Raw genomic sequence first — 141,555 nt, forward strand, 5'->3', positions numbered from 1 at the left:
AAGAGTCTGTACCTTTACTGTGGATGAGAGCGATGAACTTTGATGTGGTTCTAGTAGGAAAAATGGAACTTTTTAAGCATTTCTGACTTGGTGACATTCCCCTTTGAGTCAGACATCTTTGCTCTTTCTTCATCTCATCTTGCGACACATACATCACACTTATCTCACAGCAGAGCGGGGGGAAGGCAGACGAGAGTGGGAGAGAGAGAGAGAGAGAGAGAGAGAGAGAGAGAGAGAGAGAGAGAAAACCAACACGTTTGTGTTGCCAGGGAAACCGAAAAGTTTAAACTTGCTTAAGAAAAAAAGAGACTCCATAACCTTTGAAAGTCTGGGATCAAGATGCAGGACTGAGATAGACAGAGAGAGACAGAGAGACAGAGATACAGAGAGACAGACAGACAGAGACAGAGACAGAGAGAAAGAGAGAGAGAGAGAGAGAATGAAAGATAAATCTGCCATTTCTCCTGCGGTTTTGCATCGTTTCTTGCACACTAACTGACGTTTTATTAATCAACATATTTTCAATCCGCTGCTTTCTGCTGTGATAAAAACTGTCACAGCAGCTTCACACCGTGCATTAAAAATTAGCTAATGGGGGGAAAAACACCACACTATTACAACCCAATGCTTCAGGTCTCACTACTGCAGCACGATTACAAATCAACACCACTGCCTGGTCAACATCCAAAAAACAACATATGACAAACTGAAACCAAACTCCGGCTCAGTTTAGCCGCACGGCAGCGACTCCATGGGCGGAATGTTTTCGGTAAACTTTTTGTTCCGGCTGATGAAACCCAAACACGCCTCCGTTTCAGACATTTTGTCCTTGAAATGCGGCTTTAATTTAAAAGGTGCATCCATAATTTATGCTTGGAGCCGTCTCTCCCCTTTCACGGCCCTAATTGTAACACTAAAACAGGATCCTTGTCATTGTAAGTTGCACGAAAAAAAAACAACCTTTTTTTTTTATGCAGAAATATAATTACTAGAGTCGCATCCCTGATTAAAAGCTATGGATGAACGCTTGTCACACGCCTCCGAGTCGCCGTAAAGCTCTGTGATTAATTCGGCGGCGGGTAAGGCGGTTTTCAATTCTGTGACGGCAGCGGCAGCGGCGTTAAACGCAGAGGAGCACTTGGAGGAAGGCAGATGAATAAGAAATAACAACTAAAAAGAGAAGTAAAAGCAAATGGGATGTGGAAGTGAGTCATTGCACCGTGTAACATCCAGCTGGGGCCCAGACTGGCCGCTGGTGTGTCTGCTGTGTCTCCTCATTATTACCGAGCCACAGCCTGCCCCCCGCTCTGTATCGGTCACCTCAACCCGTAGGTTGCAGGGTGGGTGATCCTGATCTAGACCCTGATCCTGACCCTGTTTTTCCATCAGCGGGCTGTCAAGAAGCAAACCGCTGTTCGGGCGGATGCGTGCCGCTCGGATCGATCGACGCTCACACAGCTGCGCGTCCCGACAGGTCAGCTGACATTAACTCGTTTCCTCCCATTTACACGCATGAGGCAGCGGGAGGACAAGGGGGGACGAGGTGAGCCCTGTTGTGTGCTAGATGGCTTACATGTGGAGGGAGGCTGGGTTACTGGGGCTACATCACCACCGAACACATCAGCCAAGCAGGAGCTGAAACAGAACCTCTGTGAAAGACTTACCAGTACAGTGGGAGACACTTTGAGTCCATGATTACGGCTCTTCTGCAAGACAGGGCTCCTCCAAACAATTTCATTTTCACAACAACACAGGGAAGCTGCGTAGTTGCTCTTGTCAGCAACACAATAACAGCAAACCCCAGTAGAGTCGACATGCTGTAAATTGCCACCAACTGCAAATGGAACAAAGTGACTGAGGTCCAATTTTCACAAACTTTTCCCTTTCGTCGGAGCTGGATAAACTGGAGAGTACAGTGAAAATCTGTTGGACACACTCGGGCGCCCTATTATTATAGTAAAGATGTGAATTATTTACAAAGTGTCCCGGCTTTCCGTGTTGTAGTACTTCGGCCAAAACAGATACAATTTAGGATTCCACCACGGCCCAGGCGTTTATAGGATGAAGGCAGAAGACGCCGCAGCTGGAACATACTGTGCGTGTGTGTGTGCGCGCTCTGGTACATAACACACATTCACACTTCCACTCTCGTTCGCCTACAGGCATCTCTGACCGAAGCTGCGAGCCTGTGAAGGAAAGCGGAGCACCGAGGAAAATGCGGGAGGAACATGCAAACTTAACGTGCCTGAAGGCCGGAAGCTGCTGGATCCTTGGGACCTTCTCGCTGTGAGACGGCAGTGCTAGAAATATATAGAAAATAGCAGATCATAGGTGGAGGAAGTGTGTTATTATCGCGACTATAACTTCTAAGGACTGACACCGTGGGGAGGAAAGGTCTGTCGCTTTGGTTCAATGGCGTTTCTGTTTGGTGAGCACGACAGGTCGCTGAAGAGCGGATTAGTCTGTGATTCTTATTCTGTGCTGTGATCGCCGGGGATTTGTGAGAACGTCAAAGGCAGGAGGAAGATGATGAGCGATCTCCAGCAACAAGTGAGAGAACAAGGCGTGTTTGTTACTAGTGTTGGCTCATCTGTTTGGTGGGGTAATCACTCCTCATGTTGTCTCCAGACAGCCAATTATTTATCATCCCCAACCCCTCCGCCCGACATGCGGAATAGAAATGGGGAAATATCTCCTCTCAGTGTGATCGGAGGTGAAGTTTTGAGTTGAAATTGATGAGATTTCTTGTGATTTCATTTAGCTTTAACACAGATAATCTGCTCCTCTTTCAGGTCTTGTGGGAGCTGGAACAGAAAATTATCACTTTATCTCACAATACTTGACTTGTCACTGGTGTGGATGGGAACACTGAACCTTAAAGGTCAAAGCCTCTTGTGGTAATTATTCTTTCATCTTAAAGCGTCAGAATATACTGTGTGTATATGTGGCACAATGTTTCATCTTCACATGTCGGCTCCTCATGAAATATTTAAAAATACTCTTTGATGTGTGCCATATGTGTGAGACGGGCAGAATCCATCTCATATTCTTTAGGCTGTCAGATACAACGCCAGCGCAGCCACAGGCACAGATAGAGATGAATACATATCCATGAGGTAACTGCACTGATTGATTAAAACAAACTAAAACCCCGCCACAGACACGGCGATATCATCAATACTTCAACTACTGTGAAACAGAACAATAGAAGATTGTTGTTTCCAATAAAGACACGTCTCATTTAATTAGTTTATTTCCAATTTTAATCTGTTTGTTTATATGTTCAGTGATGTCGCCAAGCAACCCAATGACTTTTCCTCATGCAAACTAGAGTGTGTGTGTGTGTGTGTGTGTGTGTGTGTGTGTGTGTGTGTGTGTGTGTGTGTGTGTGTGTGTGTGTGTGTGTGTGTTGCAAACGTTTCCTTCCCATCTTTAAAGGGGTTTAGCAGTGCGACAGGGCGACTGTAACGCAGCCAGAGACAGGAGGCCATAAGACTGACTAGTCATTGCAATGATCATTTTCATTATTGAATTATTGATTGTTTTCCTTCAGCCATAGACTTCACAGATGAAGGGCTCAGTCTTTTATGCGGCTAATGACATAAAGACAGCCGTCTATATGTCAAAATTGTTTTCTGACAAACACCATCAAAACGGCATATGTTCAATATTTTTACATGACAGCTGAGTTACACTATAAAGTATTTATTTTTATATCTTTATACATCGAGCTGTGAATCAGAACTATTCAGTGTTGCTCTCGCTACACACAGCGGAACACGTAGACGTACTGTATGTGGCGAATGTACGGCTGGATGGCGACGCTGAATCCTGTGTGCTGGTGTTCAAACGGGCAAATATACACTTGTTTTGTTTATTTACAGGAAGTCAGGATTTACCCCGTTAGCGGCATGCAACATTTACCTTGAACATAGCCCCGGATTGTGCCTGGCGTCATGTTCTATACGCTTTGGCAGAATTATTTCAGAGCGCAGGAGAGTCAAGCCAGGTGCTATAAAAAGCCGCACCACATGCCAGGTGTCACCCTTTCAGCGAGAGAGGGGGGGTGTGTGTAGGGGGGGGTGTACCTCCAGTGGCCTCAGAATCACTGCATGCAGACTTTGTGTCACTCCAATTTGGAAGTAGACCATGTGCGAGTCCCCAAAACCCACCCTCCGGGACGCCTTGTCCTCCCATGCCTCCTCTGATCCAGCTAATGAATTCCCACTGCCAGCCCGGGCAAGGAGAGCAAGAATGGCGTCCATGCAATCTATATCCTGTTTATACTCATACTCATATTCTCTTCATATGAGGGAACAGAGACGTGATTTCCTCTGCAGCAGCACATTGTACCTGTTTGCGTTACATTGTACAGGTGGCAGTGATGTTTCCTGTCTTCCACAAAACATCACAGGATTCCTCTCACTACTTCCTGCGCACAAATCTCTATATCTGTGGCTATGAACAAATAAACTACAACCAAAAAACAAACGCTCATTAGCAAAGCATTAAAACTCTCTGTGGTTTCAAAAGCAATATCACACACACACACACACACACACACACACACACACACACACACACACACACACACACACACACACACACACACACACACACACACACACACACACACACACACACACACACACACACACACACACACACACCCTAATTTGGCTCAATTTAGCTGGAGGGATTTTCATGGAGTTTTGAAACTTGAGACCACCACAAAACTCTGATCTGTTATGGACAAACACGAGAGAGTATCAGCATGAGCGCAATAAATTATTCTATTTATGTGTTGCAATTACATAAATTAAAGCACTGCAATTTTCAAGCAAATAAATACGAAACTATCACAAAAGCACAAAGTGTGTGTGTGTGTGTGTGTGTGTGTGTGTGTGTGTGTGTGTGTGTGTGTGCGTGTGTGTGTGTGTGCGTGTGTGTGTGTGTGTGTTGGGCCTTTTCCACAGCATTAATGTCTGATGTTCTACCTGTTCTATTAACTTCTCTACACGCTCCAGCACAGTCAGGCGGCAGTGGAATGCGATACATCACCATCATGCGGCGTGTCGCACAACATCAAAACCTTCAGAGGGTGCCGGGTGTCGCCGCAGTAACGGATGTGTTCAATGTTGCTCAGGTGTGTTTTCGGGTAAAACGGCCCTCTGAGAGTCCAACAAACAAAGAAACAAACAAACGTGCCAGGGTGACGGAAACATGAATGTCGTTTGTCATCGTCTCGTGAGCGTTTTGTTGGCTCGCCTGTTATTCTTTATGAAAGCTCATATCTGAGCCTCATTAAGTCAACAAAAGCAAATAAAACATTACAATCCAGTAAACGGAAAGCAGGAGGTAAATCATTGTGAAAGGTTAGACGCGCATACACAACAAAAAAGAATCACAAATGTGTTCCGCCGACGTCTGGTTACTTGGTTTAATTGAATCGTCTTTGAGCGTTTCCTTCCACAGAGCGCTGCACTTAAAAGCATTCTCATGTATTCGTCTGCGAGGCCAAATCAATTCCTTAGTGGCTTTTATCTCGAGCTGCCCTCTCTGCTATTCCTTTTACACACATTATTGACCTTATTCCTGTGGACATCCTGCGACCACCGGCCTTCAAACGCTCACGCATGTAACGGCTGTTTAACCGGGGATCATCTCCACGTTTCTTTGCAATTGTAGCTAAAGAAACATCTACACTACAGCTAGACAGCAGAGTTTGTTCCACAGAGTTGCCCGATCTCTGCACCAAAGGTAGGAAAGGTCACAAGGTCGCCAAAATCCTCCTCCATGTCCCCCTGCTCGGAGGCGTTTGTAGTGTTTTGTAATGAAGGCGACAGGAGACGCACTCATTTCTAAACTTAAACGTGAGCCTCATGGTGGCGCCATAGCAAAGACGACATTTTGGGGCACCCTAGGGAAATTCAACACAACACAACGCCGTCAGATGCAGTGTGTCGATACGAGCCAAACTGTTCCCTCGTCCAAACACGGCAGCGTGCAAAAATAAAGACGGTGTTCCAGTCTGATAGCAAACCGGCATGAAAGCATCTTCCTCACTGCACGCTGCGTCTCTTTCTCTCTCTCTCACTCAGACACACGCACACACACACATAGAGGTCTCCTGTGTGTATGTGTGAGAGTGTGATTTTTACAACATGTCAGTATTGTTCCAACGGCGCTCTAGTTAACGCAGGGGGAAGCTTTCAATTATTAAGGCGCAAATTTATCACGGTGCAGTGAAGTTACCACGATCCTTTTATTAATTACCACCGGTGCGTTACAAACAAACGAATGGAAGGAAGGAAGGACAGACGGACCGGCTAAGACAGATAAGACACAGTGTCCAGGTAAAGAAGCACACGATTGGTCCTTTAATAGCTTTTAGGTTGGTGTTTGCTGCTACGATTGGAAGCTTTGTGGCTAATGGACCCTTCAATATTCCCTTAGAACGCTGTGGTAATTATTTCCCATTTGGCCTTAATGACACGCCATTAATCATTCCTGCAGGATAATCTGATCTGCTGCATGAGAATGTGACACCTGGGGGGAGGGAGGGAGGGCTGTGTTTGGTTTGAACGTGATGGAAAACAAACACGGCCGCAGACTCATCCAGGCCTCCTCCTCCATAATGGATGCAATTTGAGATATTATACCAATATCTTTCAATGAGCGTGGAAGTTCCATCACCTTTTAACCAGCTGGCATCTGAAGGTGTCCTTGGCACGTTTCCACTGGAGACTGGACCGCATCCACGCAGGCTTACAAAAGGAAACTATCATCATATTAATGACTTGTCGTCTTCGTGCCAAAACAATGTGGACATTTTTACTTCGCTCCCCTTTTTTTATGATTGCTTTGACTTCACAGTGTTAAAAATGAAATACACTTAAAACATTCTCTTTATCAGGCAGTTTTTGGAACCTCCGGCTTCATTAAGTATCCAGTTTGACACCAGGGAGAGATCAAACCAAAATCACACTGCAGTGCCTACAACTTGCATCAATTGGACTCGCCTGTGCTCTTTTCAATAATTTATCATTTCTGCTTCATTCGCCGGGTCGGACTATAGTTTGGCCTTAGTTAGGTTCATCCCTTTCCTTGTATAGCGGAATTACCTTGTAGCAGGTTGAGAATTTATTCACTCTTCTGATGAACAGCTGCTTTGTGCAGTTGCAGGCATGTCAGCGATTACATATCTTATAGCACTTAGCTGAAATGCCATTGTTCCAACCTGTCTTAAGAAAACCGAGCCAAACCCTCTGCAGTGGGCTGTACGATAATTCAAAGGAACCGATTATCTTGCCAGCTTGACCGATCTGAACAACATAATAACCACTGGTTGGTAACCGAGGCAACATTGCTCACAGGGTAAACATCCTTACTAGCCGGTGACGGAGTTCATGGCCATTACTCCGGTAGCTCATATCAGTTATTTCCTGTATCTGCACTGTGTGCCTCCCATCAGGCGCAATGATTATTACAGCATCTAAACATCTCCGGATCAATGTTCCTCTGCAAGCAAAACTGTTTATAAAAAGCCTCCATCACAGCCTGTTTTACAAATCCTCTCTTTCCCCGAGCTCATAACAATATTTTCTGTTCCCTCAGCTCATAAGCAGCTATTGTGCTAAACCACAGCCTGCTACAGTTCTACATTAAGATGAATGATTGCACCTGCAGGCGGAATAGGCCTATAGGCTACTGGAAATATACAAGTGTTATACACACACACACACACACACACACAGTGTTCAAACTAAAATTAATTTTCATGCAAACAGATACTGTATGATATCGCTTCCAGTCTCAAACACGGCCGCAATTTCGCTGCATCTCTGAGTAAAGTGAGAGGAGAACACGTGTGCCGCCTGATGTGGAAATTGTCTGAGAGAGAGAGAGAGAGAGAGAGGATGTTTTATCAGCATCGCCTGAGCCACCCGTAACCACACCGCCACCCACAGCAGGGAGCTCTCAGGCACTTTCCTCGTAGCCCCAAGCTCCATCTCGCTCGCATCGCATTTGGTCACTTGATTACAGCTTCTCACTTCTCTCTTGTGCTCTGCCTTGCTCTTCGTCTCCGCCGTCCCTCCGCCTCGTTCTTATCCCCTCGACATTGATGGCCTCATCCAGTTTCGCTGGATTCCTGTAATTTATATCTCTATACATCTCCATCTCTCCATCTCAATCACAGGCCGGGTGTCATCAGAGTCGGCCCATCATCATTCATGACATCCAACTTCTGATAGCCTGGAGGCACAGACCAGGAATGGACGCACCTGACATTGCAAACTCATATTTCCGATACGCTAGGCTCTCTAGTCATTGTATCCTTCTATTGCTGAAAGCTGTTTTTGTTGGATTGGGCTTTTTTTTACTACAATCTATTCGGGGAGAGGGACGAAGGCACTGAGGGAATAATTATCACCATTTCCATGAAAATGCCAGAGCCTTCAGCATTCCCTTCACATACTCCCGCCTAAAACGAGATTAATTCTGGATTTCTGTTCCACTGATTGTCCCTGATAATAACAAACCACCTCGAGAAACGATATCAATCTGCCATTGCGGCTGCTGTCTGCTGGGCCTGTCTGCTCCAACACAAAAACAAGGCACAAACAAAAATCGCACAAGAAAACCAAGAGGGGATCCACATTATTTGCAGTCAGAGTCACTGTGGCAGAATGTAACCATACACATAGGACACATACTGTATTTACCCAGAAACGTGAAAATAATGGCTGGATGCTGATATTTTAAGATAAATTATCCGTTTAGTCCCAGTGAAGCTGAACGCCTAAGCCGTCCCCGTAGAGAAATGTGTACGTTCTCAAACATTTGCTCCTCTGTGCTAACACAACTCTAACAAGTCATTTCTCCTCAGCTGGCCTGGAGCTCTGTATCTGTGGTGGCAGCAAATATTCATTCATGTTTATGCAGACTGTGCTGCGTGTGTGTGGAGGTGAAAAGATTTGATTATGTTAAGAGTATTAACATCTAAGAAATGGCTGTGGTGCGGCTGCAGAGGAGGCAAAGGGTCTGGGGGGAGGAAGATAGCGGAACAATGGCAGAAATGCAAAGGGAATGCAATAACCACCCAAGCCTCATTAATACTCTGAACCCTGAGGTGTGTAAGATATATACTGTATATAAATATATACACATGTACTGGACATCAATGAACCCTGACCTTGTAGCTCAGTATCATCCACCTCTTCAAGCTTTAGGGCATGAAGGTGGAGAGAGAGCGTAGAGAAGAGAAACACATTAGGGAGAGAGCAAGAGAGGCTGTGCAACAGAGGAAGAGAGAAGGAGGTACACTAGTGAAGATTGAGGTCGGACAAATGAACAATTACATCAGTGATCATGATTGAATAACTGCCATCAGTGATTAAGAAGAAGTCAATGAACCTCAGGCAAATTCACAATTTAACTTTCAACAATTTAATAAAGAATAATTGCCTTTTTCCAACACAGCAGCGTCTACACTTAAAGGCAATTTAGGCCTCGGCGCATTTGTTTCTTTCTCTCCACGCAGTGGAGCCCAGTTAAGAGAAAACAATACAAACAAAAACACTTTGGATTCGTAGTCGATGACGGGAAGATTCACGGGCGACAGTTAAGCAGTTTGCACTTACCAGAATGTGCGCCGAGGAAAAAGCGATAAGTGAAAGTGGGATATGAAAAGGTGTAAATATAGGCTTTGTGGAGGGAGGACAAAAAAGTGAATGATGTCGTAAGTAGGATGAAAAATAGAAGAGGCGACAGACAGTTTAGAGATTTTATACATCCTCGCCTCAGCCTTTCAAGCGACACCAACAGCCTTAAAAAAAGCTACAAGCACCTCAGATTTATAACTAGGAACCAATGTCACCGTTTTACATTTTGTACAAGGAAAACATATCCCGTCTCCTTGCTTCCTCGCTTTGATTCCCCCGCCGTCATGACAGAGTTGAATCAGAATGAGCCACCATGTGCATTATTTAAGCAAAAGCGACAATTTCCAACCACTGTTGTCTCGTGTGTTGCCACAGAATCAAGACCATTATATCAGGCCGTGTTTGCCTTCTGATTTCTAAGCAAAAACACATTCTTGTATTTTACCATGGCAGTGGAGAATGTTGGCACAGACACAGACGCGCGGTTTCATTAAATCACTGCTGGAATACACACACCACATTTACAACACACAGAAATAAAGATAAAAATCAAAAAGGAAGCACATCAGGAAGTTATCGCCCCAAAACAGGCAAAGTTACCATGAACTGTAAATTTGGAAAAAAGTCTAGGATTATTTATTGGCTCTGGGCTGTAATGAGGACGCTTTTATTGCCAGTGCAGTTTTAGAAAATGTCAGCGTGTTTTTTTACGGTTCTGTGTATCAAAGTGGCTCCGACAGGCAAACGATCAGACAAAGAGCGAGTGCGCGGTGAGATTGCACAATCCAGCAATGAGAATGATGAAAAGACAGATAGTGTCTCCGTCCACCGGGGGAGAAGTCCTTCACCGGTGACCTTGGCTAGAGACAGGCGAGCGAGCTGAGCCAGCATCTCATGCATTTATCACTTCCAATGCAGAGGAGCCGGCACTCATTCAGGGCACAGGCGTGTAGTAAACATGAGGGCCGCTTGGCTGCCAGGCTCTTTACAGCGGGGCAATGAAGGGGACGGCAAACCGCAGCTGCTTTGACAGGTTTAATTGAGTCGCTGTGTTCAGGGGGGTCACGGCAAAAATCAATATGTACAGAAGATACAGCAAGTAAGAAGGAAGCAAAAAGCACAGAGCACACACTTCACTGCCAGAACACACACACACACACAGAGACGCAGGCAAAATTCAATATGACTCATGAAATGAAATGGAATGTAAGTTCTATTATTTCCCTGTAATTAAGCTGCTCTCACCATCCATCACACCGCATGAAAAGCTCATTTTCAACCTATTGATGCAGCGATGTGGCTTCTTAAGGCTTTGAAAGGTCCAAACTGATATCTCACTATTCCACTACTGCTGGGGATTGGATCATTCTCAACCAGCTCCTTTACAATAACCCACTAACTGCACTGACGGGGCTCTGCTGGGGCTGCCTGAGAGCTTTACACCCTTCACCTGCTGATGTGTGCCAAACAAGACTTTAAGGATACATCTGCTGCTTTCTTTTACCTTTTTATGATTATGATTTATGATGAAATCCCATGAAAATCTCTTAACTATTAAGATTTGTTGTTTAATAAGGAAAAGGGCGAATATCTTCTGGTTCCAGTTAATCACAGCGGAGGATTTTGCAGCTTTTCTCCGATTTGTACAAATGCAATTTTGGTTTCTGATGATAAACGTTATTTATTAATTTGATTTAGTGGCATTAAATACCTGCTAGCCTGATGCTAACTAGCTGGCAGCTACGCTAGGCTAACTGCGGTCGAGTAGCACGATGGCAGACGGCTGGAGCAGTCGTTCGTGAGCGGATGAAGATGAATTTAAAGTGTTTAAAGTGTGTTATTAACAGAGCAAAGATGATCAGACTGACTTCCTGAGAGTTTACAAGAATTAGCCGTAATGTGGACGTATGATTAGGAAGCTCGAGTAGAGAATTACGAGCTGTTAAAAGTATGCGAGTATAATGCTAACACAAGCAGCTACGCGGCTCCAGACACGTGAAAACCCCCGAGTACTTACCTCTAGTTTCTCTATTACCTGCTGAACTCCAAAAGGCCACCAGAGGAAATGTCCCCAGACTGTCAGCGTCACTTTATCATGTGGGTTAATTACCTTTTCTCCTGGTTTTACGCTGGTGAGTTAATGCTGTATGACACCGCCTCACAGGGTTTAATGTGCGTGCCCCATGAGCCTTATTTAGAGGAAAGAAATGTGCACATTAAAGAGGAAGACATCAGAGGGCTGGTGTCAGTGTAACTTGCGGCTGATGTCTGTGGCACGCACGTGTACATTAGGAAGCATCAAACATTCACACAGGCACCATGTGGAGACGCTGGTAAATCGTCTATTTTGGAACTTTTACCCGCAGATGAAAGAGACAAGGACGGAAAGCTGATGAGAGCTAGAGAGACGCACGACAAGGACAAAGAGCGTCTCACGTTAGGAATATGGGAAGCCTGCACCAAAGCCGGCCACGTTCCTGCTTTAGTTATCATTCACAAGTGCGGGCAGCCAATGTAAACAAACCTGGATTATCAAATCACCTCATTAGGCTTAACTCGGCAGCTGTGTGAAGCAAACAACACAGAAAACCCTAAATTAGCTGTAAAGGGAACCAATGTATCAACTTCTTTTCTTAATGGCGCTGGGCCACTTCACCCAAATTTCCTTCCATACATTTCCCTCACCTGCATCTCCCGGCCCGAGGCTGGAGTGTAATACAGATCACTCTGTGCTGCAGTACTGAGTGGGCCAACTCCTTTCACTGCAAACATGTCACTGCATCGCATCGTTGTCGCTCATTTTGAAACGACGATTGCGTAAGGGCTACCATGCGACTTCACTGCATTTGAGCGTTTCTTTTAAGGAAGGTGCAGCAAATTGTAACACCACTTTTGCATTCATCTGTAAAGAAATATGCAGAATCGGGCATTGTCTCTAAGAAACCGAGATGAACCAGGTTTTTTTCCCCAGGTTCCCGTACCGTTTAACAGCATGAAGAACCAAGATAGCATAAGCCATCACAACTAGTAAACTTCTGGAGCATCAAGAATCCCCAGGTTTCCCACTTGTAACCACAACTTTGTTCATTCGATTTCAATTTCCCAGTTGTACGCTTGGTGTTTACCAATTTCCCACACCACTCGAACACAGCACAAGATCAGAGGATAAGATTTCATCTCACGTCACATTTGTAGGCGAGTTCGTAATAGATCAAAGATATCAACCAAAAGCCAAACTCACATCTGAGCAGCTACAAAAACAAGCGCACTAATACTTCGCTCCTTACTTCCCGTCTCTTCGCCCGTTTCTTTGCCTCCCCGCACTGTGCAGTACGCAGTGTGCTTTTTTTTGCATGGTGTGGCAGAGAATTGGTGTAAATGAGTGTCTCATTAAACTTGATGAGCCCTTCTGCAACTTAGCTAATGACCCCCGAGCCAAACGGGAGGACATGGCCAACGCCCACACACAAGCTCATGGGCGAATTCGCACATCGCACACACACACATGCGGACACAGTGTGAGAGTGAGAACAAAGTGCGATGATGGATATGGGGATTCTATTCTAGGAAAGTTATAAATATTCATGTTAAACTCATCTTTGTGGTCGCATTCACGCTACGTGTGCAGGCAAACACATGCTTTCCCTCTCCGACTCTTTCAGTTCACTTTAATATTTTAAACAGGAATAAGAAGCAGCGGAAATGTTTCCACGGGTAAATCAGCCCTCAGTCATGTGTAGTTTCAAACACAATGTAAGCACGCTGACACACACACACTGTTTACAACCAAAACTGGATGTTTCTTTGTGTCTATTTGTATCTCTTCCACACAGATTGGCAGATGTGGCACACACTTGCCACACAGAACCAAACCGACTTCCCATCTTCTCCACTCCTCCGACTCTTATCATGCAGCCAGCCAGGCATGAGACAGCACTACTTTGGGTGTCAGGGGGGTCTCCTTCAGCCTGCTCCAACATTAACACACCCGTCTAAACTGAGCGCAGCAACATTCTCCACTGCCAGCACTGCCAGCCTGCCACTCCTCCTCAAACTCCACGTCCACGCAGACCCCAGATCAAATGCTGCCGCCGCCGCCGCCGCCGCCGCTCCTGCTGCCTGCCTGCTGTCAGCTCATATACATAACGTAGTCAAAGCAATACGACCGCTGACCTTGCCTATCGTGGCCGACGCTGACGAGCTGGCATGTCCAATTCACAGGGACGCAACTCAGCTCGTCAGGAACGCCGGGCACGTTCCGCCGCCAGTTGTACGGAAAAGCGCTGTTGCATGGTGACATGATAGAGACCGATACTAATGGTGCGAGTCGTCCCCTGGTGCTGCATTTGGAATCTACGGATAAAGTTTGGATCTGGATCTGTAGTCTTCCAAGCAGCCGCCGCTTAAATAATGAACGGCGGGGGAAAGTGAGGCGAGAACTGAAAGCCACAGCAGGGCCGACTGTGAATGCTGAGGACGGGAAGTAAGGCGAGCCAGTGGGACAGAAACTTGCCGAGAAAGATAGAGTGTTCAATTATTTTCCTGCACATTTGTTTGAAATTTGCAGGCAATTTATGTAAAAGGAGGCTTACATTTTAATGGGGTGGTGATTTGAAGCGCTTTAGATCATTTCAGTTTGTGTTCTTAAAACCAGAACCACAGAGAAGCAGTCCTGGTATTTGTAATGTGGAGATAAAAAATGCATGGCTTGATTAATAGTATTCATCCAAAGGAGCTCTTGATGACTGAGCTCAGTGGTGTTGAATTCACTCAAGTGCAAGTTGGCCTTTTCAGAATTCAGCTCACTTGTAGGCAAGACACTGTATCAAACACCTCCAAAACAGTCAATTATCGAGGGCCTTTGTGTGGCTCTTTGGCAGTTCTTACACGCCGATGTTCGGTAAACATCATTGCATCAGGCAGGCACTTCAAATTCTGCGGCGTGTCATCACTGCCCACAGTGTCCTGCCTCAAAGAGAAGAAACGGGGGCACGCTGGGTGCTGCCTGAGCCTTCAACTTAAGCTTTCATCCCATTGTGTTGTATATCTCTGCTGTCCCGACGGCGGAGAGCTTTGTGTAAGTGGTCTGTCCTTTATGTATTCCTTTATTTTATTTTTTTCAACTTGTGTAAAGGCACATGGAGAGAGAAAAGCATGACTTTCAAACACGGAAATAGCTGAGATAAAGATGCACTAGGTGATTTATAGATTTTATAATGTGACATCATTTATATGAATCTAGTGAATGACCTCACTTTGTACTCTTGCGATTTGCAGTGGAGAGAGCAGCATGGAGAAAGGCCTTGGCACCACTCCACCACTCCAGCAGATCTATGAGGATTTTTCTCAGAAATGTCCACCTGTGAAATTCCTATCAGACAATGATCGGAGGAGGATTTTGATCACTGGTGGTGCTGGTTTTGTGGGATCCCACCTGACCGACAAGCTGATGGTGGACGGCCACGAGGTGACCGTCATGGACAACTTCTTCACGGGCAGGAAAAGAAATGTGGAGCACTGGCTCGGCCACGAACACTTCAAGCTCATCAATCACGACGTGGTGGAGCCACTTCAAATCGAGGTGGACCAGATCTATCACCTGGCATCTCCAGCCTCTCCTCCCAAGTACATGGAGAACCCCATCAAGACCCTCGAGACCAACACCGTTGGCACTCTTAACATGCTTGGCCTGGCCAAACATGTGGGTGCCAGACTCCTCCTGGCTTCTTCTTCTGAGGTGTACGGAGACCCAGAGGTGCACCCTCAAAATGAAGAGTACTGGGGCCACGTGAACCCCATTGGTCCTCGGGCCTGCTATGACGAGGGAAAGCGTGTAGCAGAAACAATGTGCTATGCCTACATGAAGCAGGAAGGAGTAGACGTGAGGGTGGCGAGAATCTTCAACACGTTTGGCTCCCGAATGCACATGAGCGATGGACGCGTCGCCAGCAACTTCATCTTGCAGGCGCTACAGGGAGGACCAGTCACTGTCTATGGGACCGGGTCCCAGACAAGATCCTTTCAGTATATAAGCGATCTGGTGAGTGGTCTGGTGTTGTTGATGAACAGTGATATCAGCAGTCCGGTCAACCTGGGAAACCCTCAGGAGTGCACCATTCTGGACTTTGCTCATCTCATCAAAACCCTTGTTGTGAGCAGCAGTCAGATCCAGTTTCTGCCAGAGGTCCAGGAAGACCCGCAGAGGCGAAGACCGGACATCCACAAAGCCAAAATGCTACTCGGCTGGGAGCCTGTGGTGCCCCTGGAGGAAGGGTTGAATAAAACTATCCAGTACTTCAGTCAAGAGCTGGAGCACCAGAACAACAACAACAACCAGAACCCAAACCCCCAAAACCCAAATAGATAGTTTGGCACTAGATGTTGGAATTTCGTAATTAGGGGCCGAGTTTAAGAGCCAGAGATGAACTTGGTGATTGGTATTTCATAATGTACAAATGTTAGTTTGATGGCATCACACTTGTGTATTTGTGCAGCTTTAGATTCTGATACTGTACAAGTCTTTTGACCGCACCTTAGAAACGTACATTTGACTTTGTAATTTTGTGTTCTCTAATCAAACAATACAAAGGAACGTTCCCTTGTCTCGTCGTTTTTGCTAACTGAAGAAGTGAGGCATCTAGGCTGAAGAAGAAGACATGCCACCACGCCAACCTTGACCCCCCGGGGCCAATGTTTGTGATTTGCAGTCATGCTGTCGTGGACATAACTGTCATTTTGACAAAAAGCGTGCACATTGTCTTGACACTGGTGTGAGATCATTTCTAGAGGGCAGTAAGTCGTACGTGGGGACGGGGAGGCTTGTCACCGGCTGATGGAGCCAAGGTGAATAGATGTCTTGAGTTATTTCACCTGACTGAGGACTAGTCACTTTGAAAGAAAGAGTTTCACCACCAGGAATCACTAAAACACTCAACTAGAAGAGACAAACCCTCAGAACAGTTCATCAAGCAGCCCTTCCTACAGTACTGAATGTCAGATGTGTCTTTGATTATCCGATTGTCCTGATTGACCTACAGCCTCATTCAGAAAGACCTCTCTCCAACATGAAATGGCAGGAGAAAAGTTCAATTCAAACATCAGGACATGCATTTCAAAGTGCTGCCATCAGAGCAGCCAGAAGCCGGCCTTGCAAACAGACCTGTGAGCCCAGAGCACACAGCTCTCAGACGAGTCTCAGCACAGATCAATAGGGTTTCGACCAGCTTTAACAGATTAAGGAGACCCAGTGAGTAATACAGTGAGTAATATCTTAATCCTGTGGGTGGAAAATGGACCACATGTAATCATTTAGACGTATAGACCCGTGCTAAAACATAGACAATGGCAATGCTTGCATGGGGGTTATGTGAATCATCCACAAGGTAAGGTGAGGAACAGAGAGAACAAAGGTGTGGTGAAAATGTATGTTCTCCTGTGTGTGTGTGTGTGTGTGTGTGTGTGTGTGTGTGTGTGTGTGTGTGTGTGTGTTCAAACAGCAGGATTTTGATAGCTTATCTCAAAAACAGACGCTGGCAAAAACCACCAACAGCAGCTGCACCAAGTTTACATACATGAGCCTCCTAATCACACCCACACCTACACACACACACATTGCTGACTACACATCGTTTATGTTGTCAGCCCAGACTAGTCAATACATATCAATCCAGTATCAGTTTAGCCTGCAGTGTTTAACTTTCAAAAATAAGCTCAGGCCGAGCGGTGTTACAGTGTTGAACGTTAGAAACACTTAGCAGCAGAAGGTAACAGACATTTGAGTTTAGGAATAAGACGCTTAACGTCAACCTGCAATGAAGTTTCTGTGAAGTCTGAGAGTAAAAGAGGAAGTGCAGCTACAGAGAGACTATGCCTCACTCTGGATAAGCAAGTCACGGTGCCTCAGGGTGCTGCACAGTGCTGCACGCTGGCTTTGGAAGCCAGGAACAAAAACTACATTTCTCTCGAAGGGATCAATGAAGCAAAAGAACAATGCAATAAATAACTGAGCCTCAAGTTTAATTTCAAAACTACGAGTAAGTATCTGCTGGTTTATGATCGACGTATCCAGAACACACCAGCAACAAAACACTCAGGCTGACTTCAGGTGACAACGCCTTACACACACATATGGAACACATACACAACTGCAGGAACACACTCCATCTGCGGAAATGATGAACTAGGTCTCCAGGTTGGCTGCTGAGGTAATGGACCGTACTCTCCCTCTCTCTCTCCGTCCCTCTCTCTCTCTCCCTGCTTCTCCCTCCGTTTGGCAAAAAAATACAACCCGCATCAAGACTCACACCATGGCTTCCTGTCACCGTTTCACCTCTCCTCTTCCTCTGACAGAGATTTCTCACCACCCACTTTCCAATTTCCTTGTGCATGAAGAACCAGTAAGCTATTTGCGAAGGCGCATGGAAAGGTGACTTCATTTCACATGTGCACACAGTACAGCTAATTTGCCTTCCACATTTAGAGAGGAGCTTCATACTAACATGGCAATGACAGGAAATGAAGGTGAACACACAGAAATGACTTTCAAATTCGTTGTTTTCTTTTAGAAACGGCCAACCAACAACTCGTTCTATTAAATCGCTGAACCAAAAGGTGTCTATTTGTTGCGTTTGAGGCTGAGACCCAAGCTTTGAAGTTAAAGATTAATAATCACAAACAGCCCCGGCCTATTTCATCACCCCAAACATAATCCAGCACTGCAGACAGTTTCAGTGTCTACAACATGAGAACAGTCCACACAGATCTGTGTGTGGCTGCACTCCAGCTTTGCTTTCAAGCTGGTTAAATAGTGCACGTTAGGGGGGTGTTTTAAGGGAGGCGGACTGGTGGGTGGCAGCTCCGCTCGCCGTGCCCTTTAAGAGACTCAGACATCGCGCCTGCCGGGAATGTAAAATGCCATGATAATGCCACATTAGTGATTAATACAGTGCGGCCTGTAAAACCTAATGTGATGTACTGGACTTTTAATATGCTCAGAAATGAATGTGAAACTGATCAAATGCAGTGAGTGAGACGGAGGAGGGGCTGGGCTTTAGAAAAGTCTGCGATTTTGGATGAGTAACAGATCACGCACACACTCCCGCTGGCATCGGAGCAGCGAGTGAAGCCGCGGGACTATGAGCCCGGCGAGGTGACGAGGCCACAGGTTGTGTGTAGTGGCTAATTGCTGGTGCTGTCAACAGCCACCACCATTATATTTGTGGTGCTGTTCCAACAAGGTCCTGGTCAGAGGACTAGACGAGTGGCTAATTAGTGTCTGTGTGATAGAGAGCCCAAAGCCTGGCTGCTATCAGCTATCTCATTAGGCTTTAGAGTGTGATAGAGTTCACCAGGGCCCAGAGTACTGCGGGGCTTTCTGAAGTGGATTGTGCCCTGCAGGCCTGATTCATCCTGGCAGACATTGATATGGACTGTCACTGTGATCAATCAGCATTTAATCATTATTGTAATCTCCCTGCAACAACAACAACAACAGGGAGCAAAGGAAACTTCACTTAGTCATGCAAGGCACAAGCTGGGGGGGAAACAAACCAACGTGGACTTTGGTTGTGCTTGAACCGGCAGAGATGAGATGAAAACACCACAACAAAAGGATCCGACAGCAACCAGCACACAACAAACTTTACCGCCGCACACTTGGCTGCACCGCAGATCTCTTCAGGCAGAATGCTCCGCATGTCAGAGACGTTCTCCCTCTTGAGGCTGTAGGATTACCCTAATGCACAGCGCTCCTGTTTTATGTACTTAATACATCGCGGCTTCATTCGACTTGGTAATCACATTGTTGCCAGTGGCCAAATTGCGTATTTGATTATGGTGCCGCCCTACACATGACCCACGTCTAACACTTACGTAATCACTTTCAAGTAAGAAGTAAACGGACACCAAGCAGTGGGTTTTTGACTTCTGTGATGGCGCCACACTCTGTCTGATTGGCAGCACAGATCTCAGAGCTGAAGGAAACTAAAAGCAGGTGTGTGTGTGTGTGTGTGTGTGTGTGTGTGTGTGTGTGTGTGTGTGTGTGTGTGTGTGTGTGTGTGTGTGTGTCTCGTACACCAGCACCTCTAGTCTAGATGTGACCTGGTTTTTTGGCAGCCTTGAGAACAAATGAACTGGAGGCCGTGTAGGTCACGGATGCTGGAGACGATGTTTCACGTTTGAAAAATGCAGAAACCTGTCTGAGACACGCATGCATGTAGGATGGGAATGTGCACGGAGAAGCCTGGTTCCTTTTTTTGGTGCGACGCTCTGCTCCAGTTCCATCAGTCACATCACACTGACTCCCGTGTTCCCACAATCCTCCCTGCGGTCATTCATCACAATGTCACTCAAACGCTGACTCCGGTCCCTGGGGTGTCACGGTAATGGCATCCCTGTGCATGAAGGCGTGTGCTTTGATGTCTATATGTACACGTTTGTCTGAGCGCATGTGTTCTGCTAAAATACGAATTTGCTTTCCTATTTTTACCATTTTCTCCATAAAGGTGCCAATGATGTGAAGACAGAGCAAGAGCCGAGAGACAAGGGGGAAGACGTAGGGAGGAGTTCAGCACCGGCTCTCTGTCGGCTCTCCGCCAGCGTGATCATCTTTGAACCTGCCTCCAGGTCAAAGGCGCCACGTAGCACGTGCAGAGGTGTCAAGCGAAGAATCACAACAGACGGCAGAGATCTGACTCTGAACTGAAAGGGGAAACTGGCTCAGAGTGACTTCCCTGAAAATTCAACAGGGCGAGAAATTATGAAATTTCACACGTTCCTCTGGCAACGGCTCACTTGTAGCTCTGCTGTGGATGAATGCAATATGGATCAGCGCTCCGGGGGGGAAGCATCCATCTCAAGGCAAGAGTGGAAGGGAAAACATAATCACTACAGCCAGCGCACGAGCCTCTGCTGCTGTTGTTGTTCTTCTTCTAATTAGTGTTTCTGTGGCGAGGGCTTCTCGGAAGGAAGATATCAATCCAACTGGGTGAGCAACAATGGACGGTAGACGTCGGCGCCGTAACGTCCATGCAGATAACGCGGCCGGTCGGCTAGCCGGAGCACAACGCGGCCTTTGATGTTCTCTGCTAATGACAAGAGAGGGAGACCACGACACCGGCGGCTCATCAAAGCCAAATCCAGCAGCCCTGCCAGAGTCGCATACGGCCGCTCTGTGTGCTCTGGATGCACCCGGGGTCATTTTCCAGGCAGATAAACAAATACGACCTCCTATTAATACCAATTTGAACCGCTGCAAGTGTGTGTGTAGAGGATTTAACCCCAAACAGAGGCAACTTCTACTCATCAGTACACAATTATGTGGCCGTGCTGTTAGAGTCAGAGCTTTCATTAACGCACACGCACACACACACACACGTCATTTCCACAGCGCTGCAATCAATAGTGCAGGAAAATCAGCCGCGGAAATTAACAGCAGCCTCTAGCCAAACAACTGTACCTGTTGGCTGCGTGTGTGTTTGTGTTGCTCACACACTTTCAGCAGGTACACATCCTCAAGCCGTCTCGTTTGCTGGGATAAATAAATAAATAAAAACAACTTGGCAAGAGAAATAATCATAAGGAGCTGGCAGACTTTAGCAACCACTATAGACCCCCCCCCCCCCCCCCCCCCCACACACACACACACACACACACACACAAACATACAAATACAAATCAGCTTCCCTTCCTTCATTTACATTCTTCCAAAATCCAGGGCAGGCACATGTTTAGCGCCGACAGCTGCAGGAACATGCAGGTCGACCTGTTGCGTGATGTGCCAGTCAGCACAGTGCTATTCTGTGGGGGCTGAAGATAACAACAAACGCCATGGCAGAGGAGGAATTTGAGAATCAGGAGAGAATCAGGAGATACAGCCGAGCAGCGACAGTCCCAAGGAGAACGCAGTCCCGAGGAGAACGCATAGCAGGAGACTCCCAGCACGGCAGCGTGGGAGGGACAAGAGCAGCTCTCCACTCGAATGAAGTCATCTCACAGGGGAGAACAGCAATTCATTGGACATAAGTAACCCGACACGAGACAACACAACCCAGCAGCTACGACCTTAAACCAGGCCGAGATTCAACAAGAACTTAAGAGGGACTCACGGCTTTGAAGTCGCGATGGCTGCACTCCTGGCCTTGGTAGCGGCAGTACAGCATCATCTCGTTCAGGTCGTGGCCGACCCTCTCGATGAACTCCTTCATGCTGAACGCCTTGGGCCTGTAGGCGGTGAAGTTGGCTTTGTCCTGCAGGAAGGCCAGCACGTCGGGCTCGGCCAGGTGAGGCTGGGGGATGGTCAGGTGGACGTCCAGCAGGGCCAGCAGCTCCCCGGCGTGGTACAGGTCGTTGCGCGTGAGGCGGCTGAAGCGGTACGCGTTGAGGTTGCAAATGGTGACGGCCGGGAAGACCAGGCTGCTGGACACCACGGCGTCCACGCTGGTCACGTGAGGGTACGAGAGGAAGTAAGCCAGGCGCTCGGCGCTCTCTAGGGCCAGCAGCCCCACGCAGGCCAGCAGAGCGGCGGCCCAGAGGAAGCGGCGCACGGTGGGGCGGCCGTAAGGGAAGATGAAGCGGAGGCCGTGAAGAGTGCTGGCGTGAGCGAAGGCCTGCCAGGAGGTGGGGTGCAGGCTGGAGCTCTCCTGGCTCCCCTGACTGCCACAGGTCTCCTTCAGATCCATCATGAGCCCTCCAGCCCCTCAGCCAGAGAGCCCCCGTGCACAAACCTGCACAAAGAGGGAGAAATATCAATACATGGCTTTAGAAATGACAAAGACATTAAGGAACACAGAGAGAGAGAGAGAGAGAGAGAGAGAGAGAGAGAGACAGAGAGAGAGAGAACCACAAAGAGAAGTGGACAACAAAGAGGAAAAAGTTAAAGCGACAGACACCATCAGCAAACACAACAGAAAATGTGAATCCAAACAAGAGACAGAGGAGCGAAACACCTGAGACACAGATCATCACGACCACAAGAACTCCAGAGAGAGAACAAGAGCAAGCAGACGCTCCCTGCAGGCGTCCCCCTCCTGTCCCCCTGCTGTCCACCCACACTTTGGCCACTTTCTCTGAGCAACACAACACCAACACATGCACACACATGCACACACTCTGCTTTGGGTCACCATTGGCTCTGGGTGACAGAGGATCCAGAGGTGAATCCTCTGGGACACGGTGAGCGAGGTCACTTAAGCCGCCAGCCAATCAAAGCTTTGTAATCTAACATCACTACTCTGTACTCATTACCATTCAGAAATAAACACACACACACACACACACACACACAAAACTCTCTCGTGCACATGTGGTCCAACACGTATCCACTGGCATGCAGAGTAAAACGCACGCACGCACGCACGCGCACACGTCCAGGGTTCTCAGGAGCATTCCTTGCCCCAAACTAATGACAAGCCTAAGCACCTCTCGTTCAGCCTAGCGAGAAGACATCCAGCCAGCTCGAGTGTGTCTAAGTCGGAGAGCACGCGTGTGTGTGCAAGCTTGTGTTTGTGCGTGCGAGAGAGAGAGAGACAGAGAGAGAGAGACAGAGAGAGGGAGAGAGAGAGACGGTAGAGAGAGGGAGGGAGGAAGAGAGCGGAGGGGGGGCAGAGAGCAACAGACAGACAGACAGAGAGAGAGAGAGAGAGAGAGAGAGAGAGAGAGAGCGGTAGAGAGGGAGAGAGAGGTAGAGAGAGAGAGAGGGTGAGCGAGCGAGCAGTTGATGATCAGAGCCACTCGTTAGTCTTGCATGCCGATCCAAACTCCTCCCGTTTTTCTCCGGCCAGATACATCCGCTTTCCCTCCTCTTCCCGGCTCAACTGTGGCGGTGGTGAACGACAGCGGAGCTGGGAGAGACGGGAGGCGCGCACACACACGCGAACACCAACACACATGCTCGCACAGAGAGGGAGAGCGAGAATGAGGAGAGCGAGAGCAGGAGAGAGAGAGAGCGTGAGAGAAAGGGAGAGAGAGAGAGAGAGAGAGAGAGAGCGTGAGAGAAGACGACGCACACACGCTCTCCTTGCCCTCCTCTCTCTCCAAGTCTCTTGTTGAACACGTTTGTACCCAGACCCCCTCCATCACCACCAGGCTCAGTGTCAGTGTCACTCTCCATGTTCTCACAATTAATCATTGCAAACACACACATGGATCAAACGCACAATTGTGGCTGTTAGGAAAAATAGATGGATGAATGGGGAGGGGGGGTTACATTAAAGATCTCCATCTTCTGATCACGCCGGTGCCTCAGGACTCTGAAGCTCCACAGTGATGTCACACGGAGAGATGGAACTGAGACACTGTGTCATATGCATGAGCGATGGACAGAGATGTATACGTGTGTGAGAGTGTGTGTGTGTGTCTGTCTGTCTGTCTGTCTGTCTGTCTGTCTGTCTTTCTGTCTGTCTTCACTTCAGGCACGATTTCGCTCTGTGTTTGTCGGGCAAAGTGGTCAGGGAAGAGAGAAAACAAGCGATAATGTCAACAGATAGAAGAAGGTGGAGGAGGAGGAGGATTGCAGTGAGGAGGTGGCATGAGGGGAAAAACAGGAGCAAATAGCTACGGTGTGGAGAAGCAAACTGGGATGAAATGAAAGCAGAGAAGCCGTCAACACCGTCCATCAACTGAGAAAGAATGAGAAGAAATAGAGATACTTTGACCTCATTACTTTGAACCGAGAGAGAACTTCTAGAAAAATAAATAGAGAGAAAAGCCTGGATGTGCTGGGCTGAAGGTTACAAAGGGAACATTGTGTGTGTGTGTGTGTGTGTGTGTGTGTGTGTGTGTGTGTGTGTGTGTGTGCGTGTACACTGTATGTATTCTCCCTGAGCATACCACAATGCAGCATGGATAACATCAGTGGTTCTCAAACTTTTTCTTTCGCGCCCGCCCTTTTATGAGACGCTGTTAATGTGACACAATCACATTGTGTCACATTAACACAACCCCCCTCCGGGTTTAATATTGTCCCCCCTGTAACCCCTCTGTACCAGAGGTTTCAGGGGGAGTTACAGGGGGCGCCAGACCCACTGGTGGTTTCGGATGTTAGTCCCGGTGGCCGGAAATAATCTAAAAGCAAAAACGCGTTCTCCGTGATTTTCACCGGCAAGTTGACCGGCAACGGACGTTCCCGGTTCCCAGTTTTGCGCGGCGGATTTTTCACAATTGCAGGTGAAAATCACGGGCAGCAGGATCAACTTCACACAGAGCTCCATTGTATGCACTTGATTGAAGAGTTACTGGGTCTATCATCAAGGCTTTAAGTTGAAGATAGTAACTACGAGAGCAACATCCATCATATTACCTAACCACCCTTGTAATTCAGCCGTGCTAACGAGCGAGAGCATCCCTCAGAGGCCGCGCTTACACTCTGAATTAAGTGGCGCTCTTATCATCCAGATAGTGAAATCTGATAACAGGATTTGCATGCATCGTCCTTATCGGGATAGACATGGCGCTGGGTAGGTGGGCCGGCGTGCCTTTTTTAAGCCAATTCTTGAATTCATGAAGTAACTAATAGGCTTTATGCTCGGGCTGTCCCCTTCTGCGTCCTGGCGACAGCTCCCACTGAAATGATGTCTCTGTGAAGGAGAGACGGTGGAGTGGAGGAGAGGAGAAGAGAGGAGAGGGGGGCAGGGAGATGTTTACAACTCGCCCAGCGGATTGTGTCACATTAACAGCGTCTCAGCCGTGCACGTTTGCTTTCACACCTGCCTCCATTTGGGACAGAGATCTGATTTACTACAGGCGGTCAGATCAGACACATTTACACCTTATCCAACTGTGATCTGGGTATGGAGGACAGATCCTAATGAAGGTGTAAATGCCACTAAAGCGCCACAGAGATTATAAATACTACCGACTTTATTTGTATGGTTGTACACAATGACTGTCAGTGATTGTGTACAATAAAACCTAGATATAGTAGCAGAGTGTGTATCTTTTCATCTCTTTTACCATCATTCTTAGCCTTCACAATTACTAAATGAGACACATTTTACACTGGCTGATAAATCCTTGACGTCTCTGCTTACTACAAGCCTCCACTGAACTCTGCAGCCTCGGAAACAGTTTGATGGTTTCATCCACATAAGCTCTGGCTTTCACCGTGCAAACCCCCGGGCTAAGTGGTTCGCAATCCTGCAACAATCAAACAAACAATCAGGAGGCAAAGCCGGCAAGATCCCCATGGTGCCATCTACACGACGGTGCATTCATGTGCAACCAGTCGCCGGAGCTTAGGTGTGGATGCGTTTGGTCTCCTCTTCCTGGCTGTGTTTGCTCTCACGCTGCAGAATGTGAACGGTGACTACCGAAGTTAAGTTGTTTTATAAATCGATGATTATAGTGATTTTCCCGTCGATTCAGTGAGGAGAAAGAATGGGCTTAAATAGTGAGATCTGACAGCGTTTGGATGAGGAGAACACGTTACTGCATCCTGTAAAAGGGGCCTATGTAGTCTTTCGACATTGTGTGCTAAAAGTGTCGCTTTGCTGTTTTGATGAGATAAGATGTAGAAGTAAATGCAACGCGACAAATATCCGCGCACACACCTGTAATCAGCCTCAGATAGCAGAATGCACAATATATACAACGCAAAATATACAAAACTACATTCTGCACTTTGCTGCCATCTGCTGGACAATCTTAACAACAATAGCTATTCTATACCTCTTGAGTTTCTATAACCTTCAGTTTCAAACAAGCAAAGCAACAACAGGAGCGGGGTTCTGACTGATTTAGATGGAGTTAAAAAATGCATAAACTCATCTTAGAGCTCTAAATAATACAGTGGGGTATTGTGAAGAGCTGCCCTGTTCCTGCTAATGGAGATTGTCCCCATTTGCTTATTTGGTGCAAATCTTCCTCACAGCAGGAGGAAGCTCAAGTGTAACTAATAACATTAATGATGTCTCTGCTCCATTTGGACCAGCAGGAACAATGACACGGCTCTGATGAGGCCACGCCAACATTAATGTCTGGCATGGAAATGGGCATTTGTCTGCAACCACGCCAGTATGAACGTATGTCTACACATTTTAGCCAATTTTTCAAAACAAAATCAGCCAGAATTAGAAATGCAAATGTACTGCAAACCCAATAAATAATGTGCATTTCTTTATTGACCTCTACATTTGAAGAGTTCAGTTTACAGAAGTGTCAGCGATCTGCCGGTCTGTCTCGCGGGCCGGGTCAAACATTAAACTATTTACATCATCGCCTACAATCTACTTCTTATTCACACACTCGCACACGCTCTCTCTGTCACTGCAGGGTTTGTTGGTTTCTTAACTTAATTAGACAAATCCCCTGTTATATAATGAACAATGTTTCACAGGCTACCGGCTTGAAATAAGTCTTATCATTACATTTCTATGCCTGTATCCAGACAACTTCCCATCCAGGGGACTAGCGAAGGATGAAACTTTGTCAGTCTTGCTGGATTCTTCTGTTTTAAGTGGATTCCTTCTGGTATTGATGCTTGCTGGTTTGTATTAGCATTTCCATTAGGCCCTTAATAAAACAGCTGATGTAAGAGGTACAGTACAGTGACTGCCTACAGTAGAGGTATGCATCTATACATAATCAATACATACACAAACTAGGCACTGTATACCTGTATGCTGCTGTTTGGAGTTTGTGGGCACTCTGTACATTTGTATTTATTCCCTATGCGCAGATTTCATACAGACTAGGTTGTTCTAATGATGGAAAAAAGGTCCTGTGACCCTGAACAGGACGGGGAAAGAAACTCAATGCGCGTCACAATACCTGAATCCAAATCGTAGAACGTTTCATACAAAACCGTCTCTCGTTGGTTGGTTGGTTTTCGGCTAGTAAAAGGTTCTTTATTGCCTCAGCTGTTGAGAAGTGGGCCACGTCCCATTCCCCTGCTCCAAAACACACCTGTCAAGAAATCACCCTCCGAGGCGAAGGTTAGCAGTTTGTCTTTGTGCCGCGGCTGGCGTTGGGCGGTTCTGTCCGCGTCCGTTCTGCAGACTACAACGACTGTGGACCTTGAGAAGAGCGAACGGCAAAAACATCACCAAAAATGCTCCAATTTACAAATAACAGTCAGTGACCTAGTTGGGATGTAATTTTCGGCAGCAATTATGATTTGGTGCAATAGCCGGAGATGAAAAGGTGATCTTGACTCTTGGACCTCTCTACACACATACAGCACAGATGAGAGTTAAGGTCTCGCATTTGATCCGTCCCCCGTCAGCTGGCGGGAGAAAACACGAGTAATTACACTTTCCCCCTAACACCAAAAGATGGATTATGAAAAAGTAATAAGCTCTTACCAATTAGGAAGCCAGAGAACCTGAGCTGGCTTGTTGAGCACAGTTAATTATTACCTCTGGTAGGCTGTGATTATAGTTGAAGGGCAAATGATTGGGCTGTGTGAGCAGTTATGTAGGAACTGGGCCCCCCTTTTGTGAGGGTCTTAATTAGGAGATTCTCAGATATGAAAGAAGAGCTTGTTCAATGTGTAGCTCAGACACACACACACACACTCCAATACAGAGAGTCCAAAAAGTATCCTTGTAGTGGTCAAATTAGGATCCATTCTAATTTGAGTTTAATTGTACCTCAGTGCTGGATGTCTCTGCCCTTTCAGAACACTAATGATGCCCACCAGGACAAGGAGAGGATGTGAACTGCTACCCCCCCTGCTGGTGTGAGGAGGACATGCTGTAGGAAGCATCGGGGGGCCGCTTCAATATTTACCAATCCAATCTCCATCCCTTCTCTCTCATTCATAGCTCAGGCGGCTTAAGTGGGCGTAGCGTACACGAGAGCACAAAGAGGCGAAGCAATCGGCTGAACTCCAGCGAGCGAGCGGCAGTGGAGGAGTTTGGTCGTGGGTCGTAGATCCTGTTGGCAAATCCTCCATTAGTGCCTGTTAGTCACACTGCGACTCCTCCCCAGATGCTCGGGCGCTCTCCAGATAGAACACTTCAGGTCAGGCAAATCACACAGGCCCCCCCGCTTCCCCACCGACACCCCCACGGAAAATAACAAACCACCTCACACACGCATGGCAAACAAGCTGGGTGACGGTTTCATCCACTCCACTGTAGAGGCTCGGAGGAACAGAAGGAGGCGGAAAAAAAACTGAAGAGCGAGGGACGGAAGAGGTAATGGAAGAAATGCGGCCGCGGCGAGGAGCAGCACTTTACATTTGGCGTAATTAGCGAATCAATTCTGTGCGGATTAGTTTTGCATTTCGAGGTCAGAGCGACACACACACACACACACACACACACACACACACACACACACACACACACACACACACACACACACACACACACACACACACACACACACACACACACACACACACACACACACACACACACACACACACACACACACACACACACACACACACACACACACTAATTACAGGGGTTCACAAGAATAAATGAGGCGATGTTAAGAAATAACAAAGCCCGATTCCTTTTGAACCTTTTTAATTCAGTAATGAGTGTTTGCGTGTGTTGCTCGGGCATTTTTAGCTGTGTGCGTGCGTTGGGGTCTGTAATGAAGCTGCGCTGCTGTGAGGGTGCAGGTCAAAGGTTACAGGCCTCCTCAGGTAACTCGCTCAGGAGCTCATCCAGGTCGTCATCTGCACAACAAAGGTCAGGATGTTGTGATCGTTAATGAACAAATCCAACAAAACAATAAATCCATACGCGTTTACTGCATGATAAAGCCATCAGACTCCTGTCTTATAGACTGTTATTTATCCGTCTGCTACAGTCGATGCAGTCGCAGCGTTTTGATTGAGTTGGAGCCAGAGAATCAACACTTAAATTCAAAAAAACGGTTTCTTGCCAGCGTGGAAGTTTCTAATTTTAACCAGCAAACAGGAAGGCAGAGGAGGTGGAAAGAAAAGAATCTCTATCTCTCTCTCCCTCCCTCCCTCTACACTTGTGTTATTATGTGTGTGTGTGTGTGTGTGTGTTTGTGAGGGGACCCACCTGCATCCCAGCCCGAGTGCTGTGGTGCCTGGTTACCAGCGGGCCCTCTATTGGCTCTGCTGCCCGCCGGCATGCGCGGGGCTTCACCTCCCCCGGTGCATTTCCCCCCTTCTCCTAGCCCTTCCTCCTCCTCGTCAAACATCAGCTGCATCCAGGACACGGGCTCCCCGGGGGCAGCGGGACACCGGATTGGCGACGGCAACGCCAGCTCCTTAATAAGGAGTTAGAAAAAAATGCCCTTTAGTTTCAGACGGGTGACAGCTTGACAGATTTGCTGGATTGTATTTATATTCTGGTGTTGGGTGGAGCGGTGTGATGCTCACCAGGGCGAAGGGGGGGAGGGGGGTGGAGGAGAGGGGGGTGGAGGAGGGGGCGGCTCCGTCGGGGCCGTAGAGCCTCAGCAGGTTGTTGGACGTCACGTTCAGGTAATGGTTACGATGGGAGGGGGAGAACACGCCCACCTGTGCACACGGCCAGCAGAGAGAGGACGCAGACAGCTTTCAGAATTGGAACAAAGCCATAGAAAAAACAGAGGTAACCAGGAGTGTATTCAGTGGCAACAATGAGGTTGGATTGGAGTTTTACAGACACAAAGTCTGACAAACAAGATCTGTAACTCTAGCTTCTTATGAAGGACATGTCCACACACACCGTCTGTGTGAAGTCTCACCTGTTTCAGCAGCAGCACCGCTCCCACCTTCAGCTCCCCCAGTCTGTCCTCTAGGAGGCGCCGGTGCACGGTGCCCTGGATCTCCCCTAGGGGTCAAAGTGTGGAGAAGACACAAGCTGTGATCCAAACGGGAAGAAAAAGGGCCACCAAGAAAAGACAGCAGCTTCTCTCTCTGGGGTCTTGAACCCAACAATGATTTCACTCTGATCAAACAGTTATGGATGCAGACTTTAAGAAGAGCAGAGTTTCTCCCCTCTCATGTGCTGGGAGGCCATAACGGGCGGTTTGAGCAGCAGCCACAGACCTGAGCAGGTGGAGGTGTGTGTGTGTGTGTGTGTGAGCCTGACCCTCCTGTTATCATGAGCACAGAACACACACCCACTGTTGCAGCTATTCAATGGCTAATAAGCACTCACGTCCGGTGTCAAAGGGTGCCATCTAACTGCGAATGTTAATAATCAGTCACCCAGCTGTGACTCAATCTCTGGGGACCATGGCAACCAGCTTAGATGTGCTTACTGCTCAAAGAAGGAGTTAAAGGCTAAAGTGATTACAAGGTTGAGAGATGAATTGAAAAAAAATAAAAATGAGGAAACCCTTGGCAGTGCTAGACCCACACACACACACACACACACACACACACACACACACACACACACACACACACACACACACACACACACACACACACACACACACACACACACACACACACACACACACACACACACACACACACACACACACACACACACACACACACACACACACACACACACACAAAGCAGAACAAGCATACGTGTGCGTGTACATGGAGCTCAATCAGGCCAGTTCTCAGCAGGGGACAATGTCAGTTACAGTAGCAGCTCCTTCACCTGCGTCACTGATGAACATTTTCTGTCCTTCCTTTCCTCTCCTGACTATCTCTCACACACACACAGACACACACACACACACACATATACTTCATAATTCATTCTCTTAGTTTTGCCTCCCCAGCATTTCTGCAGTTTATAAGGTGACTCGAATTTTTTTACTGACTTTAAGATGACAGTGTTACCTTCAGGTGTGTGTGTGTGTGTGTGTGTGTGTGTGTATGTGTGTGCGTGTACACTTACCTGTCGGGTCTCTAAACACAGCCTTGGCGTCGGAGTGTGTGTGGAGGATGCTCTTCAGCTGCACGGCCATGTTGGGCACCTTGTTCCTCTCCAGCTGTTTGAGTGCAGCCTGGTGAAGGAGGGGAAACGTTTGATTCCACCGTGAACCTGGCTAATGGATCAGCTCAGATCCATGCACATTAACATCATGGGTTCGTTAGAGGAAACCCACGTGAGCGCCTGTTGGGATTATTTACCAATTAGGACTTCAGATTCCTGCTGAGAGATTCTATTAGGACCTGGGCCGCTTATTACATTTACATAATGGACTCCAATGGAAAATCCATCTCTCATCCTGCAGTAAACATAAAAATATGATTCTTGACAAACCGCCGATTTCTTTTCCTCAGATAACCTCATTTAGACATATTTGTATATTTACACGTAATTTGTTCGAAGATTAGTTTTGCGTACATTTGCAGGATGATATTGACGGAGAAGAAGAAGAAGAAGAAGAGTCTTTACTTTAGATTGATCTGGGTTTGTTGTGTTTCCCGGTTAGCATTTTTTTCCGGCACAAAGAAAAATCCAGGATGTGAGCAGAATATATTCACACACACACACACACACACACACACACACACACACACACACACACACACACACACACACACACACACACACACACACACACACACACACACACACACACACACACACACACACACACACACACACACACACACACACACACACACACACACACACACACACACACACACACACACACACACACACACACACACACACCCCAACAGCTGTGTGTCGCTGTGTGTTATTTCACGTCACGACCGTCTCAAAAACACAAGCCTGGAGTTCTTAACCGTGAGCACTTTTCGCTTCACCGCTCCACTTATTGTGTTTACACCAAGTTACACAATATGTGTGACTTCTAATTACCTCCAGGGTCAAATGTAGGCCAAGCTACTTTGTTTACAAAAAAAATAAGTTTAAATAGTTATTTTACACTCAAGCACCAGTGAGAACAAATGGGTAGTTGAACAGTCAAACAGGCTCTGACCCGCTGACCTCACCTTCTTAAACTAATGGCCTAAGTCATATTCTGAGGCCTAACTCATCTCTTCATGATGCTCCTGAATGCTCTTCTGATTATTGGGTCTGTGCTCAGACTGAGATATGGAGATTTATAGATGTGAGCACAACAGCAGTGTGTTGCATTGACTGTAGAGATAACCCTCTCTTCCCCCTGTGCTGTAATAAACATGCTACTGTTCAGTCGGAGGAGGGGCGTGAGTTGATCTGTTGATTTGTTTATAAATGCGTGAGGTCTGTGGGAAGCTCTCTCTCTTCATGTACACAGCTTGACCTGAACGGTTTGGCCTCGGTGCGTGTACGGAGGCGGGCGTGAGTGAGAGCGGCGTAATGAAGTGCTCTCGCCGCGCTCAAACAGCTGTCAGTATCGAGCGCTGATGAATTATTCCGGGAGGAAACGCCTCCAGCAGCGAAGCAAAGAGAGCAGAGTGACACCAGACTGTCTATTAGAGTGACTGATGGCTGATCTTACAGTTTATAATTACAAAACACTTCCAGTGCAGCTCTGTCGTTTGTCCCCATTATGCCTACAGACCTCCGGCACAGTTAGAGAATCGGCTCTGATGGCGCATCAATAAAAACATAATATTTGACCCAGATCTATTGATGTAGAGCGTTTTTGTTAGCTGTACGGATGGGCGGTTACCTTGCGGAGCACCATGGCCACACTGTAGGAGTGCAGGAAGCATGAAGGGTTCCTCTCATCCAGTCCCATCTCTGCCTTCATCGCTGCCCAGGGCCCGCTGCTGAACTCATCCTCCTCCGACTGGGAGCTGGGACCCTGGAAATGATGTTCACAGACACACACAGCTTACACACTCCAATACTTTCCATTGTGTGTGTGCCTGTGTGTGTCTGTGACTTTTGACTCCTGAGCTTCAGACTTAAAGAGATTGAGCTGTTCTGCATAAAGACTTGGCTGGAGCACGGCTCTGGTCTCATGCATATGTAGCGGCTCCATCATTAACTTCATTACATTTCCTGTCCACTCTCTCCGCCCGGGCGACTCTGGCTGAACTGCAAAAGCGAGCCTTTCTGGGTTTTAAACAGCTTTTTAGCGTAGGCCGGCATACGATCAGTCATCATTGCTCTTGCCTTCCAAATGTCACAAAAACACATTTAGTTAACTAATGACCACTCTGTTCCACATTTCATCTCTTTAGTGCAGAGTGAAGTTCTGTGCCTGGTCAAAAAAAAACAAAAACACTATTTTAAATGAAAATGTAATCTCCAATAAAATCTGATTCCTTTCCAAAGCAAAAAGCATTTACAAAGCCCTGACCTGGGGAGAAGTGTGAGGACATTCGAGCCTTAAGTGGCCGATATGAGCAAACACAACTGAATCGTTCAAACTTTACAACGCAGCACTGATTATTGCTTTGCCAACAGAAATGCATAATGTATCCCCATCTTAAACTTAAGGTCCCGGCGGCTTTTTTTATTACCTGGCTTGGCAGTCGGGCTACAGCGCCGTGGGCAGGAGTCAGGGGGACGGACACGACGATGTCATCCAGGCTCTGGCCCTGAGGCTGAGAGAGAAGATGTCAGTTATTATTTTGGCACCGTGCTGCAAAAACAAGCACATAAGCAAGAGATCGCTTTGACAGTTATTTGATTAGCAGGTGGCGCTGTCAGAGGAGGGGGAGGAGAAGGAGGAGGAGCACACAAGCTGACCAAATGGAGAGCATCAGGCAGAGATACACAGAATACACACAATTCCAACATTCATTTAAAATGCGGATATTAAAAATAACTCTAGTAAGCAAATTCAACGCAAACCAGACCAGATCCAGTTCTGGTATAGATCACTGTGTGTGTACAGCAGGCAGGAGAGCGGGCCGGCTGAGACTAACCTGCTGTGGCAAGAGGCCAGCAGGGCCAGGAAAGCGGCGGGTCCTCGGCCGGTGAGTGTCAGAGCGCGTCCTCCTTCTGGGAAGCTTATTGGAGTTGGACACCAACTGGACCAGGTGATTGGTGAGGATTGGCCTGTGGAGAGGGTAGGGGCTCAGGCCGGGGGAGCTCACTGAAGAGGGCGACGGGCACACGGAGTTAAAGAGGGCGCGGCCCCGAGGTGAGGGCCCCGGTGTAGCCTGTGGTGTCTGGGGCTGCTGAGGCCCTCGGACTGTCCTGGACACCGGGCTTGGGATGGGGGAAGATGCAGTGAAGCCTGGGAAGACACTGGGACTCTGGGGAGGGGCTGGGTGGAAAGCAGGACGCGGGTTTGGAGATCGTAAAGGCAGAGTGGAGGAGGCTTGATGAGGAAGGTTATGACGAGAAGAGTCCGGCACGCGAGACGCTGTGCTGAGCTCCCTCAGGCTCCTGCTGGGCAGAGACCCAGTCCCTCCGCCGGTCGGGGGCCGCAGGCATTTGGCTGAAGATACAGACTCTGCTGTGGGGCCGGGTGGCGATGGAGCAGGGGGCTGAAGTGGCTTCCCGATTTGCTGCTCACACTCATCGAGGTCGGCCAGGTCAATGTCCCAGTCATCGAAATCATCCTGTGCCAGACCAGGATCCTGCAGCTTATCTGCGGTCGTGTCACTCTGTTGTTGTTTGGGATTGTTCAGTGAGGAATCCTGCACTGGAGCCAAGGAGGAGGAGGAAGAGGAGGAGATCTGCCTCAGACCAGAAGTAACAGTTTGTCCGGCAGACGATGCTGAGCTGTTACAGGGAGCAGCTGATCCCTGTGCAGCTTGCAGCTGAAGGGAGCGTCTGTCCTGCTGCTCTGTACAGAGAGGGACAGAGGGAGCACGCAGAGGACATGGAGACACAGCAGCTGCCACACTGGCTGCTCCACACACTGAATCAACAGCCCAGTCTGTCCCCAGCAGGTCCTGAAACACACACACACACACACACGCACACACACAGTGGAGAGGAGTAACAGAAGGAGAAGCATTATGCAGCAGAACACAAACTAATTAAAGACCAACTGAAACCCGGTGTGTGTGTGTTTGTGACTCACCTCATCATCAAAGTCCTCGCCGGTGCTGAACAGTCCGTTTACTGTGCAAGTCTGCAACAAGAGGGCGCAACATGCGAATTAGAGCTCTTTACCTGCATGTGTAGCAAATAACACCAGTAACGCCATCTCTCAGATGCACGCTAGTAGTTTGGTTAACTGATAATAAACGGGTGAATCAGCTGTTGACCGTGTAATTTAAACTAGCAACTACTTAGCTCATGTTAGCTCAAGTTGTGCGAGTTTTGCTTTTAAATACTTACCATTGTCGTCATAACTTATCTCGCGATGAAATCTGTGTCTGGTCAGTTGGACGAGATTGACGTGTCAAATTCCATCCGTTGTTTTTAATATTTTATCACAGTTTTAACTTTGGAGTGAGAAGGCGACTTTCTTCCGTTCTGCGTAACTCTGAGTTCGCCTGTGCTACTTGGCGCCGCCATGTTCAAAAACGACGTGATGACGTACTATGTTTTTACAGAGATTATCGACGCACAGTGAGAGGGTTCGCCCCTTATTACTTCCGCCTCCGCTTGTTTTCGGCTAATTTCACTTACACGGCCTCTGCGTAATGATGTTCATTATATATGGATGAAAAATATAGACAATGTTGTTGTGAATCATTAAGTTATAGATGGAAATAAACACATTAGGCTCTACATTGATGCTGACAATTTCCAATAGCGTATTTGGCAAATTTGTTTTGCCACTTACTAACTATACCAAACTATGCTTACTAGCTATGCTAACTATATAAAGGGGGTACAATCGATTTCCTATCGCAGTTTGTGTGGATAATTACAACAGAAATGCAAATCGAAGTTGCTCTGACAATGTCATTTCTAGTTGACCTCTTTCATATAATTATGACTGCACAAGAGTATGTTTGAGTCATATTTTACCAAACAAAGTGAGCAAAACAACAAAAAATGAACAGCTTTCCTGTCACAACATTTAAGTAATTGTAATCAGAAGTAAAGCTGTGATGACAACCGATTAAGCATATCTATTTACTCCAATGATAAATCATTCATTTGTTGTCGTGATTATACTTTGACAGGACGTCACCTTTCTTGACATTTGTTCTTTGTTTAAATTACCGGCTTTGGTGTTGTGGTTCAATACTGCCATCTAGTGACATTTTTGGGTAAGACAAAAGCAGAGTATCAACTTGCATTCTGATCTATTAATAACAAGTGCTGAGCTTATACTGTATTTGAGCAACAGTCTTGTGACAGCACTCATCGCGCAAATGATGTTTTAGCTGAACGTCCGGCTCCCCTTCACATCTAAGGGAAACAAGTGTGATTTCAAATGTGGAATGATAATTTTCTACTTGTTTTTTTCTTGAAATTCTACACTGGTGTGACCTCCTGAGGGGTGAGTAAAAGCTGCAGGTCTACAAGCAATGAATGCTACTCCAGTTTCCCTGCAGCAAGACCCAGTTGCTTTGGGGGTTACAGTCATGGATTCCACTCTCAGGTGCCACTGACACAGGCTTAAACTCACTGTCATCCTTCACTTTTGACCTGTCTGACAGCTAACTGGCCCAAAACTGTTTCTGTGGCGCCATGTCCAAGGACACATTTCCCTTCACTTCTGCCTCACTGCGCTCACTGAGACTGGAGCAGGAGTTTCAGGAGTGGGAGGATGCACGGCGAGCATTAGCTTATAGGAGAACCATGTGCAGGGCCCCATTACCTCGGGCCCCCAGACCCCCCGCCAGGCAGGGGCGGATCCAAGAAGTCCGGGTCGCTCCGCCCCCTGTCCGGTGCAGAGACACTGCTGTCCACAATACGTTCATGTGTGGGGACATGAAAGGGATTTATGCAGTGCTTAAGGACCCGGCTATGGTCAATGCACTGATGGAGACAGTGCATGAGGAGATGTTGTGGACTCCAGAGATGGGTATGGATGTCATGTAATGAAATCTCCACATCATAAAACTGACAGATGCTCTAGTTCTGTTCTAGTCTCTCTTCCCTTCCCTATATTCCTGTCTCAGGCATGTGGACACTGAGCTCCAAGGTAAAGCAAACATCAGCTTTGCGTTTGGCTGCAAGCAGAGGACACACAGGATGTCTGGAAGAGCTGCTGTTCCGGGGAGCCGAGGTGAACGCCGACCCAGGCGGCAGCACGGCTCTCCATGATGCCTGTGTCGGCGGCCATTCGGTCTGCGTCCAGCTGCTGCTCTCGCACGGAGCCGACCCTGATGTATTATCAGCAGATGGCAGCGCTCCTCTGCACCTCTGCACCTCTGCACAGTCATTCCAGTGAGTGGTAAAGCTTCCCTGGTGCTGCCATCACTTCTAACCATTTTGTAACTAATAATTTGGCTGTTTAAACAGAATCCATTTAGCTGATGGTGTTTATAGCCTCATGGGACGATGCTAGAGGCTGGAAATTCTGGCTGTAATCTGTCTGTGAAATACTTCATTATTATCAATGCAGAGATAAAAAAAAAAAAAAGTCTATTAGGCCTTTTTTCCCCTCACAGGGCTCAGTAAACAGATAAAACTATATTGTTTGGATAGAAAAAATCACTAGTTTTACAGAGACTACTTTACTTTTTACACTGAAGATCTTTGTGTTGAAGTTGGGAGATGCAGATGCACGTTATGATGGAAAGATTTGCATTTTGTTTCAGGTGTGCTGAGCTGCTGTTATCCAGTGGTGCAGAGGTCAACGTCAGGGCGAAGGAGTCCAGGCTCACCCCTCTGCACGTAGCAGCTCGGCGTGGCCTGGAGGGGCACGTGGAGCTGTTCCTCTGCCACGGAGCAGACGTGCTAGTCACCAATCGAGAAGGAGAGACTCCCCTAAACGCTGCCTGCTCAGGCGCAGAGAGGCCGACGGAGGCTGGGCGATACCTGCGTGTCGTCCAAATGCTGCTGGATGCTGACGCCGACCCCTGGACTGCAGGCAGGAAGCTGCACACCCCTCTGCACAACGCGTGTGGAAACTGCAGCTCGCGTATCGCCGAGATCCTCCTGCAGCGCGGCGCCAAGGCAGATGTTCCCAACTGTGCAGGCCACACACCAATGGACTGTCTGTTGCAGGTAGCAGATACGAGATGAGAGGATTTGAGGGGAAGGGTCTGATGGGGCGATAGAGCAGAGATCTAGTGACAGTCTTGTACTTGTCAGGCGTAGGCGGTGGGATATGACTTAATTGCTTGTTCCCCTTAAGGTGGTGGAAGATTTTCCAAACCAGCAGCCTGAAGCTATACTACAGTCACTCCTAAACCACGGAGCAAAGCCTGCATCACCTAAGGTTGAGTCAAATAAGCAAAATGGAAGATTGTGACTAGCTGTGCCTGTATAAACTGTAATCATGTCCATTCATCCATCTCCCATGGAGCCGGTTTGCATATGACAGTTATTGGTTACAGTGTGTTTGACTTTGCTCTCCTGTCTAAAGATGCTGAAGCACTGCGTCCTCTCCCCTGCCACCATGGAGGTCATGTTGAACTCATACACATCCATCCCGGCATGTGAATGGATGGAATCTCTGTCCACTGAGGTGTACGAGGTGAGAGTGTGAGAGCCCCCTGCACCTGAGACGCTCTCCTCCCTTACTGGTCCACTTATTGTTTGCCGTTTTGTCGCCTCTGTCTCTCTCTCTCTCTCTCCACCCCCCGCCCCCCTCTCTCTTTCTCTCTCCTTCCTCAGGAGCATCAGAATTTCTTTGACCTTGTGCATCAGATGAGTGGACAGCCTCGCTCTCTGCAGCATCTTTGTCGCTGTGCTCTACGGCTGCATTTCGGCGCCCTGTGCTACACGGCAGTGTGTAAACTGGACATTCCAACCTCTGTCAAGGCTTATTTACTGCTTTGTAATGATGGGACGCTCCAATAAGCATATCAGCATATCGCCTGTCTGACACTGATGACCGTAGACAAACGTTGTGATTGTGCTCAGTTTGCAAAATCATTATGTATATCTGTAATAAATGATCTGAGAAAGAGTAAACTCCCACAGTCCATCAGTCAAACCTCAGCCACAGCACCATCTACTGATCAAAGTGAATCCTTCCTGCCTGGATCTTTGCTCACGTTGACTTCCAGAGATGAGAAGTGAAGTAAGTTAAGTGATCTATAATGTATATGAGGTTAGTCTCCTCTTTGCCTTCCATTACATTGTGAAACACACTGCATGGATTTACTTACATGGAGCCATGTGAGCTTTAGTGAGGTCTGGGCTCTCATGTTGGGGGGGATAAGCCCTAAATCTCAGTCACTAATCTCTGTAAACTATTTCTTGGTTAACCTGGTTTTGTTATGATGAAACAGCACCCTGCATCTGGCCCAGTGACCCCAGAACAGTACCAGCAGGTATGAAGAGCGGATGGCTAAAACTACAGCTTCATTCTATGCTCCTGCTAGCAACGGAAACCACAAATCCCTGACAACACGTGTCCACATACTTTTGGCCATATCACGTCATCCATCAAATTACGGTTCACCAAATGTGTGCCAATAGAACACAAATCTAACCAACTGATTTTCAACACACGCGCACGCGCGCACACACACACCGCTAGGGAGGAGCAACAGGCGTGACCCGTTTTCCAAAACAAGGGCTGTGTAATGACGTCACACCGTGTCGTCTACTCTGTGTTTATGTGGCTGTTAATGGCTAGCTGCTAACTAGCATCGTTAAATGCCTCTAAACATGATTTGACTTCTCAGGTAGCAGGTAAGACCGCTTCAGAGCACGCAGACATTTTACGGCCCCTCCGCGCGTTATGATATTTGTTGCGACACAACAGAGCAGAACAGAGTGTCGTAAACACCCGAAGGTCGTCTCTGAGCTAATAAGATAGCCTGCGAGCTAACTTAGCCGGCTAACTCGCTACAACACAAGTTAGCAGGGTTAGCACAGAGGCTAAGGTGCCATGTAGCAGACTGAGTGGTGGGCATATGAAGGGAGGGACTGGAGGCTCAGCTAACACCAGTAGCTTCACAGCTTCATGAAAAAGGCTGTTGGTCTGCTCCGTAAGCTGCTGTTTTGTTTACATATTTAAATTCTGGAATACTCGTTGTATTTGGGATGAGGAATAACAATGTTATCCTCCATGTACTTCAAGATCACAGCTGTCTGGAGGGTTTCATGCTCAGAGAAGGATCTATAATCTCTCACATTCCATTATATGTTGTCGTGGTTTTGTTTAATTTCAGTTATCTTGTATGTAAAGTACATGGTGTATCAAATGTTATGGTAGGGACCTGCTAACTGTTTGGCTCTAAGTGTAAATCATGTCCCTTGTGTCTTGCTCAGATCTGGAGGACAGGAATGGCAGTGTGTGCACTGACCATGCTGGATGGGATGGAAGATGAGGTGACAGCAGCCGGGGGGTTGTTGCTCCTGGTCTTTGCCCTCGTCCTGGCCTGGCTCTCCACCCACGTGGCCGACCGGGGAGACCACATACTGGGCACCATCCTCACTGTGGGTGCTCACGCCTCTCTGATAGGCCTGGGAGGCCACGACAGCTACAGCGGGGGGTCCTCCAACGCCAACGCCCCAGAACAACAGACCCCTCCGCCTTCCCAGGAAAACAAACCGGAGGACGCAGAGTCCGAGTCCGAGCGAGGAGGTGAGAGCGAGGGAACGAACGAGGGAGCTGTGGGGATTAGGACAGACCTGCTGCTGAACATACAGAGCAAGCATCTGCATACGGGACCGCAGCACTCTACTGACGAAGAGGAGGAGGAGGATGACGAAGAGGATGATGATGATGTGGAGGAAGAGGAAGATAAAAAAGTTTTAAGTCCTACCCCCGTGTTGTCTAGAAGTCTCTCCACCAGCACCACTGCCATTTCTGTCCGTTTGAAGTTCCTCAATGACACGGAGGAGGTTGCTCTCGTAGAGCCGCAGGATACAGTGGGAATACTGAAAAGGTTGGGGAAAAGCAGTCAAACACGCCGAAAAAGTCTTCAGTTGTTTACTGTTTAACGTGTTGTAACGACTCTTATATGTTATTTTCTCTGCTCAAGCAAATACTTCTCAGGTCGGGAGCATCAGATCAAGCTGATTTACCACGGCCAGCTGCTGCAGGACCCCAAGAGAACTTTGACATCCCTAAACATTTCGCACAACAGCGTGATCCACTGCCACATTTCCCAGGCGCTACAGGAGGCCAGTCCAGAAGAAGCCCCCCAACCCGGCACGGTCCCATCGAGCGGGACCGGGTTCTCCAGAGGATTCCGAGCCGCAGGCCTGGCCATCAGCACGGGCAGCCTGGTGGTACCCGTGTTTGTGGTGGTGCTGGCAGTGGTGTGGTACTTCCGGATCAACTACAGGCAGTTCTTCACCGCCCCCGCGACCATCTCCCTCGTGGGAGTCACTGTGTTCTTCAGCTTTCTGATCTTCGGAATGCACAGCCGTTGAGAGGGCGAGGAAAAGGGACGAGCGTCATAGCAAAGAGACGCCGTTCCGTATAATACGAATGTTTGAGGTGCGACAGGTGCAGCGGTAGGTAGGTAGGTAGGTGGTGTCTGAGAGGAAGACAGGGACTAATCAGAAGGGGCCTTAGCGCAGATGCCACGTACAGTAGGTGTGTATGGGTGTGTGTGTCTGTCTGTCTGCGTCCGCATGCACCAAGAAACAATGCGACTGATTGTACAATATATGTGGAATAAATAATAATTTGTGATTATGTGTTTTAAGTTCAGGTTAAAAACAAACTGTAATTCTGCTTCTGTTTAACTTGACTAAGTGGTTCAAACCCCTGCAAAGTTCTTTATGTGTAACTGTTTGGACACTTTGGCTTTATCTAACCTGCTCTTTGTTGTCGCTGGGGAATAGGACGGTGGCGTAAAGTTCACCGTCGATGCATCTCCATATTTTACTCAACGTCGTTAACATCTGCAGATTTTTATTTAGGCCTCCATTTTTTTTAGTTTCTGTGGAACGAAAAACACTGCAAGAAAATGTTCTGCTTTATGATAAAAAACACTCCGGTCATAAACAATTTAACCAACCAACGTCTCACTGTGTGTGCTGGTTTGGCCCGTTACACTGTAATGGAATAACGACTTTACAAGCTGCGTCATTGCAAGACTACCAGTTTTACGAAAGTAGTTTTGTTGCTTGAACTATGTGGATATAAAAAAAAAAAGACTAATTTAAATAATAATCATTTGACATGGAAATAAAGGGTTTTCAAGAAGAAAATGTACATATATTGTATTTTCTGTAAATAAAAATATTGAATCGGTTAACCTGCATCTGGCACTTGAAAATCCGGAGGTGCAATGGAGGCACTGGGAGCCCCTCTGTCCCCTCTGTCCCCTCTGCTGGACTGCTCCGGTTTCACTGATGACTCCCATTAAAGCATTTCCACTATAAAACCTCTTCCCCTTTTTTTCTTTCTTGTGTTCTATTTATAAAAAGGACAGAAAGTAATGATGTCGCTGTAACAACCCAGGCTCTGCTTAGGGTTTTTTATTTCTATACAAACATCAGTATGCATGGCAGTGAGGAAAAAAATAAAAATATGTCTCAGATCATGTTCATATACACAACAGCCACACACACACGCACACACACACACCCACTTGTGCTTGTGTGTGGAATATCGGAACCTCACAATATTGCATCCTTGGTCATTGCACTCATTATCAAAGATGTACACAAATAGCCACAACAGAAGATCAGCCACGAGCTCTGGGTCTGGATTATACACAAATGATTATCTTCAGAACAATGCTTCATTATACTCAAGTGCACATCACAAGACTCTACTGAAAAGGGGCCGCGTCAGAGCGTAGAGCCGCCTGAGGAGGAACACATCTGACCTGAAGTACAACAGACTGGAAACAAAACAAAACAAATCAGGTTTTTTCCGGTTTTTCCATTTTCACCACATTAGAATTGAAAAGAGTTACACTATACACTACCGACTGCACACAAGTAACCACAACAGCCACAGTTTAGTCTTCGGGGAGAATGTAAAGCTAAACAAACTTAACATGATGAAACTGAATGGCTGCAAACCGATATGTCCTGTAAAGCACAAAGGGTTTCTGTCTAAACATGACTGCTTTGAATCAGCCCGTTGGTGTTACAGGCCAACATATCGCACACCTGTCACTCACAATTAAGGAATGTCAAACAGTGCTGTAGATTCCTATGATGTAAAGTTTGATTTCAATGAGTAATTAGAGCAAAAAAAAAAAAAAAGAGACAGTCGCACAAGAATCAGCTTTCCTTTTCCATCTTCCTGCTTGTGTATGTGCTGTACATGTGCCCCAAAAGCCTCCTGGTTCAACAAATATGCATATCAAACGTCTGCACACACACACACACAAATACACGTCGCTTGATATGCAAAGACAAAGAAAAAGTTAAATACATTTGTCGATGTAAACAAAATAGTTAAATATTTCAAATGGCACACGTACGTTCACTAATGTCACATTCATGAATGCATAGTTAAAACACACACACACACACACACACACACACACACACACACACACACACACACACACACACACACACACACACACACACACACACACACACACACACACACACACACACACACACACACACACACACACACACACACACACACACACACACACACACACACACACACACACACACACACACACACGAGCAAGAAAAAAAATCAAGATTTCTGTATTCATTCAAAATAATATGCGGCCTTATGCGAGTCTATTCAATGTGCTGGAGAAGGCAAGTTCATAACTGCAGCAATAACATCCACCAAGTGTATCCGGTGGAACGCCAGACCTTTCCTCCTAACAGAACACTTCCTCTCCTTCAATACCACTGCGTTTTCATTCTTAAGCGGCTCATACCAAGGTCTGGACTTTCCTCTTCTTTCCTCTCACTGATCTCCAAGCGTCCCTTACTGCTTCAAACCTAGACTGTGAAGTGTAAAAACGGCGCCTACAGTGAAGCCAAGAGCAGGCGGAACGATTTCCTCTGCTGTTACAGATCATGTTTTCCATTACCGCCACTTAGGTTATGATGGATAAGTTAATAACGCAGAAACCCAGGTAATTACAAATGGTTTCGATAACTTTTCTCTTGCAGTGTTACACAAGTATATACACACACATGCAAACACACAAGCGCACACATACACCTGTGCAATACAGTGCTAGAATTCAAGAGTCCACTGATGGAGGACTCCCGTACGCATGGGTAGGTTTGCGTCTATTGAAAGCGTCCAAAATGTCCCTGTGGACGCGACGGAGAGACGTACGGCCGCGAAGATGAGACGAGCCGGTCACACTAACGGGGCTCCTGAAGGGGGTTGAAAGATCTTAGGAGTAGTGTAAGATTTGTTTTAGGTTTTTAGGAAATCCTCAGAATTTGAGGTGCTGGGCGTTCTCTCCTGTCGTGAGTTCGTGTCCCTTCTCAGGACGGAGGGGGCGAATCTATGACGCCACAAGTGTGGATTTGAAGGATTTTTAAGGCATTAAAGTCGAGTAAAATTACAGGGGAAGACCCAATCTAACTCAATCCCAACCCAATCAATCTAACGTCTTTCTATAAAACTGTACAGGTTCATTTTGAATTTGTCCTAAAGACGAAGAGCAGAGGGGCAGATTGTTGTAATATTATCACCTTGAGACGAATCCACAAGCTTCACAACAGATAAATGAACGACGTTCCTACGTGACGGTTTCACAGATCAGAAGTCTTCCGACGAGCCGACAGTGTTTCAGTGTTTTAGGGTCAAAGGGCCGACAGCAAACGTGTCTCCTGATGAGATCCAGGTCAAGTCTTCATTTGTATTCATATTTGAAGACATTGTCCTTCCTACAGTCACTATGGTAGCTGACTGAATCTAAAGTTACCCTGTTCTGACCATCGATTGTTTTAGAGGCTTGTGTTCGTCGAGAAATGCTTCTTAAATCTGCTATGACATGATCTATCCAGGTTGACTGACTGTGTATGCTGAGAACTATTCTCTTGGGTTCTATCCCGATTGGATCAAGCACGAGATCCTCCTGTGTGTGTGTGCCAGGTAGGGGATTTGAAGCCGGATGTGATGCTAGTTCAGGTCATCGTAGATACTTGAAATGGAAGGCGCGGTGAGTTTGGGCCTCTTTTTTTTGGTTGCTATGCTGATACTCTGAGAACTGCTGCTGCCGCCGCCGCCGCCTCCCACCGGACATCCGTTTCCTCCTCCCGCTCCTCCGCTGTTAATCCCAAGAGACGCCCTCTTCTTTTTCTTGGGCCTCCGGGAATCGGAATGGTTTGTGCCTGTAACAGAGACAGGAATGTCAAGTACAGGAAAGAGATCTGAAACAAAGTGCGCAGTCGAGTCGCTTCCTTACTGGCTTTGGACGAGGCGGAATCCGTGGGGGAAATATCAGGGGAGTCTTCCCACTGCAGGCGGCTCATCAGGGACGCTTGTCCATCCGAGATGTCGTAGCCGTCGCTCTCGACGACGGCGTCTGCGTCAGGTAACGACGGCCTGCCCGCAAACAATCACACGGAGTTAGAACGGCACGAGCAGAAGAGTCAGTAGATGAGAGGATGAGCTGAGAAAATACAGAAAGATGTGAAGAGGCGGCGCTGAATGCCACTCGAGCAAAGGCTCATCTCGTATTCAGCATTTCCAGACACTTCCTTCCTGACAGCACCGACATGATGTAACCTATTTTCTCGATGTTTATCTCGTTATTCTGGCCTAATTAGGTAGTTTAAAGCTTTTCTTTTCTCCAGAACAGAAATGAATTAACGGTCTGAAGCAGCAAAGCACGAGAGTAGGCCCGTCCTTTCAAATCATTTTCATATTCTGTTCTAAACTTCTTGTTTATTGTTCATTTCTTCCTTCTTTTTCTTGACCTGTTACTGCAGCTGCCACCCACAGCACCAATACGTTTCCCTTTAATCAAGTGTCGCATACTGCTCTGTTTAAACTGTAGCACACACTGATGTTAGGGGTTAGTCGCCATTGCCTCAGTCATCAAAATGAGCAGTGAACACCCCGTGACATCATCCAGTGTGGAAAAGACGAACCGGAGTGCTGCTGCTCCTCTCTTCTGCTCAAACAAACCAAAGTGCATCAGGGTACAATGAATAAATGTGAAGGACACAAGTCTGTGTGCTCGGCTGTTGTTGTCCATCACTGCCAACCCGAGGTCTCTGTGGGGGGGAGGGGGAGGATAGCAGGGGGCGGTTAAGAAAAGGAAGAGGGGGGGGCGGGGGGGCACACTCACGCGGACGGCCCCAGGAGGAACACCCTGACGGCCCTCCTCTGCTCGTCCGTGTGCTGGGGACACCGCTGGGACCTGGTGGGACACAAGGTGGCATTACACACATCCCCCGTGTCACACTGTCGCTGACCAATCTGACCGGGCGGAGCAGCTATGAGGCGTTAAAAGGGTTATGAAGGGTTACAGCGGTTGGTCAGCGACAGGATTTTTCCACGATCGGAACGGAAAAACGGCTTTAAGCTTGCGAGATCGGAAACATACCAGTCAATTGAAAACGTGTCTCATCGAAAATGGAAACAAAAGGAGATACGGTTGTACCGAGTTGCCACCTGTGTACCCCTGAATAAGTCCCAACATGCACGATCGTTTCCAAGAGAGGCAGAACCGAGAGGAGGCCGAGTGCAACGGTGCCTGGAACAATCCTACACCACCCCGCCCAGAGTGTGAGTCGGACTAGAGGAGGTTTGTTGTTTCCGTGCGTCGTCTGCAGCGGGAGAGGTTTCTTACCTGGTGCACATCTTCTTGGTGTGCTCGGAGATCACCCCACATTGCTGCGGAAAGAAGGATTGTTTACCATCAACATCTTCGACATCACATTGAGAAACAGCGTCGGCAGAAGTTGTTTGTTTATTTCTTCGAAACTTGCTCACCGTCGTCAACAGCGATCTCACTTCGTCGGGGCCAAGAGTTTCGTAGCTGATTCCCGTATTGTAGTTGTACTGATGTGAAAAGAGACAACAAAGACACGTTTCAGTATGCGGGGGCCAAACGTGGAGGAGCTAAGAGATGTTTCCAGGCAGCGGGATGGAGAGGAGAAGCGCCTCACCTTGTAGGGCTCTGAGCCCATGCTGCCGCCCAGCTCACCTGGGAAACAAACACAACAAACGCACAACTAGGAGTTATTATCATTCAGGAGTGTGTGTCATTAAGACCGATGCTGAAACTTCCTAATATCACTCTGGGAACTGACACACACACACACACTTACCATTTTTGTGTTTGAGAGATTTGGATCTGCGAGGGGAATTTGTGTTCTGTGCAAAATAACAAGATTTAGTATTTAGATTAGAACACACACACACACACACACACACACACACACACACACACACACACACACACACACACACACACACACACACACACACACACACACACACACACACACACACACACACACACACACACACACACACACACGTTAAACACTTTGATGTGCAATTGAACCATGAGGGCATGTGGAGTTAGTCTAAGTGTATGTATGTAAAGAGTTGTGTAATGTTACTGTGTGTGAGCAATAACGCCTGCAAAAGCAAACGTGTGCACACATACCTTATCCGACTTCCTCTTCTTGGCTGTAACAGGGAAATCAAAGTTGTTTAGAGAGACCAATGGGACGTTTGCATTTCAATCCATTGTCGCCGGCAGAGACTGAAGCGCTCACCTTTCTTCTCCGCTCCGTACGACCAGTCGTTGTCATTGAGGTCATCGTTGTCCTCCTGATCGCTCTCTGACTTGCTCATGTTGTTGTTGCTTGCCAGCCTGTAAAGCAGCAGGAGTGTGTGTGTGTGTGTGTGTGTTTGGTCATGCAGTATGATCGGAGACTCACACACGTTTTTAAAATGACAGCGATCACGTATGAACGCCTCTGACCTGCGGTTAGCGATGCGGCTGCTGTTGCGTCCCATGCCCAGACATTTCTCCAAGTGCGGGGCGAAGCGGGACGCCGCGATCAATCGTTTACAGTTGGGACACTCGCACTCCTTGTTCTTCCATTGATTGTACACTTGCCCAAATATGTCCACGCCGGGTTGGTCCACAATTTCTATGCGAGAAGTAAAGGGCACAATAAGAAAAATGCACACCAAAAACGCACACACACGCTAAGACAAAATAGACAGGAGCAAAAGCCGGGGCACCAACCGAACTCCTTCATGCTCTCTTGGTCCGTCTCATCCAGGAAGAAATAACCCTGTTTGACAGCACGGTGAACCTCGAAACAAAGGCCCAGACAGGCATCGTCCACCAGGTCAGAGTAGATGTCATGGACCAAAGCCTGCAGCGCAAAAGGACTTGGATGAACTCAAACACAAACCTGCAAATGGACGTCAGGTGCATTGAGATGTCCTCCACATTTAACTCACTTCCAGCTTGGGGTTGTCTTGGCCTGACAGGGGCATATCCTCCATTTTCATTTGAAAGTCTGTATGGGAAATCTTGATAGCAAGGTAATGAGAGAATAACCTGAGGATTTAGAGAGTGGGAGACAAGAGGACAGGGATGAGAAGGTGGACACACACACACACAGTCATAAAGGCTCAGTGCTGATCGATGAATTCCAAAACACCTACTGTTAAAGTAAAGGTAGGTACAGAAATCTGATGCACGCCTCTCTTCATTCTGTTGATGAAAGGATAAGATTTACCTGGAACCTTTTAGTTTGGACATTAACTCTGATTCTGTCTCATATTAAGCATATTCAAATACTGTTCCTGCTCATTGGGTCGTCAACCTCATTTAATTTCCACTGCAAAATGGGCTCAATAGGGATTTTACTGTTTACTGACTCGACAACGCCATCCAGAGTCCTTTTGAGTATGAAGTATGACGTAAACATTCATCATTATAGCAGACGTACAGCACTGAGCTCGTGTTTACTTCATTTACAGTGGAACAGGCAGCCATCGAGCCTTCAGATAATTCAATTACAAACACATATTAGCCTTCTTGGACATATTGGAGGGAATTTGCGGGATCATTTTACACCTTGTACCCCTGTGACTCCGTCTACGTTGTTACTTTACGGACCCGGGATGCAGCTGATCCCATTTTAACACACTGCGTCAGGTGTGCACACTTCAGCCGTGATGCGTTTTGTTGTCTAATATTACAGAAACACGGCGAACACTCGATTTCTGTTCAAAAACACCACCAACAACAACAACAATCCTCACACACCTACAAAGAAAATGAGAACAACACGATTAATCAGTTATAGTAAGAAACGCAACGCCGTTTAATGCTACGTTTGCTAAATAACGATACTTTTGAAGGTTAGCGTTTACATTGTGATATCGTAGCTTTAGATCGAGGAAAGCGTTAGTAGCTTCTTGATACCAAACACAAGGATACAATGTTGTGACGTTATATTGTTAATTTCAGTTTCCTCTCACCGTGTCATACCGCAAACTCAGCCTGACCAGGCAGCGGCTCTGACGGGGGGGAATAACATCACCGAGTCGCTCCAGATACAAACGATGACATTTGTTGTATTGTCGTTCACACACGCCAAACCCTGTTTTAAGTGCCTTTTTCCCTCAAAAAAACGTAAAAGCATTTACAACCCGGCTTGACACCGCGGAGGCCAACACAGTAAAGCTCCCCCTAAAATAGAATAAATGGTTTCCGGATGTGACCTTCAAAGTAAAACCCGCACTGGCGACAACGTCAGGTTTGAGACATTGTTGGGTGTCTTAACCACGGTTGCTAGGAGATTTGTGTGACGCAGATGCAGCCCAAGCGATAGTTTTATTTCGAAGTTTCTACCAGCAAACCTTCACTCTCATCATCGCTATGAACTACGATGGCTTGATGAATACTGGCGACGTTTACCTTCCACTTCAGACATGACTAATCCAACACCCAATCACCGAGTTTTCGCTCGACATTACCGAACTGTTAGTTGGGTCTAGGTGGTGATGTAATGTAGTGAGAATTTAACAATTAGGATATGAAACTTTATCACATATCATAGGAAATGTTTAAATGGAGAAATTGCAGTTACATTTACAAAGCATTCCTGGAACGGTAATGTATTAGTTAAGTCTTGCTGATTTTGAAATTCAGCCTCACTTTTTAATAAAAGATTGTTCCATGTAATCATGATTAGGGAAAGCAACAAATGTTTACTTTCATCATTAAAAGGGTGATATTTAAATGAGGATTTGTTATCAACATTTTAAGAGAAGACAGTGTAATTGTGTTTCTAATAAGGCGACAGCTCACCAAAACAGAACACATTTGACTGTTAAAGATTTTTTTATTTGCCCAAACACTTAAATTGCAAGGACATAAGAACACCCTCAGCTATATAAAACATCAATTTTCATCAAATTATCAGCAGTACAAACTTGTAAAGCTTTGCTGTCTGAGATACCTCTACAAACAAAACAACACAGGGAGAGAACAACTAAAACAGGTAAATGAAACCAAAAGGTCTCCCTGCGAGTAAAGGACTTGCTGGCCTCAGAAATCACTGCTGAGGGTTTGCCAAATTATAGTACTAACAAAACAACCACTCAATACAAAAACAGTATTTACAAAAATTACAAGTTTGAACCCAATTCCACTGGCAACTCAGTTCCCTGAATCCCTTTTTTTTTTTACAAACTCACAGCCAACCAATGTGACCAAATCACTTTCAATTACCTTCCCCAAATGATTTAAATAGTCCATGCTGGTATTGGTTTAGTCGGTGATGAGATTTGCAAAAGGTGAAAATCAGTCCAGTATACTAACAGATTATTGGTAGACGTATTCTGCCGTCTCTAAACCCAAAATGTCCATTTGTCCACTTCCAGGTAACTAATGGCATTGACAGAGTTGAGCAGGAATACTACTAAAAACCTTTGGAGAGAAAAACAAATGAACAATATCTACATTCACGGTGTTGGTGTGACGTCCCCACACAGGCACACACATGCACGCTGCAGTCACATTGTATGGTATGCAACAGTACAGCAGACGGCACACACTAAAGCAAAGCAACACGCACGCACGCACACACGCACACACCCTCATATATACAGTTTTGTGCACGAGCACACAAACTCTCACAGAGGGACAGATTTACATTAAGTGCACACCTTTTTTGGGATAAGCATCAGACCAAACCCATATGGATTACAGTCAATACCATTAAAATGTCAGAACAAAGTTTTTAAAAGTACATGAAAACCGTTGAGTTCTGCACCCACGTGATTTCTGATGGGTCAGAACACAACTTCTAAGAATTCAAACAAACTATAAAAACAATTGGATGAAGGCATTTTCACCCAATCAACAGTAAATCAAATGTAAAACAGTTAAAGAAGAAGCAAACACAAGCTGGATGACAAATTCTTTTAAAAGTCAAAATAGTCGGACTGAACAAACGGCTGCAAATGTGGAAAACGAGTGCAACGTCTCCGCTTACACGACTATCAACACGCTGAAGAAACAGACAAACAGAATTGTTTTGGATTTAAACTAAGATCTTGGAAATGCTCCACATCAGGGTTGGGCAGTATCCAGCTCTTTCATAGCACACCATGGCCATAACAAAGCCATTTCACACACACAGGCACACGCATCTCAATGGTCACATCATTAACAAGGCCCCAGTTCGCCCTTGATGTATAAGCCGACACTGACAGAATCCTCCCAGACGTTTTCTAACCAGCTGAGCGCTGCACAAAGAATTCAGTTTTTTAACCGATGTCACAATGTGCAAATTCCTTTAGTGGAACAAAGCTCAACAGGAGCAGCACCTCCTGGCTCATTGTGAAAAACTGGGGGGAAAAAATAGGAACAAGATATACAAACACATAAAAAACACGATTTTCAGTTTTTGTGATCCAAACACCAAAGGTACAGAGGATACATCTTCAAACTCATTGTGCAGGAGACAAGAAAGTATCTTTCCCAGCGCGAGTGAGGACCGAAGCCTTGAATTAACTTGAGAACGGTGCGATAACTTCCAGTATTTACAGATTAAACAAATGCAGAGCCACTAAATCAGCGCTCACACGCTCCTTTTACGCTCAAAGCAATGAACATGATAGAAACAGAAGACGAAACAAAGGCTGCATGGAGCTGAACTTAGATGGGTCAATTTGGGTTTGTTAAGTAATCGCTCTGGTTGCCACCTGATTTGCCACCAGTCTCTTTGTCATTTAGTCAAACCCAGAACGCTCGTGACCTGTTGGCGTTTGGCATCTTCATCATTGGGCCAATTGTCAGATGATAATGGAAATGATAACTTTGACAACTTTTAATAGTTTTTGTCATTACTGCCCAACCCTGCTCCAAACTATTTTTATGAAATTCTGAAAAGGTAAAACTATGCAGAGGGGTCCTGGCCCCCCAGGTTGGGAACCACTTAACTATGAGACATGTCCGTTACCTCTGCTATACGACACCTGTAAATGAGGAAACATTACCGTTTACATGACAACACGGGTGTGTAACAAATTTTCCAGCAACAAAACACATTCATAATGGCTTTTTTTTCCTGAAAAAATACCACCTCTTTAAGAACCAAACAATAAAAATGACACCATATCAACTGAGAACAGAGACGACAATGTTCTGGAAAAAAAAAATTGAAAGGAAACATTCTGAAGAGTGCAATTATTCATTACCCCGCAATCCATCACCCTAAAGTGACCCACCGTGCCCAGTTCTTTGGCTGCAGGAAGCCTGATCACAACTCGTCCCACCTGTTTCAACCCACTTGCCGACCCAACGCAACTCCGGAGGGGAACCGACGACCCCGGACATTAAAACTCAAACCTTCAGTCACTGAACACACAGCCTGACGTAGGAGATGGGAGGCGCTCAGCGGCCCGGGGGTGCTGTGAGGCCACACAGCACGTGACACGTCAGCCCGGGCGGGGCGGGGAATGGAACAGATTTTGGACATAAAAAAAGGGGGGGGCGTTACGGGGTCCCTCCGAGAGCAGATCAGCGACACGATGTGGGCGAGTGTGAGATGTATGAGGCTGCTGCGGGGGCTCCCTCTAGTGGTGGGAGGAGAGCAGGGTTGGCACAGTGGCAGAGCTCCCTGGACTCTTGGCTCAGTTTGTCTCGGGGAAAACGGTTGGTCTGCTTCAGTCCGAATCAGAGTCCGACGACCCGCCTGAGTTCGACTCGCTGCTGCTATCGTCAGACTTGTTCTCCTTGTTGTCTGCCTCGTCCTCGTCTTCCTCGTCGTCCTCGTCTTCCTCGTCGTCCTCCTCCTTCTACAAACAACACAAACACGTTTATTTAGCGACGCGGGCATCTATCATTATTATGGCCAAATACTGCCGAGGGGACTACCGGCACTCACATCCTCGTCGTCATCATCATCTTCGCTTGAGGAGCTGGCCTCGGAGGAAGCCTTCTCTCGCTCGTCTTCCTCATCGTCGTCCTCCTCCTCCTCTGTATCCTGTGGGAAGAGAGAGAGACTTTCAGAAAGGCTGCACGTGACCCATGTTGTGAAGGAAGAAGGAGAAGGGGACGATCTTCACACTTACAGACTTCTTGATCTTTGCCTTGACGGCGCCGGGCTTTGCTGTAGTTCTCCGTTTCTGAAACGATCAAAGGAGGCGAAACGATCATGTACACCCGTCCAAGACAGGCAGGAGGTCAAAGCACAGCAGCCGCACATTCACGCTGACTCACCTGTGAGTTGTACTCTTTATAGGTGTTTCTCTCCTGTGAGGACAAACTCTGCGAGAAGAAAAGGAACCGCACGTGAGCCAACAGTTTGACATTCCTCAATTCTCAAAACTGGTTTTCCTCCCCGATGAGCACTTCCTCCTTACCGCCAGCCACTGTTCCAGCTGAACCTTGTACTGCCTCTGCTTCTCCTCTGCGATCTTCTTGTAGCGGTCCTTCTCCTTCAGCGGGCACCTCTGCCAGCGGCTGCCGATCTCAGCCATGCGCTCCTTCATGGGCAGGTGGTTCAGCTCCCCGTTGGACAGCATCTCCTGAGAGAACTTCTGATATCCGTTTCTACAAAGTCAAAATTGGAAAGATGTTAAAAAAAACAGACAATTCATGCAACAGGCTACACACAGAACCTTTTGGCCGTGAGAAACTTACGATGGCGGTTTCTTGGGTTCCCCCTCGAACTTCATCTTCTTCCCTGAGGCGATGGTGGCGGCAGGTGAGCGCATCTCACACAGGTCTCTCTGTGAGGGAGTGATGAGTCAGCAGGTTAGATCCCTGACATGGCGACGGCAGCAGCATGCAGTGTGGAAATGAGTTTCCTCTCACCTCGTATCTTTTCTGGTCCTCTGCCGCCTTTTTGATCCACATGATCTTCTCCTTCTTCTCCATGGTGCTCCAGGTGCCTTCCATTGCTTTATGAGCCTTTGGCCGGTCGCTCTGCAAAGCACAAGATTGATATGTTAATGTCATTTATGGGTTAATATATTGGATTGTGCTATATCACATAACATTTCCCGATTGAGAACGTGTTCCACAAATTTCTTCTTCTCATTACATTTCCTAGTACTGAGAAGCGTAGAATAAAATTAGCTCCCAAACTCGATAAGGCTTCCCCATGCAGACCTTAAATCTAGCCAGGTAGTCTCCGATGACGCTCTGCTGCCAAATGTCCTGTGCAGTCTTGGGCGGGTCGGGCAGACGACTACGATCCTCCTTCTCCTTCTTCTCTGACTCTGCCTTCAGGACCGTTTCTAGGCGTTTGTACTTCTCCTATAAGAGCAAAAGCAATGAAAGGGGAAATTGAAACGGACCATGTAAAAACCTGACAGGGTCCCTCTTTGCGGGGACGTTAGCAGCTGGTTGCACAGGTTACCTTCTTCTTATCCGGCAGCTCGTTCCACATGCGTGCCAGCAGCCTGGTGAGCTCGCTGTCGGAGAGGTCGGGTCGCTCCTGCTGCAATTTGGGACGCTTCTCCTCAGAGAAGATGAACATGGCAGATATGGGCCTCTTGGGTTTCTCCACATTGGCCTAAAGATTTGGGGAAAAACAGAACATCACCAAAGATTAATATGACCACTACGTGTTTGTGATCGGGCAAAAACATTCAGTCTGTGGATCTGGAAGACTTCTTCCACATTCCCGACCTCACCTTTGCTTTTGAGTTCTTCCGTTTGTTAGCAGGACTGGCAGCGCCGCCCCTCTTGAAGCCGACCTTATCCTCACTCAAGACCCGCTGCTGCTCCTCCTCTGACAAACTCTACACATGAGCACACACATGACACAGATGATGAAGGCATTCAAAAGAGAAAGGACCAGAGTGCAAAAGCCTCGGGTACAGAGGTGGAAGCAAACACAAGACTTACGTTGAGAAATCTGTGCATCTCGATTTCGTACTCCTTCTTCCTCTGAAATAAAGATGACAGCCTTTAGACAAACGTATTGTAACTTTGTGTATGTGCATCGGGACCTCTCCGTCTTCACACTGACCTGCTCGCAGCGTTTCTGGTACGCGTCCTTCTCGTTCTGTTTCAGCAGCTTCCACCGCTGGCTGCACATGACCATACGCTCTGTGCTGGGCACATCCTTCATGCTCGACATCAACTCCGCGCAGAACATTGAGTAACCATTTCTGAAAGGGCACACACACACATCCAAAGTGTCATTTTCAGCCTGCCTCCCGGGAACGTGTAAGCCGGTTCAGAAGTGTGTGTGCAGCCGTGTCTTACGGAGGCGGTTTGTCAGGTCGACCGTCTGACTTGTCCTTCAGGTGCCTCTCGGCCTTAGTGAGGGTGGACTTCACAATGTCGCTCTGGGTCATGTTTAACTCCGGGTGCTGCTGGATGTACTCACGCATGATCCCCTACAACATTACACAAAGAAACAATATGACATCCACGTACTAACATGTTGCTCGCAGCAGTCCAGCAGTTTGGTTGTGTGGCGTCAGTGTAGCATGTAGGCATCGTCGTACCTCATACAGCTTCTGCTGCTCCAGGGACTTGCTGATCCACTTCAGCCTCTTTTTGTCAGAAAGCTGCGTCCACTGCTTCCCAAGACTGTCTTTGATGTCTTTGGTAGTCGCCTGGGGTCAAAGCCGGGAAGTTACAATCCGTTTGTGAATCAAATAAAAAAGTGAGTGTCCTTTTTTGGTACAGTGTGTTGTAAATGCAAACTCACATCGGCGTGCGTTTTGAGAAAGGCCTTCTTCTCGTGGTTGTACCACAGCTGTTGCGGTGTCTTGGGCTTCTCCGGCACGTTGGAGCCTTTCTTGGCCATGCTCTCCACCAGGTCAGGGTGTAGTTCCCTACATCCAAGAAACACAAGCAGACAACATTTAGCATCCGGGCCATAACAAAGTGACACATTGCTGGCAGATAATAAGACGAAGAAAGCTCACCTGAACTTCATCATGCTTTGCACAAATGTTTCTTTGTCTCTTATGAAGTCGTCAACATACTTCTTCTGCAGTGATAGAAATGAAATATTTCTGTTAGAATTGAACGACTATGAGAAATCCAGATGTAGTTGCTGTTGATGAATGCATTTCCTGAAGCCGACCTTCTTTTTCTCGGGCAGCTCCCTGTACTTCTTGGAGAGTATTTTAGTGAGATCCAAGTTGCTCATCTCTGGGTGCAACTTGGCGTACTTGGCCCTCTTTTCCATGAAGAAACGGAAGTATGGAGTCAAGGGCTTTTTGGGGAAGTCTGGGTGTTTCTGTTGGGAGAACCGGAGAAAGGGATCAAATATCTCCCCTCGCAAAATATAAGTGGTGTGTTTGTTATGTTTGAGATCTGCTTCATCAAATCACCTTTATTTTCTTGCCCTTGTAAGGGTTCTTGATGTAGTCTTGAGCATCAAATATCAGTTCTGTTAGGGTCCGGAATTTGCGGATCTGTAATAAAAAAAAAAAACAATACATGAGACGCTCAATGGAATCCCAAATGTATGGTTAAATTTAGTTATAAATAAGACAAAGTCCCTTATAATGGTTTACCTCTTTCGACACTTCCTGCCATTTATCCTTACACATCTGTGCTGTGAAGGAGTTGAACGCCACCTTCTGCCAGTCGAGGTGGGACTCTGATGTTTTGTATTTAGTCAGGTCTTTCGCGGGCAGGGCCACTTTCATGCAATCCAGCAGTTTGAGGAGGTCGTCCTGTGCCCAAACTGTGACAACAGATAGAACTGATGCACCAATTGTTTATTTACAAGCCACAACACTACACATAATATGAAATGTCCAAGATTGTGTTGAATTATCCCCTCAAATAAGTTATTCTACTCTTACAAATGTATTACATGAAAACAAGTACTGTCAATGCAATACTTGGGGATAATAGTGAAAAGTCAAATGTGATCAGGATTCCCACCTGGGTTTGGGGCCGCTGCTTCCATGTCTCCATTCATTTGTGGTTTTACTATGGTCTATCTACAAAAAAACACACACAAAAAATAAAGTTAGGAATTTTATAGGATGTATCAAAGAAATAAAGTGCAGTAAAATTGTGATTTTAGTCGGTTTCTATACTAACCACTAGGTTTCTTTTTTTCTTTTTTTTTTAAATCACTGCTTTCGAAAATATGTCTTAATGTGTAGTTATATTTGAAAAGTATTTTTTTTTTTATCTTGTTCGTTTTATTCTAAAGTGCGCCCTTTACTCTTCACTGGGATTGGGGTATTTAAATTTGCCTCGACATAATGGTCTGTGTTCATTACACCGCCCCTTATACGCTCCATGGTGAGACAGGCTATCGCTTGTGACGGCTTCAAATCTCAAATAACACTGCGGAAGCCTCAAACTAGCAGCTACGTTGGCTACAACTGCTGGAGTCTCGGTGGCTTCAACATTCCCGACCCGGAATTTGACGCACTATCGTCTGTCTTTATTCCACAACTAAACTATCGCGGATTCACAGGAGCGACCATTTTCTCTCTCGGTCCGCTCGGTAATGGATGCTTCTCTGTCGCAGCGGAGGGTTGGGGAGGATCCACGGAAGGAGGAAGCGAATGGAAGTGGACGGACAGGCAGCTGTAGGCGACCAGCTGACCACGGACGGGGGGATCTGCTTTCGGTCTCCGATAAGGGGGAATGGAGGCTGGGAGCTCTGCAGCCAAATGCGCCACTCGGCTCACGAGCCTCACGACCGACGAACGCGGATCTTGCTCCGCCGCCACGCAGACCTCCCGTGTTCTCGTCCTTCACGGTTTATTCGACGTGGAAACCGACAAATTGTATCTTTCAGTTAACAAAAAACACTACATGTGCATTTACAGACAGTTTGACTCCGTTTATTGGCATTTAATCGGCGGGGTAACGCGCAAAAAGCCTATGCATTCTTCAGCGAGGCGTAGCCGATCCGTGCAACTGTGATGGCGGCTGCTCGTTGTTCGTCTTGTCCTTGATGGCCCTACTTTCCTGTGGTGACCCAGCTGCTTTGGAAACACTGCAATCTGCGGCTATCGCAGTGGAAAACGGCTGTAGATGAACATCTGTGGCACAATTCGCGATTGCGACATTAGGTATAGCTTTAACTTCGACTATAATGACATTTTGATTAAAAACGTGGAGCTGGGGCAATGCAATGAGCATGGCCAAGGGCAACACGGTTCAACACCTGGTAGTTTAAATTAACACTTTGCACTTAACATTAACCGCTGTAATCGTTTAGAAAGACATTTTCAAAAAAAAAAACATTTTAATTTGTTGGCATGCAAATGTGACTTTCAGCTGTTAAGTTTAAAACAAACGACTTAAATACAAGGTATATATACAATATCCAATATGTCTCCGGAACAAAACGCTCGAATAAACTAACCGATGTTTTTATGGATGTGGACATGGTTTAACAAATCGACAATGTGGCCGAGATAAAGGATCGCGGTGGTGGGTTAGCTGGAGCTTGAGGAGGCGCATGAGGGAAGAAGAAATGGAAAAATAATAATGTCGTTTTTATCAACAACGTTAAATTGCCTATTCGTCTGTTTGACTAGTCGTTAGCATCGTATGCTAAAAACGATGTGGGAAATCTTTTAAGAGTTTCTAAATAGAGACACGATAACAACCGAGATTGAGTAGAGCTTCACTGGCGCGACAAACGGCTCCAGGTCCGCCATGCTTCAGCTCTGCTCTACATGGAAACCTACCGTGACAAGGTCCAATGGCGCACTGCAAGCTGAGGGAAAACGGAGCTTAAAACTAAAGCCAGGGCGTTGCAGACTACCCTTCCCTCGATGCTGTAAGCGAGCACAAGAAGGCGGGTTCTCGGAGCTCGGTTTGTCGGCGGTTCTGGGGTAGTCCGGTAGAGAGAGAGGGGGAGAGAGAGGGCGAGTCTCTGCACGGTGAGATATTAAACCGAGATCCCTGATGGCTAACCGAGAGAGGCGGCTGGTTGTTCCGCCAACAGCCGCATGGAGGTCTCGGCGCGGAAACCACCGCCAAGCCACGCAGTCAAAAAACACCGTTTCAGCACGAATAGTCGGAATTACAATTAAGGTGATGAATACAAAACTGTCCGCGGGTGTGTTTTTTTTCCACCGAAATACCGCATGAACCCCCCGGCACTTACGTCAAGTTTCTTCCCCGCCGTAGAGGACAAGAAATTCGGGTATGGCGACCTCGTCTGTACCCTACCACAGCGGTCGGTTTATTCGGCGGTAAACGGCCAACTCGCTTTAGAACGTTAAACGGACGTTCAAAAAATAAATATTATGCGGGTGTTTTGTTGTTTATCGCTCATTGTCGGTGTTATGAAATGAAGCGGTCGTTTTGTTGGCTTACCTGCCTCTCGGCGTGAGCCTCGATGTCGTTGTGGAGGAAGAAGGGGAGGGTTGAACGTTAGCCAGCACTGCGCCGTCGGTCCTGGGCTCCAGTCCCCGCAGAGATGGTCCTTCCCCCCGCCTCCATCTCACTCTCCGTCTCCCTCCACTCAACGCGCAGAAGCTCCTCTCTCTCCATCCAACCATTTCGCTACGCCGAGACAGCCACATTATTCCGGTCTCGCACCGTTGTTTTTCAAACCGAGCGGAGGATGTTATTCTCTTACGCCATGAGCTGGGGCTTCGGCAGCCCGTACTGGTTTCACCCAACATGTTTGACCAAGTAGTTGAGACAGACACGAAAAGTAAAAATTGTAATTATTTATCATCGTAGTGCAACCGGCTCATGTCAAACTCCCTTTTTTAATTTAAACTGTAATCTTGGAAAAGTTTGTTTTTCACTAAATTGTGTCACGTTTCCACTCTGGAGATGGATGTCTGGTGAGTCTGGATTGGCCTTCTCGCTTTTTCTCAAATAGTCCCGAATCTTCTTTTAGCAGATTGTAAGAGTCTGTTTGACAGCTTCATTTTGTCCCAGCTATTTTTTTTTCTTTTCAACTCCACCTTGTGTGTTTGTGGGCGGGTCCCCGAGCCGTCCAATCAGCGACTCTGATTCATGATAAACAAATGACTTTCAGACACTCAGCCTTGTTAAACCGTGCTGCGTTCTCGTGCTTTCAGTAAAACATAGTTTTAGAAGCATGGCTTCGTCTGTCAGAAACAACACAACTGGTGGAATGACGGGTGGGTATCTGACACTGAGCTGTAACAACAATTTACAACTTATGGACTTGAGAATTGCTGCCATTTGGACACTGTTTTTTGAAATAAAGTATTTCAAAAGTGTATATGCTTGGGATATCATTTCTTATGGAGATAAAAATGCGCTGGTGCTGGCTCGTTCCTAACAATTAACATACAGTATAATTCCATCATGACCCAAGTGTCAATTACATAAAGCAGTATGGATATACATACAGTATATATGCATAAGCCAGTCCCCACACAGCCTTGGGCAACTTAATAGAGTTTCTTCTTTTAAGTGGGATGGATTTTTTTTTATATAAATAAAAGGTAGATATTTAACAATTAGGTGCAGGGTAAACTCAAGTAGAAACTTAGTCAGAAAGAAGAAAAACAATGATATTGTGATTATACTATCCTGCCAGCCAGCGAAATAGGCAATGTTGACCAATTTGTGAAATCCTGCTGGATGCTCTAGCATTGTCCTAAAAAGTATGTCGTAAGTTGTTTCGCAAACTAGAAGTGCGATTTAGGAATTCACTTGAAAGCCGTGAAGGCAGCAAAGAGTCAGTCAGAGTGCCTGTCCTCTTAATACAACTGAACCTCCCCCTGCCGCGTTCCACTGCATCAAATACAAATGTGGGAGGCTGGTGAAGAATGTTTTTCAATAAACATTAAAACACTTTAAAAGCACAGTAGTTTTAGTTTGAGTAAAGTGAAACCCAAACATGAACAATGTGTAAAGTAAACAAACGATCAACAAGTAGGCACCTCTAAAAACTGGCGAAAATACTCGTACACTTTGAACCAGTCATTGCCAGTAATTGGAAAAGTATTAATATTACAACCCCCAAAGTGCAAACATCAAATCATTTCTATGTTTTTAAAAAAGAGAGAAAAAGTTAGACTTTTACTTTGAAAATTTCTGAAATGGTACAGTAAAACTGCTTGATTTTGTGTCAGTGTGTAGGCAGACTTGCCCTGAACACAACCACGGCAGCGTTTATAACTATGGGGAAGAATAAAAGCCATAAAGCCATTTCGAGTTAAAAATGTGTTGCCAGCTTAATTGGAAGAACGGACTTAATTGTGTCCTCTCGTTTACTTTGAAAAGCGGACATAAGCGCTTGTGTATTCTCACGCTGACTTTGCCAAGTTCCGTTGCAACCCATTTATACCATAAAGGCGTGAATACTCGTGCACTCTGAATGTACTCTAAACGTGCACTCCAAATTTGACCACAGAGAATCAAACGACTTTAAAAGCACACACCATGGCTGACAAAACGTTACTCAAACGTTGATATAAGCTTATTACATCTCTATATATACCTTTTTATAAAGTTGAAATGAACTGGACAGAGTAATTAATGAAATGCTTATGTAAAACTTTTAAGAAAATAAACTTTTTAAGAACTAAAGGGCAAAGACTTCTGTGATAATTGTGTAAAATGCACATATTTAAGGAAAAACATGGGAGGTCACATTGCACACATCTTCACCATTCTTCCTCTTCAAATGTCACCATAGCATCATCTGCATCCAGCTGCAATAGAATAGAATAGATTAGATTAGACTTTATTGTCATTGTACATGATAGTGCAATGAAATGCATTTGTGCTGTGCCTGAATCTTTGAACAGTAATAAATAAACAGCAATAAACTATAAATAAACAACTATAAATAAATAAATAATAATAAAGAACAATAAATAAACAACACACAGTTCCATTCATACATTAAAACATAAGTAGTCCCATAGCTCAAGATGTCTCATATGACATCACAACATCACATGACATCACACAACACCCCATATGACATCACATGACATCATAGCTGACGATGACCATAGCCCAATATGTCCCAATATGTCCCAATATTGCAATTGACTTTTGGGGTACTAACTTGTCTAATGTTTGATATTGTTGAGTTCACTTATGGCCCTTACAGAGAAGCTGTTTTTCAATAGAAACACAGAAGCATTTGCATTAGTTACATTATATATGAAGATCTCACCCTTGTTGTGTACACAGAGATATTACAGATACAGTACTTACACATTGCATTTCCATGACTGTGATCCTGCCAGTTGTCCACACGCAGAGGGATGATGAGACTAAGAATTAAAGGGAGTGGCAGGGCTGATTTTTTTAAGCCACAGAACAGCCAAACACACAAGCTGGATCACAGTCAACAGAGATGCATCCGGAGGGGCTTCACCTTTACAAAGGACAAAAGACAAAAGCCGACGGCGTTAGCAGAGCACTAATACACACAGATTCCTTACATTATTTTTGATTAGTGATTTGACTGGCTTATGCCTGACAGGTAACTGCTGCCTAACAAAGGTGAAGGTACCCATTAGCCACTGAGCCCATCCTAGAGCTGTACATGAAGAAGCCTTAACATTAGGTCATAATTACCAGACATTTGTGGAGATTTGTTTCCTTGAGCCAATCTCTGGCGCTTTGCATGGCTGCATGCCGCCAGTGATGCTCGCTTCTTCTTCGGCATGATGCAAATACTTTATAATTAGAAAGGAATGGAGATGTTTTCACTTTGGAAATGTTCTCCCAACTTCTTCTCAGTAGTGTGTGTCAACTGTGTCACTATTCATATGACATCATGAAAGCTGACATTTGCAACTGTGACATCATTCATGACATAGCTAACATCTCACTATCATGTGTTAGGGTGGTTCCATTTATGTCTCCCACCATTATCATTTGGCAAGCATCCTGTCCCACATCTGCATCTGACAGAGGTGACACCCATATAGAGGAAGAGGCAGCCATAGGTGTCATCTTCAGTTCAGGTTCCATGTAAACGGAGACACCTAGAAGTCACAGAGAAAAAGAAAGATAGAAAAAAAACAAAATTATAATTCATCTTACCCTGTTGTGTCTGCATCTGCACTGTAGGGGGCAGCACTTACCAACCAGGATGGCCACAAGAAACCCACTGATACTTTGCGCAAGGACTCTCTCAACCTCTGGCTTAGGGCCGTTTGACATGACAGTCAGAGCATTGGCATAGGTGACAGATCGCACAATTACAAGCTTGTATCCTGGAGAAAACCTGAAAATAAAGCAAATACGCCATCTACACAAAAATTGTTACAGAACACCAGACAGTTCCTGTATAGAGAGTTGTGGTGAAGCTGTTTTGCTCCTCTCGCAGTTCTGTAAATCTTCATGGTGGACCACATCAGACCCTCAGTGACTGGGGGGTGACTTTGTATTAAATACAAATAGAATGCAGTGATAAATGTTATGAATAAGACAGTAATTATGAAGCATCTCAAAAGCACAATAGTTTTATTTTCAGTAAAGTGAAACTCAAACATGTACAGTGTTTCAAGCAAACAAATGGGCACCTTTGAAAGCAGTTACACACCATGGCTGAAAATACCTCACTCAAACGCTGATATAAGGTTATTACATCTCTTTATATACAAATTTGATATAGTTGAACTGAACTGGAAAGACTAAATGGAAGAAATGCTTATGTTTGTTCAGTAACCTATACACAATTTATCAAAGGCGGTAATAAACACATTCACGCAAAAACTTTAGAGAATAAACTAGAGAACTAAAGGGCAAAGACTGGTGTGATAATCCTGTAAAATGCATGTATATAAGTTAAAACATTGAACCCGTGTAGCTTTAATAGTGCACATACTTTGATTATCGTAATACAGGCAGGACAACAACATGGCAGCACCAAGAGTCATTTTGAAAGCTGTATGTATAAACTAAATAAAAACATACAATTGAAAATGTAGTTTAGGAAGTTTCCCTAGAATTCAAATGTCTTTCATGGATTAAAAGGTTTTTAAGGTAGGTAAACATTTTTGACTGACATCCGCTGGGAGAAATAGGAGACCTGAAACTGCTGTCATAAAGATAAATAATGGAGGAGGTGACAGTGAGAGGATACAGGGGGTCAGTCTACAATTCCTTGTCAACAGAAAACACTTAAATTGTAAATATTGAAGTGTGTTTGGATTAAATAATTGGTTCAAGTGGTCCATGGCCCCAAATGCTGATTCAACAGAAATAACGTGTGAATTTGAACAGAGTGGTATTTTCCTTTAGAAATCAGAAGAATCCAACAGTTTGGGACTGTAAAGAGTTTTTTTGCAAGTGCATACCTGTTATATCATGAGCTAACTTTTGATTTAGTCACTTCTAATAAGGTCTTTGTTTGTGTATGACCTTTCAAAATAATATAATGTTGTTTAAGGGAGTGGGGACTCGTTGTACACATCTTGACCAGGTTCCTCTTCAAAAGTCACCTTAGCATCATCTGCATCCAGCTGCAACAGAAACACAGAAGCATTTGCATTAGTTACATTCTATGTGAACATGAACAAGTGAATTAAACTGAAGGTCTCATCGTATCCTCATCCTCAAGTCGTGGGTCCTTGTTTTGGATTACAGATACAGCACTTACACATTTCATTTCCATTACTGAGAAGAGCCTGCCAGTCATCAACATGCGTAGTGGGATGGTGAGAATGAGAATGAAAGGCAGTGCCAGTGAGGCGGGGCTCATCTTCACAGCCCACAGAAGAGCCAAGCACATAAGCTGGATCACGGTGAATAGATTCATCCGGAACGTCTTCACCTTTACAAAGTACAAAAGAGGACAGTGTGAGCAGAGCACTAAAACTAATATGGACAAACTCAAACTGCGACGCTAAATTAGTTGATTATCAGATTGCGGCAGTAGGAATTGTATGAGTGAGGGCTGTGTGTACCCTGGTGGCGTAGGCCTCTGAGGGATGGTATTTCTTGGGTGTGAATAACAGAAGAATCCTGTCCCACATCTGAATCCCATTGAGAGAGGTGACACCCATATAGAGGAAGATACCAAACAGGGCAGCCATAGGTATCATCTTCAGTATAGGCTCCATGTAAATGGAGACACCTAGAAGTCACAGAGAAAAGGGAAGATACATTGGTTTTTTAGTAAGTAAGTAGTAAGCAATTCATCTTGACTCTGCTGTGTCTGCATCTGCACTGTAGGGGGCAGCACTTACCAACCAGGATGGCCACAAGAAAGCCACTGATCCTTTGCTCAAGGACTTTCTCAATCTCTGGCTTTGGGCCCTTTGACATGACAGTTAGAGCATTGGCATGGGTGACAGATCGCACAGTGGCAGCACTCAGCCAGGGCATCCCGAAAAGAGAGGCGATACCCCCCATGGTGACCAAGAGGAGAAGATCAAAATGGAAACCAGATCCCTTCACCATCTTCCTCTCAGGTTTGCTCACAATCAGCCTGCCATTTCATTGAAACAGTTCAGAGTTAGTATGGAAGTAACAAACAAGAAGCGTACATTTCCTTTACAAATGTCGGTTTGACTGTGTGAGGTGCAGTTGAACAAGGCTGTTAGCAGCTGTATGCACCAAAAAACTCATAACCAACTATTCTGCCAAGCTCTGCAGCGCCACCTAGAGGCAAATATTTCTAAGTCTGAGGCAACGTTAATATTATCTTGAGTGTCCAGTGTTTTCACAGGATCCTATACTGCAGACTGTATCGTACCTGACCTGCCATTATTAAAGAGTGTTCTTGTGTCACTCACGTAGTAATCTGGGACTCGAGGAAGATGAGAATGAAGACGAGCAGTGCTGGTACGGCGCACGCTGGTATCATCCAGATGGGGAGAGTGTCTTTGACTCCCATGGGGTGGATGAACCAGCCCCTGGCAGCCGGGTTGCTCACCTGAATTCCCTTTGGCACAGACAGTTTCTGCAAGAGGACATGAGAGGCATCCATCATCATCTCATGTATTTTATAGTCTGTGTGCATTGTAAACACAGTCGATTAAATCATTTTAGTTGCAAACAATGTGAAGCTTGATGTTTAGCATTTGAAAAAAATGTTATGAGCGTGTTGTAGAACTTAACTTAACCTTAACTAAGCCTTAATCATAAAGCACTTACCTGAGTGAAGGTGTCCGTAATGCTGATGTCTATGCCGACCATGATGAAGATGGCAATGGGGACTCCAAAATCTCCAATCAAACGGCGGAGCTAATAAGATAGAAAGCAAAAACAATCAACAATGAAGTCCCTGACTGTAAGATGTGACAATTTTGTGACAAGTTACAGTCTCTTTAATTGCAGTTAGAAAATGTATCTTACCCATCCGGGAAGGAAGTGACCATTCTTGAATATACGAAGGAAGTATGCAATAAAGAAGCACCCGAGCATAAGGCACATGGAGAGCAGGGCAGTGTTGGGGTAAGGCCCTTTAGAGGTACCGGTGCTGGCTGGCAGGGAGCTGTTGCCTGGTCCACAGGTAGAATTATAGCTCTTAAGAAGAGGGTGTGTTTGGAAGGTCTGAGGAAGAGGAAGTGAGCAGTTAGGAAAATCAGGACGCAAAAAAAAGTGGTGTTGAGTGGTTAATGAAATGGATGGAGAGATGAGATGAGATAGGATGAGATGAGATGAAGAAACCTTGAAAAGCTTGTTAAAGGTCTCATAGATGAAGATGAGGGAGATGAGGATGGAGAAGATTTCTTGAGTGAAACGGGAGATGAATCGGACTAGGAAGCTTCCCTCCACAGCCACGATGATGACCACGATCACTATCAGCCACATGCCGACCCATACGCGTCCCACGATGTATTCAATGCCTCTGTCATGGCAGAACTAGTATGGAATAAACAAATGGAACAATGGAAAAAACACATTTTAGAGTTTGCTTTTGTTAGTTCAACAGTGGAATTCTTAACTCTCTAGACATGTGACTTCATTCATACCTTAAAGAAAGCCTCCTCAAACACTAGCAGGGGTCCAGAGAAGCCAATGACGAGAACAGGTTGGGCAGCGATGAGACAGAAGATGATACCCTGGAGACTGGTGGAGATCAGAAGCTCCGACACGCCCATCCACTGCTTTGTTTTCTCAGCTAGGGTCAGGAGGGAGGGAGGGAAAATTATGCAAAGGGGTAAAATACCTTATATTACTTAGATTTGGGACTTGAGATCAGTATCTGGCAGAAAACTCAATGATTACCCAAGAGCCCTCCAAAAGTGATGGCTGGGGACAAGGCAGCAAAGTAGATGAAGATGACGGCGGCAAGGACCTGAGGATTCAGAGCATCTCTGTAGTCGCTGATGTAGTGGCGGTAACGGCGCTTGATGTCTTTCACCATTCCGCCAAAGGGGATGCCTGTACGGGCCAGAGGGTCCTCCCTAGGCCCCTCTGAGGGTTTCTCACCTAGACGAGTGGAAAAACAACCGTTTCACATTAACAATTCAGCTCTCGTCCTCTATTTTGATTGTGAGATAAAGACATTGCCGGTCGCTGTAAGTATACTGACTTTTGACCCTGTCACCGAAGGCGAGACGGCTGTCAAGGGGGCGGACTCTGTCATGTAGCATCTTCTTCTGGAAATTGATGATTGGCTGGAGCATTCCTTGTTCTTGGATCTCAGTGGGTGGGATCACAATGCTGCAGTCCATGAAATCAGCGATGGCATTGGTCAGATCTTGTTCACTGCGAGCCAAGAAGGCTTCCAAACAGAACACCTGTGACATAAAGAAAACAAGAGAAATATTTAGAGTTTTCTGAAATGATGTTCTAAATAAATGGGGTCATTACACAATGTTATTGTTTAGGATTCTCATTCTTTAGGGCTCCTCTCTCTCCCGCCCTCCCTCCCTCTCTTCTCTCTCACCCAGTCTGCCATCAGAGCACCCATGGCTCGGCCGCTCTCGTGGTAGTCCACTCCGCTCTGGCCGGGGCCCACCAGCACAAAGACGAAGCGAACCGGAACAGGAACCTCCAGGGCAGAGTCCATCACCGCAGAGTCCCTCAGCCTGACAAAGGCCACCACTGGCTTCTGCAGAAGGTCCAGGGAACCTGAGAGGAACATAAGGCCACAATAACATCTTTTTAAGCATGCCGGTCATTCCCATAGGCGGTACTGCAACACATAAAGATCTGCCTCAGGATGCCATGGATGTACCTGAGAGGACGATGGAGGCCTCCATGCTGTCAGACGTGTCTCTCTGCAAAATAATGAGCCAAAAGTATATTGAGTGTCAATCTAAGTGATGATGGTGTGAGCCAAAGGGATACAAGGATGAATAAAGAAATGAATTTAAAAATGGAATACAAATAAAATAAAACCTTATTGGTTACGGAAAAGGTCTGCATCTCAATGTCTCCAGAGGGAGTAACTTGAGCTGCCTCAGGCTGACTGGAAAGACAAATAGGAGAGCATAAAGTGCATGCTACAAAGATTTCAACAGCATAAATGCAGCAACTGCAGAAGAGGAAGAGAGAATTCAGAGCAGTGTGGCTGACCTGCGCCTCATGAGCAGCGCCCTCAGCAGGCCATCTCGATCACTGCGTCGGATCTCTCCCCTGTTCAACAGCTCATCCACCACGTTCTCTGCTACAGTGGACAGAGTGCTGGCATTCAGGTCGAAGATGACAGCGCCTGAGTATCACAAAGACACAGCAGAGGTTCATTAAGCTCCAGCTATATGTATACATACATTAGCGCCCCCCTTTCATTGGAGGTTCCCGTTTCACCTGTGGCCATGGTTTTGCGGAGTTGTATCAGACTCTTGAAGGTGAGATAGGTGACATGTGAGGGACTCCATTTTCCCGAGGCAGGGTTGAGATTCTCCTCGTAGCCCATCCAGCGGGAAGTCTCCTGCCAGGTGCTGCCCTGGAGCTCATTCAGCTCCACGTAGGCCTGTGGTGATGCAGTGTGGTTAGCCAGTAAATGAGGGTTTGAAGTGTACTGTTGTATTGGAAATGAGGTGGAAAGGAACACAGACTAACCTGAGAATCTCCTCTTGTGGTGGCATTAGTGTTTACATTCAGATAGGCTGAAACGCAGCGAGGAGACATCTCCGTTTACTTTCATTGAGAACAACAAATAATTGTAAAGACAGATTGGCAAAGGTAGTAAAGAGCGTCAGGTGAATTTACCGTCTGAATTAGGTGGGAGGAGGATGGGTGGATTATCTTCCTCCTCCTGCCTCGTCTGCTCCAGGTCATACATGTCACTGCGGCCTGGTGGGCTCCTGGAAGTTCAGAGGAACAGACAGGTTCTCAGGAAAAATAGACTAACTTCATTTTGTTTCTATGTTAAATAAACCCAGGTGACCTAAATCCCAGAGGGCATTCAGGTAAGGAACCCTGTGCTCTGGACAGTTACTCATCATCTTCTCTGACCTGATCAAATTCTGCCATGGTGCAATTCTCCCGGTGGCCTCAAGAGGGCAGGACCATTCAACGTTTTCCTTATCACTATCTGAGTACTTGGTTGAAGCACGTGAGACTGACAAACCTCACTTACCCACAGGATGAAGCCTAAAGGTCTCACGTCTGTTTAACTTCATTTTATCTACTCATCTTATCCAATGAACGTTGTTATCTTGCACCAATGTTATTTTCTACTCTGCATCAGAAAATAAAATGAGAATCTACGGCAATTCACTCGCTCTTGACTTTACATATTTGTGTAGAAGTAACACTTATACAGACAGACAGACGTAGATGAGAGATGGGACTCACAATCTTAACGGCGAGGGGAAGGCTGAGTCATTGTCTTCACACGACATGTCACTAGCCTAGATTAGAGGAACGTTAAAGAAAAATACATAGTTTGAGGAGGAAAATTCTCCGGTCAAGAGGAAACGCACATATCATCATTATCATCATTAACGTCTCTATTGCAATGGATCAAAGACTCCCCTTAACATTAGCGGTTTGTAGAGCACATTGACCCTGAATCCTCCTCTGGTTAATTAACTGTGGCGCTTCATTATTACAATTTACATAAAGGGAAAAAACCAACCTCCCCAAAACTAAGATTGCTTTCCATTGATGTTTGTCAGATGTTGAACTGCCTGTCCTTGATCTCTCAGTTACTTTTATGCATTCCCTGAGGTAGATAAGGAGCAAATGAAAGCCGGAAAACAACAAGAACATGAGACAGAAACAGGGATTAGGTTAACATAGAGAGAAATAAGCATCGACACATCTGGAGCCATGAATATCAAATCCTCAAATTGATTGTTACTAACTGATAAGTAAGAAGACCAATGTTAGTTCTTAATCTTTAAATTAGGACTGAATATATTGTATATTTCTCTATTAACAAGTGAAAAAGTTCTTTCCCATTCTATCGTTTATCAACTTGACCCCCAGTCACTCCATCGTCTCCTTGTGCTACTCAGCTCTTCAAAACCGTTAACGTTAACTACAAACGCAAATAAAATCTGATCTTGGCTAAAGATACCACCATCTAACATCTCAGATCATGCAGATAACAGATCAGCCGGTGAAATCGTACCCGCACCTGTTCTCCAGCACCTGTAACAGGACGATCCCCGTACTGCAGCCTCCACCAGCCCGCTGAAAAAGTAAGCCAGGACTAAAGTTGAACAGAGAAAGAGCGATTGTAGCGGGAACACCCATACGAAACTACGTCGACGCGAAGATGTGCTGTACCCCACATCGTCCCCCGTTGCTCGGCAACCTGGTGGGAATGGGGGAGATAAGGCCTGTATGACAGACAAACAGCCCTATCAGTCAAAGACACCTTGACGCAGGGATATCCCAGCCCTAATTTACCCTCTACGCCCTCTCTTTGCGAACCAGGTCCAACCCAAAGCAGCGTCAGCAAGACCTGCCCTAGTAGACCGGCAACCTTAACGTCTAACAGTGTGAGGGGCACACGCGGGGTACAGGGGTTAGGTAAGGGGGCACAGCATCAAGCCCCTGATCCTAACAGCTACATCATCTTGTTTACATATTGGGGATTCCCTCATGACGGGGAATTTCCTCACCGACTGATCATGTTGAGAAAGTCTGATAAACACATTAAACTCACTCTTTGATGCAGAACTCAGGCTCACTCAGTTTGTCTGTGATGACAGTAGATATGAGGTCACTCCTCTGCTCCCCTGGGCTGGATACTGGCTGACCAGACCAGTCCATTGATTGATCCTGAGTGAAAGAATGCAGAGAAGCACATGCAGTGAGGACAGTGATAAGAAAGGTTTGACGCCTGTGCTCATGGCTTTGCAGAGCTGTGTCAGACTCTGGAAGGTGAGATAGGAGACGTGAAGAAGAGTCATGGCAGAGCAAATAAAACTGAAAACAGAGGTAGGTGTTTTATGCTGAACCATGACTGAGGCAAAGTCACCATGATGGTCCGTCCAGACCACCGAAGGTCATCCTCCACAGGGCGTCTCTATGAGCTCTGAGGGGGAACTGGACGATGACATGCTGCCTCATCAGGTGTCTCTTCTCATCTCTGTTCAGTTGAAGAAGACATTAAATCATAACATAACAATGAAGGAATAACATTTTTTCTGAGTGAAAGTGGTGCCCAGCATTTGCCAGTTGACTTCATTGTGTGCTGTATGTGTGTGACCTTGCCATGTGTGTATTCTGTTGGCTGGCCCACACAGTTGCACATGAGGCTTGAGCTGTTCTCTTCTCTTTGTCTCAACAAATATACGTGATCTGACATCAAGATTGTCGGCAAAGTCCCTAAAATGTGTAGAATCAATTTGTGGTGCCCAATCTGAGGAAGTGGCACCAGAAAGGGTAGAAATAATTCCATTTCCTGTGCCGACTTCATCATCATATTGATCAGTGTTGGTACTCGTGGCCTCTTGCGCTACATATCCATCCATTCTCCATATCCACTCACACTCTTCAGGGTCACAGGGGGGGCTGGAGCCTTTCCAAGTGGTGCAAGTTTAACTCAAGATAGGCAGTCAGTCTATTGCAGGGCTGTGGAAAAAGGCCAAAATATAGCAGAAGAGAAAAATAGCGACTCTATGACCTACAGGAAGAAAGTTAGTAGTAGAGTCGTGGATTCTTCCCTGGATGGTGTCCGACCTGATCACCGAGTTATATTGAAATCTGTGATGTCCTGCTGAAAGACAGACAAACATGACTGACAGATTTTGAAAGTTTTCTTGAAAAACAGAAACTGAATGTTAATCCGTACAAAACGGTTACATGTCTGAAAAAGCCGTTACAAGCCGAGAACAAGAATCGGCTAAAAGATCCTAAAAAGGTTCAAATTACCTTTATGACAAATACGCTTAACCAACAATCTTAATTCAGTTAAATAGATCATTTAAATGAAACAGGAGTGAGGTCTTTCAGTCTCCTATCCTTGTTTTATGGTTGTATTCTAGTAGTGGTAGGTGTTGTGGTCATAGTCTTTTAAAGAACCACGTAAGAAACATTGTTTTGTTTTTCAGTGTGCAAACTGAGTTTTGGTGTTCGTTTAAAAGTAAAAAGAAATCAAAAGTAATAACTATAGTGCATTTTATACAGAAACAAACCTAATATGGAAACAAGACACATCCAGAACTATTTGCAACCTCACCATCATGACAGTTAACACAAAGACAATCTATACATTGGCCCCACAGTGAGCAGCAGTGGGCCCCAGTTACACACACTGCTGCACCAGGCCTGTTATCACCGTTTGTGCAAGCTATCTGCTATGCCCATGTGTGTGTGTGTGTGGACACTCCCAGTCATCATATAGCCATTCCATCCAGATGCAAATGTTCACTAACTGCTGCCTCCGTGTAAACGTTTGGACGTTCAGAATGTAAAGCACAAGAAGTTTTGCAGACATTTTAAACTGGAAAGAAGAATGAATGTGTGGAGGTTGTTATGTTAGGCAGTCTAAAAGTAAAGAGCCATTATGTAACCATGTGACATAGAGACATAGGGGTTTGAGGATAGAGTGCCATATGGACTTAGTGTTCTTTGGTTTCAGCTAACAAAGGTCAGAAAAAGGATTAGAGGGCCGTCCAAATTGTCTAAAATGCTTAAGAACATATCACTGTGTCTGCAGTTGGGTTTCAGGCGTCAATTCTTAAAGTGTTACTGTCAACCAGTGGTAAAATAGCATTTTGACGTGTCTGTATACTTAAAGCAGTTTAAAGTGGAGGAGAGGAGGTCCCACAGCTCGTCTCTATCAGCACGACAACAAGCAGGCTGGCATGAGTTATCGCTGCGAGCCAGAGCCAGGACCCACGACCCACCTACACATCAAGTCACTGAGCAGCACACACACTCACACACTCAGCCACTACAGCTGCTGACATGATGAGAAAACACAAGGTTACTAAAACATCATGACACAGATTTTCAAGTCATTGTAATTTGTTTTTGCAGCAAAAGTGATCTCAACAATTTCAATTTAATGGATAACACAGCAACTTCCATTTAATTTCTATAGCACTGTGTGAGTGTGTACACAAAAAGAGCGGGAACATTCTTTTACAGAATTCATTCCGTCTTACTTGACTTCTTTTGATTAAACTGTGACAATATCTCCGTTTCAGTTGAGTGAGCTTGGCGGGGCCGTCAGACTGAAGATGCTGAATTTGGCGCCCCCTGGTGTAAACAACGGTCAACTGTTTCCCCTTTTCATCAGAATGAAGAGGATTACTACATATTCTTACTGTGGATTACTAAATTCATTGAGTCTATGATGACGTTCCCAATTTCAAATAACATTTCTAATTTTTCAAAAGGAATTACTTGGAACACAATTTAAGTCTTTCATGTTATAGACGCAGATCAGAATCAAAAGCATTGAAAAGTTCTGCTTGTTTGGTGTCTGTTGTCAAAGGCGAGCTGATAACAAATGAACAGAAAGCCCAGTTTCTACGCAGCCAAGTCCCATTACAACAACAACATAAACCAAGGGACTCATTAAGTGTGAACAGCTCTCTGAGGACCTCTCTGCTGCACTAGTTTTCTCTTTATGAATCTGAAAATACTCAATGAAAAAGTCAAATGTGACACAGTAGAACGATAAATAATTCAGCAGTTATATCTAAAGACCAATTCAAAAGATAAGAAACTAAACAGCTCATAATCATTACAACTGGTTTATTAAAAGACTTCAGAGAAAATAAAGACAGGCGGTGTGTGTGTGTGTGCGTGTGTGTAAAGAAGATGAGCCGACATCTAGTAAGTCTGAGCTGACAGACCAGTGGGTAGTGGTCCTCAGGAAGACTCCTGATGGTCGCTCAGTGATGAACAGGCTGGGCTAAATGTTAAAGAGGGTCAGGACAGTTGCCTGAGCACATAAATGCATAGGTCAGCCACTGGATTAGAACCGTAGCACAGGAACACAAGTCCAACGAAGTCAGACGCTGGCAGTTTGACTACACACGTACACTATTTCAAGAAAGAACACCACAGGAATGTTAACCTGATATTTGCTGTAAACAGTATTTTGATCGCAGAGAATTTAGCATTGAATCTATCACCAATGAGAGAGGAGGGGGTCGGGGGGGTCAGGGGGGCACTAACCCCCTGCAAGCTCTCCTCCCCATCTTTGTTCCTATACAAGGGAAACCCTAGGGCTGGATTCATCATACTGCAACCTTGCAATTTAGGCGAGAGTAATCATTAACAGCCTGAGCTCCATGATGGGAACAGAGAGAGGGAAAGAGGGCAGAGTCTGGTTACAGGTCTCCGCTCACGGCCTTCAGCAAAGCACTCGGAGGGGAGCCCCCGTAAACCAGAGGCGCAAGTGGTTGAACTGGCATTTGTTGGCGGCTCAGTTGAGGAAGGGACCGATTACATGATGACACAAGGGGCCCGACTCCTGGTGATCTTCTCTAGAGGTTTGCCATCAGCGGCATTCTGGACTGCAGCCAGGACCTGAGGATGGTGGAACACAAAAGGCACAGTTCTTGTACATTGACATTTTACAGAATACATATGTACATTAGCTCCTGATGAATAATGTAAATCTATGGAAGAAATTCATGTTTATTTTGGTGCTTCTACTCACATCCTCTGCGTGTGGGAAGCCTCCCAGGCTCAGCTTGGAGAAGACCAGCTGCTGATTGATTTCTATCTCAAAGCTGCCTACACAGTGAAATAACGCGAGAGTTAAGCATCTACATTCCACACGGTCACGTTACAGTTTAACAAATCAATCAGTTCCGTGTGCAGAGGCGCTACGTACCTTGTCTCCCCACGACACCTGTCACCTCCGCATCAGGAAAATTGCTGGACAGCTCGTCGGCAAGTTCCTGATAGCGGGGCCCGTACCCTCATCCGCCGCTACAAACGGAGGGATTTAACTCAAGTCACACACTTGCGCGGCACCGCACACAATCCCAGAGGAAAGACTTGGAGAAGACATACGACTACGCTAACACTACGCTCGCTGCTATACGTGACACTTCAATTAGCTACAGGCTAGTTAGCATAGACACATCTTTAACAAGGTGAATAAAGACAGATTAACACATATGTATCCGGAGCTAACACGTAGAATAATAAAGAACACAGTTACCAGTATTCGACAGCGACTTTCACGCCCATGTTTGCTCCTCGGTGATGTGGTGGTGCTTGTTTCCGTACCAAGTCGATGAGCGTGCAATTATACCTGTCAGAGCTTCTTTTACTCTCTGTTTGCGGCAGGTCGCCTGCTCTACAGCACGTTGCTGCCCCTCAGGCCAAAACGCACATTACACCCAAACAACACGGCGCTGCCCGCTACGTCTCATTCTCATACGTCATGATTATTCGGTCCCTTCTTTCGTCCTCAAAGTAGTTATCATACACAAATTGTTTTCCTATTTTCTCACTCTTCTTTCTGAATTCATCACTTCCGCATATTGCCATTCTCCTCTCCCTTCAGCGTTGCCAGGTGGGAAATGTGGGATTATCGTACCAGAGACATACAATTATCGTATTTTGAGTGAAATTATCGTACACCCATCATAACCAAAATAACAAGTCTTTTGATGCGCTATAGTCACTCTAGTGTTGAACAGCGTCTAACAGGCACTCACAGCTTTGTGGCGTCAGTACGGAATGGATTCAGGCTGCTTCTTCTTCTTTTTTTTTCTTTTCCTCACCTATGGGGCGGGCGCAGCGGACTATTCAGCCAATCATGGCCGTTGTTCTGAGGCAAACGCATACACGTCACTCGTAGCTCACATTTAGAAAAGCACGATTGGCTGGAATTTCCAGCGTGCATTTGACAGATGCGCTCCGAGTCTCCGACTCCGACAGACAGTTGCGACAGGCTGATTTACAACCGATTACAACCACACATTCACGGAATGGTCAAATTATCGTACATTTGGCCTTTTTTGGGATTATTGATCATACATCGTACAGAGGGCAACATTATCGTGCAAATACGATAATTATCGTACACCTGGCAACACTGTCTCCCTTTATTGGCCTGTAGAGCTGCTGCTGCTGCTGAGAGGTGTGGTTCCTAACTGTCTACCTCATGTTTGTCCTGCTCATTACAGGCAACCTTCAGACTCATAAATACATAAAACAGTAACTTTTGCCACCACTCCTTTAACAATACAGAACCTGGAAGCGTTGTGGATCACGTTTGTCTGAAAATCTATACAGGCAACAGCATAAGACAGAATGTGACATGGCAGGAAGAGAAGTGTCAGCACGTAAGTCTTCATTTCATGGATCAACCGTACAGGTTCTGATTCACTTTGATGTGTCATGAGGATATAACTGTCTTACGCATGAAGAGATATTATTAGAAAGGTTATCAGTGATAGCTTTGTACTTGTTTCTTTAAAAAACTGTTTAGTTTACTTAATATTTCCTATATTTTTGATACACTTTACACACTTAACCCTTTATTGTTGTGGTTTGTTGCTTCCCTACTTCATGTTTGCTTTCCCATGATTGTTTGAGCAAGAAGTCATGAGGTATAATCATCAAAACAGGAATACAGCAATGTATCTGAAGGAGAAATCAGATTTATAATGTCTTCCCTCTGTGTGTGTTACTATCTTTCTCTTTATAAGCAGATGATTGTACCTCACACTTGAAGGTCGTCCTGCTCGGCGGCAGAAACTCAGGGAAGAGCTGCGTAGGGAACCTCATCCTGGGTAAGGAGGAGTTTGTCACCAGGGAGAGGACGGCCAGCTCCCGGAGGCTGGGTGAGGTGTCAGGGCGTTGGGTCACGGTGGTCGACACGCCCGGCTGGTGGTGCGATTTCAACGCTCGGGACACCTGCGAGCTGGTCAAAAGGGAGATAGTGAGCGGCGTTTCTCTGTGCTCACCAGGCCCACACGTGTTTCTGATTGTGGTAAAGGTGAGATCGTTCTCATCAGAAAAGCGTCGACGGGCTCTGGAGGAGCACGTGGGCCTGCTGGGTGAGAGGGTGTGGAGTCACTGCATCGTCGTCTTCACGTATGACACGTCTAAGCAGGCAAGAGCGGCAGAAGACGCACAGAAGACGTGTGGGACGGCTCGGCGCTGGCTCAGTGAGAAGTGCAGTCAGAGGTGTCACGGTGTCGCATTAAGGACTGACGGCAGCCATGATGAGGTGACACAGTTACTGGTGAAGATACAGAAACTTGTCACAGAAAATGGAAACAGGACTTTTGCAATGCCGGCGAACATTTTAGAGGCGAACGCAGAGAAGAAGAGGACGGTGGAGGAAAGGGCTCGCCGAAGGTTTATGAGAATGAAAACACACAGAGCTCTCATGCAAGGTCAGCAAATTATAATCTCTGAAATCAATAACATACTGGTGACATTACAAAGGAACTACTTCCTGTCAAACACTGATGAAGTTGTCACATTGAGTTGATACTTTCAATAACAAACCCTGAATAAAGTAACACAACCCCAATCTCTCCTTCTATTCTTACAGAGACGTTGCATCATCTCTCTGAAATAAGGATTGTAATGGTCGGAGCGAGGGGCTGCGGGAAGAGTTCAGCAGTGAACACCATCCTGGGCCGAGAGGGAAGCCAGCAATGCAGAAGAACAGCCCGGTGCATTGTGGGACAAGGGTGCGTGTTTGGGAGACAGGTCACAATCGTGGACACTCCAGGCTGGTGGATGAACTACTTCAGCGCTGAGAGTCCCATCTTCGACCAGAGACAGATCCGCTTCAGTGCGTCTCTCTGTCCCCCGGGCCCGCACGTCTTCCTGCTGGCAATCCGTGCGGACCGAGCCTTCAGCGAGACGTACAGGAGAGCCATTCAGGAGCATCTACAGCTCATCGACGAGCACATCTGGAGTCAAGTTATCGTTCTCTTTAATTTCGGGGACTGGCTGGGATGCACGACTACAGAACAATACATCGAAAGCGAGGGAGAGCCTCTGCGGCGGCTCGTCGAGCAGTGCGGCAACCGCTATCACGTCCTGAACAATAAAACAAAGGGGGACGGGTTTCAGGTCAGGGAGCTCATTGGGAAGATCGAGGAAACGGCAGGTGGCTGGTATTATGAGACGGAGGGAAATATGATGAAACAGCTGCGGGAGAAAATGAGGAGAGAGGAAGAGCGAGCCAAGGAGAGGCTGAGGAGGAAGGAGAAACAGAGGCAGATGGCACAGTCTCAGCTGGGTGAGTTAGACAGAAAGTGATAAACAATGTCAATGCCGTGTTGTTTTGCTTGAATATTAATAAGGAATATCTAACTTTCTTTGCATTATCTGTTTATATTTTCAATCTGATGCGACTGCTGATGATCTCACTAACCTTTGGTTCATACAGAGAGTCTCAAACCTCTTCCAGAGTTGAGAATAGTGCTGGTGGGTGGCAGCAGCACAGGAAAGAGCTCATCTGGAAACACCATCTTGAGCTCGGCGCGTTTCAGCACAGAGAGCCAAACCACTTCTTGTGCCGAAAAACAAACCGAAACCAACGGTAAGATGGTCACAGTGCTGGACACGCCAGGCTGCCTGTCTCTGAGCTCGGACCTGCTGATGTCACACGCAACCCGCGGCCTCACCGCCGTCCTGCTGGTGGTCAACCTGAGCTCCTCGTTCACTCGGGCACACAGGGAAGCGGCGGAGGATCAGCTGGAGGCGGTCAGAGGCCACGTGTGGAGCAGAGCCATGGTGCTGTTCAGCCACGGGGACTGGCTGGGCGACACCGACGTAGAGCAACGCATCGAGAGCGAGGGAGAGCCGCTGCAGAGGCTGGTGGAGAGGTGTGGGAACAGGTACCACACTCTGGATAACAGGCACTGGGGGGATGGGGCCCAGGTTAGGACGCTACTGGGACTGATTGAGGAGATGCTAATTGAAGAGAGGCTGCGTGTGTTCGAGAGAGGAGACGACATAGGGAAGAGGATTTCTCTACCACAAAATCTGCAGCAGAATGGAGTGACGCTGTATAATAAGGATACAAAAGCAGAGTTCAGAGTTCAGCTGTGCCACGACTGTAAGTATACTTGCTGATCTAAGGGTTCTACCAACATGTTTACTTCTTCCTCGTGACGTTTGCAGTGTATTTGTTCCTTTATACCACTTTGTTTCTGTAATTTGACACCAGTTGAAGTGAGAGACTGCATAACACGGAAACACGTGTAAAGCCGCGAGATAGCAGCACCTATATTAAGGAGAGATAAGCACATTTATCTGGTCTTTAGACAGAAGGCGGACATTGTTCAAAGATTTTTTTTATGGCCCAGATGCAGTTACAACAAATGTTAATGAAGGAATTATTTGCTTTGCAGTACGGGAATCCAGTTTGTCACTAAACTGCCCAGAAGGCCCGGACGCTCGGGGTCAGACGCTGGAACTACCGGGAAGATCAGGAGGACGGCTCACCCTCCTGGACAGACACACCTCCAGGACAAACGCTGTCTCTGTGATGTTTGGAGATAGACTGAAGTGGCCTTTGGTCGGCCCACAGAGAATAACAGTAAAGCTCCCTGTCTGGCTTTCTTCTGGTCAACCTCAAAGCCCCGTGAGACTGAACGGGGAAAGACAACTGTGTCCATTGTTACCCACAGACTCAACAGTGGTCTTGGTTTTCCCTCAAACACAGCACAGGATGCTCGCAGAGGACAGCGAGGACGTCACGGAGGTGCACTCTCTCCATCCTTCACTGAGGGAGCGGACTCTCAGAAGGATCACTGAGTCCGGGGGCCTCCAGGCGCTGATTGATCGGTGGGGTGACAGTAATTTAGAGGAACTGGAAAATTTCATAGATTCTTACTCTGAGCTGGTGTGGGAACAAGCTATGACTTCATCTCAGCCAGGTGACTCAGACTGTCTCACCCCTGAAGTTTCAGAGCAGGATGCTGTCACCGGCGACGCGGGACTGGAGGTGCTTTCGTCCATTAACAGAAAACTCTCCAAGCTGGACCTCCTGGAGGAGATCCAGAGGGACGTAGCAGAGCTGAGGCAGAGTATGGAGCACAGCTGGAGAGCCATAAAGGAACTCAGAGACACAAGCAAACCTGAATAAGAGAATAAATGAAATGGAGAAAACTGATGTTAAGTTAAAACACAACTTCTTTGTCGAAGGGGAGCAAAACGTGTTATTGTATTTGTCCACAAGGGGGAGCTCTTGTACTAGGTTGAGTTGTGGATAAAAAGCTTGTGTCTGCTGATCCAACAAATTACAGACTTTCTTTCCTTTTTAAATTGTGAGACAGAATGTGTGTTTGGGGGATTGTCACCCCCTGTGATAAAGAAGAATGAGAATGGACTCTGTGCTGATAATGGGCCTCTTGTGTGTAGTATAACAGTGGAATGCCCAGCAGGAAATCCACTGTAATGGAATAAGCCAGACATGCATGAGAATAAATTCAAAAGGGATGAATCGCTCACCTTTCCAAACAAACGTCTCCGTGCAGGTTGATCCTCTTCTCCTTCTTCTTCTTCTTCTCCTCCTTCCTCCTGTGCAAAACACAACAAGCTTTGATGAAACACGCTTGAAATGAAGCCAGCACATCTGTGTGAGCGAGCCTGCACATGTGTCTGTCCCCCCCCCCGTCAAACAACCAAACAGCGTAATGCTCAGGAATCCGGCGGCGGTTAAAAACAGGAAGTCAGCCAGGCAGCCATTTTTCTATGTATAGAAAATAGTGGATTTGTGCGGCTTCCGTTCAAAGCGCTTTACGGAATTTATTAAGGGGTTTTTCTAAGTGAGGCACGTGGAAACACACTGCTGAGGCTATTAGGGCTCTGGCTGAGTGAAAACCTCCGCTGTCAAGGTCATTATGGAGTTCTGGGAAATAAAAAGGGTTTATTTAATGTGCCGTTGTCAAAGCAAGGCAAAGTTTTCTATAGAGGATGTATGAATGTGAGAGCGCGGAGTCTGTGATGATCAATTGTCTGCCAGTTCACAGCGTCTAGATATCACACCTCAACTCTGGTCTTATGTGTTCATTCCTCACTCGCGTTATCGCTGCGGTTTACAGATAAAGGCTTAAAAAATGTAAACCCGCAGCAGCACTACAGATATCACCTTATGGTATCAGTCGACTGCAATGTGTGTGATTGATACCAAGGGGGCAGGAAAGGTAAGAAACACTAGAGATCTGCCTCCCTGCTGACAGACAGGCCACCACACTTTAAAATACAGCGTTTCAGTTCCTCCCCTTACGTTGTGATTATACCTGGTGATGTAGGTGGAGAGCTCTCCCTGGACTCTGCTCCAAATCTCCAATAACACAGGGATAAATGTGATAAATGCTTTGGGAATACGAGAGAGAGAGGGACCGAGACGTTTGAATAACGGAAGGCATATCGGCGAAGGAGTGATTTGTCTGCAATCATGTCTATTTATCTCTGTCAGTCTTTATCACCGGGCCTCCTCTCTTTGCATTATTCCTCCTTGAATATCATCGCTCCTCACCGATCCCCCCCCTCCTGTCTTATCGTTCCCCCTTCTCGTCTTGTCAACACGTCACTCCTGTCTCTCTTTTCTCCCTGCCTCTCCAATCTCCTTCCGTCTCCCTGCACCTCTGTCTCTCTATCTGTCTTGCTGCAGTTCCTCATCTCTCTCTCTCTCTCTCTGTCTCTCTCGCTCTCTCAAATCAGCTCACGAGTGCCCATCCCACCCCTCTCATTAGAGGGGATCTGCAGCCCCGGGGAGGAAGCTGCAGAGAAATGGATCTACCTCTCTCCATCACGGACAGGGCCGTTCAGCAGGGGGAAAGACAATTCTGAGCCCCTGCATCCATCTCCATTAGCGGGACAGCGCGTCGACCAGGACGACCCCCCCCTCCCTCCACACACACACACACACTCCACCCCACAATCCGCTGCCCACCGTATCACATTTCACTGCGTGCTATTTTTCCAGGTGGGAAAAAGAAAGTGAGGCTGGGAGGGAGCGAGGATGAGGATACAAAGAAGGAGAGAGGGATGATTTAGACCTGGTGTGTGTGTAAAGAATCATCCATCCTCCACTCACCTCCATGCTCCGATACAATAACGTCCCCAAGGGTGTGATGTCTGCTAAATGGTTACAGTGTGGATCAGCGGGAGATTGAGATCCGACTCTGCCCACTGCATTAAAAAAAAACCGCCCACTGTGACTTTGTAGTGATACTGATATGAGAAGTGCACTATTAACAGTGTGTGTAGAGTGAAATGGCTATCATGTGTTCCTGTCTGTGTCGTGGTTGTGTCATACAAGCTTAAGGGTAATTTTAGTCTTAAACACAGAGAGGCTGAAGCTGAACTCAGGTCAATAGAAGAAGAAATAAGAAATCAGATATTCTTCATCAGCTAGGATCAATCAAAGTAACGCAGGGGGTTAATGTGGGAGTCTTCTTGCGTGTTGCCACATTTACACCAGGCCCCCTCGCCTCCTATGGGACCTACGGGACTGAAATGGTGTAGAAATAGTTTGAATGGGTCTGGACTCCGGCTGTGGAAAGGGACAGAGGTGTGTGTACATCTGAAGTAAATGAGGTACGATTGGGCTTTTGTTGCCACCTGGCCCGGGCCAAAGCAATCATCACACACACACACACACACACAGATCTCCCCTCTTCCATCTTCCCCAAACTGCATGTGTCACTGCGCCCCACCAGGATACGCCGGGTCAAGGAAATCCTCAAGGGCAAAGTTCAGGAAACAATTAAGGAAAATAACTGCGCACCAGTGAACCGAATTCCACTTCAATTTTGGATACATGTCTGTTTCTCAGGACGTCTCACTCGTTAAATCATTAACCCTGTGACTGGAGACGGCCAAAAAAAAAGAAAGAAGCAACAGGGTTATATGTGAAACATGTAGGCGCCATCTGCTTTGTGTGCGTGCGATCACTACTGTGTTCTTACAGCGACACTGAGAGGAGAGGTGGAGGATCAGACGTGTCTCAGATAAGCCGTCGGAATGAGAAGAAGAACATGGAATTCATTTTGTTGTGGTTAAACGTGAGACATGGCAGAGTGGCAGGTCATCTCTCTGGGGAATAAAATGTACGATTGTGTGGAGATGTGTGACGCTCTGTGACGCTCTGTGATGCTCTGTGACGCGCTGTGACGCGCTGTGACGCTCTGTCGCCCAACTGACGGACAGAAAGGTAAAGATGCAACCCTCTTATTGGGATGCGTGTTGTGTCAGGGGCAGATTTGTGATGCTGGGAGAGAAAAAGTAAACGAATACAGATATCATGTTTACAGTAACTATTGCAATGGATAAAACAATTCATATCCACACACACACACACACACACACACACACAGCTGTTTATTTTCTGTCTGTGTCTTGAGGATTTCCAGGACATTAACAACCAGCCGTGTATGCTGGTTGAACGAACATGACCGGTCCTCACAAGGTTACAGCATTTGATCACAGCTAATGAGACGAGCAGCGAGACGGGACAGGCAACCGCACACACGCACACACGCACACACACACACACACACACACACACACACACACACACACACACACACACACACACACACACACACACACACACACACACACACACACACACACACACACCTGGCATATGTTGCTGTAATGCAGAATTCAAAGCCAGAAATGAACAAATAGACAAAACTAGTGAATTAAGGCTTTGCACCACTCGATATGATGTAATACCATTGAACTGTTTGTGGAAGTGCAGAGGTTGTACAGATCACATTCTGGGTAGTTCAAGATGAGTGGAGGAAGGGAGAGGAAGAGGATCAGGTTATCTGTGATTGCTATTCAATACTACCCAACCAGCTAATCGTATTTCTCTGTTTCTGTGCCCTGCTGTCAATACTCATCCTTCGGGGGCGGCTCACTTTCTCCCCCTCTGCTTTGCTCTTAAAAACCTTATTCACATGTAAGTGTCACAATTTCTTTTTGGCTCCCGTGTCCACTTCTAATCTCCTTCGGGCTCCCCTCTCTTTGCCCTCTTCGTCTTCTTCCACGTGCGTAAGAAGTCAAACAGCGGGTGGCCTTTGGTCCCTGTGGTTACAGCAATAATCCCAGGATGCTCATACAGGGAAAGGACCAAACGCAGATGTCCCGCCTGATTCCCCTGCGCCGCATCTAGGACATTATCGTCCCCCGATGATGTCCCCCGGGACGCTACGCCCGTCTCCATGAGACAAATATGGATGTAGAAGAATGCAAAATGTAAATGTCTCTCCCTTCAGGGGTATTATGCAGATGTTCTCTTGCCTCTATTTGTGCAAAAAGCAAGAATATAATTGCAGTTCTCATATTTGAATATATTTGAATCCCAATTTGAGAATGCCGAGAATAGCTTTTTCAGGCCCACGTTAAGAAAACAGTTCATTTATCAACTAAAGGAGCCTGAAGTGTTTTGGCAGGCTGGAGAAAGAGGGTCTTGATAGACGCAAGGGGTTTGAAATCGTACATCACCATCAATATTCCATCACCTCCAGCAAAGCAGCGGCTCATCCATTTGGCTGATTATAGTGGTTAGCTCAGCCCCTCTGCACAAAGAGGACGGCAGAAAGCACAAAGCAGATTATAGATAACAACTGTTTCTCTCTATTACAGGAGATCATAAATTGTCTTATCAGTGGCATCGCCGTAATTTCACTCGGAGAATAGTGGCTGAGGATCAAAGAAGCTGTGTGTGTGTTCTCCGTCTCAAAGCCATTTTCAACATATCGTCTTAAGATTCATATTCTGCATGTTTACTGTGATTCACAGTGAGATACTCTTGGACCGTGGTTCATCCCTACGTTCAGGAAGTTCTCCTGGTTCTCACGGTCCAATCCGTTTTCCGTGACTCAGCTCTGGGTCTCTGCTTAATTGGCTGCACCTGTTGTTTATAGACAATCGGCAGCCTCAAAAAGGATTTGAGCTTTAGCTGTCACTCAAACTGCTTGGAACTGCAAATGAATGATGAATGATCGGAGAAAAGAACAATTTACAAAAGTAAAGTCTGGGAGGCACATGGAGGATAAGAAGTTATAGCGCCACCATCAGGTCAATTAAGTCTCTTGAAGAAGGAACCACGCCCACTCAACTTTGGCAGCCAATTACACACACACACACACATACTCAAAAACTGTTTTAGAAAGACTTGGAAATGGAAAATCTAGTTCCCTGCCTGTTTAGATGGAGGCGGCTGGACTTAGAAGATAGCAGGGATGCATTTCTTGGAGCATCGTCTGTGTAAACACGACCCGTCTCTCCTTCTCCCTCCATGACGCCCTGCACCGCTCAACCAGAGGCATCCCAGCTACATCGGGGGTCATCTCCTCTGAAGGGTCACATGTTTTACAACCTGGTGCACCTGTTTGCCTGCCGACACGGTCTGACTGCCAGCCGTGTGTTTTTTACGACTCTCCAGGTACGTGACACTGCACCTGCTCCATGATGGCACCGTCTGACCCCCGTCTGCTCCGGTCCGGTGGCGGTATGAAGGGAGAGGCGTTTACAGGGTGTGTGTGTCGGGTCGCTGTGCACACACTGAACCCTCCCTCTGCAGCCTGACACAGATGCTTTACCGCATGTCTCTTGCATCCTGTGACTATTAGAAATATAAAGAAGGGAGAACAGACTTTCAGCCTCTGGGACCAATATTTCTCCCACATAATCCTCCCACTCTAAAGTTTAGGCTTCCTGACAAGATGTGGTAATGTTGCACATGTGTACGGGGACATAAGCACGATCCTGACGGGAATCTGTTTTATCAGGGAGATGTCGTAACTGGAATTATTATGTAAGTATGATGGAGAACTAAGCTCTTCTCAATCAGGCCTTGATTACTCATGAATTTGCTGCTAAATATCCAGACTGACATGTTGCTTTAGTCCGTCCTGTTGTTTGTAACCACCTGTATTTGACTGCCAGTCGAGTTGTTTTGCCTTTTTCCGCCTCCTCCACCTGATTACACTCATTTCCTTTGAAGAGTTTGATCTTCCCCCTAATGGAGGTCAAGCAGTCTTTGCAAAGAGATTGTGCGAGGGTTGTGAAACCCTCATCATGATATAAGAGAAAGACTGTGGGAAGAAGACTGCTATGAAGATACTGATCATAACTCACTCAGAAATGTACTAAAATGGGGATAAGTGGGACTTCACAATTATACAAAATACTCAAAGACAATTTAGTCTGATTCAGTTTGTTGGCATGGAGACAATAATAAAAAAAAAAGCATCAAAGTTAGGGAAGTTACAGAGACAAAAAACTCCTAACTCATAAACGTATAGGGTTTGATCTTGGTGCTCCAGATGATAAGGAAAAACAAAAGCAAACGCAACCGCCAGACTTTACATTTCATACTTGTAATCATCAGCACCGACATGAAGTAACCCTTAGAATGCCGAGAGTGAGCAACCGCAAACGCCTTTAAATAATGTTTTACACATGCTGACTGCTGCTCCCCACAACCAATAAACTCAATCTGATGTGCAAAATCACCTTAGTTAAAGTTCATTTTTCCAATTACTGGATCGCAATAGCTTAACTTAGGTTTGTCCAAATACGATCAAGATGCTCGAGGATATTAAATGTCCAAATCCATTCAGAGGAAACAATAAACATGACACACACACACACACACAGACACACACACACACACACACACACACACACACACACAGACACAAACACACACACACATTTAGACTCTGGGAGATACTAAATGCAGAAGAAGGAGAACAGAGAGGGGAAGAGATTCCAGCTGATCTGACAGGTTTGAAATCCTGTTCAGTGGCTCAAAACTCCGTGGAAACCATGAATCATTTATCTCATTAGCAGCAGTTAACGAATGCTCCGCTAATGCACTTAGCGGCGTTCAGAGTGAAAGAGGTGGTAAAGTCGTGTCATGTTACTTCCAACGTCTAACACGGCCTTGGACATCAGCGGAGCTACTGGCAGCTCTCATCAGTCTGATTGCATCATGAAAGAAAACACTACTCGCTCCAGGAAAGTCACAGAGGGCAGAAATCAAGATCACATCAAATGATTGGACGAGTATTTACAAGCAGCGATTACAGCTTTGATCCCCGCTTTTGGATCGAAAAACTGAAACTGGGAACTTTGAAGTGAAAATGTCCAAAATGCTCAGTTGGCATTTTTACAGTTGTGATGATTTGCTGTAAATATATGAGAGGATGGTTCTGGTTCGCATACTGATGCTGTAATATGCAGAATGTCTCTCCGATGGGATCATCTGCTTAGGGAATGTGTTTCTACCTCCCCCTCCGCCCTCTTTCAGCTTTAGCCATGAGCTGGAAGTTCAAATCTTATAAGAAATCAGTCAGGATTAAGGTAGAAAACCCCATAATCATGACTGCGACAGCTTAAAAACAGTGCGAGCCCCCCTGCAGTTCTGGCTCAGCTCCATCCCCAGCTCCAGTCTTTGCGGTTCATACATGGCAAACCATTTGTGAAGGGTGATTGCATCCCCTCCTTCATGCTTGTACGCGCACTATATTTCTTGTTTTTCCACGTAACCAATCGCAGGTGATGTCCTATTCCCTACTTGGCAGACTTTTCTAAACATATGGTGTCCACTCTCTCAACTCAGCCCCCCCCACGCCCCCCACAAGTTGTCTCCATACATGCTGGGCTATAACTTTATACGCCGGCCGTCCAACCCTTGGATCAACCCCTCTGTCACCTGAAAAGCACACAGATAAGAAATCACTTTAGTTGTTGTAACGCGATACCGAGGACACGCCGCCTTTAAACTGAAGCAGGAGAACCCCCTTGTCTTAGCAAAACGTTGCTGTGTCTAAAGACAGCAACATCTGTGTTGTATATGCACTAAGAGATGTATCAAGTGGGAGAAATCCTACACATTCCTCAAATTCAAATACATGCCAGGTTCTACATTTTTTAACAAAGTAGCTCGTGATCACAACATGATCACAACTCTTGCTTTTACAATCAGGATGTGAAGAAAAGCCAAAGATGGGATTGATTAGGTGGATCACTTCCACTCCACTCACACATGGGCCAAAGTCTGTCCACCACATTTCACAAGACTCATAAAACAGTATTTTAGTTTTGAGTAAGACTTCCTCAAGGTGTTCGTCGTCTGTGTTCATCGAGGCCACTGAGTGTGAGTCAAGAGTCAGCAACCACACCAAAGCAAAGTCCAGTTATTTTCCAACCCCGGGTCCCAATTTAAGCTCATTTATTGTTCAGATATCTGCAGATCAAAGAAGATAAGGAAAGAAGTAGAAGATGTATCTTCAGGTCAAATGTACAGTCACATAGAAAGTGAAACTGATTCACACTTGCAGTGTTTCCTCTTCTTGTGTTTACGTAGGAAGGAGGAAAACCGCAAACAGAAAGTCCCTGGATTCCAACCCACAACCTTCTTGAATGGACAATGCTGACCACCGAGGCTACAACATTACAGCAAAGAACTGCACATCTTAACACTTTGCATTCTAAGGAGATTCACTCACTCACCTTAACGACTTCCGCTCCGCTGGGGGGGCGGGTCAAGCCGTCTTCATCAAGATTGTATTTTATCAGTGACCTTGCAGCCTGACATGACACTTCCTTTCGCTGACCAATCACATGGTTGGAAACGTGATATGTACAGAGAAAAAACACATATATCCTACCAAAGGCCCCGTCAGCATACATGCATATATCCATAACACGACTTATGGAACACACATTCAGAGGACATTTTCTATTTCTGGCCTGTTGGATGGATTCATTTCATTGATGATTTGTAGTACAGCTCCATTACACTGTTGTCAAAATTAGACACGTGTACACCAGGATTGGATGCTATTAATTATTGGCCTTTGTTTGACCAATGACTTGTCAATGGAACAACACAAGTGTAAAACTAACTGCGTACCCTATAAGGTTCCTTTACTGAGACAATAGTGATAATGGGGACAAATGCTACACGCAGGGGACTTAAGTTGAGGATTTAATGCCGAAGAGGACTGTGTTGATGAGGAAAAGATGTCTGAGGGAGGTTTGACTCATCAGAATGGGGGGTTAGCCAAAGGTGCTGCAGGGGCGATCTCAAAGGAGGATGTAGGAAGTGGGAGAATTGATGTGTCCCAAGATCAATGCTGGAGAGCTTTCAGATCTCAACGGTGTAACTAAATCACCCTGTGGCCGCTGCTGCTGCTGCTTGAGGGGCATCGGCCTCTGCGTCCCCCTGAGCTGATGATAGGTGCGGGGAAGGTGGAAGTGGCAGGTTTAGGGGGAACAGTAGATGCGGAGGCCGGGAAAGACAGAGCCGTCCATTTTTTGGTGACTACAGCTGCTTCATTGCCAAATTGTCTTGGATCAATATCCATCAACGCTGGTTTTCCTTAAGTGTAAAGGCCAAATACCTCAATGAGCATCAAACACAATTACAGTACTCAGACGTGCATTAGTGGTTTTTGAGTGGTCTCACCAAATTTAGTATCATCTTGACAAAAAGCAATATCTGAGATGCATCACGCAGAACCAAATGGCTGATTGCAATCCAAACTTCAACATTTCCCGTCTCATACACTTGTAGAAGGTTTCCATATATGGGTTTCCTTAATAAAAGGCTTCCTCAAAAGACAGCATATCCACTTCTTCTTCTTCTAAATATAATTAACAATAACTCACAATTATCACCAAAGAAGTCATTTGTATTTTGCACTTGCTGGGAGGTTTCATCAAATCTGATTGATCATGTTTTTGTTTGGAAGGCCAATTTAAAGACAAATACTATGATGAAGTAGCAGGTGAGATACATAAGGACAGCATAATCAAGCCTATCCACCCATAAAATGCACAGCTCTGTACCTCATCCTTCATCATTAGTCGCCTGGATCATCTTACAGCTCTGAGCGTAAACAGCTGTCCTGACCTCAGCTCGGGCGCCCTCTAGTGGCCAAAGACAGCGTAGTTCAAAGGCACTGAGCGTCACATGCAAGCAGGCTGACGAATGAATTCACGTCTGGACTGGAGATGTTACTAAATGAACAATCATTATTAAAAAGTAAAGATTTTATACCTCATTCTACTCTCGCATCTACTTATTTATCAGGTTTGACCATTTGAATTACTTTTTTAATTAGTTTCCATTCTGAAAATGTATGTTTTAGATGTTTTTATGTGTTATTTATGTTTTCTATGCATCATATTGAGGGATTTGAAAAACTTCTGCGTTTGATATTCGCTATGAATAAGAGGATCAAGCGAGGATCAAGCATTTGCTGATACTTGAGGGTGACATTCTACAGTCTCATCAGCTGAGTGAAGTGGCGAAGCAAACGACGAAACTTAAACACAGCTTCGCTCCAAGATGTGGAACGAAAACAGAGCTGATAAAGTATTATTCTATTATTCTAATCTACTATAGTGCTTCAATCGATTGCGCATTGATCCGATATTGTTCCGTGCCAATATAGTTTCAGTACCCGAGAGAGAGAGAGAGAGAGAGAGAGAGAGAGAGAGAGAGAGAGAGATTTTGGTTGAACGTGTGGCACATTAATGTCACCGTTCCACAGTCAGTGTAACTCATTTTTACTACATCCTCATCTGTCAATCAGTGAATGAGAACCCACGTGTGATTAAAGCATCCACGGTGTGTGAGGGAGAAGAGAAGAAGGAGGGGGGAGAGAGAGGGGGGGGGGGGGGGGGGGGGGGGGGGGAGGGGGGGGGGGGGAGGGAGGGAGGGAGGGGGGGAGAGAGAGAGAGAGAGAGAGAGAGAGAGAGAGAGAGAGCGCAGGTTGTATACTCTTACTGCAGGAGTGTCAGGGGGTAATAAAGGCTGGACGTGGACGTAGAGCCTCTTCTTCCTCTCTTCTCTCTCTCCTCTCACCTCCTCCGCAGTGCACTATAATATAACCGAGCAGCGCTCCGGACAGGACGGTGCGTGCGTGTGCGTGTGGGTGTGAGTGTGAGTGAGTGTGTGTGTGTGTGTTGCTGAGGAGGGAAGAGGAGGTGTGGGTGTTGGTGTTGGTGGGGGGGCTCCGACCGTCGCATCCCACTCCCTCTCCCGCTCCAGAGGTGGCGGACACGCGTGATGGGAGACGCAGCGCAGCGGACTCATTGATAAAATCCGCGCCGCTGGGATGAAAATGAGCAGTAGTGTGGAGCAGCTCGCCTCCTCTACATAGAGCTATAGAGCTGCTCTGTGGCTCACACAGAACCTGTTTGTGCGGCTCCAGCAGGCGACGCAGGATGTCTACATTACCGCTGCTGCTGCTCCTGTGCGCTTTGGTAAGTTGTCCAATATGCCTTTGGCAACATCACAGATCTGTCATTGCCCCATAAGAGCCAGAGTGCATGTTATGATACTGCAACAGGGACTATTACAAGTGATGTTATGGGGACTTTATGCAGCTTATGCATCAAAGATATCTGTGTCTCTCTGTCTGCGTTGTTCCATTGAGACTTTGTGTCTGTTAAGCTCACTATACTTCCTTTATAGAGCTCTTACTTTACTTCACGGCGTTTCCCTTTAATATCCCTGCAGTGATTTATGATGGTTTGCAGCACTTTAGTAGTGCATTTGTCTCAATCTGACTAATTCATGCTATGTTTTATCTAACCTGTGATAATTCAATAAGTTATATGATATGTACAGGATTTAATGTGCATTCTATGTTGGCGCTGTGCAATCTCCTATAGTTTCCCTGTGAGGGAGATTTTTTCGGAAGGAGTTTCTGCAAACCGATGCATTCAGCCAAAAACCTATGCCTGTGATATTATGCCTATAAATTATATTATGCTCCCACACACACACACACACACACACACACACACACACACACACACACACACACACACACACACACACACACACACACACACACACACACACACACACACACACACACACACACACACACTTCCCTATTGGTTTACATCAGCGAGGAAAAAGTTGGACAGCACTGCTTCGGATAAGTTTCAGGAAAATTGAGATTTCTGCTGCATCCAGACATGCAGGCAGGAGCAGCAGCAGCCTGGTGGCAGGTGCCTGGGCAGAGTTTATATGCTCAAATAAGCTACCTACTTATCTTGCTTTAGCATCAAAATAAGGGGCATCAAACAAGGAGACGTGATGTTGATGATAGAAAATGAACCTCATCCAGCATCGAGTGTAGAATCGATATAATTGCTCATCAAGTTGCTGCTGATATTGAACATGAGGATTGTGATAATGATGGAGGAGTTGAGGATAGTGGATGATAGATCTCGCGTCAGCCCCGGAGCAGAGGGGAGCATCCGCCACCGGCCGTCCAGATCTGTCCGCACGGCAGCTGGTCTAATGGGGCTGCGGGGCTCGGCCGTCATGTGAACGGCCCTGAGATGCGAGGGGACACTCTGTTATGACAGCTGGTTGAAAGGGTGGTGATGGCCGGGTGCACTTTAGCGGAATTAAATTTAGAAATAAACTCTCAAATTGAGCATGAAATTGGGGCGAAGTACAAACCAAGCAGATCACAGCTGGGTCATCGTATGTGCGCCGTGCCGATGGAAGGAGAATGTCCTGCTATACCTGCCATTGGAGGGACTTAGATATGACAGGGAAGGGAGTCGACCCTTCAGCTGGTGACATGAATCCCACCCCCGCTACAGATACAGGAGAGTCTCCTTTTGGGGGGTTCAGGGCAGCAACCGAAGTTCATTTCCACAGAGGCCGACTCTCACCCTGTAACCAAATGAGAGCGGAAGCTGAGGGGCAGATGTTTGCATAAATTCAATGGAGCGAGGACAGGTACTGAAGTGTGGGTTTGTGGTGCAATGGGGTGCAATCCTAGCAGGAGGGGAGAGCGGCTTGTAGGAGAGGTGTCGCCGCTGAGAGACGAGCCGCGAGTGCCGTGCGGCTGCCCGGAGAGACGAAGAGGAGGGGAGGAAATGCACAGAGAGGGAGTGAAAGTTTGCATCAAGGGAAAAGGGGGAGGAACTCAAGAGAGAGAAGGAGAGATATTCAGAGCATATCAGAGGAGAGAGAGAGAGGGAGAAGGGGAAGGGGAGGGGGGAGAACTCTGCTGCCGGCTGCTTAGTACATCTGTTTCTGAATGGAAGCAGGGATGGCAGAAAGGAGGACGAGGAGGTAGAGATTGAAATGATGTCTCAGCAAATTCGCATTAAGTGGAAATGAGCCTTGCTTATTACATAATGCCAGCCACAGGACATGAAAGAGCTTTGGCTGAAGGATTTTCATTGTTCTTTAAATGTCTGGGATGGGACTTCCTTTCACTTGACAATGCTTGTGTACACACATGGACAACAACAAGGCTCAGATGTTGCGCCAGTGAAGCTGCGTGGCATTTATATCAAACAGAGAGAGAGAGAGATGGAGGGAGAGAGAGAGAGAGAGAGAGTGTCCATGCAAGACCGTCTGTCCAAATTATAGATGCAAATGCAACTGTTTTGAGGAAGTAAGACAAACGTAAGGCTGCACGATGAATGTATAGCAGTGATTATGCAAATTAGGAGAGGGAGAGAGCGGGCGCGAGTGGGCGAGAGAGAGAGAGAGAGAGAGAGAGAGAGAGAGAGAGAGAGAGAGAGAGAGAGAGAGAGAGAGAGAGTCAGAGCTGATCAGAAGCAGGGGGTGATTTTCGCGGCTACTCTCGCCTTCACACGGTAATTACAGAGGGTGTGTGTACAGTGTCGTGCACACATGATGTTAGGGTTCCTGCTTTGGCCCGAGTGTGTCAGGAGTTTACCATTAGACCTGACGTGTCTCCAGGGGACCTAAGGCAGTTAAACCGCCGCTTTGGTCTCAGTTTGTCCGTTATAAATGGAGACAACATGATTCATGGCGATTCCCTGATAGCGGTTGGTTCTAAATGAACAGGTTGCCGCTCACCTGGCAGTCATTTTCAGCTATTTTACTTGTTTAAGTTGCCACGGCTCTTGTGTGTGTTTGTACGTATGTGCACGTTTGATTGGATGTCACACGCTTAATGCATTCTCTCACGGTTCCCGTTGTGCCAGGTGGGGTTTGTGTTGGCGTCCAAAACGGAGCAGGCGGTGCCTCTTCACTGCGACTCAGGCCAGTACACAGATGATGGAGAATGCTGCAATGAGTGTCCACCTGGTGAAGGAGTGGTGACGGAGTGTGGGGCCACTCAGACGCTCTGCACACAGTGCCTGGACAGTAAGTGGAGCTTTTCCTTCAAATATGCGTCTGATTTGTATGTGTCAACAACAATACAGCCTGGGAGGAAAACTTTGAGGGAAGAATTCTGCTCCTCCTCCAATGAATGCTGGGATACTTGAGCCCAAAGTGACTCACACACACACAGACACCAAAATGCTGAACACTCCACTTCCAAATATGTGTCCATTAAGCCCCTTTCCCACATGCACCTAAGTCCGGAAATGTTCTTCAGACCCTGGGGGGGGGGGGGGGGGGGTCAGAACATTTCAGGGTGTGCAAGTTAAGCATGTGAGAAACACCGATCGCATGATGTCGCAAGCGGGATTTCGAGAAGAAACAAGGCGTAATCAGAACAGATATGACTGGAAAAGGATTTAGAGATCAGGACACCTCAGAGGACGAAACAATTAGCCAAGTAAGTAAGAAGTGGTGGGTTCCATCCCAGTCTGGGAGGACATGAGCCACACAGATAGTGTCCTGCATGAGGCCGCACCTGTGGAAGGAGAAGGAGGAACATTCCTGCTTTGTTCTTGTTTACATGTGTGGAATAGATTTCAAAAGTGGATTTACATCTGGGATCTGCATATACAGGAAGTAGCATAGGTACATGCCCCGCCCCCTCCTCATCCTCACCACACATTCACTCTATGTCATTTGCATTAACCCTCGTTACACACACATCATCTGACCCGTGTGCTGTTATTCATTTGTAGCATTTTTCAGCACCGAGCGCCAAACAAAAAATGACAAAACATAAACTAACAGTTATTGTCTAATTTACTCATTAGACTAAAGTGTCTGCTTTGCTTTTAACAAGTGTCCCAAAGAACGAGGAGGCAGGAATTCTTGTTTTTGATGCTTGTAAGTGGGTCCAAATGTGTTCACTTATAGCTCTGCTCAGGCTGTGAACCATTAACACTCGTTCTCCGGGCCGCCGCCTGGGAGACGAGCCAACTCCGCCACATGACGGTGGAGGAAGAGCTGCTTCTACAAACAAATCCTCTATGTTCTGCTCCACTCGGGTGGGAGGGAGGCTTCAGCTTTACCTCCACGCAGCTCTGTGTGCCCTTTAAGATGCTGGCTTATGTAAACATCAATGGCTATGGCTACTAGAAGAGCAGCGTTCACTACAGCCACACACACACGCACATGTATCCCACCTGCTGGTTGGCGTCTGCAGCTCAGCCCGAGGTGTGAAACGTGACGCCGCTTTCCATTTTCATTCACTCAGCCCAGTCATGCTACTTTTCAGGTGGTGTGGGACTTTAGATCCTCTCTGGTGAATGTCAGGGGATCAGATTAATACATTTGGACAAGATTTGTAAACACTGGCATGTAAAGCGCCTGGTAACCACAAATGCTGACTGGTAGTTTTTTGACACCGTAAAATCTTGTATCAAACATTCCCACAGCTCCTCATCGATACCAACTGGAACGCCTGCAGACTGGCAAACGAGAAACTGTAATTATCTTTGAACTTCTGAACTTTTGCACAGAACAGATGTTAATCTCCGTCTCGTGTTATTAAGAAAGCGAAGGCTGCCTGATTTCACCCTCTTTGAAGGGATCGCTCTTGCCTCCAGGAGCTCATAGCGAGTAAAGTGCAGAGGGGCTGTGTGCCAATTCTGAACATCTATCGCTATCAGAGGCTAAGGAAAGTCAACGTGAGCAAAGGTTGCCGCCACTTAAAAAAAGAATGAGGAGCGAGCCAAACTGAAAACACAAACAAGCTTCCGGTGCGGTAAAACCAGTGCCGTAAACAATCCAGTCACTGCAGGTAGACAGAGAGGGACGTGCAGAGGAGAGAAAGGTAATTAATCCTCATCATGAATAAACACCATGCATGATAGACTGTAGTAGGCGGCGGGTTGATTGAGTCTCGGCGGTCTGACTGGAGGCTGTGAGGCAGAGACGCGTGCGTGTTTGCTCGCGCGCCTCCGCTCTGGCGTCGCTGTGACGTGGCGAGGAGTTCTTTTCGCGCGTCATATTCCTTTTTCCGTATTCCTGCGGCGCCGCGTTGATGGTGAACAATTGCTTTACTTTCTGAAGCTGGCATGTTCTATGAGCATTTCTTCCTCCTCTCCATCAAACCCCTGCAGCCCCTCATTCCAGCACCGACACTCATTCATGCCAACAAATCACACCGCTGCTTGTTGTTTCCCCTCTGTTCTGTATTCTACACCCTCTATACCCAGCAGCACCCATCCTCCCCCCCCTCTCCTCCTCCTAACAGTTGCTATGACTCATCGTCTGTATTAGCGGATAAACCGGTATTAGAGCGACAGGCACCAAAGGACAATATCTGCTCATTCATCATGCATACTGTTACATCAATGCCTCTTTACTCATTGGATCCAGCTAATTAAACCGTGTTGAAAAGTCTATTGTGCGTCTAAACACTGAAGAGTCTTATCTGGCCCTGCAACACGGGAGCTGCATTCACCGCTGATACACACTCAACTATGAAGCTGAAACACCCCAGAGGTTTCCAGCTGATTTCAGGTGTGAATACATTTATCATGGAATCAGGCTGCGAGGCGTTTACGTCTGAGTTACAGGCTGGAAACGCTCGGCTCACGTGACAAACAAGCAGCAGCTATAACTGTAAATAGGTCAGTGTCTGAAGTGCGGGAATGAATAATTCATACGTAAATACATTTAGCAGATCCACTTCCTGTTTCGTAGTAAATATGGGTGAATCTTTATTTACCACGACTACTCCCCCCCCCCCGTCCTCTTAATTCCCCACTTCCTGTCAGTTTAACGCTCCCCTCCTCCACTGCTTCAACCATCCCAGGTCAGGACGATTGCCAGAGTCAGCAGCACTGAAATATTAATCAGCCCTCTTCTGCTCTTTTTTTTTATGCTGTCATGGGAAACAACACAACAGAGCCGCTTCATTTAGTGAGCCGTAACAGAACATAAACCTGCAATCATGCAACCGGAGGATCTGAGCGGCTGCAGAGACCAAGAAGAAGAAGAAGAAGAAAGAGGGAGAAAGAGAGAAGGCAGAAACTCACGAGTCAATGTGGAGTTTACAAAGTGCCCGGGCCAACTGGGATTGAGAGGGATTTAAGGGGGAAGGAAAGTGGAATCGCAGCCTCGTTTGTTGAGGACTCAAACTGAGCATCAAGGATTGTGTCCAACTTAGGATCACGGGGGGAAGGGAGCGGGGGATGGGGGGGAGGTGAGGAAGGGGGAAACGGTTTCCCTGCTCTGGTCCTCTGAGGCCGAGGCAGAAGAAGCTGCTCTCTATAACTGCTGACCCCATCCAGCTAAAAACTAAACGCTACGTTAATTGTTCAATGACATCTTGCCTTCTTAAGCCCCTTCATCATCACAGCTTTGCTAATATCCTAAAACAGCTGTTTCACATCTGAAGGGAATGAATGTAGAGCGGCCAAGGCGGGCGATAATTACGCGCGGAAATCTTTCAAGTTTAAAAGACAAATAAAGCTGTCACGCACGTCTCCAAATGTCCATAACTCATCTGTTGAAAGCAGCGGCGGAGGGTCAGTGGCTCTAACGTCTCCGTTCTGAAACGAAGCCGCGCTGCACCGGCGCTGACACGCTATCGAGGAAACGGTCGTCCTCCCTAAAAGCTTACACCTAAAGTGCTGATGGTGAAGCCGTCGGGCAGTTTGGAGGGCGATCCGAAAGGAGCTACATTATTGATGAAGCTAATGGGGTCGGGGGTGCTGCTCAGGCTGAAGTGGCAGATTTTAAGTGCACCGTTCCCCTGCTAGACAGACCGGGTTTCCCCTGCGCCGATGGTCACCTTACTTCCGAACACGAAGGCGATGATCCCTGAGCTGCACTGAACATTGCCCAATAGGGGACCATAAGAAGGAGATCATGTTTTATTAAAGACCATACTTGCCACCTAGTGTATGTAAGAGTGATTCCTAATGGTCTTTCTAGTTTGAGCTTACTCAGTGTCCATTGCATTGTCCCACAGATTGGACGCACACACGCGTACTCCCCCCCCACCCACGCACACTGTTTCCTGTGCCTGTTGAACACTTGGTGCATATGGTCGCATTTAGACGTGTTTATACACAAGGACTGCAAAGGGGTTCGTGCGTGGAAGTTAAAATTAGCGAGGAAGCCTGGACGCTGTGGGATAATTGAAATGAACGAGCAAAAGCTTTGCCTGTTGAGCCCCGACTGCAAAGAAAACAAAGGCTTCAAGCGCACCAAAGTCAAATAGCTCTGTGCCTCCGAGCTCTGGTGTTTATCCAGGGGTTCAGCTCGTTCAGTCAGTGTCACTTTGCTCCTCCAATCCTCCGCGGCCGCTTCGGTAACACGAGAAGCGACGACAGACGGAAACAAACTGACAAATCAGATGACGTATGAATCAAGGAAGGGAAGCCAGCTCAGACGCATCCACTACTGCCCCCCGTTTCCTTTTTCCTTTGAGTCGTACATCAGCAGTTTCTCAACACTTTGATCACTAAATCATGTTTGGCCCATTTTTAGACCCGGGTGGGGGCTTTGTGTATCAGACCACCCTGGCAGAACGTATCTCCTTACATCAGCTCAAACATTCTCCAGCTCCCCGTTTGAGCAAATCCAAGCTTCTACTCACTCGGAGCTTGTTGATTTCTCCCTATCGACATCGCCTACCTGTCTCGATATCATTAACTCCATCTGTTTGCATAATGTGACAGCCTTTATCGCCAGCTTTCTTAGCTGCGACGCTGTTTACAAGGTGTTTAGGGCTTCAGTCTGTGCCAGTGTTTACTTGCCAGAGCCGCTTACAAGGCGAACCGAGTGCTGGGACATTGCTGCGGGGCTTTTCACACCGACAATATGTTGCTGCTCCACACAACTACCAACACTGCAAAACACGCCGATCCATCTCACACACAAGACAGAGGCAGAGGCAGTCACTGCAGCAGATCATAGGTTCTTGCGTGTCTTGGTTGAAGCATGTGGGCTGTATCGTTCTGTGGATTTGAGACTTTTTGAGCCGTAACCTCCCTCCACTCCTCCTCTCCCATCTCATCCAGTCGTCCAGAACACACTTGTCGGACATATACTCTCTCCCTATGCATAATTCAGCAGGTATCCAATTATATCTGAACATAATTCTATAGAAACATACAATATTAATAGATTACTTTGGGCCCTAAGGTACTCTGGGTGTAAGAATAAGCAAACTTGAGGTCGTCGTCGTCTTTTCTTAGCAGTACACTTTCGCAATTGCTCCCCCTTCAAACGTTCCTGGAGAGCAAACGTGAAGTGTTTGAAGTAATTGAAAACCAGCAGGCAATTAGTCAGCAGAGCTTCTGCTCAATGCTCGTCTCCAGAACTGTGATTTTGCTCTTTTTCTCCCCCACACAATCCTCAAAAATTCTTTCTTTCTTGGATAATGCAGTGAAGTTGTGCTGCCATTATTAAACTACACATTTAGAAACGGGACATGAACCACTTACACACACAGAGGAGCTTTAACAAATGTTTGATTCTAACATGAAAGAAATTGACCATAGACCTCTGCGACATCAGAGCAGTTGTACGATGATGAAGGAGGTATAGATGAACGCAATACACACACAACCATGGCACCTCCACAAATTACAAAACCAAGCTGGAATGAAGGAGTTGCTTTGTGTTTGTAAATGAGTTGCATGAGAGTGACAGGGCTGATTTGGAGACACTTTGTATTCAATCTAGTTTATAATTATCAGAATATTCATTATGATAATGATGTGGCAATTCAAATTATGTGTTACAGCAACCAATTAATTCTTTAAAACATTTTGCTCCAATAAGCGGGGGGGGGGGGGGGGGGGGGGGGGGCACAGCAGTCTGTGTATGACTGAGATGAAAGCAGTTCACTCAGCTCGGCTCAGAAACATCGGGATCGATATCGTAATGAGCACAGCCGGCTTTTGATTCCATCTCCAACAAGAGCACCTTTCTTGTCCCAGAGCACAAATCATTTAGCGCCCGGTGGATCAATGTGTCCTCCCTTCTAACGAATGTGCAGTAAACATGATTAATGTCATTAGACTCTCTGTTTATCTCCCTGTTTATCCGCTCATTCTTCCATCTTCCACTCTCCTTTGTCCTAATGTTGCATTTCTTTCACCTCCCTCTCTCCCCTCACCTTCTCCTTCCCGCAGGTGAGACCTTCTCAGAGAACTACAGCCTCACAGAGGAATGCAGTCCCTGCACTCAGTGCACCGGCTTGATGCGGATGGAGACGCCCTGCACCGACTCCAACGATGCCGTCTGCGTCTGCAACTACGGCTTCTTCTTTCACCAGATGTCCGCCACCTGCAAGCCCTGCACGGTGTGCCCGGCGGGCCAGGGGGTGTTCTTCCACTGCGCACACAATCACGACACAGTGTGTGAGGAGTGTGTGGAAGACACCTACTCTGATCGGGAGAGTTCTCTTGACCCCTGCCTGCCTTGCTCCATCTGTGATGAGGTCAGCGAGCTACAGTTGGCAGAGTGCACGCCAATCAGCGACTCGATCTGTCACAGTAAGTCCCCCCAACACTTAGCAGACAACACGACGAGTACCAGACCACACACTACAGAACACGGGCCTCCAGTAACTTTGCTGCTGTATTAGAGACATGTAGTTCTCTATCACAATATTGTCTTTCCCATGTGAGTTGAACAAGTCAACAGGGGTGACTTCCACATGTGTCTGTCGGAGCAGACAAGGTCAAAGATCAGCCGGGGTCAGATTTTTCAAAACGCAGGAAGCTGAAGTCTCAGTATTCAAGGTCAAAGAGGGCTGCAGTGTCAACAGAGAGACACACTGAATAATCTACTCTCAAAGCAGAAAGAAGCCATTTGAACTGGAGGGGAAGAGTCGAGGCCTTTGTACGTCAGCGTAAGGGAAGCTGTAAATTCACTCGGGCCGGACGGGGCGTGAAATCTGCCTTATTGGGGGGTTCTCAAGGGTAAAATCTTGGGAGGTCGACTGTCTTAGGTGGCGTCGCTCTCACTTCGCTCCAGTTGTTTCTGTATTCATAAGGTCATCAGTTAAGGCTGCAGATAGGGTCCGACATCTTACCATCACACAGTTTAACTTAGGCAGCATTCCTGTCCACAATATTAACAACAACATTAAAGAACTTCTGCACAAATCATCCAGAAATTCACAATTCCCATGGATGGACAGTGACCACAGTATCAAAGGAGTTTGTGGTCATTTTTAATCCTTAGAAATTGTGTCTTCCTACCATAATGGATGCTTTGATGTGCCAAAGAGGCCACTTTGGTTGTAAGGACAGTTAAATTCCTGTGCTTCAACAAAAGTCCATATTCACTAATGAAGGGCCTATTATTGATTTCCTGTGTGCATAATCATTTCAAATGGACCAATCCAAAGAAAATTTGAATTGGGCTTTTGCTGTAATGTTCCTCAGTTGAGATTTCATGGACGGGAGACTCGGCAGAATAGTGGCTATTTGGATCAGGCAATGCACTGAAAAACCTGACAGCAGCCTGTTGTAGCGTCTCATTTGTAGTAACACCAGATGGAGGGTGTAAATTCCTCTTTTAATGTGTGGTAATGGCACTGAGTGGCAGCAGAGGAATGATCTGGGGGACGCTAAAACCAGAAAAAAAAGCAGAGGAAGTTGGGCCAATAAAAGGCAGTTCTCCAAACGTATGTGTTCACGTATAGATGCAAATATAAACACTTGTTTGTTTTCTCTTTTTTTATTTCTTGAAGGTTCCCTTAAAACGTGTTTAAGGGATGTGGTTTCAGCTTTTTCACTGGAGAGGTTTCTTTTCTCACAACATTGTTTCACACACATACTGTGCTGAAACGCAATGGCAAACACCCAAATACCACCAAGTTTGATTCTTTATTGTTGGCAGTTGCTGGGAAAACGAGACGACTTCATGAAAACTCTCTCCCTATGTTGTCCCGACCTCCCCCAAAGAGTTAAGACTTATGCTGTACTGAGCAGCAAATAGCCATGTCCAATGTAAAAGACCCCGGGGTTGTAACATGACAGGACTGTCAGCGATCAAATCAAACGGCACCATATGCCCTCTTACACATGGCTCGACAGCCGCCATAGCTATTCTAGGAATATCAGATGTACAGTAGGGCACAATCCAGCCCTGTGCTGCCCCATTATCGCCCACACAAGAAGCCGCTCTCACCTTTGACCTGCCTCGTCTCCTTTGCCCGTGCCTTGTCCTGAGCGATGGCCCGGGCGGTGACAGTGGCTTGTGGGGACGGCGTGGCACTGAGTGACCTTGTCTGTTTGAAAGGAGAGGCCTGTCGTGTGGTGTCTGTGCGTCATGGCTATACGCCCGCTTGCGACTGTGATGATGTTTCCAGGCCTCTCATGGTGGTCTGTGATAACCAGCGGACGGCCAGCAAACAGGAAATGGGATCGCTGGAATTCTCATCCAGCCTCTGTCCTCTTATTTTTAAGGGAAGGGAAATACTGTTTAATTTCTCTCCCGCCGATAATCCTTCCTCTCTCCCTCTGTGGCACATGGTGAGGAGGAGATGTAGGAGGCATGTTCAACTCCCCATATCCCCCAGTTCATATCCAGCTGTCACCAAGTGTCAATTACGTGATACAATGACAGAGACAGAAAGAAGGAGAGAGGGAGAAAGAAGAGAGAAAAGAGAGAGAGGGAGATGCAGACAGACCCAGAGCTCTGCAGCATATGTGCTGTGCTGGTATTCTATGCTAAAGGGTCGATATGAGTCCTGGGATTTCTTCTGCTTCTGCTCAGGTTTCGCTGAGTGACCTCTATGAGAACGCTTACACACAAACCAAACTTGGCTCTCGCTCCGTTTAGACACACAAACACATTTTATGAGCATCCGAAAAAATCAATTGGGCCGATCGCAGACTCGCCCCGCACTCCTCTCCCGCCTGGCACGTTCCACTTTTACATTTTCTCCTTAAAGTCTGACACCGATCTGTTTGATGTGAGACTGAAAACACCTCCAACCTCACTAATTGAAGGTCTCTGTCCATATCGGGTTTTTCTTCTTTTTTTCACTCCCAAAAGTGCTGCTCAGCTCCCCCTCGTCACTCGCCCACCTCCCTTCCTCCCGTCTTTCACTATCTCTCTCTTCCCACAGTTACCCTTGAGCAGCTGGGCTAGCAGAGCGGTGGAAGGTGGCCAGTGTGCATTCAGCGCCTTCACCGCTGCAGTATAATTACTCCTCCTAATCAGAGCACTCTACAGCAGCTCCTCTGTTCATCTGCCCCTCTGTGCACCCCGACTCCACTCTCTCCTAACACTCTGGCTCTCTGTCTTCCCTCCCCTCCGCTCTCCCTATTAACCCTCCCTCTACAGAAGGCAAAGCACTCACTTGAATAATTTGCCGTACGTGTGTGCGCGCGCGCGCCATGTGTGCGCATCGAGCGAGAGACACAGAGGGAGATGGAGATAGAAGAAGTATTGAGACAGAGAGGAAGAGTGTGTGGTGGCAGATAAAGAGGTCATTGTACATGTGCCGCGCCTGATAGTGGCTCATCTCCACCCAGAACTGGCAACAGCCAAGACGTCAACCTCCACACAGGACCCCGGGGTTAACTTCATCATAAAGACCTCAATGGCTCATAAAAATTAAAGCTTTTTTTTTTTTGTTCCTGGCCCACACCCCGCTAATAAACATATCTCCCTACACACACACATAGCACAATGCTCATAAAAAGCTGGGCTAGTTTTATTTGATTTCATGAGTGTTTTAAATCCACCCAAGCCAAAATAAAATGGTTAAAAGCACCACCGCTTCCTTTAAGTTCCACCGTGTTCCAGCTGAGGTATGCAGCCTCTGGAGCCTCAGATTTATCCCTTGGTCGACAGCCAGCTGTGTTTTCTACATCAGCCCGGAGGAGGAGAGAGAGAGGGAGGGAGGGAGGGAGGGAGGGAGGGAGGAAGAGAGGGAGGAAGAGAGAGAGAGAGAGAGAGAGAGAGAGGAAGAGCAAGCCTGATAATAGAGCTGTACTATACTGTACTTTAGCTGTAGCCGCTGTCTGTGTTGAGTCAACGACGTACAGCAGACTCCCAGGGGAGCTGCCGTCTTGTCTTGAATGAGGAAGGCAGTGCACAGTGACTCCTGAGGTGCAGCTGATGAATGCATGGAGGGGAAATTCAGTGCACCAACAAAAGCATTCACAGGAGAGATTGTGAAGCCCCACTGTGGTAAGCAAAGCATACGAGGATCAGGTATTTGCAGTTGGAACAACTATCTTCTTTGACAAAGGTCAAACCATCTGCACACTCTCACACACTTTCACACCTTCCATTCACGATTTATTCTATTTGGCAGCTCATGTTGCATTGCTAATACTATTAGCCAGACGTGCATTAGCTGGATGATGTATGGTGGAGTTGAGGAAACCTGACCACTTCCCAAGAAAGGTCAAGAATTGCATGTAATGCAGACACCCGTGTTGCACTCCTGCGGACGTTCCCTCCTTTAGACAGCACCAAATCAATAACACAGCTTTAAATAGTTTCAGCATTATTGCTGTGTTTCTAAGTATGGCATGCACATGTGCTGGATTTGTCTGTCCGTGAATGATATTTTCTACATTTCTGTAAACCAATCCCTCCCACGGGACGCAGGAATGCCCTGTCATCACCGCAGAGACGGACAGGCCAGTGCTGGACTTTGAATGATCAACAGAACTTATTCAAATACGTCCACAGAGCCTGCTCCCATCGGACTACAGAGGAGCAACCATGTGTAAATTATGCAACAAATCAATGTGGAGAAACTTGACTATCTGCCATGTCAGTGAAAAGTGAATATATGTGTAGACAGATTGTTGTTTTGATGGTCCAGTGACTGTTTTCCAACCACATCAGGGATCACAACATTCAATTAATCCGTTTGCTTTTCTGCCCAGAATTCCTCATTCAAAGGAATTCACAAAGTTTTTGGGAGAATGTCCATTGGCAGTGAAGGATCACCAGAGCACACACACCAACATTTGCAGTGCAATCTGAAATTCCAAATCCAATTCAGCTGTCAAAATTTCATATAGAAGCGATTTAGGGAAAGTATTTATAACTTAGTGACAACTGATAATGCATAAAGATAGCTGAAGATAGATAGATAGATAAAGTAAAGGCTGCAGAAGGGAGCTGTGCCAGAGGTGTGTGTGCATTTTCACTTTATATTAGGAGTTATATGGACTGAATGAATGAATTGAACATGAAAGGTACAACACATGGCAGTCATGAGAAACCAGTAATCTCAGCAGTGTCCGTGTGTGCTACTGAACAGGACAAAGCCCATGTAGGACAGCCCCTGTTGTTCCTGGGAGAGAACATCCCAGTCCACTGGTGGCAGCTTTGGCCTTGGTTGGAACCCCCAGGAGTTTCCACGGGGTTAAATCTGTGTGAGCCAGTACAAAGCTAATGAGGAGCAGCCTGAGGGTGCCCGAGGTTCTGCTGGGAATCACAGTCTCAGATGGGAACCAGGCTGCGTATTCTTTATTTCCAGAGCGCTGCTGAGCTCAGACAAGTTTTTTAGTTTGGCTGGACAGAGCTTCCCAGCTTGCAGTTTCCACCGGGAAGGAATAATCTGCAAACTCAGTGAGCCTCTCTACAGTCTGACACAATCACTACAATGTTACTGGAAGACAGCAGGATAATGTGACAGACTACACTGTAAGCCGGTGCAGATCCACCAGAGTTCCTGGATAAACTGTGTTGCCAACATAATCCGTGACTGTCAGAGTGGACATGGTGTGGCTGCTAAATGGAAACGTACAGACTCATTAATGGAAATCACAAAGCGAGAGGAAATGGGACAATGTATGAAAATGACTCTTCTTTACAGGCTTAGCCCTGATAGAAACCAGACCCCATCCAGTAGCACGGAGCTTTCCTGTCTCTCTGCCCTCAGCAAAGGCTCAATGCAGTGACCTCCATAAAGCCTCCAACTATATTCTACACGGGCCCATGTGGTCTTAATGTCATGCAATGTGCAGAGATCCCATAGACGGGGACCAGGGGAGAGAGACCTGGCGTGCAGGGTGCAGGCCTGTGGTGGGGTGGGCTGCTGGGTGACAGATATTTGCCCCCCCTTGATGAGGGAACATTCCTTCTCTTTCTGCAAATAGCATCTTAGCCAGAACCTATCTGTCTATTAGAAACAGCTCTCACATGTGTGCAGTTTATCTGACATCTGGTTGGGGACTCAGTAACTAAATTCTGCAAAACAAGCTCTCAGCAAAAATGGAGATATTCTCTACAGTCTATATGTCACTGTCTCTTCATTATTGGGTCCTGCAGAGTCTCAATTCTTTTTTTTAAGTACTAATACGTCTTGTCTCCTGTCTCTCCTATGCTTCCCTCCCAAAACAGATCCACTCCTCCCTACATACACCTCTCCCCCCTCAGACCTGGATCCATCTCTACCCGCCTTTACAGACTTTTTCCTACCCGACGACTTCAACAGCCCTGTGCCTGGGAGAGAGTCGACCACGTCCAGTGCCGGCTCCCCCCGCTTCCTTGGCCACGGTTTTAACGAAAACCTCATCCCCATCTACTGCTCCATCCTGGCTGCTGTGGTCGTGGGACTGGTGGCCTACATTGTTTTTAAGAGGTTAGACGAAACACTCGGAGGAAAGACAGACGCACAACACTGCACTGTGGTTTAGACATTAGCCCAACTGGCAGCGGCAAATCAGATGTTGCCAGGAGAAAAGATTATCTAGGACAGAGATGGGGAAGAGGAGATGGCTGGTGTGAGAGTGGCAGATGTTGCCTCTGGCTAGGACAGATCGCAGCAGATAAGAGAGGGTGAACACTTCTGGGTGCCATAATCAAAGGGAGCTTTCGACCCATTTCTAGCACACTAGGGTCCTTCACATAAAAGGTCAACACCTGGAGCATAATGCACGACAGAGGTCGCGAGCGCAACACATTAGCAAGGACACAAACCCACACATGCATGTACTCAGCCAGACAGACACACGGCTGAGCCCAAACACATTTGATGCAAGTAAACAAGCTCATTAGGGCCCATTGATTGTTTGAAAAGTGCCGACCAGGGGAAATATGAGTGCCAGATTTATCAGCTTAGTCACGCAACAGCTCACATCTGGACTCATGCTCCTCTTGTACTTACTCTCGTGTATTAACAGACAGCAGATCATGAGGATATTTTTGATACATAAAATATTACAAGCAAACACTTTAGAGTTGTTGAGTGAACTGCCCCACTCAATACTTCATGAATATTTGAACCACTGATTCGCATCGATGTTGCAAAGTAAAGTATGCCACAGGGACCCAAAAGAATTTACCCAATAGCACTACAGCACATTACGCCATGAATATACGATTGATTTTAGGATTTACAAGCTTGTTTGCCTGAGGATCATTGCCATACAGCAAACTAGTCGACAGTAGCCTACAACAATTATTTGCTACGCGGATATTATTGATCCTATATTTCTAATTCTGACCTAAACTGCTGAGAAATCCAGGCATCTGAAACTCATAGAGGAACCATCCAACACATCGTCTAGCATATCACAACACACCTTTATCTCCATCTCCACAGGTGGAATAGCTGTAAGCAGAACAAGCAGGCAGCTAATAACCGCGCAGCTACAAACAACCAGACAGTGACGCCAGAGGGAGAGAAGCTTCACAGCGACAGTGGCATCTCGGTGGACAGCCAGAGTCTGCAGGAACAACAGCAACAACAGCAGAAGCAGCAGCAGCAGCAGCAGGCCCAGGCGGAGATCCAGGCTCAACCGGCACAGTCACACAAACAGGAGCAGATAGGTAAGGAAACCTTTAAACTGCTTCAGTTCTTTGTGATCATGATCTTTGGCTCCAAAAGCAAGGCAGATTGTTAATTCAGTGTGTTTCAATAGCCAAGCATTTAATATCTACTTTGCTATTATTCCAAAGTCAGCAAAGAGACGTGTCCATTCACTTCTTTGCTGATGATGAAATTAAATGAAGCTCCTGCATATAGAGTCAAATTTATGAGCCTGACTTTAAATGATAGAGACCTAGGTGTCTGGGTTAATGCCACAAAGCCCCTGCCTGCTCCACACTGTTGATATAAAGAACATTTGGACAGCTGAAGGTTAGAGAGCTGCATTCCTACACTGTCGATGTGAAACTTTGCTCCTTGTGACCAGGCTTACAAAATCAGGAAACGGATGTGAAGCTAGAATGCTAAGAATGACTCTAGATACCAGCTGGGAACACAATTTCACCTTTGACAACCTTCCAAATGAATCTTTCTGGCAAAACTACATCTGCCATGTGAGCCTCAGCAGACTATGCTCTGATGTCACCTTGAAGGAGCCAAAGCATGACAGGGTTGGTGCTGGATACACTTGGGTGATGCTGCTGAAACCCCACTATGGGTGTGGCACAGGTGTCAGGAAACACACCAACATAGCTACAGCAGTAGTGGGCCATGTTAGGCTCAGTCAATGGTTCTAACCTAAAGCATCGACTTTAGACAGATTGCATCGTCACTAGTCTGAAAGCTTGCCTCCTTCACATGGTTGTATCCCAGCTGCCAGGGAATCATAATGATTGCATCAAGATCTTTCAGTGAGCTTTTGAAAGAATGTGTGTAGCGGTTAGTTCCCAGCATTGTGAAAGCATTTCCCTCGCAGCAGTCGAAGCCACATAGCAAAGGCACATTTCTGGGATTGAGATCAGACATATATATCACCTATAAGCAACATTAACGCCTATGGCTGCCAAGAGCAGATACACGATGCCAAGTCTTACATACATGATGCATCGCTCCTCAGGAATATGCAGCGTTTCGTTGTGAAGCATCGCAGTGCTATAAGTGCGACTTGTTTACTTAACATTTGAAAGATCTAGCTTGGATTTGTTGTTAGTTTGGTTAAATGATGTCATTTCAGAGGTGATTCATCACAAATGTTGAAGTATACCATCAGCGTGGCAGATGGATTCAGTGCTGACAGGCAGCTTTGATACAGTATCAGCAGCTCATATGTAAGGAGGGTAACTTCATATGTCTGATCTATATTTGCTTCTGGGGACTCCTAAGTATTTTAGGGTGTAGGTTTGTAGTTTAGATGTGCCACGTAGACCTGAGAGACAGACAGACAGACAGACGAACAGACAGGCGGACAGTATTGAAGAGAACTCAACAGATCTTGTTTAACTTGGAATGCTTCAGAGAGAGAGAGCGAGAGAGAGAGAGATTACTAGTGTTTGGGTTGTTAATGATTTATGTGCCTTGTCAACCTCGTGTACTTTGGATATTTATACATGTAATTCACCTCTAACATGTGTGAAAAGAGACCAACTGTGTTTTCCTGTATATACATATCAAAGCCACTGAACCGCCTCAGTCCTACAGTAACAGTCGGTCCCTCTTAACAACACCTGCTTTACAAACAGAGTCAAATGTCTTATATCTATCTATATATGATATTTCATCAATTTAACTTAATTTAATAACATGTCATATACACGTAACGTAGGGACGCAGGACTTCACGCTTACAGACACACAATTAACAAAAATAAAAGGGAAACAAAATACTTAAACATAGATAAGATATTATAGTGAAGGAAGGACGGAATAGTGACAATAAAGATAACAGCTACAATAACCATATTATTAATATCGTTGCGCCTCTGGCAGCTCGGCACAGAGCGGGCGCATAGCGGACACAGAGCAGCGATAACCTTTCAACAGCAGCAGGGAGCAGCTATACAGAAACAGAAAGACGTCTACCTTCCCTCACTGAAAATGCCACTTACACTAAAGAGATGAAGGCAGTGTTGCCTCTTTACTCTCTCAGTCGAACTCCTTCCACACACACACACTCTTCAGAGGCATTGAAAGCTGAACACGGATTGGCCTATGCCATTCATTCATTCATTCATGTCTCTCTTGCCGTCTCACTTCCCACGCGTCTGTTTTTCTTACATATTTCTGATGTGTTAACAAACCAAACAGCTGATACATTCTCCCTTGGTCCCCCTCTGATGACGCCTTCAGAGGATCCCCATTACATTCTAATGAGCGTAGGGGGAAAAGCCCACTTATATTGTTTTGTTAGGGGCTTTTTTTGCAGAAGCTCCTTAAAACACAAAATCCCACTGCATGTTGAAGAAAAGAAGGAATTTCCTGCATTGAGGGGAAGACAGCCCTGTTAACCCCGTCATGTCTGATTCGCTCATTAGCAGGTGTTATGAGATGAGATCCAGGCCCCGATCCCACTGCCTTTCAAAATGTGATCCAGCTTCAGTGTTTAGTGCGTGCTAATTGGCATTAGCGCTGTCTGCTACAGCGGAAGCCATTAAAAACACAGCTAACGCTCTTGTGCTGGGGGCCGTTCCTTCGACCACAGCGAATAGAGGCTCTTAAAATACGCAACAGGGGTGTGAATGTGCACATAAATCCATGATAATTGTGGGGGGCTTTCCTGCTTTCACATGAGCCATATTTTAATGAAAAATAGGGGTAACACCTCTCGTCAAAGCCAAAAGTCCAATAAGCTTTTAAAACGACCTGAGTTTTGACTGATAGGCTACATGGGGAGGGTATTCCCTGCATGACTCACTCCTGTGGGAGTGAGGATGAGGAGAAAGGACCATTTATCTGCTTTGTCTCTGTAGTAAACCCCCCCCCCCTCAAAATAGTCCTCAAGCACTCACTCACATCGTCCATCCCGGCCAGTCTATACAAAATGGAGTCCTTGGTGTCTGTCCAAAAGAAAGGCATTGTAGATGAAGGTGAGGGAGGAGTGGGGAGGTTGTTTTGGGGAGGGGAGGGGGGGGTCTGGCGAGTGGGCACTAGCGGTCCAGAATAAGCAACACAGATTGTTATTCATTGAGATAAAGCCTGAAATCAGCCACTGGGTCTCCATCTGAATGCCACCGGGAAATGATGTGCGCAATGAAAGGCCTGATGGAGGACAGTCATTATGACCGCACTACAATCAACCAACATGAACAGCCCGCTATTAAGTCTCATTACATTTGGTTCATAACATTATTCTGCTGCAGTTTATAGTAATAATGTTGCTGAGTCATGTAGGATATTGTTCATTTAGTTTTTCGTTACAGCGGGGAGATGATTCACGATCCGCCGTCATCCTCACATGTTGTTTGTCGGAAGTGGAAACGTTCCCATCACCGTCATGCTTTCAACCGCGGAGCGTAGATGATAACGTTTCACTTCGCTGTTGGTTTCCTCTGTTAATTCGCAGCAGAGGGAATTGAGACATAGACCCTGATCGTGGAAGTGTAATGGGGAAATATTCCAATGAGTATAATAATGAAGTATTCTCCAGGAAAGCAATCGGGAAAGTATCAATGTAATTAGCGGAACAAAACAAATGTCAGACCAAATGTTGGGGCGAAATATGCTCCAGAGGAATTATGATTACAATGAGGCCATCTCGACTGCAGTCACAATTTAAATCAGCCGTTTCCAAAGCTTCGCCGTGATGCAGAGTCCAATCTTGAAATCTCTGCACCCTGAATGAAAGGCTGAATGTGCTGATTAGTCAGTAACAATGGCTTACATTGATTGGGAGTTTACATTTCAGGGTAGACCTGATTAAACAGTCCAGTGGTCCAGTGAAGGACGGCTTGTATAGATTCTTGGCGAGAGGTTGGACCATATGGAAGAGACGCTATAAAACAGGAGAGATAGCCTTGTGGCCATGTGGCTGTTATTATCACGCCGCTTCTAAAAAGAGGCGGAATGCTAGTAAAAAAAAAAGGTCACGCTGAGGTAAAAGCACAGGTGCGAGATGGAGTGTGTGCAAGTGTGTGTGTGTTACAGGAGGATGTGCACTGGCCTGTGTCAGTGTCTCTCTGCACTGTGTCACCGATGATGCCTGTAGAGTGCCTGTCTAAACAGGAAGGAAGCGAGAGAGCAGCAGGGAGAGTCAGTGTGAATGGAGCGAGTGAGCGAGCGAGTGAGTGAGGGAGTGAGGGAGTGAGCACATGTGCACGTTTGGGGGTAGATTGTTAAATTCTGAGCCTGGCACGTTAAGGAAATGAGCCGAATAATTTCTGGTACCGGAGCGCATAGAACCTGCCAGGATGAATGCAGGGAGAGAAAGGTTTCCTTTCTCGTCCTGTGTGGAGTAGGTGTGATTGCGACTCCGCTCTCCTCACCTGATTCACCCCTTTCTAAACACCAAATGCCATTTTACACTGAACTTGTTGTACCTCACACGATGACGCCACGTGATGATCATCTGCAAATACAGAGAGCCGAGAAGTGTAAAGATAAAACATCTCCGGCATCATTGGTAGTCGAGCCAGAGGGAGATCATGCTGAAAACCACTAAACGCAATGCCTCTGAGGTAGATGCACCTCTTGCACACTGGCATTATGTGGAGTGGACAAAAGAATCCCCCTCTTGTAAAGCTTTAAATCAGAGGCCCCCTTCTCCTATACTTCTGCTGGCACAGAGATGCATTGATAAAGACAAGAGAACAAGCAGCAGACTCTCAGAGATGCCTTTGCATTCCTGAGGCATTTCCATGGCATCCCTCAATTGACAACGGGTTAAGAGGTTTGTGGGAAAAGAGGGCATTTGTCCCCCATCCTTACCCTGCTAATGACTCCCGTTTAACAGGTTTGGATCAGTGAGTGACACTACAGGGCCCCCTGCAGGGAAGAGTGCCATGATAATAGTTTTTGAGTTTAGAGGGACCTACAGTGAATCAAGAAATAATCCCTTAACTCCTTACAATCCATGACTGAGATCATCATGAGCAGGTGCGGTCACGGCAAACTTAGCAACCAGATGGGACATTTACTAAACAGTAGAGGATAGTTTGAGAAAACACAGAATTGTGTGAAAGAGAGATTCTGTCTCTTCCCCGCATGAACTGCCGCCGCTTTAAATATCACCACAAATGATCTGCATCCTCTCCGTGGCAGAGCCTGACATTTTCCTCTCTCACTTTCTCTCTCTCCAGTGGTGAGGGTGGATGGTGGCCGCCAGCCCGACTCACCTCCCCATGAAGTTTGAAGAAGACGAGGAGGAGGAGGAGAAGGAGGAGCAAGAGAAAGAGGAGCTGAAGACGAAGGCGAGAGGAGTTGTTGCAGGGGGTGGGGGTGAAAAGGTATGGAGGACGTTGGACCAAAATGGAAAGTGGGGCCATGCAAGGACGCAAAAACGGACTGGGAAGCCACAGCGTCGCACATTCATACCTAAAGTGGTCCCTGGAGCAAAGACTTAACCTGATTGTGTCCAACTCACCCAGCACCAGTCCAACTGGGGACACAGTCGGACTATTCACCTTACATAGAGTCCAACTCTATCTCTCTGTGCCTGGACACAAACCACTACGGCAATACCAACCACTAACTGTCTGCGGATACAGCACTGCAGACAGGCCAGTCAATCCCATATTAACTGAATACTCATCCCTGTATCTTGTATTAAAACATGACATAATGAAGGACTCACTTACTGCCAACGTTGTATCACTTGCCCCCGTTTCTAAGCTTTCCATCCTCCCTCTAATTCCACGATCACTAGCCATGAAACGTATGTGCCTGAAAGGTAAATAGGCAGAGAGCTCTATTATCCTCTTTCCTCTCCTCGCATTTCCCTGTGTATCAAAGGACTCGGGCAGCTTTTTCTCTCTCCGTCACATCTTCCTCCCTGCGGCATCCCACTCTCAGATAGTCCTCTGTCTCTCTCCGCAAGATTCACTCTTATTAGACCCCCGTTGTGATCGGTGATATAAAACACAACAGGGGAGCTGTGAGTCACTCCCATCGTCTTGTGAAGTTTTCGTGGTCCTCTTATCATTTACCACAGATGCATTTCATGCCGCGGCGTCTTGTAAATGTCTGCGTCATTGTTTCATAATTTTTTTCTTTTTTTAGACCGTACTGACGGATGCAAGTGACTCATGTTTCAGAGGCAAGGTCGGAGAGCGGCTCTATCCTCCTCGGTCTTTGCCTGTCCCTTCTCTGACATAAACCCCCTTGAAATCGCCCCGAGTATTGTGTTTCTGTAATTTCATGCTTCCAAATGTTACGCGGCCGAATGTTTCTCTCTTGTTTGCGGTGCATTAGTTTCATCTCGCGGTTTGAGTTACGGCGCTGATTCAGCAGGGCGCTACGAAGCCGAGATGTGCAGCGGCAGAGAAACGCCGCTGACTGATTGTGAAGACTATTACACGCTTATGAGGGGAAGGGACGCCGTCCGATATCCAAGAAAGGAGCTGTGACGTCATCAGAGATGCAGCATAAGGGGGGGGGGGGTAGTCATTAACCGGACACGCAAATTAAGTTAGGACGAAAATAGTGCAGCAGAAATCCGATCTGTTATCCTTTACAGTTACAGGAGAGGAAAATGGGACATTCCTCAGAGGCGCTCATTGCTTTTCGCTCTCCCCCAAACACACACACACACACAAACAGAGAACAACCCCTCCCTCCATGCCACCGCCTCCGCATCCTCACACACCGCACAGTCCGCGTGACAGAGCCTGATATACAGCGTTGGGGGCGCAAACGTCAACGTCAGCACGGCGCCCATTAGAGAGGCGTCGTGACAGGCAGGTAGTTATTACCTCAGGGTTTCAGCTTCATTTACCCTCCGCTCCCCTCCGCTCAGCCCCCTCTCGTCGGGATGAACACTGCGGACGGCAGGGAGGGAGACGACCCCTCTTTGAAGCGCCGACGTGACATTACAGAGCCCTTATCTGTGTCCAAGGCCTCTGACATTTACTCTATTGCCATGGTGATAGCAAAGCACTTAGTCAGGGCTCACTTCTTAGGCTGGGTGGCACTTATTTTTAATCTCACAGGACCACGTTTATGTTTCCGCCACGCCTCAAAGTAACTGTAAATGCAGTCAACGTATATCATATTAGAGAACTAAACTGTTGACTGCACTGCTGACTTCATTCCTGTTTGTCAAGGTCCCTCTTGTTGCATTCAACAAATCCTTATAGGTTCTCTATTGACAAGTCTGTAGATTAATGATGTATGTAGGCAGGTACGGATATAACGAAGTGATGTTAACCTCCAGAGAGAGAATGTGTAGTGGTAGCATCGCAGGCATGTTGAACGATACGGGTTGATTCGTAGCAAAGCATTTTTCCAACATGATTCAGGTATAGAATAATGTGACGGAGAAATGAGTTTAGTTTAGTTGTAGAGTTTAGTGCTAAATAGATAAGAAATGTGAGAGAGACAGAGAGGAACACAGATAGATGAGTCATCGTACTCTGCAATGCTGCATGGAACGGTCATACCATCACAAACATCTCAAGACAATTCAACTTTTATGTTTCAATGCTCATTAAATGTGACTCATACTGTATTGCTCGAGTGCTATGAATCCACATATATATATTTATATATATATATGAAACCTTGCTGCACTTTGCGCACAGTCTCTGGGTCACACACACATTATTCACAAAATAACAGTCGATGATTCAGTCTTGTATTGCAAGAGGCGCGATGATTCATCCTGACCCATGCTGTGGCAGCGACACTGAAGCAGAAGGCGCTACAGTATGAGTGACCACAGTGTTGATTCAAAGGAAAAGAAAAACCTGCTCCGTGTCTCTGTCCCCCCTCCCCCCCCGGGCCAGTCAGCCCTCCGTATTAGTGCACTCATCCACCCTCAACAGGGTCCGACTCTTATCCTGTCGCTCCGGTGCAGAGGCAGCTTGTGACGTGAGGCATATAATAAGAATGTAAAACCCAAATAGAAATAGAAATATGCATACTTTCAAAAATAGGGTTTAATTTTGCCCACATTGTATTTTTTCTTTTGTAAATTGTTTTTGTCTCTATATTTTCCTATTAGTTATTTTTATTATGAATAATATTACACATTTGGAGTATTTTCTACTATGTGAGATGTGATTTTGTAGCACTTATTATGTAGATGTATGTGTGTATGTATTGAATGCACTCAAAAAGTGTAAACCGCAGTTCAAGTGCCTGTGAATGATGTCAGGTATGTTTAGTTTCAGACTTTGGACTTTCTGTTTTGCATCTTTCTCCCTCTTATTTTTCATGTTGTATGTGCATTTCTTTAATATTTTGAGCGTTAATGAAGGTTTTTCAGTAAATAATCCAAGCAAAACTGCAAATGTATCATATTGGATATTTGAACATGGCACTAATGCTACAACATGTTACCACTAAACACATTTTTAACATGCTATAACATACTGGCTCTGTAACCTAACAGGTTCATGTAGCATTATGGAAACCTATACATGCCACCAACATGTCTACTATACAAGTCACATATTCTTTGAGTCGATAGGAACCAGTTGTACTGTGCAGAGGTTTCCACATGTATGAGCTGCATGCACAGTATGTTTTCTTATGTACAATTACTGGAACATGTACAACTACAGGGGGGGGGAGGGTGGGGGAGCGGAGGAGGGGGGGTCACTGTGATTTTCTGTGACATGATGGAAAATCAGAACTCAGACAGACAGACAGTTCAGGACCTGCTCCCAAAACTGAATGTCACCTCTACTTACCTACTAATGTAAAAACGCATTGTGTGAATTTCTTAGAGTTGGTACAAGATTCAATGAAACTATTAAAAAAAAGGAGAAAAAAAAAAGAAAAGAATAATAATGTGCAAATGAAATGAGCATCTATAATAGAATAAAGAGAAATGTCATTGCAGATGTGTGAGATTATTTTACTTTCTGGTAATTATACCTGCTCAAAGAATTCTGTTCTTTAATGATTCTGACAGGGAGGGGATCAGCTATGAGCATCATAGAGTAAGTGAGTTAACATAATCTTGTTTACAGTCATTCTATAGCACCTTTAAGATGTCTGGCTTATCCACATATTAAATTGATTATCATGGATTCATTCTGTCTTTCACTTTTTGTTTTTCACTATCTGCAAAAATACTTACATTTAGTATGATGGGAATGTAATCCCCTCAATAATCTGTATCCATTTCTAATGTTTACTGTACAGACCCGACAAAGTGCTCCAGGAAACATCCAGAATAAGCGACACAGATTTGACGATAAGCTTAAAAAAAAGGCAGTATGGGTATTTTTTCCCCTTTTTACAAAACACCCAAAAGCATTTGTGAAAATGACCTCAAGCAAATGAAAATAAAAATGCAGAAACCACAAAGTATAGAGTGTCGGACCAGCAGCCAAACCACAGCCAAAAGCAGGACCATATGTGAGGGTCCGACAGACCCAGAGCGGCTCCCCGCTGTCTTATCACCGCTTACATATTCTGTGATTTCAGAGCACCTCCATGGTTTTCCCTCTTTGCTACGTGTCGGAGATGAATCCTCACAGATAAATCCTCCACAGAGCTTGAAATAAATGACATGACTATAATGTAAAAGCCGGGAAATAACATCCATCTGCTGTAGCTACTGAAAATACAGATAAAACTACAACATCTATTTCAAAAGGCAGATTCTGCCTGCTGCAAAAATCTGAAATATTCCTGGGAATTTCATCTATATTTCCATTTCTCCCTGACTGATTCTGTATGAATGCCTGAACGTGACTTAATGCTAAAAACCAGCAAACCAGACCAAGATGTGGGGACAGAGAGACAGCGGCGTCTTAATTTGATCACCAGGGAGCACTTATATGGAGACACTAATCACACTGCGTTTTTCCCTCTCTGTCAAGATGAATCAGGGCTGCGAGTCGGCCGAGAGCAGAGAGCAAAACCATAAAAGGGACCAGGACATTTCTATTGTTGGAAAGCAAATATGTTAAAACGGTGCTTTTGGGTGATAAAACTCAAACCAGATTACGTCATTGACCCGTCTTGTGTAAAACGTAGTCACCTTCAGCTGAGATGAACGTCTCTGAGTGGTTAGCTCCTCCCCTTTTGTTTATGGACACAACAGTTTATTTTACGCATTCATTTTAATTCTTTAATATGAAACCTTCCATCCTCTACATCACCTCATCCTGGGAGTTGCGAAGGGGGGATGGGGGCTACCCAGTCTATGATTGGGGCTCACGCATGTGCTGCCAGGTGCAGCTGAGCCGACACACGCACATGCACTCTGATACTCTCAGATCTGTTTTGGTCCACGTTCGTCTTTAACACACAGACAGGAATTTCCTCATAAAAAGCAACGGTCTAATTGGTTCGCATGTGAATCACACAGGGGCAATCATCGCTGCACACGCCCCAATTTACAATCCTGGACATTCAGAGCTTGCAATTAACCTAATCTGCATGTTTTTGGTGTGTGGGAGGAAACCAGAGGAAAAACCCAGAGGAAACCCACACACACACACCCTCTAGCTGTTGGGTAAACTGACAAACCCTGGAGGCAACGTGCCATAGTGACACTTCCCTAGGGTTGCATAAAATGACACAATTATCCCTAATAAGGTTGGCAACCTCCAGCAGCCTCCACTGCACTCCATTTCCCATGATGCAACACACCAGCGGGCCGCTTTAGAACGACACAACTCTCCCCCTATATTCCAAATGGATAGTCTGGATGTTGCCAATTATTTCTTCCTATTGTTCCTCAAAATATTTGAAGTGGCACTCTGGAGGCGAGAGAAGCAGCTACGCCCTCTGAGATATCAAAAGAAGATGATTCACGTGAAATGTGTCTTCAATTCTGAGAAACACACAATGCTACATGTCACACCTCTATCTCGGAGTGCCTCGGTACACACAGACAGGTTGGAGTGGAATCAAAGTGTCAGTGTTGAGAAACAGACCCACATCTGTACGGAGATGTGTTGGACCGCAGCCTCGGCCGATCAATCTGCATCTGCACGCAAGCTGAAGCTGACGTCGAGGATATTTCTGGATCGTGCCTGTTCTGCACACTGGGGAGGAGCGAGTGAGTCTGTGAAGGTCTTTCCAATGGGCTCCAAATGGCTGCACTCAACACCTGAGCAATAAATAACATAACGCTGCAGCATGAACACACACAAACACAGAGCGAACAGGCTGCAGCTCTGGTGCCGTTCGTACCTAAAGTAGATCTCCTTCATTACTTTGTTACTTATTGGCGACATAAGGAAACCATCCGGGCACAGCATCAGTTAACACCTCAGCGAACCGACCGCCCTCATTCTCCATCTCCACCCCTGGACTCTCCCATCCCCCACATAGAAGCCGGGGCCGCGACCTGCCACGACTCATGAAGAATTACATTAAGACAGAGTAAATGAGAGAATTGCGGGGGAAAATAGGAGAAGTGAAGGAGGCCAGCTGTGGTCGCACCATCCTGTAACGCCTCACTCTGGTGGATAACAACCCCGCCTAATCAAACACACCCCCCTCACGTCAGACTTGTTTTAATTTACGAGGCTGCACTTGCTGCAGAGGGACACAGAAGGCACGTCGGCTTGAAACAACATGGAAGGAAAAAAAAGACGAGATGAAATTAATCAAGTAATCAAGTGTCTTTGTTGTGCCAAGTACTCAAACGGACTGACAAGATTCTGAAAAGACTTCTGACGTGCTCAGTGTGCACAGTATGACTGCGGCAAGGGAGTTTCAAAACAGACCCTGAGATTCCCATGAGAACATTTTATACATTCCCTTAAAGTCAACATTTTTCCTTGACTGTGCCTAAAATATTCCATTTCTTTTTTCACTTCCTGTTTTTAGATTCACCAAAAACCACAAGAAGGCCTCGACCAAGCTGCAGCGTGAAAAGTCTCAATGGATTTTCACGCTGGTTACTTCCCGTGCCAGTGTGAAGTCGTGTGGACGACATAACTGAGTAATGAAATGTTACAGCGAGACTCAGTGGGAATCCGTGTGCCCACATTCATAACTTATCTGCTCCCCCCCCCGAATCATGACAGACACTAGCGATTTCAGGGAAAGCCCCGACTGTCTTTCTGCTTCAATGCCAGGGAGAGAAATGAGTGTGAGCCTGGTAAAACACAGAGAATCCTTATGGTTGAGCAATAGTAGTAGTGTGTAATGTTGTAGAGTAGAAGTGTTCAGACGGAAAGTGAAGCCACTCCCTTTGTCAGTAAAGACCACAAACTGAATGAAAAGAAGGAAGATCATCAACAATAAGCTGATGGAGAAGCAATCTGATGCATTACGCTGCAGAAATCAATAATAACATAATAACTCACATTCACTGAACAATAATAATTGTATTAAAGTTGTGTGGGAGTAATGTATGGCCCCGCCCCTTAAGGCCTCTAGTACAACCATTAGGTCAAAATTCAAAGGTACATTTACGTGAATTACTTTTGAACACCTTGGTTTAGTTTTTCCACCATTTAGAATTTGGATGTTGCTAGTTTTGTTCGGTGCTCCTCCTCTACATTTTCTTCTAATCTTCGCAAGACTCACAAAAGGTTACTGATTGGATTTTCAAAACAGTTCTCCTGTGATGCTCAAACAAAAGTGACTACAAAGACGACAAACAGACCAAGAATAAACAATAAAAGCTTCAAGAAACTTCACCATGTAAACAACATGAAGTGGTTCTCCGTCAGCAGCCATGACAGACACCTGGCTTCAAGCGCCCACAGCTGCACCTTGATTGTCAACCCCACAGAGAGGATCAGACAGACACAGACAGGCTGAGCTAATGTTCGGAGACACACCTTCTCCTCTGAAGCCTTTTCACTTGATTACGTGACACGACAGGGTTTACCCTTGTAATCATCTTGGCTTTTCATCCTGGTGGAATTTTTCCATATGACAAACAGATAAACAGCTCACACACATGCACACTCACACACTCGCAAACATACATGTACGCATTTGCATAAACAAATTAAGCCTTTCCTCCTCAACACAGAAGGCTGCGCTGACCGCACTCGACAGGCCGTGATGAGTGAACTACCTTGAGGTACTGAGGCTGATCACAGAGGCATCGGAACGCTCTTTGCGCCTTCTTGATGATAGCGAGGAAACGGCACAAGGTAAAGTGATCTTACATCATTACACTGAACCGGTCTGCATAAAACGCTGTTGATATCAGTTACATGAGCAGAAACACTGAAAGCCGTCGAGTCCCTGCTTTCAAAACTCCTCTCAGCAAAACCGCAACTGACTATGGGACAAGTTGAAATTGGGGCTGAACATAATGATCAGGTTTTGCTCATTACTCTGCTAGTCTCACCTTGTAATAGACTCCACATCTGTCAACAATAATGCAGTGAAATCTGTTTTCCTGCATCCGCCTGCTGCCTGTACAGCTGCAGCGCCCAGATGCTTTCAGCTTTATGCCACATGAATACTGAATATCCAGGACGGGCATAAGATAGAATCACCTGGATCCCCTGTGAGTTTACTCTGTCGTAGTAATGAGTGAAGATGCGCAGGCAAGTCAGTGACTCAAGTGTTTCTGATGAATAGGGAGATGTAGAGATGTAAATATGTGTGTGTGTGTGTGTGTGTGTGTGTGATAAGAATGAGAGAAAGCAAGGGATGTTTTTGGAGATATTACAGATCGCCGGCAGCCTGCGGGGAGGAGAGCTGCCACTGAGGTTTGAGAGTTTTCCTCTGAGGAGGGGATGCTGGGTACTCACCGCACGTCTTACTGCATCTGCACCGAGCTGAGGCTGCGTGGGGGACAGCTCGCTCTGCTCCACAGCACACCTCACTGCTGCACTACGGCTACTGGAGGTATCCTGGTATCAGTTTAATGACGAAACATGATATTAGCCGTGTGTGTTTGTTCGAGATGTGTGTTACTCTGAGTAAAGTATGGCTGTTTCATCTCTGATCATCTCTGAATAAATTGTGTTTCTTATAAAAGGAAATAATAGGAGACAGGGATCTGCCCTTCACACCTAGTGTATAACACCTGAAAGGCCAAAGGTCAATGACAAACACAAACAAATAACGATGCTTGTGGCCCTGTGAGGCTGTGAAGCTCATCACACATCTGAAACAAGAATGTTCAATGCATCAGAGATGAAAGACAACTTGTTTTTGGTTTATTTAGGGGCAAATATAAAGTTTGGCCTTATTTAAGACAATGTTGTTGTTACAGACACAAAGCAAAATGGCAACCAATCCTTTTACAGTGTCTTTCCTACAAAATTGACAATCTGACCTGTGGATGATGCTGGATGGAATAGAACAGAACAGAAGAAAAAGCTTTTTCTGACTCAAGTGACGCATTTAGAGTGAGAAGAGCAGGGGCCCCAGACAGCTTCCTTGTGCCACGCCAAATGAGATACTTTCGATTAAACGGTGGAAGTGGATGGAAATCACTGCAGTTTGTAAAATTCAAATCTACTTTTCAACTAGTTATGTTCAATCATCTCTAAGGAGACAAATTTATAGAGATAAGCAATTGCAAGTATAATGGATAATATGTAACCAGGAGAAGTAATTAAGAACACTTCTCCTGGGAAAAATGTAAATATACGGCTAAGTGAGTTGAAACTGTTATTCTGTACATGGGACAAGTAGCAGAGCTCATTACCTGTCATTATGGGAAGACTTTCAGGAAAAACAAAAAGCCCAGTCATGCATTTTAGATGACCATTCAGAGAACATCTAATAGATGTGACACATCTAATGGATAATTATTTCTCCTGCTCAGACCGCGCAGCAACCGCAGCAGCTTTTATTGTTCCAAAAAGCCCAGCAAACAATGCAGGATTTCACAACACACTCGGCATGTCAACATGTTGCCATTAAAATCCGGCTTTATTCTACCGCTAAAATCCTCCACTGACCAATTCCTCACTGTTGACTCTTGCTAATGAGAGATAAAGTGGAGAGGGTGCGTGATCCATTAGACGATGAAGTGAAAACTGTCTACATACTTAAGTGGATGTTTTCCACTCAAAAAAAAAGCCTCCTTACTAGGCACCCTTGTGTCCTTGCAGGAAATGAGAGGTTCCACTCTGAAGACACCCACGTATTGTAGACAAACCCCAGAGCAGCAGAGAAATCCTGCAGTCATCAATCAGAGCTCCACGGCTTCATCAACACAGTGAGCATGTGGGAGGTAGTGAAACCAATGGCATTGAAAGCAGCCACAGCTTGAGCCTCTCCCTTCATGCAACCACACAGTGTACGACACAATTCGGTCAAAAGATCCAGTTGAGCGTATTTATTACCTATTCCTTGGTCAGCAAAGGAATGGAGTGTTCTTGTCTGTTCACCAGATGCTGCGTGGCCGAGGGTTGGGGGTAGAGTAACAAGAAGCAACGTTTGGAGGTAAAGTAACAAATGGTTGGTACTACGTGCAGTATGTCTGAAAACATGACAAAAAGTGTGACAAGTCAACTCCCAGATGAGGTCATCAATCAGCGGGGTGGCGCAAGGGGTTTGACAGCTGTTCATTTGGGGGGAGGAACAAAGGAATAAAGATAATATTATTCACTATCAACCAAAGGCTTGAGACAGGATGTTGTCTTTGATTTCCAACTTTCCCCTTTATAACGTCTTTATTCTCAGCTGCACCTCTCTGGCCCGTTCTCTTTCTCCGCCCATCACCTTTGGCCCTTTCGCAGGAACAGTGTCAGGGTGAAGCCTTTTCTTATCAACACATCTGTCTGCAGACATTAGTGTTCCCATCCATTTCTACACCATGTTTTCCCAAAGTGTCACTGGATCCGTACAGCACTGGTAGTTCTCCGGCTCCCTCCGGACCTCCCCACGGTAAAAAACCAGGGTGTGAAACTGAAGACCCCCGACCGGCTCCTGCCTCCCGTTACCCTGCAGAGACGCCCTGGACCCACCGGTCTGAGCTTGCTGGCGTTGCTTGAGATGGGAAGTAATGAAAACAGGACATGGTGCAGTGGGTTTCACTGGAGCACACTGGCCCTGCGTGAACATGTTGATCTATAAAACGGGGACCATGTCAGCGAACACTTGCTCTGTTAAGTCACAATTCCTTGTTAAAGTTTGCCAGTCATCACGGGCTGTTAAGCACCGACTCTCCTTTACACTTGCAGAGCTAATGGCTTCCAAATGGCATGACGACACATCAACTGATGGAGGGATTGAAGCCTTTGTTTGTCATGACGCAGGGAAGCTGTGAAGCATTGGCAAACTTATCAATAAGGCAAAGTTTCATAACACCGTAATCTGAGAACAGAAACAAATCCAACCACAGCAAAGGCAAGTGGAAAAGCTGTGTTCTATCTTTAAACTGCTCCTCAGACATTCTGCCTGGTGAATATATTATTTCTCTATTGACGTGCTGGAGCCAGACGTCATCTAGCCGATGGAAAGTTACTATGTATAGACTCAATGTTTTCCCCAGAAAAGAAAACAGAGCTTTTGTAAGCGAAGACGCCACATCCAGCTCAGCCTAAGCACCACTGACGGATCGCCGTGCAATCGTTTTCTCCTGAACGGAGGGATTGTGCAAATTCTCAGATGCAGCGGCGGTGGTCGTCAGTCAGCCCACATGGATCCACTCCCCATTCTTATGAAAGTGCTCTTTCCAAATTGTCTAATATTAGAGCCCAGCTCCCCTCCCCTCCCCTCCCCTCCCCTCCCCTGGGCTCAGGCTGCCTCTCTTCACGCCACACTCAGCTGATAATGAACCACCGGAGCAGAGCGACCCTTCCTTACATCAGAATTCTTTGTGTAGTACAGCAGGACATGCTTGGTGACTTCATACATGTATCGCTGGCAGGGGAGCAGTGCTTTCTTCAAATGTTGCAATAGGCTTGATTGATAAGTCCTGATCCTATAACAAAATGATCTAGCTCAGAAGTGTTGCAGTTCTTTCATTTTCACACTTAATCTTTCCTTTCACCTCACCATACTGCTGCCAAAAAACAGAATCTCAGTTGCATGTAAATCCTTTTCTTGACCATAATAAACCCCAGATTTTCAAGTCCGGCCCGCAGAATGCATAACTCTACTTATGTCTGGAATTAATTTCGGCATAAACCTTTTTCATGTTTGTGAGAAATCAAGTGAGGTGGGTGGAAGAAGACTTTGTTCAAAGACACAATCATGAACTCATCTACTAACTTGTTAGTCTTGGACCTATTCATAGATCCCTGTGTACCACTGGGCTATGTACAATCACCTCACACAAAATAACACCTTTTATGGCATTACTCTCACAAAAAATAACATTGCTGACAGGCTCAGAGGTTATTGATCAACCACAGTTTATATGTGTGAATGGACTAAAGCTAATGTCGATGTCATGAGTAGAGACTTTGTGGTGCTGAGCCTTTGTGGCCACTGACCACTTGCTTACTTAGTTACATGTTACAATTATGTTGCACGTTCCATTATTGCACTAAGTGCCGCATTAAAGAAAATGAGCACTTATCTTTATAGCGATGGTTGTACTGGCCTGAAGCCTCCACCAGTACATTCAGTGAAGTAAACTAAATAATCAAGGTGAGAATTAACCAACTTCAGCTGAAATCATCGCCCTCAAAAATGCTGTAACTGACCACACAGCCAATCAGCATCCACAGAATACTTGTATTCAAATGTAGGTTAACAAGCTTTCTTAAGTGCTGTTGAGGTGAGAATAACACAAAGTAAGTAAAGACACTGTGTATTCACTGTGGAGTTCTTAGAGTAATACATTTTTTCTACGACTACTGTGTAAATGCAGTTAAGGGGTCTGTATCTTCGTTGACTTTAACAGGCGGCAGAGCTGCGCCTCTCTCACAGCAAACCATTTGAACTTCATTTGTATTCAGTGCCAACTACAATAACATTACGTCCTAAGAGGAACATCATGCAACGCTAATGCACAACATCATGATAACAGTAATATGTTACTGTCTGGCTTTGAATGCGTCTGCGTGGAGATGGGTGGCCTAATGCACTAAAGAGTCACATTGTGCAGAGCGGACGGCAGAGCCACATTTGACAGCGAGTCTCACAGAGCAGCTGCTCAGCGTGAAAAATGAGGTGAGTCATTTCAGAGTGCATCTGCAGAAAGCAGGGAGTTAATGCACCAGACGGCCAGAGGGAGACCAAAATCAAAGACCTGCACGGCTGCTCAGGAAGGTGGACATGCTAACCCTCAAGATATCAATCAAACTCGGTCATCACAGCTTCTGATAGCGAGTGGATCTATGCAGTGAGCTATTAATGCAAACTGCATTAGTGCGCTGGCTTTGGATGAAAGCTTCTGTACATCACTGAGGTTCCTATTGTTGCCTATAATAAGCTCAATGATAGCAAAGTTAAGCATGTTAGTTCAACAAACTTTTCACCTGTCACTCACTACAGACATTGTTTGTGATTTCAAAAGGTCACTGAAAATTTAAACCAAAATAAACTTTTACATTCAAAACCTAAACAAAAGTCAGGACAGACAAATGCTGACGTTCACTAATATCAAGCGTCCTTGTTGTTACTGTTTACTGCTGTGATCCTTTTGAAGAATGTGACGCCTACAACATCCAGTTTGCATTACAGTTGTATTGAACATTCTGTGGTTCAGAGTTCACCGCCTCCCTCACAGCCCAGTGGCAACATGCTTGATATACAGTATTGTGCTGCTTATAGATAGCAGATGCTCTCCTCTGCATGGGGCCTTTGAAATACTAAATGTAAACTCATCTTCACCTTCGCCTGATCCACTGAGCGTGTCTATCGCCCCTTGTTCAACCAAGAGCCAAAGATTATTTGTGGAAACGATCAGTGGTCCAGTGTGGAAAATCCACTCCATCTAAACCTTTACTGTTGCACATAAAAAAAGAAGAACAATGTCTGACATGATTGATTGATCCATATGGATCCTTACCAACACCAGGTGTGGTGTCTGTCTAGTGGAGTTGCTTTTATGCCAAGATCAGCATTTTGCCATCCACAGTGTAACGAAATGCAGGTTTGAAAGGGTGTGAAATGAAACAAGTTGGGGTTTGATCTTAGGACAGACAGTGGGAAACATGGTGGCTGATGTCACAGATGGGGTCCCCATGGGGTCCCCTGGAGGTCTGGATCCAGCTCTGCTTAAGGTTTTTATTAAGAAATCTGAAAAGTGGCTGTTTGTTATCTGTTGTGGACGTATTTCCTCCAGTTAACATCATATTAAGCTCACTAAATTGCCTGACTCATATCATCAAAGGTAACACACAAAAACTCCTGGATGCAACTTCAATGAAATACTTTCCTCAATAATAAACTCAAAACCGGCTTCAAATCATTTGCAGCGTAGCGTTAGCATGAGGCGCAATCAAAAGCTCTTTGCTAACCACAGGCCTTTCAACTGGTCTGGAGGTAGATTCTTCTTTTACTGCAGATTAGGGAGCAGTGTGCGCTTCCACTAATGGCTGGTTAGACAAGTATTTACTGTAGATGCCTAATTAGAAGAGCCGAGACACTGCAGTGGCTGCTGGGACGTGACGCCATTGTCTCAGGTTTCGGTAACACAAAGGTGGAATGAGAGAGTTTGAGTCCGGCGAACAAAGAGCTGTGTCATCCTGCCAATGATGCTGGAGGGATTCTAACGCCGTTTCATTGGAGCTCCTTGTGTAATGGAACTGACGGGTAGATTTTAACTGGAACTGGGAGCTTCAAAAGGGAAAATGTGGAGTTTTATTAAGTAAAAATGAGAGGATTGACCAGAGGCACAGTACACTTCAATAAAAAGCTCAAGCTGAACTGAAAATAGCTTAAAAACTACAGACTCGTAAGCTGCCATCTTCTCTCTGCACCGCAGACAAGTGAGTGGCTTTTCTGACTTCTGCCTTGAAGCCCACAAATAAGATTGCACAGCTGTAACTTCCCTCACACCCTCAACAGTCTCCGCATCACATCTCAGGAGATCCAACAAGAGCCATGCACCATTGCAAAACACAGAAAATACACATAATAGTCTACAAAACTCAAATACGAGTTGGCGGCGACTTTATGTGACGAAGGCGCCATTAAATACAAAGTAGAGGAGAAGCATGACTGATTTTGTTGCATTTTATACAGATTTCTACACTCTTATTTTCCTTTATTAAACTTCCAATGTGCCAAACAACGCCAAAACAACTTCTACTCTCCTTTGTTGCAGCACACTGAGTGAAAACATGCTGCTTTAGGCATATGCTATAATTGACCAGGTGCAAAATTGCGGTCAAGTGTGAAGTGTATAAAGAAAAGGAATCTGGAACATCATGAATGCTCCGACTGTCTGGACGAAGGCGGGCGAATCTAAACTCAGCACTCCTTCTCGTCAGACATCAGCCAAACATTTCCTTTTACAAAACCTGACCACACTTTCACTCTCTTCAACGCAAATCGATGCGTTTGCACGTACACACAGAATTGCCCCCCCCCCACCCTAGGTAAACACACCCACACACAGAGGTGCGGGTCACGTCCTCATGAAGCCTAGTGGCCATAAATTAGCAGACGGGACTTGGGTTTCTGCCGTGTTGTGACAGTGGGAGCAGCGGCGGGCGGGCGGGCGGGTGGATGGAGGAGTTACCCCGGCAGCTGACAGGAGAGAGCAGAAGTCAACACGCTCACGGCAGGTGTTTCAGCTCGGGCCAGGGGAGAGAAACCAAAACCATGTCGGGTGACACCTACAGACAGGCGCAGACTTATCATGGCTGGATCCCCGACGGGCCAATTCCTCCTCTGCCTCACTGTGGGGTCTCCACCAGGTTCTGCTCTGCTCTCCGCTATTATTTTGCAGCTGTCCAAATGGATTACAGATGAAAAGTACGCTACCATAGCGGTAAATAGGCACCAGCTGTCAAGAGGAGTAAGAATATAATCAAGCTTTTTAAAAAGTAGTTGCATGACGAGATTATGGAGCCGCGACTCGTTCTGAAGTCATTTTAAGGTGCGGAGGTCTGAGGCTTTTTTTCTCCTTCACTTAACGATGCTGCTGTACTCTCATTATTTCTTTTACCGGCTCATTTCCCACCATCCTCTCCCAGTCAATTCTCACCCTATTTGGGTTATTTTGTTTTTTTCATTTCAGTCGAATAGAGCAAAAGAAACAACAACACACACAAACCCAAATGAGTTGCCGAACATCAACCTTCATCTTGCTCCCCCGTTTCCCTCTAAATTGGAGAATATGCTGTCTCTGATTTAGCATTTAGTGCAGGGACCAGTGCGCATGTTGTTGATGTGGTTTGTTTTGGAGGCGACGCAGAGACTGGAGGGTTATTTCCTCGGTGCAGACGAGCTCTCAGCCCTGCGGAGGGGGAAATGCAGCGGTGTGGAATAGAGAGCTTTTTAAAAGCCAGTGAATAAAAGCTTTGACACCGCCTCCACCCACGTCCCCGCAGCCATCACCCATCCTCTCCGTTTCCTCCAGCCATTCTCATGCCACTGTTTCTCCCAGAGCACATTGAGATGCCGCGGACACAATTAAGCCTCGTCTAATGAAATCACACTGTGCTCTGGTAAATGGAGATGTTAGTGAATGGGGTCAGTGAGTGTGTGTGTTTACGTGTGTGTGTGTGTGTGTGTGTGTGTGTGTGTGCGAGGGGGCATGAGGTGAAGGAAGAAAGAGGCAGAGAGCCGAGGCAGCTGTCAGGCGTCTCTTTTATGATTTCAAGTGGACCACCGGCATCACCTCGCTTATTAAAACAAACAGATTTAAAGGACACGCGAAGAAGAAAGTGTATCAAAATCTCCACTCTGGAACATTGCTGAATAATAAATATAAAATATTTATTTGACAGGGACACTGTGATGAATTATTGTGCCCAATGCAATGGAAACAGATGAAACTGAGGGGAGTGTTTAGTCTGGCTGATGGGCAAAGAGAAGTGATTATATCTTAGCCATCTGCAAGCTGCTTGGATGACAGCAAACTAATAACTAAGTTCATAAGAATAGAGATGAAAAATACAGAATCTTTTTCTACGCCATGCAAAATAACGAGCGTTTACCGTCACCGACAAGAGGAGCCCACTAAAAACACATTAGACTGAACATAACACTTCACTACACTCACTCCATGTGACCTTATCCAGCTACACATCAGTGCAGAATCGAACATAATTAAATACTCGTTGTCATTTAATTCTTTGCTAACATTTAAGCAGACTAGTGACCTCTGATTGGTGCCGCGCGAGACGAGCTGCGATCCCATTACACGCTGCGCCAGTGGATGTTCGAGCTGATATGCGCAGGACCGGGCGGCGCTCTCTATCAGGAAGCAGCACTTTCCTTGACCTCGGAGGGGAGACAAGTGGCTCTTCAACGCGGCGATCCCGCAGCCGTAACTCAGACACATAATGAAAAAGGTCCATACAGAGAGCAGCAGAGCCACTAGACTGGATTAATGGACTTAATGAGGTGGATATGTAGCACAGCAGCACTGGGGGGAGGCGGGACGGCGGGGGGTCGAAGGGGTAAGTGCTGGTGTGTGGTGTATATTATGGACACGGGGTCAAATCTTCCATTTTCTTTCAGCAGCTCTAAACACTCTCACGTATCTGTATACAACAAGAGCACTGACGTAAGAACTGGCAGTCTGAACATCTAGGAGGAGGTTTTGCAATGCGTCCTCCCCCGTATTCTTGCGGCATCACATCCTGCCCTCGTCCTCCACTTCGTTCTCCACATGACGGACAGTGGCGGAGCAGCGTTTGCACTTTGCCGCCGCACATTTCCCGCCTGAGGTCTTGCTCCTGCTTTACTCCGCTGTGCTTGGGCCGCGGGGGACTTTAGACAGTCGAGCACGTTTGAAGAATTATGCCACACAGCACAGCACCAGACAGAGGGCTCCATCAGTTATTGGATGCTGAACATGAGTAAAAGTATTCAAATCTGTGTGTGTATGTGTGTGTACGTGTGTTCTGGAGGTCTAGTGACTTATTGCAGCACCGTCCGGGTCTCTATCCGCCCCGATTTCCCTTTCCGGCAGCCACCCCTCCCTTTTCATTCACTCAGACAGCCGTGCAGCAGTGGTAATGGCCTGGCTGTTGGTTATGGGGTCCTCAGGGGTATTAATCAGCTAACTGGCTCGCATGGAGGTGGGTGAGGCTCCTCACACTGATGCACTGCCTTTTTTAATCAAAACTTCCTGCACAAATTACCGTTTGTTTGGAAGTCTGATTAAATTACTGCTTTGATGTCTTGACGCCGATCTATCCTGTCCCGTGCAGTTGATAGATGGATACAAAGCAAAGCAAAGCAAACAAAACAAAGGTAAGATCCATGTGCAAAAGCCATTAAAAGAAGCCAGACAGCACTTTAGAGTTATGAATCACGGTTATGAGTGGTATATAAAATCCCACTTACGTCTACATGGCACAAGGATCATTTCCCAAAGTCTGGCATTGAAATTCCGCCATTTTCATCTTCTCACTCACGTTCATCTCACAGCCGATATTGGCTCCAGACCAACGTTATTACCGCCATTGATATGTTTAAGCCTAGCAGATGGCTTCAACCGGGGTGATTTGTGCGTCCAGCGTTTCACACTTCGGAGCCAAATGGTTTCGAGGAGATCTCCCAAAGACTCGCCAGGGAGTTGGACCCGGTGCACCAGGTTCGCTCGATACCCGAGAAGCTCAAAGACAGAGAGCAATCATTAGATATGTGATAGCAGCGTGGTGTTGCCGTGGTGTTTAGGTGGTGTGTTTGAATTGCTGCTGACTCCGCTGCTCTGCATGGTGCGGGTCACCGTAATTGGAAACAATTTTAGCATTTTTTTGTTTTAGAACCCACGTGCAGACCTTCCTGACGAGAATTCCAGATGGGCAGAGGTTCCAGAAAAGATGGCAGACACTAAAGTGACTTTCACCTCCTCTGATTTCAATCCTGTTTCTTGCCCTACTTAGCGAGCAAAACCCTACATGTATCTGGCACCTAAGCAAGTTAACACAAACCTTAAAAATGGATTTGCGAGTGCTGTGCCACCCAGACCTCCTGAGAGGACGTCTGAACCTCATCTGTGCCCCATTAAACTACACCATCAGGACCAGCTCTTGAGTTTCAGGGGTTTTCTATGAGGGCTTGTTTGTGGTAAAGGGACTATTCCCCTTTAAGAGATCCCTTAGAGAGATTTTTTCTTTGATAGCACACCGAGTACGCTTTAGCCATCCCCAACTAAAACAATGTCTACACTTCCAACAAGCAAGTGACGCAGATAAAAAGGTTTAAAAGCAAATTAGGGACGAATTTAATCTCTTCCTTAGAAGCAATTTCTACCGCCGCGATCCAGGAAGCACAACTCTTAAACAGAGGAGAGAGTGGCTGTAAGAGGAGAGAACCCGGGCTTGATGGAGAGGTGATACAGAGAGAGGGAGCACAGTGTGGGTGGGATGAACAGCTGCATGGAGATGATGGCACAAAGGAGAGCAAGACACTTTTTCCTTTGAGGAGAACTGTCCAGATGAATCATCATATGGAAGGAATGCCATCCAGTTTATAACTAATGGGGAGGGAATTTATGGTAACACTTAAAGAATGAGATCAATAGGAGCTGCGCTTCCAGCCGGGAGGAGAGAGCTATCCGAATGGAAGTTCAATACCGGCCAAACGGGATCAGTTACAGTTCCGTTATAGCAGCGTAGCGGCGGGGAGGAAGACAACCAAGAGGTCAATAGTTAAGTTACCTGCGGCCTTGTGACAGACTTGATTAATCTCATGAAGTAAACACGCAAATACTCCTTTAAAATATTCAGTGCCTGACCTGAATCAGCGCTCCTAACATACAGACCTGCAGGATGAGATCAGTAATGTTCAGGCCGCCTGTGTTCTTAATGAGAGAAAAGAAATTGACTGTTATTAATCCCTGTCTGATGATATTGCATGGCCGTGTTCATCTGCACCTCTCACAGGTCAATAATCTGCTTCTAATAAAGCGCAATGCACATCAAATAAAGTGCTACCAAATGTTACGAGGCCGCTTATATTACAAATGGCAGCTATGACAGCATGCTAACTGCAGCGGTGCCTAATGAAAAATGTCTGGTGAAATAGAATCACAAGCCTTGATATATTTCGGCATTTTGAACACTTTATGGGCGCCGCTGAACCTTCCAGACACGCAGCACGGACCAGACCCCAAATGTTTAGACCCCTACGTGATTTCCCTTTAAAATGCTACGTTTATATTACTGCCCTTATAAATGTGGCAGACAGAGCTGGTTGCTGTCAGATTCATACCTCGGCCCCCTAGGAGACCATTCCTGAATCTGCTTTTCTCCTGACCCTGAACTGTGTTATAGGAGTGTGAGAAGAGGCACGGCGGGTCTTCGGACACAGATTTCGAGGGCCCCCCCTGCGGTGTTTTGCTTCTATTAAAAAAGCAGTCGGACAGGATGAAGACGTCGTCCCGCTCGACACCTGGTTCTTAACAGATTATCCAAGGGAACAATACACGCCTTGATGCTCAGTTCGGGTGCAGCCATTAATGCATTTGCACAGAGTGGGTGGATGTTGGTTTTTTTTGATGACACCACTCTGATATTCAACATTTAAATAGCAGGTTGAAAGCTCTGCATGCACTAGAGATCCCTCTGATTGTTTTCCTCTCTGATGCTCCGTTCTCTGATTTTCCATTTTCTCTCGCCCTCAATCGTCTCTTGTTTCAGTTTCTAAACCAAGAACATGACCTTACTATTATATACACAATGGCTGAGGTCCCAATCGAACACATTGCACTCATCATGTGTCAGTATCTACATCCAAACCAAACTTCACATTTCTTTTGCTCTCCTGAGATTTGCAGTTACGATCCAAAGCCTGTCTCTGTCTCTGGACTCGACTCCCCCGCGGCATTGCCTTTTGCCAGTGTCAACTTTGTGAACGTGGATATGGTCTGAGTGTGGGAAAATCAACCGTCCGGGATAGGAACCAAAAGATTGGGACACATTCTAAAAAAGGGGGTTTTATTGTTTCCTGGGCCAAGTGTACGCTTAGGAGAAGTGTTCAGTACAGTTTTTGGGAGCTTGAGGGGCGATGGGAGGGGGGGGAGAGGATTTATGCAGCTATTCAGGCAGCTGTCAGGCATCTCTTTTATGATTTCAAATAGACCACCAGCCAGGGGAGTAAGTAGGGATTCTTACAGCCTACGAGCGTATCCAGAGCCCCTCCTTTTTTAATAAAACAACCCTCCTGGAACCTTTTGCGGCTGCTCCCTGACTTGTGGCACCTGTAATTGGCATCAACTTCGGCCCCAGTGGCACCCTCCCGTCCGTGTGTATGTTAGATTCAGATGTGCCGTTAAGGACAAACTATCTTGAAACAACTAAGCGATTAATTCCCTAAATATTGGGCTGAAAAGTGTCTGCAATAAAGCATTTAAGCGTTTCATGTCCTACCTTAAACAAAGTTAGCAATTTTCACTGTAACTCTTTCTAATACCTTTCAACCTCTTTGAATTGAGTGGCAGTATGAGGCACAGATGGGAAATGTCAATGTCGAGCCACTGCTAAACACCAAACGAACCGAGGTCTGGAAGCAAGTTGGAGAAGGAGTCACTGGCACGAGGCAAAGGTGTGTGAGGCACCAAAGATAGGAACAATATGGCAGCTTGTTCCTTCATACATCAGTGCTCACATGAAAAGAATCCAAGGTCATTATTAATGTGACTGGTTCAATTCATTTTCATTTAGTCTCATTCTTTTATACATGATCTTAATCAGTTCCATTTTTAAGGATTGGCCCGGCCCCTGTGGCGCTCCGTCTGATCTAGACGGGAGCACATTCATTTACGATGTATTTTAATGCTTTGGCAGGTTCGGTAAAGTAAAGTCCAACATGGCCATATCCTGTGCAGACAGACCCGGCATATGCTGGGAGTTCAGGTAGGACGCAGGCAGCCATATGATGTGTATCAGACAGAAGTTACCTGTCTGTCCCTCTGAAGTCTGCCATATGTTTGCCTTTAGTCCGCACAGGCCGGGACTTGCTGTCAGCTTGATGGAGTGTGGTGAGCTCTCAGGGAGGAGAGGGTGATGACAGTGTTTAATCCCGTCCGTGGCACCGGGCCGTTCACCATTTCACCACCCTGATGGTAGAGGGGAGATGAATCAGATCCAACTCCTGACCCTACAGCCGAGCACGACGAAAGCCAGACAGACGAGACTGAGCAGAGGGGAGTAAAGTGCCTGTAGCTGGGTGAAAGCGTTGGGAGTGGATGTCTGGGGATACGGTCACATGAGCTGGGTCTTGAGAAACTCCCAGCACCTTCCTCTCTTCTCAAGTTGCCTTACTGTAATTCATTATAGGCTCTGACCACTGGCTTCACTGTGTTGTACTGTACAACAACGCGCCCAGCTGGAGGCGCGGTATGTCTGCTACATCTTAAAGAACAAAACCTCTTAGTACACGAGTTTGGGCCAGCCGGGGGCCGTTCTGGAAAAGCCATTAGGAGGTGTGTTTGAGCAGTGCCAGCCTCAGTGCGGTTACATTACGGGCTACGTCTAATGACTGGAGTTGAAGTGGCCTGTCTCTGGCCTGTAATAAGGACGGCGACTACTTAATCTTCATCTTGGCTTTATAAGGTGTCCTTTCAGCCCCCTCGGTGCAGGGTAACGTGTAACACCAGAAACAAATCCTTATAAAGAACTGCTTTCTGACTGACCACAGCAGGCAGAGCTGACACCCTGCTGAAGCGGAACACTCGACTCGGCTTGTAAGGTCAGATCCCATCTGCTTCCATTATGAAAACGACTTCATTTTACTGTCAAACAATTATTGCATTCCACGGCAATAGTGATTGCACTGTAGATCCACTGATGACGGCGGGAATGGAGCAACAGACAGGGAGGAGGACGGCTGCAATTAGACTAGTGAAAGACCACCGGAGTCTCAGCTGCATGAAGAAAGAAATAGCACCAGTACAAACAGAGGAGACAATGAGTGAGAGAGGCAGACTGCAATATTAGTTACACAAACATTTTTCAGTTATAGAGCTGCTCGAGAGACGGAAATAACCTTACTGGCTCAGTGAGTGGAGCCAAAGTGACAGCATGAACCAGCGTGGAAGTGAAACGCAAAGGAGAAACTCGCAGAGAACGCAACATATTTAGGGCAAAAAGTGGTTTTGCAGTGTGTCCAACGCTCTGCTCATGTCCAGGTTTTACAACATGTAACAAGAGAACTTTCATGTGAGCCTCCGAGCAGTAAGTAGAAGTGGAATGGCTGGAAATTTCTGCGCACACGAGGTAATAAACCCCAAAGTAGCACTTGTGTTCACAATGAAACCAAATGAGAAATATCTGCTGTAGTTTAGTCATGCCACTCCAAAGAGACATTGACACACAGTGCAGCCGTGTGTCATTTCATTGACGGACACGGCCTGTGGAGGAGAACAAAAAGCCGCATTCTTCAAGGACGCATGCCATGAAATGTAGTTTGCCGAGAGCTGGATGTAAACATCACCGTGTTTTGTTTGATCTTTATGGTTTCTGGGATAGTTAAGCGAGCGTGTGTGAAGCTCTCTCCATATAAGGTACAAGAGGAGGCATAACCCACAGAAATTACATTAAGTAGTCTCATCTTTAAATATACTGTTTGTCGGTTAAACGGAATAGAAAAGACGACAGCAGGTGGTCGTTTTCCTGCTCGTTTATGGCCAGAGCTCGTCTACATTCACTAACTGCAGAGCGGAGAGCCACTAAGTCTCAAAGTAAGCATCTAAAACGGAACAGAAATGCCTGGCTAAATGGCAGTGGAGCTGATTGAAACAGATACCTCGTTGGTGAGTCTTCCGGGAGCCATTGCCATTATAACCTGTTGTTTCCTGCCTTGATATTGAGAGCAGAGGAACCCAGCAACCTCTTTGTACCCTACACAGCAACGCTGCCTTTAATAATGCGTGCATTGTTTATTCAACTGACAAAGGTATTGTTTGGTCCTTCCTGTTCAAAGTTGCAAGTGACCTTTTCTGGGGGCGCTGTAGAAAGAGCAGAAATTTGAAACGATTAATATGTTTACTTAAACCGCAGACCACTGATTGATACCTTGATTGATTGAGTCGGAGGGCAATTATGTGGATCCAAAGAGCAGCGCTTTTCAAACAGCGTAAACAAGCTATTACAACTGAGCCTTTCCTTCCTCGTAAAGATCAAGATACACATACAGGTACGGCCCCCTCCCTCCCACCACTCCAATCCATATCCTGTTGGCCTTCAACCCCGGCCATGAATGTCTTGGGTTCAGAATCATTCTGCGGTCACACACAGAATGACCTCAGGTGACCTTAGTAATGGGCAAAGGCATTGAGGGATGGACGTGGCCATTGGCTCTCCATCATGGCAGAGGGCAGAGAAAACAAAGAGGAAGGAAGTGACGACCTGGCGAGAGTTGATGCTTCCCATATGTCAGCGTTACTGGGACTCCGTCTTAATCATGGCGTTGCCTGCAGACGTATACACAACGACAAACTCTAAAACAAACCAATCTCTGCTGTTATTCCCCGGACGGCTATTAATATACACAAGAGTAATGATGATGCAGAATTAACGATGAGCTGCAGGGAGGATTAGATTAGACGTATAACCCTGAGGGAGGAGATCTAAGGCAGAGGTAATCACATCATACCTACAGATATTAGGTCTCCATCAACAGGAGGTGAAGCTCTGCAGCTGTGGGAGCATTGCTGAGCCTCCAGGAATCAACACTCACGCCAGGTTTCGCCAAGAAGTCACGTTACAGTATTTACCATTTTTGACAACCTTATTTACATCTCAAAATTGGTGACATCACACATAATCGCGCGTGCGAGTGTGACCGTAGTGGGAGTGTGTACGTCCCTCAGAGTCCCGATACAAAGCAAACGTAATCATTGCAATAACACGTCAAATTAGAGAGGCAGCCAACTTGTCAAACACACACACAGAAGCTGATGTGACTGATGACGCTGAACATGCCTGCAGGCGTTATCGACGCAGGAAAGCGCTTCGATTAGCTTCATCTGCTTCCCTTCACTTCCTCTCGTGTCAGGAGAAACATTTGTGGTGAGGATGTTTTCACAGCTTCAACTTCACCCAGAGAACCAGTGAGCCGCAACGAGAACATCCCTCTTTAATAAGGAACCACTGAGACTGAGACACAACACACACACACACACACACACACACACACACACAACCTCCCTGACATGTGCACGTAATCAAAATGGACTAAATGAGTTTTATGTGCATTTTTGCTGCGTAGCTTCACTGACTACTTGCATGGTGTGTGTGTGTGTGTGTGTGTGTGTGTGTGTGTGTGTGTGTGTGTGTGTGTGTGTGTGTGTGTGTGTGTGTGTGTGTGTGGAGGAAAAGTCATTCTTCATTGTCAATAATCTTCCAGGCACTCCATTTTTTCCAGTGTTTGTAGCTCACATAGCCATTGCAAATCAATTACGAGCGGTAACACATGTTGTTGGGTTTAACACTGCACTTATCCTTGGCGCTGTAGAACAGGATATCAATCAAAACCTCACGGCTCAATGCATTGCTTTTGGACACTAGTCCAATACCAAACACCTGCAGAGTTAATGTTCACCAGGCTGCGTTGTTGCTCATAGAGCGTGTGATGGCAGTACTTCCTGGGATCTAAAAAGCCATCATATCTCACCTGTCTCCTGACTGGGCGTGAAAACTGTTCTAGACTTGGACCTCAGGCTGTCGGAGTGGATTACATAGCCGGTGTGTGTGATGGACACTGGACAGGCCCCCACCTACCTCCTAAAGCCTGGTTAATGGTTCCTCCATCAGTCCTGATTTCTGAGTCGTCACTCTGCCAGCCTCCATCCAGAGCACATCTGCGATAATCCACCTGAGCTTCTCATTGGGTCAAATCTGCCATCCGGTCTTCACAGGATCCCGGGGGAAATATAAAATAGAAGTAGTAAGCAGGACCCCAAAAACCTTATAGCAACTAATGCAAATGTTTCTTTGGTGCATCAGATTTGTTATACATTCAGCAGAAACTCATGGGATTCTGTTTGGAGTTGTATTTCGACAAATTCATGTCCGACTCTAGCCGGGCCTGACAGCAGAAATCGGTGTAATCCAAACCCGTTTAATCCAAAACTGATCAAATTCTGTCAGACTGACCTGAACCAAACCAATAGGCAACAACAACATTCTCACAGAAGCGTTTGTTTTAGAACAGTGGACAAACCATGTCTGATTTTTCTTTCGGCTGGACTAATTTACATTTATCGGCTCGTTCCCTCTTTGCTCTGGCTCATGCAGGCTGTGGACTGCAGAGCTTCATCACAGAATCTGACAGCATGTATCTTTGAAACGATGTCCAATTCTGACCGAACCCTGACTTGAGTAATCGCGTCCCATTGGGCTCCGACTGTCACGTCGAGATCTATCACCAGCCACTCCTTTGCTTTCATGCTGGGCTCACTGGCGGTCCGTAAGTTTAACATGAGGGACCGTTTGGTGCCGGAGCAACCTGGCCATATGGCTCAGGAAAACCAGGACAATAAATTGTAAGCTTGCAGGCTGTAGTCTCAGTGGGATCATCAGAATCAACAAAACCTTTCACATCAAAAGGACACATTTGATTTAGTGCAGATATCAAAAATGGTCACTCAGTGGAGCTTTGAGAGGCGACATTCCTTTGGTAAAGGCTTCAGCGCTCTGCTAAAAATGGCATGAGTCCAAAACAGAGCTTGAAAGGGAAATAGCATGAACTCGTGAGCTGTGCTAGCTTGTTATATGTGGATCTACCAACACAAAGTCAAACAGGCACATGCTCACCACGTAACACCTGATAGGTTTACATTTAATAGTCCAATAGAAGCAATAAATATGTTTATTGCGACTCGATTGGTGCGTTTGGCTGCTGTGAGTTATGGACGCGGGCTGTTAGTGGTGATATGAGAAAAGCTACCCCGCGGCTTCAGCGTGGGGTCAGCACACTCAGCAGAGCCCAGTAAACCTTCCTTCCCACAGGCAGGAGTTTAATGGCAGAAGCGGGGAAAGCCAGGCCCCACACCTGGATACCATCCAGAATGACATCCAACGTCCTCTCCCGTCGACAGTAAACGGGTGGCTGCTGGCGGACTCGGCGCTGACGCGTGTGTCCCTACTTTTACTGTACAGCGGCGTGAGCGTGGGTGGGGAGGGGGGACAGAGGGGGTTTACGATGTTTAACCCTCGTTACATCGGTGAGAGCGACCCGCAACTGGCCTGAACTCCACCCATGGTGATGTCAGCGGAGCGTCAAGTCAACACTGTCAAACATATCTGAGTCTGTGTTTGTTGTTGAAACCAAAGGTGATGGTTAGCGTGCAGAATGTTTACTTCAGCGACGCTGTGGGTATCCCGCTGCAACGCATACGCCTGTTTACAGGTTTGAGACAGCGATAGCCCTGATAGGACTTCATATATATTACACATCTGTCTCATTTGCACACAAAAACACACAGACGCACACAAACCCACACGCATAAACACGGCCGGAGGAGCGACACACACGCTACACTGCCTCTCCTGCTCTATTACGGCTGTCTCATCTCCTTAACACGGCAATAGGGCTTAGTTTGGGAGAGC

At 46.2% G+C, this 141,555-nt stretch overlaps 10 protein-coding genes, 1 long non-coding RNA gene and 1 pseudogene across 22 annotated transcripts in view; 6 read left to right on the forward strand and 6 right to left on the reverse strand.

The window, feature by feature from the left end:
• asic2 (acid-sensing (proton-gated) ion channel 2) overlaps positions 1-22,342 on the reverse strand; it is a 211,265-nt gene extending 188,923 nt beyond the window's left edge. The window contains exon 1 of the mRNA XM_076142840.1: positions 21,770-22,342. Within this exon, the coding sequence (XP_075998955.1) occupies positions 21,770-22,342 (573 nt within the window). The remainder of the gene's footprint in view (positions 1-21,769) is intronic.
• LOC142992395 (UDP-glucuronic acid decarboxylase 1 pseudogene) lies at positions 15,013-16,032 on the forward strand (annotated as a pseudogene).
• Positions 22,343-29,162: 6,820 nt separating the features above from the next.
• Positions 29,163-35,921, reverse strand: hrob (homologous recombination factor with OB-fold). Its single transcript, XM_076143102.1, has 10 exons — positions 35,750-35,921; positions 35,490-35,540; positions 34,381-35,358; positions 33,973-34,056; positions 33,174-33,308; positions 31,436-31,544; positions 30,318-30,403; positions 29,971-30,108; positions 29,648-29,858; positions 29,163-29,292 (listed from the first exon to the last, which is right to left on the reverse strand). Exons 1-10 carry the CDS (start codon positions 35,759-35,761, stop codon positions 29,237-29,239), a joined length of 1,860 nt encoding a protein of 619 aa, XP_075999217.1. The 5' UTR covers positions 35,762-35,921; the 3' UTR covers positions 29,163-29,236.
• Positions 35,922-37,057: 1,136 nt separating this feature from the next.
• asb16 (ankyrin repeat and SOCS box containing 16) lies at positions 37,058-39,340 on the forward strand. The gene is made up of 6 exons (XM_076143238.1): positions 37,058-37,394; positions 37,492-37,759; positions 38,134-38,542; positions 38,673-38,756; positions 38,904-39,014; positions 39,155-39,340. Exons 1-6 carry the CDS (start codon positions 37,058-37,060, stop codon positions 39,338-39,340), a joined length of 1,395 nt encoding a protein of 464 aa, XP_075999353.1.
• Positions 39,341-40,053: 713 nt separating this feature from the next.
• Positions 40,054-42,640, forward strand: tmub2 (transmembrane and ubiquitin-like domain containing 2). Its single transcript, XM_076143243.1, has 3 exons — positions 40,054-40,180; positions 40,763-41,382; positions 41,479-42,640. The coding sequence occupies exons 2-3, from the start codon at positions 40,778-40,780 to the stop codon at positions 41,870-41,872; spliced, it is 999 nt and encodes a 332-aa protein (XP_075999358.1). The 5' UTR covers positions 40,054-40,180; positions 40,763-40,777; the 3' UTR covers positions 41,873-42,640.
• A 254-nt stretch (positions 42,641-42,894) lies between these two features.
• On the reverse strand, positions 42,895-50,223 carry atxn7l3a (ataxin 7 like 3a). 4 transcript variants are annotated; one of them, XM_076142931.1, is made up of 14 exons: positions 49,863-50,213; positions 49,041-49,089; positions 48,834-48,933; positions 48,613-48,745; positions 48,343-48,514; positions 48,134-48,231; positions 48,022-48,044; positions 47,678-47,723; positions 47,516-47,553; positions 47,340-47,408; positions 47,197-47,240; positions 46,693-46,764; positions 45,805-45,944; positions 42,895-45,730 (listed from the first exon to the last, which is right to left on the reverse strand). In XM_076142931.1, the coding sequence occupies exons 3-14, from the start codon at positions 48,882-48,884 to the stop codon at positions 45,519-45,521; spliced, it is 1,098 nt and encodes a 365-aa protein (XP_075999046.1). In that variant the 5' UTR covers positions 48,885-48,933; positions 49,041-49,089; positions 49,863-50,213; the 3' UTR covers positions 42,895-45,518. The 4 variants fall into 4 exon arrangements, with proteins under 4 accessions (XP_075999046.1, XP_075999044.1, XP_075999047.1 ...); XM_076142929.1 differs by lacking the exon at positions 49,041-49,089 and having other exon boundaries at positions 49,863-50,214; XM_076142932.1 differs by lacking the exons at positions 46,693-46,764; positions 49,041-49,089 and having other exon boundaries at positions 49,863-50,132.
• Positions 50,224-51,041: 818 nt separating this feature from the next.
• Positions 51,042-60,727, reverse strand: ubtf (upstream binding transcription factor). Of its 6 annotated transcripts, none has more exons than XM_076142771.1 (21): positions 60,166-60,727; positions 57,757-57,811; positions 57,381-57,553; positions 57,195-57,278; positions 56,945-57,100; positions 56,784-56,848; positions 56,564-56,690; positions 56,358-56,468; positions 56,113-56,246; positions 55,874-56,015; positions 55,750-55,791; positions 55,536-55,643; positions 55,259-55,414; positions 55,009-55,155; positions 54,712-54,822; positions 54,538-54,626; positions 54,258-54,447; positions 54,115-54,162; positions 53,967-54,020; positions 53,780-53,878; positions 51,042-53,690 (listed from the first exon to the last, which is right to left on the reverse strand). In XM_076142771.1, the coding sequence occupies exons 2-21, from the start codon at positions 57,791-57,793 to the stop codon at positions 53,559-53,561; spliced, it is 2,205 nt and encodes a 734-aa protein (XP_075998886.1). In that variant the 5' UTR covers positions 57,794-57,811; positions 60,166-60,727; the 3' UTR covers positions 51,042-53,558. The 6 variants fall into 6 exon arrangements, with proteins under 6 accessions (XP_075998886.1, XP_075998883.1, XP_075998884.1 ...); XM_076142768.1 differs by having other exon boundaries at positions 57,381-57,571; XM_076142769.1 differs by having other exon boundaries at positions 57,757-57,815.
• A 3,522-nt stretch (positions 60,728-64,249) lies between these two features.
• On the reverse strand, positions 64,250-71,435 carry slc4a1a (solute carrier family 4 member 1a (Diego blood group)). Of its 4 annotated transcripts, XM_076142992.1 has the most exons (21): positions 71,288-71,435; positions 70,784-70,870; positions 70,501-70,556; positions 69,913-70,007; positions 69,763-69,809; positions 69,508-69,673; positions 69,277-69,412; positions 69,100-69,169; positions 68,936-68,978; positions 68,645-68,829; positions 68,288-68,495; positions 67,981-68,184; positions 67,725-67,873; positions 67,420-67,614; positions 67,105-67,302; positions 66,904-66,993; positions 66,543-66,709; positions 65,994-66,235; positions 65,712-65,881; positions 65,405-65,578; positions 64,250-65,267 (listed from the first exon to the last, which is right to left on the reverse strand). In XM_076142992.1, the coding sequence occupies exons 2-21, from the start codon at positions 70,808-70,810 to the stop codon at positions 65,190-65,192; spliced, it is 2,700 nt and encodes an 899-aa protein (XP_075999107.1). In that variant the 5' UTR covers positions 70,811-70,870; positions 71,288-71,435; the 3' UTR covers positions 64,250-65,189. The 4 variants fall into 4 exon arrangements, with proteins under 4 accessions (XP_075999107.1, XP_075999104.1, XP_075999105.1 ...); XM_076142989.1 differs by having other exon boundaries at positions 67,105-67,614; XM_076142990.1 differs by having other exon boundaries at positions 67,105-67,614; positions 71,282-71,430.
• A 1,889-nt stretch (positions 71,436-73,324) lies between these two features.
• On the forward strand, positions 73,325-75,099 carry LOC142992740 (uncharacterized). Its single transcript, XR_012961063.1, has 2 exons — positions 73,325-74,291; positions 74,339-75,099. It is a non-coding gene; the product is annotated as an uncharacterized LOC142992740 (long non-coding RNA).
• On the reverse strand, positions 74,851-76,438 carry selenow2a (selenoprotein W, 2a). Its single transcript, XM_076143275.1, has 4 exons — positions 76,289-76,438; positions 75,956-76,053; positions 75,779-75,855; positions 74,851-75,645 (listed from the first exon to the last, which is right to left on the reverse strand). The coding sequence occupies exons 1-4, from the start codon at positions 76,315-76,317 to the stop codon at positions 75,562-75,564; spliced, it is 288 nt and encodes a 95-aa protein (XP_075999390.1). The 5' UTR covers positions 76,318-76,438; the 3' UTR covers positions 74,851-75,561.
• A 957-nt stretch (positions 76,439-77,395) lies between these two features.
• On the forward strand, positions 77,396-81,193 carry LOC142992613 (GTPase IMAP family member 8). Its single transcript, XM_076143100.1, has 5 exons — positions 77,396-77,420; positions 77,790-78,479; positions 78,641-79,339; positions 79,490-80,161; positions 80,457-81,193. The coding sequence occupies exons 1-5, from the start codon at positions 77,396-77,398 to the stop codon at positions 81,191-81,193; spliced, it is 2,823 nt and encodes a 940-aa protein (XP_075999215.1).
• A 10,715-nt stretch (positions 81,194-91,908) lies between these two features.
• ngfra (nerve growth factor receptor a (TNFR superfamily, member 16)) lies at positions 91,909-117,580 on the forward strand. The gene is made up of 6 exons (XM_076142666.1): positions 91,909-92,352; positions 95,080-95,242; positions 101,377-101,739; positions 107,573-107,813; positions 108,777-109,003; positions 114,172-117,580. The coding sequence occupies exons 1-6, from the start codon at positions 92,314-92,316 to the stop codon at positions 114,222-114,224; spliced, it is 1,086 nt and encodes a 361-aa protein (XP_075998781.1). The 5' UTR covers positions 91,909-92,313; the 3' UTR covers positions 114,225-117,580.
• The last annotated feature ends 23,975 nt before the right edge of the window (positions 117,581-141,555 follow it).

This window comes from Genypterus blacodes, unplaced genomic scaffold (assembly GCF_046128005.1).
Source record: "Genypterus blacodes isolate CSIRO-AG114 ecotype Tasmania unplaced genomic scaffold, CSIRO-AGI_Gbla_v1 ptg000022l_1, whole genome shotgun sequence".
NCBI lineage: Eukaryota > Metazoa > Chordata > Actinopteri > Ophidiiformes > Ophidiidae > Genypterus > Genypterus blacodes.

Excerpts from the sequence above, each read along its gene's own strand:
- hrob (XM_076143102.1), bottom strand. Across the intron at positions 33,309-33,972 it reads TAGCCCGACTGCCAAGCCAG|GGTCCCAGCTCCCAGTCGGA; the intron begins GTAATAAAAAAA and ends CATCATTTCCAG. Across the intron at positions 29,293-29,647 it reads GCACTCGGGCTGGGATGCAG|ATGACGACCTGGATGAGCTC; the intron begins GTGGGTCCCCTC and ends TTTGTTGTGCAG.
- asb16 (XM_076143238.1), top strand. The coding sequence starts at position 37,058 with ATGTCCAAGGACACATTTCCCTTCACTTCTGCCTCACTGCGCTCACTG. Across the intron at positions 37,760-38,133 it reads ACCTCTGCACAGTCATTCCA|GTGTGCTGAGCTGCTGTTAT; the intron begins GTGAGTGGTAAA and ends ATTTTGTTTCAG. Across the intron at positions 39,015-39,154 it reads TGTCCACTGAGGTGTACGAG|GAGCATCAGAATTTCTTTGA; the intron begins GTGAGAGTGTGA and ends CTCCTTCCTCAG.
- tmub2 (XM_076143243.1), top strand. The coding sequence starts at position 40,778 with ATGGCAGTGTGTGCACTGACCATGCTGGATGGGATGGAAGATGAGGTG. Across the intron at positions 41,383-41,478 it reads ACAGTGGGAATACTGAAAAG|CAAATACTTCTCAGGTCGGG; the intron begins GTTGGGGAAAAG and ends TCTCTGCTCAAG.
- ubtf (XM_076142768.1), bottom strand. The coding sequence starts at position 57,793 with ATGAATGGAGACATGGAAGCAGCGGCCCCAAACCCAG. Across the intron at positions 56,469-56,563 it reads TTCTCAAAACGCACGCCGAT|GCGACTACCAAAGACATCAA; the intron begins GTGAGTTTGCAT and ends CTTTGACCCCAG. Across the intron at positions 54,823-55,008 it reads ACTACCTGGCTAGATTTAAG|AGCGACCGGCCAAAGGCTCA; the intron begins GTCTGCATGGGG and ends TGTGCTTTGCAG.
- slc4a1a (XM_076142989.1), bottom strand. The coding sequence starts at position 70,810 with ATGGAAAGCAATCTTAGTTTTGGGGAG. Across the intron at positions 68,979-69,099 it reads CCTTTTCCGTAACCAATAAG|AGAGACACGTCTGACAGCAT; the intron begins GTTTTATTTTAT and ends ATTATTTTGCAG. Across the intron at positions 68,185-68,287 it reads CTTCGGTGACAGGGTCAAAA|GTGAGAAACCCTCAGAGGGG; the intron begins GTCAGTATACTT and ends CCACTCGTCTAG.
- ngfra (XM_076142666.1), top strand. The coding sequence starts at position 92,314 with ATGTCTACATTACCGCTGCTGCTGCTCCTGTGCGCTTTG. Across the intron at positions 101,740-107,572 it reads CAGCGACTCGATCTGTCACA|ATCCACTCCTCCCTACATAC; the intron begins GTAAGTCCCCCC and ends CTCCCAAAACAG. Across the intron at positions 107,814-108,776 it reads GCCTACATTGTTTTTAAGAG|GTGGAATAGCTGTAAGCAGA; the intron begins GTTAGACGAAAC and ends CCATCTCCACAG.
- atxn7l3a (XM_076142929.1), bottom strand. Across the intron at positions 48,045-48,133 it reads GTACGGAGCGGAGAAGAAAG|CCAAGAAGAGGAAGTCGGAT; the intron begins GTGAGCGCTTCA and ends TCCCTGTTACAG. Across the intron at positions 47,241-47,339 it reads TGAGATCGCTGTTGACGACG|CAATGTGGGGTGATCTCCGA; the intron begins GTGAGCAAGTTT and ends TTCTTTCCGCAG.
- LOC142992613 (XM_076143100.1), top strand. The coding sequence starts at position 77,396 with ATGGCAGGAAGAGAAGTGTCAGCAC. Across the intron at positions 78,480-78,640 it reads ACACAGAGCTCTCATGCAAG|AGACGTTGCATCATCTCTCT; the intron begins GTCAGCAAATTA and ends CTATTCTTACAG. Across the intron at positions 80,162-80,456 it reads AGTTCAGCTGTGCCACGACT|TACGGGAATCCAGTTTGTCA; the intron begins GTAAGTATACTT and ends TTTGCTTTGCAG.